The 144,179-nt window shown below is 43.4% G+C and overlaps 3 protein-coding genes across 6 annotated transcripts; 2 read left to right on the top strand and 1 right to left on the bottom strand.

Moving 5' to 3' along the window:
• Window positions 1-14,164: 14,164 nt before the first annotated feature.
• On the bottom strand, window positions 14,165-26,990 carry LOC118361568 (mitogen-activated protein kinase kinase kinase 8-like). Of its 2 annotated transcripts, none has more exons than XM_035741595.2 (8): window positions 26,592-26,990; window positions 25,762-26,191; window positions 23,976-24,149; window positions 23,042-23,303; window positions 19,432-19,538; window positions 17,994-18,146; window positions 16,373-16,616; window positions 14,165-16,152 (listed from the first exon to the last, which is right to left on the bottom strand). In XM_035741595.2, exons 2-8 carry the CDS (start codon window positions 26,113-26,115, stop codon window positions 16,022-16,024), a joined length of 1,425 nt encoding a protein of 474 aa, XP_035597488.1. In that variant the 5' UTR covers window positions 26,116-26,191; window positions 26,592-26,990; the 3' UTR covers window positions 14,165-16,021. The 2 variants fall into 2 exon arrangements, with proteins under 2 accessions (XP_035597488.1, XP_035597487.1); XM_035741594.2 differs by having other exon boundaries at window positions 25,762-26,141.
• A 193-nt stretch (window positions 26,991-27,183) lies between these two features.
• Window positions 27,184-52,762, top strand: mtpap (mitochondrial poly(A) polymerase). Its single transcript, XM_035741592.2, has 9 exons — window positions 27,184-27,364; window positions 33,074-33,240; window positions 33,362-33,595; window positions 34,075-34,299; window positions 37,732-37,943; window positions 39,625-39,851; window positions 42,001-42,093; window positions 42,204-42,277; window positions 52,001-52,762. Exons 1-9 carry the CDS (start codon window positions 27,187-27,189, stop codon window positions 52,337-52,339), a joined length of 1,749 nt encoding a protein of 582 aa, XP_035597485.1. The 5' UTR covers window positions 27,184-27,186; the 3' UTR covers window positions 52,340-52,762.
• Window positions 52,763-98,725: 45,963 nt separating this feature from the next.
• On the top strand, window positions 98,726-136,891 carry jcada (junctional cadherin 5 associated a). 3 transcript variants are annotated; one of them, XM_052483287.1, is made up of 7 exons: window positions 98,726-98,928; window positions 116,467-116,995; window positions 127,222-127,393; window positions 127,608-128,515; window positions 128,692-132,457; window positions 132,509-132,713; window positions 133,545-136,891. In XM_052483287.1, the coding sequence occupies exons 2-7, from the start codon at window positions 116,598-116,600 to the stop codon at window positions 133,577-133,579; spliced, it is 5,484 nt and encodes a 1,827-aa protein (XP_052339247.1). In that variant the 5' UTR covers window positions 98,726-98,928; window positions 116,467-116,597; the 3' UTR covers window positions 133,580-136,891. The 3 variants fall into 3 exon arrangements, with proteins under 3 accessions (XP_052339247.1, XP_035597483.1, XP_035597482.1); XM_035741590.2 differs by adding an exon at window positions 101,954-102,060 and having other exon boundaries at window positions 128,692-132,713; XM_035741589.2 differs by having other exon boundaries at window positions 128,692-132,713.
• The last annotated feature ends 7,288 nt before the right edge of the window (window positions 136,892-144,179 follow it).

Here is a 144,179-nt window from a genome sequence, read left to right as displayed (position 1 = left end):
TCGGCCCAGCAGAGGGCAAAACAAACAGGCAAACAACGTCAGGGTGACACCACAGCCAAATAAAACAAAGATAATATGCAGGGGCACGGAGGGATGCACACACACATACACCCACACATACCAGCAAACACACAAATAAATACACACAGCCCACAGACCAAACCAATTTTAGGAGGAAAAATAAACAGAATATGAGTGACTCCCGAGTCATGCATATACATAAACAGTGATAATGTATGTATGGCAAACACCGGGGGAATGACTCACACTCCCCTACAGCTGACTCAGGTTGTGTCACTAATGGCACCCTATGCCTGGTGCACTGCTTTTGACCCGGGGCCATAGGGCTCTAGTCAAAAGTAGTGCACTAAATAGGGAACGGGTGCAGTTTTGGACGTAGCCTCATACGTAGCCTCATTTACAATACACGACACAGAAGTGGTCTGAAGCCACTACCCTAAAAACCTACCAATGTCAATGTGCCAGGTGCCACAGGTCGCATCCCATAAGAGAAGCACTGAGAGGAAAGAGGCTTCTTCATTGTAGTCTGTCGTGTAAACGGCTCGTCAAATGTCATCCATTGGCAAATACAGAATACACTCCAGTCATAAAGTTCTGGAGTCTGCCCCAGCTGGTGCTTCTGACTCGTGTTACGTCCCAAATGGCACCCTATTTTCTATGTAGTGACCTCAAACGTAGTGCACTATGTAGGAAATAGGGTGATACTTTGGACTCAAGAGAGAACTACGGCCATACAGACAAAGCTTTGTCAGGGGGGGCTGAGGAGAGGGCTCCTGTTCTGATGCATATTTGCATGTGATGATGGAGCACTCCTGACTTGAATAGAGACTGCCACTCTATGGGTTGTGTCCCAAATGGCACCCTATTCCCTATTTAATGCCCTACTTTTTACTAGGGCACAAAGGGCTCTGGTGAAAACCAAAGTAGTGCACTATATAGGGAATACTGTAGGGTGCCATGTGGGACACAGCCATAGACTCTCAATGGGCCTGTCAGTTTGAAAAGCCTCGGCCAGAAATTACCGATTTCTGTTTTTGCAAACATCGAAATTACTCTTTCTTTTTTCTTTTTTTCCCCTACGGCCAAACTGTTGTGTGAAGAAAGCAACCATATTGCCATTGCAGGCACCAGCGATTTAGCATCTTGCACATCCTATTTACAACTCTACACACACACACACGCAAAAACAACTCTCACACACACACATACAGGTTCTGAGGTGCAACAGATTACAAAGTAGAGTGTAGTAAGGGGAGTTCTCCATGGCCTGCCCTGGTCTCTCTGGAGTAATCACCTGCTCGGTTGACTGCAGTGTTTCTACAGGAAACAATGGCTCCATTGTGACCAGTGGATTCCTTTGTGCCCTGTGTGAGCTTAGAGCCCCAGCACAGCAGCACTGGGTCCTGACTCGCAAACACATATGCACACACATGCAAGCATGCACACGCGCAATCCCTTTTGTGAGCACTGACACACACACACACACACACACACACACACACACACACACACACACACACACACACACACACACACACACACACACACACACACACACACACACACACACACACACACACACACACACGCACACACACACACACACACACACACACCCCAACGTCTGGAGCAACTCACTCAACCTTCTCCTATGGGACCCTACTAATCTTCCTGTGTGTGTGAGGGGCTTCACACCTGCCAGCACAGCTCTCACACACGCTCACGGAGACTTGGCTAGATGTGCTTTTACTCAGCCACATTTCCTCACTCACAACACATCATGTGACGTCCATGAGAATCGCTTTAGTCACTCTCCTATTCATGGACTAATATTGGCATTTTTCACACCCCAAAAATGAATTGTTTCAATAGAATCTAGTGAAGTTAAGAGGGAGGTAAGGGCATTCTACTTGTTGTCCCATTTCAAAACACAGGCCAATTGCATCCTCTGCTGGAGATGTTAATATTTTCTGATTTCATGTGTAATACCACTTGAAGCCCAAGTGAGGGGGATAAAGCACAACATGTTGAATTCAAGTTTCTGATTTAGCTAGCCTGAGGAAGTCCCTCCTTTATTCCAGGGTTTCCTAACTATGGCCAAAACAAAACGTGCATCCTGTTTGAGAAACCCTGCTTTATGCCATACTGTAATAATTTTGCCACTGTGGCTTATTCGTTGCCTCACCCCCCTTATCCTACCTCATTTGTACACACTGTATATATACTTTTTCTATTAAATAAAGGTGAAATACGTTCAATTAAATTCAAATGCAGTGGTCGGAAAAGGTATTCCATTCTCATACTTGAGTATAAATAAAAGATGCCTTAATAGAAAATGAATCAAGTAAAAGGGAATACTAGAGTAAAAAGTCGAAGAGTACACTACATGACCAAAAGTATGTGGACACCTGCTCGTCAAACATCTCATTCCGAAATCATGGGCATTAATATGGAGTTGGTCACCCCTTTGCTGCTATAATAGCCTCCACTCTTCTGTGAAGGCTTTCCGCTAGATGTTGGAACATTGCCGTGGGGACTTGCTTCCATTCAGCCACAAGAGCATTAGTGAGGTCAGGCACTGATGTCGTGTGATTAGGCCTGGCTTCCAGTCGGCGTTCAAATTCATCCCAAAGGTGTTCGATGGGGTTGAGGTCAGGCCAGTCAAGTTCTTCCACACCGATCTCGACAAACCATTTCTGTATGAACCTAGTTTTGCCCTGCTGAAACAGGAAAGGGCCCCAAACTGTTACCACAAAGTTGGAAGCACAGAATCATCTACAATGGCATTGTAGATGTAGTGTTGAGATTTCCCTTCACTGGAACTAAGGAGCCTAGCCCGAACCATGAAAAACAGCCCACCAAAATTTATTGTTGGCACTATGCATTGGGGCAGGTAGCTTTCTCCTGGCATCCGCCAAACCCAGATTCGTCCGTCGGACTACCAGATGGTGAAGTGTGATTTATCCAGAGAATGGATTTCCACACTGCTCCAGAGTCCAATGGCAGTGAGCTTTACACCACTCCAGCCGAAGCTTGGCAATGTGCATGGTGAACTTAGGCTTGTTTGCGCCTGCTCGGCCATGGAAACCCATTTCATGAAGCTTACTTAGCAGGAATGTTTTTGTCCCAGCCCTAAAAAAACTACCTTTTTTTCAGCATACTACCAGGTCCTCTGATAATACTTATCTCTGTGAATCGCCCTCCCTGTGTTTTGAGTGATATTAGAGTTCAACAGGTGCTGCAACCCAGTTTGGGTAAGCACATGGGAACACATTTAAGCTTATTCATGTAGCCTACAGATGAATGATCTGTTTTGTCATATATCAACTTTCATAGTGCCATTACGTCTCTTTAAAAAGATAAAGTGGACGATATTGTACCAATGATTCCATAAATTGCCAAATACATCAGTTAAGTTATTGTCTGCATAGTTTACAGTTCATGGTTCTTATTGATATGCATTATTATTTTGACTTTCTCCGAACTGAAGGATGTGAGGCCAATATTAGGCTATTCCTAGACACTTAAAATATCTTCACTCCTAGAAGAGCCTCCAGGCTTCCGTCATATTGGCCAATTGTGAACGAGGGAAAAAATGAATTACAGGGGCAGGAAGTTAGGTAAAACTAATCCCGCCCGAATCGTCCACTGGAAAAGCAGGCAGACATTCTGGGGTAGTAACTACATAACCGACGTTCTATAATGTATATCTTATTTTCTCACAATGATGAGACTGCGTATAAATGGAGGGGTTTTATTCTAGAATCGAATGAAATCTCAAATCTCTTATGAAGTGTTCTTTCGTCCAAATAATGGTCCGAAATGAACACACACACCTTTGTCTTTAGCTACCATCTACTGACGCCAAAGACGGTAGGTCAAAGTTGAAACAGAGAAATTGGATTGGCTGAAATATGGGAAATGTCCTCAAATCGAAGGATAAGTGGGAGCTAGCCAGCCAACTGGCCTCGCTCCCCGACAGGCGTTGATTGCGGCGAGTACTGAGGATACGGCTACGGAGGATATGGAGAGAAGTTTGGAGAAGCAACAGCTGCGCTCAATACGGTTGACAGTTCGGATGATATTGGTTGGGAGGATGAGGATCAGCAATAGGAACAAGAGAGACCATCCTACCGAAAACAGTGGCATTTCTAGTGGAGAGAGCGTGATGATGGTTAAGTTAGGGAACAAGAGTAATGATGTATCAGAGTGGAAGGTAGTGATTGGTGTTTGATGTGACCACAGGGCCGCATCTACACCCTGTCCCACTAACCAATGACGTAAAGAAAGAGATAGGAGAAGTAAAACTAGCTAACTAACTTCATTAGAAATGTTAGACTGCTAATATTATGTGCTAGCCATGCTCAGCACAGATGCTAAGTTCAGGGGATCCCACTACTTATGCTAAGTTCAGGGGAACCCATTATCTCTGTGCATAGATGATATTAAATCAAATTTGAAGGGAGGCATAGTGATTTTTTTAGTTTAGCATTGCTACTGAGGTTTGAGAAGATTTTCCCTGAAAAAGTATGGACAGGATTCCTTAGTTTCAATGTCAGAGAATTTGTCCCATCCCCTTTGCGGTGTTTAGTAGCTGTTCAGTGGAAAGTAAAGAAAATATGTGGAGGGGAACATAACTACAGTCACTGTGGGAACAATGTGAAGGCTAAGTGTTGTAATTTTAGGGGGGAACATAGTGCAGCATTTGCTGATGCCAGGTGCAGAGAGAGGCCCAGAGATATAGAATCAATCATGATGTCTCATGCAGAGGCTGTAGGCAGATTGGTGGAACTACTAGGTGGACTGATGGTGCTACCATGGCTGCTCCCGTAGTAAGTGGACCTACTGTCAGAACTGGGGCTTCTACTAATCCTGGCATGCTTTCGAGGCCCGTTCAGAGAAAGGACACTTTGATAGTAAATAAATTTGACTGATAGCTTTCATTGGAAAGGTTATCATCGTGACTCAGATTGTAGAAAGCAGAAATGGCAGGTTGAATATTATTGTGGATACGGCAACAGAGTTATTGGGGTCAACAAATGTCACCCACTAGGCACACACTGTTGAATCAACATTGTTCCCACGTCATTTTAATGAAATGACGTGACTTTTCGCGCTGCATGAGGCAAATGGTGGATTCTGACTGGTTTTCTGATCCTGTGACCAACAGATGCATATCTGTATTCCCAGTCATGTGAAATCCATAGATGAATTGTATTTCAATATCCTTATATGAACTGTAACTGTAATTGTTGCATGTTGCGTTTATATTTTTGTTCAGTGTATATGGGCTGCATGACACAACTTTGATTTTGTTAGTCAATCCTGGTTAAATGCAGAAGACACATTTAGGTTAAATGCATTCAGTTGTACAACTGACATGGTATCCCCTTTCCCCATGACGTATGTACGCCGACCCGCGAGCAACTGCAGCCCCTCATGATGAGTTCAGACACAGAGTTTCTAAACCCAGAGGCAGAACACCGCTAGACTTCCGGGAACACTTGCGAAGCTGACCAAGCAGACCCGTTAAGTTAGAGAAGTCAATGAAAGAAGTGAAACATTCTTCCTTAGTTATTCATTTTCACGAAATATGAAGGCAGAACCTAGAATGTCTTAAGCAGTTGAACATGTTATTACTCAAACCTCGTGAAAGTGACCAACTGACACGTTTGAATTTTGGTCAAAAACAACTTTATATCGAAGGAGTGCTTTTGAGTTGACGGCCTGCACATGCACAGTCCGGCGTAAGACGACTGGTAGACCCGACAGCATGTTTCCTCGCATGAAATCTTTATACAGTACCGTCTGTCTTTAGTTTTTGTGGCCCCCACCCCCATCAAAGTTGCCCATCCCTGGCCTAAATGGAAGACGGGCGCCAGAAACATTTTGTCACTGAAAAATACTGTCGGCTGCAACTGTTACAATCGGTTTCAACATTGTACAGTAAGTGTATATTTTGAATTTGCTAAATTCTTTTTGATGTTATGTTGCCAGGCTGGAGGAGCATGCAGCCTCTCGCTGCACTACAGGTGATATTCTGCCCAAACTCTGTATGCCATGTGCTCTCCAACCCTGTTCCTGCAGCTAGCCAGTGCTTCATTTGGGAAGCCAAGTGAAATCTGTTCGGGAACATCGATAGTAACATGTTTCACAAGGAAACATATTTAATTAAACTGTTGACAGCCCCTGTCTGTGTGTGCTTGAGGAAGGAATGAAGGAGACAGGGGAGGACATGGAAATGCACAGTGGTAAGATCTGAGTCTGTAGTTAAAGGTAATATGTCAGCCTATTCATTGTAAAAAAAAAAGCCCTATTACTTGACTATTCAAAATCAAATACAAATTCACTATAATTGAAGGCTAACTCGGTAAGCCGGCCTGCACAATCAATGAACCAACAGCATCGCCTACACCTATAGTCCCGCACAGTGGACGCATTATAATACCTATAAAACCTAGCGGTCAAACACGGAGACAGTTCCAATTGTCTTTCCACCATTCATTTTTCACATAGTGAATTTTAAAAACACTTCAAATTAAGTATTGTTTGGTGTAGGCTTACCTTGGTGTTACGTTTTGATAACCGTATAATTATTTCTCGGACAAGTTGAGTTTTATCAACATACTCGCCGAATTTACTCTAAAAACAATTATTAGCAACAGAGAAGAATTTGCAACAGAGAAGACCTGAGCAAGAGTTACAAATTACTGCAGGAAGCTCCTGCACGTCTTCTCTAGCTGACACTGTCAGCTATCATTCACCAGCAAGAACAGAGACCTGTGCCCAATCCATGATAAATCCATGAGCTGTCTCTGTTTTAGCTAGCCACTGACTACACTTTAGCTAGCTAGTTAGCAGAGCAGTAGATCAAAAATACATTTTTGCCTAGATAATTGTTTGTACAGTATGTCGACTTTGGTGTCTATTTCATACCTTAAGGCATTTTTCAAGGATGAGCATAAGAGCATTAAAAGGGGAGAAGACCACTAAGTCTGGCCATGTGGAGAAGTGCAGCAATAGTGAGGGGCAACTTACTGGTTTGGTCAGGGCCTGCATGAGGGATAAAGTGTATCCTGTGTCGGTGAGTGTAGCTATTAAGTTACGTTTGAGCATCTTAGCAATACAATGCCTTCTATATACACTACCGTTCCAAAGTGGTGTAAAGCTCGCCGCTATCAGACTCTGGAGCCGTGGAAAAGCTTGATCTGGTGTGATGAATCTCTGGCAGTCCGACAGACAAATCTGGGTTTGGTGGATGCCAGGAGTCACCTGTTACAATGCTTAGTGCAAACTGTAAGGTTTGATGGAGGAGAAATAATGGTCTAGGGCAGTTAAAAAAATTATATATACAATACCGTTCAATAGTTTAGGGTCACTTAAAAATGTCCTTCTTTTTGAAAGAAAGGCATTTTTTTGTCCATTAAAATAATATCAAATTGATCAGAAATACAGTGTAGACATTGTTAATGTTGGAAATGACTATTGTAGCTGGAAACGGCTAAAATGTTTAATGTACTATCTACATAGCCGTACAGAAGCCCATTGTCAGCAACCATCACTCCTGTGTTTCAATGGCACGTTGTGTTAGCTAATCCAAGTTTATCATTTAAAAAGGATAATTGATCAATAGAAAACCATTTTGCCATGTTTACAAGAGAGAACTTGTAAATCGGTCCATGTTAGCACAGCTGAAAACTGTTGTCCTGATTAAAGAAGCAATAAAACTGTCCTTCTTTAGACTAGTTGAGTATCTGGAGCATCAGCATTGGTGGGTTCGATTACAGGCTCAAAATGGCCAGAAACAAAGACCTTTCTTCCGAAACTCGTCAGTGTATTCTTGTTCTGAGAAATGAAGGCTATTCCATGAGAGACATTGCCAAGAAACTGATGATCTCATACAACACTGTGTACTACTCCCTTCACAGAACAGAGCAAACTGTCTCTAACCAGAATAGAAAGGAGGAGTGGGAGGCCCCGGTGCACAACTGAGCAAGAGGACAAGTACATTAGAGTGTCTAGTTTGAGAAGTCCTCATGTTAATTAATTCTGTGTTCCCGGTCCAAAATTACCGCCCCATTATAGCTGATTATAAATCCATAATAATACATATATTATCACCTCATGTTGTGTTAGATCTTTTTGTCAACTTAAGTTCTTGTGAACTTTCCACGTTTTGAATTTGCTAGTTGTAGCCTGTAGTCATCATTGACCTGAGCTCATACAACTTGTTTTTGTTTTAAAAAGGCATGTATGGATTATTTTGACTATAACAAATTCTCAGATTAAACGTACTGTGCTATGTATCACAGACTACGTTGTGTCAAAGTTTAACAAGGACTACAGTGTCATGATCAAAGATATGATCAAGAGCCTCACATACAGTATATCGTTTGGTCATTGTGCTGCCACAGAATGAATTGTGAGCGAGGCCTTTATATACCAAAGCTGCGAGAAAAGTTCTATATATTATTGAAACGATGTTGCGATTGTTTGTGAGAATGCCAACAGGTGTGGTTCCCATGGGGGAAAGATTCTATTGGGGAAATGGGGAAAGGTTCCCGTCGGGGTTGCCATGGAAGCCAAGAAGAGGAGTGAAGTGTGTCTGTGTGTGTGCGCGTGTGTGTGTGCTCAAACACACATGCATGTGGGGGTCTGGGAGAGGAAGTGTGTCTATCTGATGAATGGGCATGTGCCTGAACTAAATTTTATACACTAATTGTAGTCTCACCCATTGATTTCTAATGACCGGTCAAGACCGGGAACACCACAGGTGTACAAAAGTTAAATAAAACACCCCAAATTTGATGAAAATCATCAAAATGTATTTTTTTATTCAGATGCCTGGTGTGGACAAAGTCATGGAACCTTATGACAATCAGATTAAATGAACTACATTTTTCAAAGAGAACTTGTAAATCGGTTCAATTCGACCGGAGCACAGCAGGAGGGTTAAACAAATGCATTTCAAGGTGTTCAAAGTCATGCATTGAAAGGTATGTGGCACTTAACATCCTTCCTGTTGGCAGATATCTATAGGTGACCAGGGGATTCTCTCTACCACATGGGAATGCCTCCGTGGAGTTCATCAGTGTAGCCATGGAGCCTATTCTAACAGTTCACAATATCATCTGTATGGTTGTGGAATGCGAGTGGATGAAGATAGCCATGCCTAACCAGGTGCAGTCAGTGGAGGACCTGTACCCGGCCAAAGACTATAACCCTTTGTCCCGAGAGCCCACAGAGAAGGATCTTTAGTGGATAAGGAACCGGACCGAGCAGGTTCAGTGGAATGGCTTGTCAGACCACTGAACAACTATTGATTTAGAACCACAGAGAGTTATCACAAGTTGCAAAGAAAACAGGAGCTGCCTCCACTATTCCAGCACCATTTCAACTTCAACATTTCAACATCATCAAATCACCTCTGCTTAGTTTAATAACTAAAAGATACCAAAACTATTTTGTCCAATCAACATAAGCTAAATATAATGTGGCTCTCCATGGTTCTGATTTCTGTTTGTGCGTGTGTGTGTATGCACACGCGTTTGTGCAAGTAGAAAAACAAGTAGACTCCCCGTACTTGTAGAGAAACACCTAACGTCCTCCTCTCTTTCATGTTGATGAAACGTTCTATCACTGTCACAGTACACACTTGTATTTGTTGTCCTAGGCTACATGTCTAAAACGCTTTCTCGCAAGCCTAACTTACATTCATGGGCAACGTTATGTAGCAGTGTAGCTTCCGTCCCTCTCCTTGCCCCTACCTGGGCTCGAACCAGGGACCCTCTGCACACATCGACAACAGCCACCCTCAAAGCATCGTTACCCATCACTCTACAAAAGCCAGGGGAACAACTACTTCAAGGTCTGCTCAGTTTAGCTCCATGCTGATTTCCATACTTTTTTTGTCAAGAGAGGCCAAATGCTCGCTGGCTTCCCTTGCATTCAATGCTATGGGCGGCAAAAGTGTCAATGGCATGTTTGAACCAGACAGTATCAGTGGGGCGCTGTTTCTCTCGCATGGTGCTTTCTCCTGTGAGGTACATTCAGCCTCTTACGAAATTAAGGAAAGTTATGAAACACAGAGATTAAAGATACATTATTTGATGTTTTATTTTATACATTTTTTAAACGTTTTTTGGGGGAAGCCTGGCTTCCCTTGGATCCATGAATACACGTCACTGTCTAGGGTACAATTTGCCCGAAGAGGTGAAGTATTGCGATGAGATATACGACTGTACTTCTGATTCATATTCTAAAAAGGAACGTTTAAACCCTCAGCCTTGAGGTCGCTGAGAAGTACCAACAGTGATAGATGTGTAGTTCTGTATGATATCCACATTAGCGGTTAATTACAGGCGAATATACTGATTAAATGTACCTTGTCCGAGAGAGATTTGCACGATTATCAAAACATCTCCCCAGGGTAAGCCTACACAAAACACAGACCTATACGAAGTAGTTCTAAAATCCCCTACGGAAAAATGAATGTTGTAGAAACGATTGGATTCATCAATTCGTCCCGTGCGTAATATGTGGTAGGCTAAGTATTGTAAACTCAGCCAAAAAAAGAAGGGTCCTTTCACTGTCAACTGTGTTTATTTTCAGCAAACATTAACATATGTAAATATTTGTATGAACATAACAAGATTCAACAACTGAGACATAAACTGAACAAGTTCAACATTGAATAATGTGTCCCTGAACAAAGGGGGGTCAAATCAAAAGTAACAGTCAGTATCTGGTGTGGCCACCAGCTGCATTAAGTACTGCAGTGCATCTCCTCCTCATGGACTGCACCAGATTTGCCAGTTCCTCCTGTGAGATGTTACCCTACTCTTCCACCAAGGCACCTGCAAGTTCCCAGACATTTTTTGGGGGGAATGGCCCTAGCCCTCACCCTCTGATCCAGCAGGTCCCAGACATGCTCAATGGGATTGAGATCCGGCCTATTCGCTGGCCATGGCAGAACACTGACTTTCCTGTCTTGCAGGAAATCACGCACAGAATGAGCAGTATAGCTGGTGGCATTGTCATGCTGGAGGGTCATGTCAGGATGAGCTTGCAGGAAGGGTACCACATGAGGGAGGAGGATATCTTCCCTTTAACCCACAGCGTTGAGATTGCCTGCAATGACAACAAGCTCAGTCCGATGATGCTGTGACACACCGCCCCAGACCATGACGGACCCTCCACATCCAAATCGATCCAGCTCCAGAGTACAGGCCTCGGTGTAACGCTCATTCCTTCGGCGATGAACGCAAATCTGACCATCACCCCTGGTTAGACAAAACCATGACTCGTCAGTGAAGAGCAATTTTTGCCAGTCCTGTCTGGTCCAGCGACGGTGGGTTTGTGTTCATAGACGACGGTGTTGCCAGTGATGTGTGGTGAGGACCTGCCTTACAACAGGCCTACAAGCCCTCAGTCCTGCCTCTCTCAGCCTGTTGCGGACAGTCTGAGCACTGATGGAGGGATTGTGTGTTCCTGGTGTAACTCGGGCAGTTGTTGTTCCCATCCTGTACCTGTCCCGCAGGTGTGATGTTCGGATGTACCGATCCTGTGCAGGTGTTGCTACACGTGATCTGCCACTGCAAGGACGATCAGCTGTCCGTCCTGTCTCCCCGTAGTGCTGTCTTAGGCGTCTCACAGAACGGACATTGCAATTTAATGCCCTGGCCACATCTGCAGTCCTCATGCCTCCTTGCAGCATGCCTAAGGCACGTTCGCGCAGATGAGCAGGGACCCTGGGCATCTTGTTTTTTTGGTGTTTTTCAGAGTCCCTAGAAAGGCCTCTTTAGTGTCCTACGTTTACATAACTGTGACCTTAAAGATCTGTGAAGTTATTTGGATTTTTACTAATTATCTTTCAAAGACAGGGTCCTGAATTGTTTTTCAGTACTATTTTAATTCAGTACTTTATAGGCCTATGCATATGGGTGTTTTGAATGAATCATTACCTTAGAAAGCGCTATCCATTTCATTGTGTTAGGTTTTAAAGAACATCCATGTTGTCCACTTAGTTTCAACCTGTCAAATCGATCAATCACAATGAGGTGAGTTTTAAAAGCACATACTGTTTTCAGGATAAGTGTTTGGTGTGATTTTCAATTGCATTGATGTCAGAATGTTAGAGGGACAATAGAGCCCTAGGCCAGTAGTGCCAGGCCAGTAGAGACCTGATTGATATTTAAGGAGTTGGGTACTACCAACTCATGTCCAGAGTGCATAAGAGGAGATTACCGTGACTCAATGGTCACTCGGCAGAATTTTACTGCTGTCATGACGCATGACTGTCGGTTTGGCGTTGATATGGTCAACGCAGCAGTCTGTCATGAAGAGGGCAGGTGTCCTTAATGTTTTGTTTACTCAGTGTACATCACCGGATTTACCACATACTCTCCCTTGGGGGCTCATTGATAAACAGCGACATAAAATGGCTTCAGTGGATTCCCCTGCAACGATCATCGCTGATAAGATCAAAGACTGACTCAGTGTCAATGATGAGTTGACCATAGCTTCATAATGAGAAACCAGCTATGGTCTCTATCTCTCAATTTCAATTTAACGGCTTTATTGGCATGGGAAACATATAAAGCAAGTGAGTGAACAAGATTATAAACAATAAAAATGTACAGTAAACATTACACACAAAAAATGTCATGTTATGTTGGGCTGCAGGGTAGCCTAGGGATTAGCGCATTGGACTAGTAACCGGAAAGGTTGCAAGTTCAAACCCCCGAGCTGACAAGGGGGTTTGAATGACAAATCTGTTGTTCTGCCCCTGAACAGGCAGTTAACCCAGTGTTCCTAGGCTGTCATTGAAAATAAGAATTTGTTCTTAACTGACTTGCCTGGTTAAATAAAGTTAAAATAAAAAAAATTTGCAAATAGTGAAAGTACAAAAGGTTGCCTTTGTTTTTGAGTTCTTTGTGTATCTGTGTAATCTGAGGGAAATGTGTGTCTCTAATATGGTCATACATTTGGTTAGGAAGTGCAGCTCAGTTTCTACCTCATTTTGTGGGCAGCGTGCACCACATAGCCTGTCTTCTCTTGAGAGCCAGGCCTGCCTACGGTCGTCCTTTCTCAATAGCAAGGCTATGCTCACTGAGTCTGTACATAGTCAAAGCTTTCCTTAAGTTTGGGTCAGTCAATGTGGTCAGATATTCTGCTACTGTGTACTCTCTATTTAAGGCCAAATAGCATTCTAGTTTACTCTTTTTTTTGTTAATTCTTTCAAATGTGTCAAGTAATTATGTTTTTGTTTTCTCCTGATTTGGTTGGGTCAAATTGTGTTCTGTACTGGGGCTATTATGATGTGTCTGTTTGTTCTCTCTCTTTCATTCTCTCTCTCAGAGATTCCACCTCAGGGCGAACGTTGGTGTGAGCTATTTATCATATTATCTCTGCGTGCATTTCCCTTTCACACTGACTACATCCCAAATAGCACCCTATCCCCTATATAGTGCACTGCTTTTCACCAGAGCCCATTGGGCTCACTATGTAGGGAATATGGTGCCATTTGGGATACTCGCTGTGTGGGGGATGGTGATCATCAGAGGGGTTTGCCTCAGATCTATTAGTGAATAACACAGAATTTACAGTAGCAGGTTTCTCTGCATCTCAGCCACTCATACAGCCATATATGGTCATCACGTCAGTGTTAGTCATAGTTAGCTGAGGTCAGGGAATACCTAGTTGATACCCGCCCTCGCCCTGTCACCGGTCCTGCCCACACACTGTTACCATGACATCAGCGAGATTGGAGCGACATGCTTCCTGATAAGGAAATTGATCTCCGATGCTATCGAGGAACTGTAGTTGTGTAACGGAAAACATTTGAGCATGTTGGATGGAGCCCACTCACATAGTAGTTGAAGGAAGAGTTGTAATGTATATAGTATGCAAACTTTATAATAACAATTTGCAATTCTTCAAAAACATTTCAGAGCAGGAACTAGTAACTACAGGTGTTTGTGTGTATGAGCTGCCTGCGCTGTGACATGTTCACACAGTGGAATCTGACCAAAAATGAAAACCTCCCACTCATTCACCAGATACCTTCAATATACCTTCAATATGATGTCCCCCTTCCATTTTATCTAGTTATTCGACCTTTAACATGACAAAAACACAGGTGTTGACTTTTTCATTTTATTCAGATGAATTATATGACATGTTATTCAGTAATTCAACTTCATATTGAGATAAAGTACCGTGTAAGAGACTGAAGTCAATTTACAAAATGCTACAGACATTTATCTCATTAGAAAACCACAAATCCAATAGGTAAAATACATGTAAAAGATCATTGATTACACATGTACTACATAGTGTAACTTGCATAGCAAGTACTCAAAATATAATATTCAGATTCCACAGGAACAAACAAAAAGTTCATTCAGACAATATGGTTTGTACAAACCGCAAATACATTGTCAGAAATCATATTGACACACAGAATGTCTCAATCATAAGACACATGCAAACATTTCTTTACGCTGAAAAATAAATAAAAGGTTTTTAAATGGGTCTTCCTAAACTCTGAAGGTTCCTTGGGGAACTCTTTCTCGATAAAGAACCTTTGAGTTAAATGTGGGGTTCTTAACGTGATGATTCTTCGGAATTCTAAAAGGTTTTTGAATTGTATTGACGCCTGCAGATGTGTGTCCCTTTCATAGCACACAGTAAATTGGCCAGTGTTAACTAGTGTTAATTTTTCAGTGTAACATTTCTAGTGTTGATTCAAGTTAAATTAACACTGTAGAGGTAAATGAACACTCAGTAGTGTAAAAGAACCCCATTGTTGGTGTTAATAACCAGAGTTGAACCAAAACCACACCCATCATTATCATATTTCCCAGCAGGCCCTAGTGCAGGTCGATTTTTTTTACATTGTTTTTTAAAATGTTTTTGCATGCACATTGATTGATTCAGAAATCCTATGCTACTCAAATATAAATAACATACATTTTTATAAAGAAATCCAATCTGTTACTTGGACTTATTGCACCCGTTGCTGAAATGGTTGTTCCAGTTTAGATGTTTATCTTAGTCTCCCCAACCCTGGCAGTCATTTTGAAGGCAGGTAGTGGGTGAATAAAAATGTCAAACATTGAATATGTCTGGCTGGATTCCAATAGGAATTACACATCACTTATAAAGCCAGCATATTGTGGCTTGTAAACTATGAGTTTCAGGCCACAACTAGGCACTCGAAAAAGGCCTTATGAAATATGTTTTGTTTTAAATAATTTGATTTAGGATTTCTCTTGGTGAAGCCACAGAACTGAAAATGAGTGAATGCAACAAGCATGTCTTTATCACTAGCAAACAGTCATGGGTAGTACTTTTAACTCTAATATTCACTCGAAAGGCACCCTGGGAAATATGCAAATAAGGCTTAAAACCCTACACCGGTTTTGGATTTTGGTATGGTTGTTCAAAGAACCATCCCATTTATGCTTCTTCAAAGACCCTAACATGGTTCCCCTATGGCATCGCTCTCGAGAATGTCATTTGGTTCCAACTTACACCTTTATTTTTAAGAGAGCAAGAAACAAACTTGTAAAACATGCTAATATATCATGTATCTACAGAGCACATCACAAGATGTCGCTTATTCCACTGTTGACCAATGAAACCCAGAGTTACTGAGTAACACATCTCTTTCAACCAATGAGGCTCAGCACTGTTGAGAGATGGCAAACTAAGATAGCTACAGCGTCCATTTCACCTGCTCTACACAACCCTCTGTCCTTCTAGTGACTCTTTCAAAACATATCAGACACACATTCACCATTGAGTCTTCATGAGTTCCAAACTCAACTTCCTGAGAGTCTCTGACCTATCAGTTCACCCATACCAAAATGTCCCCATGGGGATAATAAAGTAATTATCTTAGTACCAGGCTAAGGTTAAAGGTTACAGTTATAGCTTTACCAGACCAATTTCTGTCAGAGGTCTTACTAAATGTGTCTTTGGGTTACGCTCAGGGTTAGCCATACTCTGTAGCAGGGGGGCCTCTTACTAGATTATAGTACCCAGTCATTGCCCCTAGGTCAATGTACAGTGATCCCTTCCTCCTCAGGTGGGCAGAGTCCTCAGGCTCAGAGTACAGAGACGATTCTGCAAAAAAAGGGAATTGTATTGTTATTGGTAACATATGCTCTCATGAAGTTTCATACAGATATTAGTGTGTACGTGTCGCTTGAGGAAGTGCGTAGGCATTTTACCACAGCACAGTTAACATTTGAAGTCCCTGCCTACCTCTGTAGGGAATATGAGGAACAAAGTATATTTTAGGGAAGTACGATGATAGAGAACAGGAAGATATATAAGTCCCTACCCTGTGTGGTGTCAGGCTGCTGGCTGTGCTGCCTCAGAGGGTGTGAAGTCTCCACCAGGGCTGAGTCCAGGCTCCAGCAGCGTGGCTGCTCCTCCCTGGGAGGGTTGATGGCCTCGTCCCTCAGGAGCTCGGCTGCAGAGCTGCGCTGGGCAGGGTTCCTCTCCAGGGCTCGCTCCAGGAAGGACCTCATGGCACCACTGCAGTCCTCTGCTATGTCCTCCAGGGGAGGGGCCTGCTTGTGGATCTGAGGGGAGTCATGGAATTAGAATTGTAGTAAAGCCATCCTACCTCTGTGGTAGAACCATATAGATAATTAGGGTTTCACAGCTATTCTTATAGTTCTACACTCTAAAAAAAATCCTGGGTTAAAAACAACAAAACTGCGCATCCAGTCTTCCGGTCTGACCCGCTGGGTCATTTCTCAATAACACAGCATGGACAACCCAACACTGCTCTTTTTAAAGAAAATAACCCAACTAGGTCTGATTCAACAGTTTCACATATGAGTCTTCTATGGAACGTGAGAATGCGATGTCAGGTTAGGTCGAGACCTAGCCACCATCACTATAAGCATTCCTTGTCTTTTTAGTCACGGTGATGGCTCGGTAAGAATAAAAGCTATCCTGCAACTCATGCTATCTCTGGGCACAACTCCCCGAGTGTAAAACAAGTTTGATGTACAAGTAGGGTTGCAAAATTCCTTGAACTTTCAATAAATTCTCTGGTTTTCCCGAAATCTTGAATCCTGGAATAAGATCAAATTGCTAAACAACCTGCTTGTGTCATGCTTATGTTTGCAATAGCCTAATATATTACAACAGACAAATAACTACATTTGTTCCAACTGTTTTGTGTACAGGCGGCAGCGTGGAGTGACTGCACACTGAGCAGCAGCTGAAAGGACACAGGCCATTGGATGCCACATAAGCAGAAATCTCAGTATTTTTAGCGACAGAAAGTCAGGTTCGGGAACTGCAGCCAATCCAAAAAAAGAAACGGGACCTCTTCAAATCAGGAATGTGATCATGAACAACACTGTTAAAAGCAAAACAGAACTATTGTACTGAGCCTGAAGGAGTATGCTGATAATGTGCCAGAGACAGATGCAGCATCCCAAATGGCAACTTATTCCCAACATAGTGCACTACTTTTGACCAGGGCCCCTAAGGCTCTGGTCGGAAGTAGTGCTCCATACAGGGAATTAGGGTGCCATTTGGGATGCAGGCAGTCACGTTAAGGGATCACATGATGTTTGAGAAATGATCTTGCAAGAATCTAGGCCTATGCCGTGGAAATCTAAACTGGGTGATGAAAACATCTGTCTGCTTCAAAGACTGGCTACAAGTGGGGGTTTCCCCTCCTTCAGCCTTGTCAGTGTAGCAAGAGGAAGGCCTGTATGTTCACCATTCACTTATCTATACACTTCATCCATCCACTTTCCATTGTCCCATTACTTAGTGGAATGACTATGCAGAAACAACTTCTGCCACACTACTTTATATATTTGTGCATTTATTGGAAGTGCATAAATCATAGTGATATTTTTTTTTTTACTTTCAGGAGATGCTTACTATGTAGAGGTAGGATGGGTAGAGAGGGAGATAGGGAGAGTAGCACTTACTATGTAGAGGTAGGATGGGTAGGACCTGCGTGGGTATCTCCTGACCCAGGGCGGGCTGCCAGTTTGCATGTGGATAATGGTGGTTCCCAGACTGTAGATATCCGTCTTGGTGTTGTGTCCTCGACACAGAACCACCTCCGGGCTCATATACATCTGAGGAAGAAAACACAAGACCACAGTTACTCAAAGGGTCAATGGTTACTCACAGGGTCAATGGCATAATGTCAATTGTTGAAGAAGAAAACGAGTGTTTGGACAGTACCCCATATTTTTCTTCATCAAATGTAAAAAAAATAATTAAAAATGTAGTCATGTTGCCAGTGATAATCATAATCATAACAGTTATAAAATGAATAATAAAGTGTCTCTATGACTATGTATTAATACAGGAACCCTAAGAGCAGCTGGGCTGGTGTTCTGTGAAATGTGAAACAGTAAACATCAGACCAGAGTCCATCTCTCAACTGGAATTTCCAGCCTTCCCCCATGTTAGCTAATGTCAGCCTAGTCTCAGCAGCTCCACTCTGCTGGCTAGCTATCTCCCTCCCTGTTACTAATGCTGGGTGTCAGTCTCTCTGCCCTGGGACTTTCCCACTCAGCCATCAGGGGTATAGGTCACCACAGAGGGGAGGAGAGGGTTGAGGAGAGGATTAGGAAGAGGACGATGAGCAGAGGGAGGGTCGTGAGAAAGAACAGAGTGAATGCCTCCTCCAAGATTTTCCCAACTGAATAATGATGTAAATTGGAATCTGAAAATGCTAGTGTTCAAAGGCTTTCAACCTACTGTATTATTACTGATAAACAATGTCAATTTGAGACAACTCTGTAGCCTAAGCATTGCTCACAAAACCTATAGTCCACCTATAAACCTATACAATATCTCTTCGTGTTTGATGTGATTCCCCTGCACCAATTCCTTTGCTATAGGACACTGTGAGACAAACACTGACACGTCTACTAACTAAATAATTTTCAGAATGCCCTGAGGCATCGCTTGATCTCAATCTTGAATGGAAAAACTGCCGCTTTCCCTTCTAGTAAACACACCTATTGAACTTCTCACGAAGTAAGAATTTGCTCTTGTTGTCATGTCATAGGTCACCAGGAAGTCAACTGAACCCCCCCCAAAAAAAACATTGACTGAATTGAAAATTAATTGACCCTAACCCTGTATGTCATGTCATAGGCCTGAGAGTGTCTTTTGTTGTTATGTCATAGGCCTGAGAGTGTCTTTTGTTGTTATGTCATAAGCCTATGAGTATCTTTTGTTGTTATGTCATAGGCTTGAGAGTCTTTTCTTGTTATGTCATAGGCTTGAGTGTCTTTTGTTGTTATGTCATAGGCTTGAGTGTCTTTTGTTGTTATGTCATAAGCCTATGCATGTCTTTTGTTGTTATGTCATAGACCGGAGGGTGTTGAAGAGAGCAGAGTCACTTACCTCTGTGCCGCGCAGGTCCCTAGGGGTGTACAACTCCTCTGTCATCTGCACCGTCAGGCCAAAGTCCACCAGCACCGCTTTGTCTGACATCAGAACAATGTTGCTGGCTGAATAGAGAAAGGGGGGAAAGAGGGTGAGTGAGATTCACCAGAAAAGCTGTGCAGTTCAGCCATGTCAAAGCTAAAGAACATGTGCTGCAAGATACAGTATAATCTCAGAGCCTAATATAGTGTGTGCTAACATGCGACTCTGTTAAATGTTTGTCACAAGGTCCACATTTCTTCTATCATTTGCTGAAATTGCTCTTGACATACAGTATGTGTGATAGGAACTGTATGTACATTTAAGGAAGCGAGAAGTATCAACATTTGCACTGATGTAAAGTTAAAGTTCACACAGAGCATGCTATGAGGCATGTTGAGTCTCTGAATGGCTTTTGACTGAGCTTAAAGAAAAAGGGAACTAAAGCGTTTAAAAGTCATTACTGAAGTCAAACAAACATCTTTCAGGGTTTTGGCACAGAATTTGACAGTTATAATGAATAAGCAGGCTTTTCCCAAACCTCCTCTCCTTCCTTGCCCCCCTGATCCCTTACCTCACTGAGGTAACATTACATACTTGTGTGTCCCAAATAGCACCCTATTCCCGATATAGAGCACTACTGTTGACCAAAGTCCTATGGTCACTACATAGGGTACTTCATAGGGAATAGGGTGCCATTTGGGATTCATCATTTGACTGGAGGACAGGAAGAGCACAAGACCACAGTGAAACGTCAGAAAGTAATAACTCACTGGTTTCTTCTAAGAAGCCCTACAGTCAATCCTGCTGCAGGGAAGGAGGGAGGGTCTGACTGGAATTTCCAGATGCTACATATAGTGCTTTTAGTCTTTAGCCAAGCCCTGATTGACTGACTGAACAATAATAGACTGGTCCACAGGTCTTTGTTTAAAGTTCATTGCAATACATTAACCCCTATAGATAGTATAACTTTTACTAGGGAACACCCAACATTATAAAGTTAACGTTAATACAATACATTTACTGGAGGAGAGGGTATCGCTCGCTGAGTTTAAAGCTCTGCTGCTGACCATTGTAATTGTTTTTAATTTACAGTATTGTGCTCGTGTCGCATGTACACGCTGACTACTTCCTGCTGACCTCTCGCCAGTTCCCCCTCAAAAAAAGGGGGTTTCTAACCTCAAAGGTCTTTTCATGGTTAAATTCAAATGCATTTATCAACACCGTTTTGACTGATGTTAGCTGTAGCGCCACAGAGCTTTGAATGCTGTGTTGTGATTGACTTTAGCTCACTACAATCTTGGAAGCAAATCTCACGTGCGACGGACAGCGCTGCGCTACTCCACTGTGAGCTCACTGCCACCTGCCTGCAGCCCTAGCCTTGCTATCTAATCTATCTCGCTCTAAAATCCTGTGTTTCAGCAACTTCAGTAGCTAGCTAATCAGATACTGGGTGTTGCCCCAAATGGCTCCCTATTACCTATATAGTGCACTACTTTTGACCAGGTTAAAGGTAGTGCACTAAATAGGGGTTAGGGTGCCATTTGGGACAACCCCTATAAAAAACCCTGTTAGCTACCTGTGTGACCTGAACACTGTCAGCAACACCACAGCTTCATCCTGCCTTCTTACAAGGCTCACGTGGTTTCTTTAGTTGTCTGTGGTTGAGTTTCCTATGAAGCCGTTGGTTCAAGGTGCAGTTTACTCGAAAGTCCTATCTTGGTTACATTTGACATAAAGTGGATAATGACAGTAACAGCCCACTGGGCACACCATGTCATTTCAATGTGGAGCATTGGGCAGTATTGGTTACATATGTTGATCAATGAGATTTCAACCTATTTTCCCAATATGTTATCACCATGCCTTCAACCATGTAAAAGCACAACCATATTCCAATAGAAAAATCACTGTCTGGTTTTTGGTTTGGTTGTCACCTAAACTGCACTTTCAACCATTTAAAAGCACACCAAAGTTCAAATGGGACTACAATGTCAGATGTTTTGTTTTTACAACAACTTAATGTGTCATCACTGCTTCATCTAATAGCACAACCAAATTAACTGGAATGCAGTTAGTTGAAATTTACATTAAAGTACATGGTGCAAGTGATCAATGCCATTTGAGAATCTGTGAAGATTATTATAGCAATTGTTTCGATTCCCAAAGACCTTCAACCCTGAACATGCACGCTTTCCACGATTATATACAAATACATTTGTTACAGTTAACTTCAAAATGTGGTCATGGATGCGTTATTCATTGTAAAGTTGAATGTTACATTAGTTTGTAAGATAGTAAATAGCCTAAAGTTAAGTCTATCTTACAAAAGTAATATTGAATTGTGTTTGGTTGACAATGCAATCAAGCACAATTCTACTGCTTGGATAGTTCCCTCTGATCCACTGGCTTAATCCTATTCTTTAACTTTTATTTTTGGTTGAGCTGGAGATGTGAATCCAACATGTAATTTGTTAATTTCTCGACAGTTAATAGGCTATTTACTGTATTGCAAAAGTGATATTGAATTGTGTTTGGTTGTTAACGCAACCAAATATAAACTTTTGAAGGAGATCGCTCCATGTTTGCCAGTGAGTCTTGCTTTAATTCCAGTTTGTCTACAAATTAATAATTGACAATGTCAGATTCACGTCTCCATTTTGACCAAAAATCTAGGTGAAAGAATAGGACGAAATCAAATCAAACTGTAAATTCTTTATAACTTCCATTTTTGGTTGAGATGGAGACGGGAATCCAACATATGTTATTATCTGTATGTTTCATTTGAAATCCTAGGCCTACAAGGGCTGAATTTAAACAATATCTGTTGATGACTGCTCAAATGCTATATAGGCCTAAATAGCATCATTGAGGATATATGATTCATAAAGTATGGCTACATTTCATTTACTCTGTTGAACCTAATGTTTGGGATTCATTTGATAGTTCCAGTGAATCTATTAAGTGTAGATTTCTCCACAACAATTCTCACGATAGCACATTGGTAATAGTCCGTGACAAATATCAAAGCTAAGCTGGGCTTTGTTAAAACCCTGGGTGGGAGACAGAAATAAAAAAAAACTGCTGTAGATAGATCGACTCTCCAGTAGGAGGTGCAGCCCAGCCTACAGTTTTTTTTCTTCTAGTGGATATTGCGCTGAAGATCTGACGTTGTTTCAAAGGTACAAATTCAACATATCTTATACAAGGTTTGTCTCTGTTGAAAATTGGTTACCGTGATGGCATAATCCTGTGCATGAAATGTTACCCTCAAAACAACTTTTTTTTAAAAATCCAATGTATTTTCCACGTAGATTCCATGTCATAATATACTGACAAATTATGTTGAAACAACGTTGATTTAACCAGCTTGGGCCCAGTGGAGGCCACACATATACTACTAGTGTGCATGTGTGTGTTTCGGACACATACCTGGGTTCCATTTTTGATGTGTTTGAGAAAAACTGAGTTTCGAAACTGTGGTAAAAGCAGAGGCTATAGGCCTATAACTTGCTCTAACTCTAATGCTTACTAATTGAGTGTACTAATGTGCATTTTTTAACGTTTGTTTTGGGCACTTTCCACTCACGTTTGATGTCGTGGTGGATGACATTGTGAGAGTGCAGATACTCCAGGCCCCTGAGGACCTGCTGGGTGACCCAGATGATCTCAAACTCCCTCATGGGTCCACAGCTGTCCAGTTTCTCCAGAACCGAGCCTCCCTCGCCGGCCTCCATGAACAGATGGATGTTCTGGTCCCAGAGGAGAGCACCGTAGAGCTCTGCAATGTTCTCGTGGCGGAACCGGGCCTGGATCTCCACATCGGCTGGTTTGAAATGCTCCATGGGGATCTAGTAGCATGAATAGAACCATTAAGGCATTAAAGAACATTCTATAGACATTATATTTAAAAAGAGATTTAGACATGTACAGTAAAATATGTCTATTATGCAAAGTATCTACAAAGTCTTTAGTATGTAAACATTCCACTGACTATGGAATTGCCAGACCAGGAAGCCACTCCCATCGTGTGTAACTATTTGTGGGCAGAAATAATATAAAAGCCATATCCTCTTCTACCCCAGGTGAAGTACCATTGTGATTAGAGTGCGTCTCTGCTTGACACTCAGCACTAAGGAGATAGATTGGGGGTTAGGCCCTGCGATAAACTAGCGTGGGGGGTTTCCTGTGGGGTAACCAGACAAATACTTTCAGTTTCTATCTGTCTGCAATACTGGCTTTTGAGATGTCGCAGATACATATTTGTCTCTTTCTACAGTACATAGTCTTCCTCTTTCTAGATGTTCTGTTGCAGCTTTCAAAGTTTTTGGGTGCAAATACCTGACTGACTTCGCATGTGACATTCTGCTTTTATATTGGCCTAACAAAATAGTTTCTATTGCTTTGAAAACAAAACTTCCTGCCAGAAATCAATCTTGGCACATAGATCGGCCAGCAGCAGTTTCGAGAAATCCACTCTGCAAACATGCCAGACATTCCTGCACGTGGACTCATTGACTCACCCGTTTACATGCCATCCGCTTCCTGGTAACGGTATCCTGGGCCAAGTGGACTTTCCCAAATGATCCCTTTGGAACATGGCCGCCGGAGCCTGGAGTCTTATAGGTCCACACCCATGGAAACAGAAGTACATCCAAATCGATGCGATAGCGTCCCTTCTTCAGCACCATGTGTTTCTGCACAGAAGTAGTGAAATACGGAGTGAAAGGTGTTGCTGAACCAGTAAAGGCTTTAAATAACCCTACAGACAGATTGTCTATACTTGACCACATACATACACGCAGACAAACAGACGGACTGATTGACTAACAGACGAAGGGACAGACAGTTTCAACCACACTTATACACACAATGCCACTTCTAAGATTTCATTGTCCTTTGCATATGACAAATAAACTTTGATACACTCTATATACAAAAGTATGTGGACACCCCTTCACATTAGTGGATTTGGCTATTTTAGCTACACCCATTGCTGACAGGTGTATAAAATCTAGCACACAGCCACACAATCTCAAAAGACAAACATTGGCAGTAGAAGGGCCTTACTGAAGAGCTCAGAGACTTTCAACGTTGCACCATCATAGGATGCCCCCTTTCCAATAAGCCAGTTCATCAAATTTCTCCCCTGCTAGAGCTGCCCCGCTCAACTGTGAGTGCTGTTGTTGTGAAGTGGAAACATCTAGGAGCAACAACTGCTCAGCCACACAAGCTCACAGAACGGGACTAGGCCACACAAGCTCACAGAACGGGACTAGGCCACACAAGCTCACAGAACGGGACTAGGCCACACAAGCTCACAGAACGGGACTAGGCCACACAAGCTCACAGAACGGGACTAGGCCACACAAGCTCACAGAACGGGACTAGGCCACACAAGCTCACAGAACGGGACTAGGCCACACAAGCTCACAGAACGGGACTAGGCCACACAAGCTCACAGAACGGGCCTGCCGAGTGCTGAAAAATAGTCTGTCCTTGGTTGCGACACTCACTACCGAGTTCCAAACTGCCTCTGGAAGCAACATCAGCACAAGAACTGCTCGCCAGTAGCTTCATGCAATGGGCTTCCATGCCATAGCAACCACCATGTGCAATGCCAAGTGTTGTCTGAAGTGGTGTAAAGTTTGCCGCCATTGGACTCTGGAGCGGTGGAAATGCGTTCTCTGGAGTGATGAATCCCGCTTCACCAGCTGGCAGTTCGACAGGGAAGAATATGGGTTTGGCGGATGCCAGGAGAACGATATCTGCTCGAATGTATAATTCCAACTGTAAAGTTTGGTGGAAGAGGAATAATGGTCGGGGGTTGTTTTTCATTGTTCGGGCTAGGCCCCTTAGTTCCAGTGAAGGATAATCTTAATGCTACAGAGTACAATTACGTTCTCTAGACGATTCTGTGCTTCCAACTTTGTGGCAACAGTTTGGGGATGGCCTTTTCCTGTTTCAACATGACAATGCCCCCGTGCACAAAGAGAATGTCAATACAGAAATGGTTTGCCGAGATCGGTGTGGAAGAACTTGACTGGCCTGCACAGAGCCCTGACCTCAACCCCATTGAACACCTTTGGGATGAATTGGAACGCCAGCTGCAAGCCAGACCTAATCGCCCAACACCAGCGCCCAACCTCATTAATGCTCTTGCGGCTGAAAGGAAGCCTGTCCCCACAGCAATGTTCCAACATTTTGGATTGAGATGTCCACATACTGTACACCACATGACCAAAAGTATCAAATGAGACCTTTGTGGGGACAGATACAAAAAAAAACACTAGTGTCCTGAAGTCTCACCTTGTTCAGTAACACACCCATCTCCTCGGTCTGGTGCTGCAGTGATTCTGGTGGCATGTTAGAGATCAGGTTGACGAAGGCGAGCAAGTCCGACACCGTCCCGTACCGGACCATACCACCACCGTTCCCCTGCTGTGTGCCCTGGGTCCCTCCCGTCACCCCTGTCACTTCGTCCCCCGAATCATCCACAGTCTCCTCGTTCTCATCCATCTCCTCCTGAGAGAGACCTTCACACAATGCCCCAGCCTCTTCCTCCTCAGTGTGATAGAGATTCTCAACAGCGCCAATGATATCCTCTATGTTCATGTGAGCCAGCAGGAGTTCTATTCCAGCATTGGCATATTTGTAATCCATTTTGATATTCTAGCTTCTGCTGATTTCTGAAATGGAACGGCGATGATTCATTAGGCAACTGAAATTCCAATATGGGCTGGAAAAGAATTACATATAATTTATAGATTGCAAATTGACCGCAAGAAGCCCAACCAGATATAATATCTGACTAAAACATTTCAAACCTTGTACACAATCACATACCTCTCTATTATGCATTGGAATACTTTTGAACAGATTTCTTAAATTAAAACCACTTGTAGATTATTTGCTCGTGTTTTTTAGAGAACTTGGGTGGCTAATAAAATCACTCGCGGACCTACCCTGCTGTAGGTTATCGCTAAGTGAAGAAGAATGTACTCGAGTGTAGACTACGTCAACCAATTGCCCTCCCAACACTGCAACACTGAAGACTCAACATAACTAAAGTCACTAACAAATAGCAAATATAAACGGACCATTATTTGTTTGAAATAGCGTAATAACGATGTGCTTACCTGATTCTTTGTAATAAATAACGTAGGGTAGGATCCCCTCCGAACGCGCTACTTCATTCTTGCGTCCGACTGCTGTCAACTCTAACGCGCACTAAAGAGCCCACGGACTGTAATTCCCACTCACGAGCTAGGAAGTATAAGAGGAAGTCCTTATCAGTCTCTGTGTTTAGGTGGTATTGTGTAAATAAAAACACAAGCCGAAAGTGGTGTCTTGTAACCTTAGTGTATTCCTCTGTAGTTTCTTTTTTCTTTTCATAGTCTTGGATTTCCCCCTAATATTTGATTTCTGTAAGCAAACGAATTCATCAGATTCCATGGGATAGTTCAGTATTTTCACTACTCCAACAATTCTGCCGGTGCTTCGATACAAATATTTCGCAATGTGCCCTGTTGTATATGAGAGAACTGACTATATAGTGACAGCATGATTAAAAAAAATGTCATCATGAGACTATTTGCAGGTTACCTAACTGAGGGCCCATACCATACACTCGTTGGTCTTGCAAATATAGGAAAAACGCAAAACTCATGTTTGACGCTGATTGAGCTTTGATTTTTGGCACGTTTCGGATGCCATAGAACATACAGCACACGCATGCGCTTTCACGGCAGTCTCAGTGCAGCGATGGCGTCTTCCATTGCGGTGTGCAGGTTGCATTTGAGGGGCAGCCTCTCTAAATGCTTTAAAAAAGTAGATTCATGTTTTCAAAGAAAGTTCGGAACTAGTACTGCTGCTACGAAGACCGATGCACCCAGTAAGAAATATAAAATCGGTAGGTTTCTCATCCACCGACCACACACACACACAACAGGGCTGTAACCATATGACTTTTATAACGTTAGATTGGTGACGTTGCTACCTAGCCAAATGTGACCGACCGACCGGATCAAATAGGTCTTATGTAGCAACATTTGCATTTTATTTATTTGTTTACATTTGATAAAGTAGAGACTCAGAGTTACAGAATGGTATATCATCATTTTTGAGGAACAATGGTTAAGTAATTCTGCTTTGAAAGTTGATAAACTTCTCACTTTTGAGAACGGCCATTGAATGTTTTGGTAGCTACTGGAGAGCTCTTTGTCTACACCCATTCAGCATCGTTCACACCCTCTTAAGCTTTAGCCCCACCCATCTCGTTTCGATCTCGGATCGTTCAGAGCCACGCTCAGGCCGATGATTTGTTTACCACTGATTTCAAAACTAGATCCTCCAGAAAGTGGAGATCAACACTTATGCAGCTCCACTACACAATACATTAAAAAAAGACACGTTCACCAGGATTACCAACGCATGCTTTTCAACCGATCGCTGCCTGCACCCGCATGCCCCACTAGCATCACCACACTGGATGGTTCCGACCTTGAATATGTGGACACCTATAAGTACCTAGGTGTCTGGCTAGACTGCAAACTCTCCTTCCAGACCCATATCAAACATCTCCAATCGAAAATCAAATCAAGAGTCGACTTTCTATTCCGCAACAAAGCCTCCTTCACTCACGCTGCCAAGCTTACCCTAGTAAAACTGACTATCCTACCGATCCTCGACTTCGGCGATGTCATCTACAAAATCGCTTCCAACACTCTACTCAGAAAACTGGATGCAGTTTATCACAGTGCCATCCGTTTTGTCACTAAAGCACCTTATACTACCCACCACTGCGACTTGTATGCTCTAGTCGGCTGGCCCTCGCTACATATTCGTCGCCAGACCCACTGGCTCCAGGTCATCTACAAGGCCATGCTAGGTAAAGCTCCGCCTTATCTCAGTTCACTGGTCACGATGGCTACACCCATCCGTAGCACGCGCTCCAGCAGGTGTATCTCACTGATCATCCCTAAAGCCAACACCTCATTCGGCCGCCTTTCGTTCCAGTACTCTGCTGCCTGTGACTGGAACGAATTGCAAAAATCGCTGAAGTTGGAGACTTTTATCTCCCTCACCAACTTCAAACATCAGCTATCTGAGCAGCTAACCAATCGCTGCAGCTGTACATAACCTATTGGTAAATAGCCCACCCATTTTCACCTACCTCATCCCCACAGTTTTTATTTATTTACTTTTCTGCTCTTTTGCACACCAATATCTCTCTACCTGTACATGATCATTTATCACTCCAGTGTTAATCTGCAATATTGTAATTATTTGCCTACCTCCTCATGCCTTTTGCACACATTGTATATAGACTCCCCTTTTTTTCTAGTGTGTTATTGACTTGTTAATTGTTTACTCCATGTGTAACTCTGTGTTGTCTGTTCACACTGCTATGCTTTATCTTGGCCAGGTCGCAGTTGCGAATGAGAACTTGTTCTCAACTCGACTACCTGGTTAAATAAAGGTGAAATATATCTTTTTTTTAAACAGACTGGCCAGCTCAAATAGACAGAAGCAATCTATATGGCAGACCAATCTGAACTCCTCTCTTCACATGTCCAGCCCACTCATTATCTCAGCTAATCATGGCTAGTGGGAAGGTTGCTGGCTTTTTCTGTGGCTTAACCAACAAGGCTCGTAATTTAACAATTGTATTCGTATTTACAGATGGCATACACGTTTGTTATTAAGGCACATGAAAGTTCACATTTTCCCATTTCTGGCAAAAAAAATAATAATTTAATTATCAAAATGCATGTTTCCATTCAAATGGCTTTCCTGTGAAGTAGTGACAAGCGACATACGCCTGGTTTCCTGAAACGAGTCACATGTCTATTAATTATAGTGAGCTGCCAGTTCTCCAAAGAGTATCAATGGATAACTGCTTATCTCCAGCACAAACTCCCTTCCACTTGTCAGGTCATGTAGCTAGAGCCATTGTCTCTTGCATGAAATCGACTAGCCCAATAAGCCTAACGTTAAACCAAGGACCTTCGCTACATGTTCTGTTTGGAGGCTAATTGGTTCTGGCAGCCAAATAAGCTATCTGAACGTGAATGGACTCTCAATTGCGGTACAGTTCTAGAAAAATAAAGCCCTCTACTTTCATATCACAATATACACTTACTGTACAACACAGGAGGTTGGTGGCACCTTAATTGGGGAGGACGTGCTCCTGGTAATGGCTGGAGCGGAATGACATCAAATGCAGTGCATTCGGAGAGTATTCGGACCCCTAGACTTTTATTACATTTTGTTACGTTACAGCCTTATTCTGAAATGGATTAAATCGTGTTTTCCATCATAAATATACACACAATACCCCATAACGATAAAGCAAAAACTGTTTTTGGGGGGCAAATTTATAAAAAAATAAACATCACATTTACATAATTATTCAGACCCTTTACTCAGTATTTTGTTGAAGCACCTTTGGCAGCGATTACAGCCTCATCTTCTTGGGTATGATGCTACAAGCTTGGCACACCTGTATTTGGGGAGTTTCTACCATTCTTCTCTGCATTATTGCACAGCTATTTTCAGGTCTCCAGATATGTTCCATTGGGTTCAAGTCCGGGCTCTGGCTGGGCCCCTCATGGACATTCAGAGACTTGTCCAAACCACTCCTGCATTGTTTTGGTTGTGTGCTTAGGGTTGTTGTCCTGTTGGAAGGTGAATCTTGCCCCAGTCTGACGTCCTGAGCAGATTTTAATAAATGATCTCTGTACTTTGCTCTTTTCATCTTTCCCTCAATGCTGACGAGTCTCCCTGCCGCTGAAAAATATCCCCACCATGCTTCACCACCACGCCACCACCATGCTTCACCTTAGGGATAGCGCCAGGTTTCCTCCAGAAATGATGCTTGGCATTCAGTCCAAAGAGTTGAATCTTGGTTTCATCAAACCAGATAATCTTCTTCCTGATGGTCTGAGAGTCCTTTTGGTGGCTTTTGGCAAACTCCAAGTAGGCTGTCATGTGCCTTTTACTGAGGAGTGGCTTCTGTCTGGCCACTACTATAAAGGCCTGATTGGTGGAGTGCTGCAGAGATGATTGTTCTTCTGGAAGGTGCTCCCATCTCCACAGAGGAACTCTGGATATCTGTCCGAGTGACCACTCCCTGACCAAGGCCATTCCCCGCCAGGCAGCCAGCTCTAGGAAGAGTTTTGGTTGTTCCAAACATCTTCCATTTAAGAATGACGGAGTTCTTGGGGACCTTCAATGCTGCAGAAATGTTTTGGTACCCTTCCTCAGATCTGTGCCTCGACACAATCCTGTCTCTGAGCTCTACGGCTTGGTTTTTGCTCTGACATGCACTGTCAACAGTGGGACCTTATATAGACCGGTGTGTGCCTTTCCAAATAATGTTCTATCAATTGAATTTACCACAGGTGGACTCCAATCAAGTTGTAGAAACATCTCAAGGATGATCAATGGAAACAGGATGCACCTGAGCTCAATTTTGAGGATGTGAATACTGACAGTACCAGCCAAAAATGTGGACACACCTACTCATTCAAGTGTTTTTGTTTATTTGTACTATTTTCTACTTTTTAGAATAATAGTGAAGACAATAAAATAACACACATGGAATCATGTTGTAACCAAAAATCAAAATATATTTTATATTTGAGATTCTTCAAAGTAGCCACCCTTTGCCTTGACAGCTTTGCACACTGTTGGCATTCTTCTCAACCAGCTTCAACAGCACTTTTGTGCGTTTTGCCAGCAGCTCTTCGTTGTGCGTCAAGGATTGCGCTGTTTATGACTTCAAGCCTATCAACTCCCGAGATGAGGCTGGTGTAACTGAAGTGAAATGGCTAGCTAGATAGCGCTCGCTCTGAGCCTTCTAGTAGTTGTTTCCCTTGCTCTGCATGGGGAACGCTGCTTCGATGGTGGCTGTTGTCGTTGTGTTCCTGGTTTGAGCCCAGGGAGGAGCGAGGAGAGGGACGGAAGCTATACTGTTACACTGGCAATACTAAAGTGCCTATAAGAACATCCAATAGTCAAAGGTTAATGAAATACAAATGGTATAGAGGGAAATACTCCTATAATTCCTATAATAACTACAACCTAAAACTTCTTACCTGGGAATATTGAAGACTCATGTTAAAAGGAACCACCAGCTTTCATATGTTCTCATGTTCTGAGCAAGGAACTGAAACGTTAGCTTTCTTACATGGCACATATTGCACTTTTACTTTCTTCTCCAACACTTTGTTTTTGCATTATTTAAACCAAATTGAACATGTTTCATTATTTACTTGAGGCTAAATTGATTTTATTGATGTATTATATTAAGTTAAAATAAGTGTTCGTTCAGTATTGTTGTAATTGTCATTATTACAAGTAAATATATAAAAAATAATCGGCAGAATAATCGGTATCAGCTTTATTGGTCCTCCAATAATCGGTATCGGCGTTGAAAAATCTTTATCAGTCGACCTCTACTCTGTTCACAAGGTTATCATCAGCAAACCGCTCGCCCACATGTTGTCATACACACTATCTGCCTGATACAATTGAAACCGGGATTCATCTGTGAAGAGCACACTTCTCCAGCATGCCAGTGGCCAGTTCAATACCCTGGTGAGGACGACTAGCATGCAGATGAGCTTCCCTGAGAACGTTTCTGACCATTTGTGCAGAAATTCTTTGGTTGTGCAAACCTACAGTTTCATCAACTGTCCAGGTGGCTGTTCTCAGACGGTGCCGGATGTGAAGAAGTTCGATATGGAGGTCCTGGGCTGGCATGGTTACACGTGGTCTGTGGTTTTGAGGCCGGTTGGACGTATATTCAATTCTCTGGCAACAGTTCTGGTGGACATTCCTGCAGTCAGCATGCCAATTGCCTGCTCCCTCAACTTGAGACATCTGTGTCATTGTGTTGTGTGATAACTGCACATTTTAGAGTGGCCTTTTATTGTCCCCATCACAATGTGCACATGTGTAATGATGCTGTTTAATCACCTTATTGATATACCACACCTGTCAGGTGGATGGATTATCTTGGCAAAGGAGAAATGCTCACTAACAGGGATGTAAACAAATTTGTGCACAAAATTTGAGAGAAATACGCTTTTTGTGCACGTGAAACATTTCTGGAATCTTTTATTTCGGCTCAAGAAACATGAGGACCAACAATTTGCATGTTGCGTTTTGTATTTTTGTTCAGTGTAATTAGCGCAGCTACTCCTCTTTCGAATGGCTGTTTTCCGTTTAACAAGCGCTGTAACATGGACATATGGCAGTGTGGGAACCTTAACCCTATAAAGGTAGTGTAGTAATCTAACCTTTTTTTTTATTTATTTGAAAATGATTTATTGCTGATATGAAACATGCATTCCTTATATTTCCCAAACCGTGCATTTTAACATTCAGAACGAGCGTCAGCGTTCTTCAATAAAACTCCCCCGGCCAGAACATACTGAAGGTAGTTGGCGTCCTATGAATGTTATAAATATACTTGCCATGATGTGACTCTTTTTGTTTTTGCCTTGTCTTTAGAATTTAATGATGGCTAGATTTCGACATGGGTTACGATTTTCAGACCAAAATAAATGATATCATCTTGCTAAAGTATGTCTGTCTGTTTTCTTGGTTTTAGACTCAAAGGATGGAAACAAATCTTTTTACACAGTCCAAGAGGAGAAGATGGAGCAGGCAGAGAGATCTGTCCTTATCAGCTGCCCGGCCAAAACCAACGAGAAAAAGTTCCTCAGCTATTTATCCAGACATGGAGATATCAACAAATGTTTCTTTTATGAAAGCTACGTAAGTATTTCAGTTGTGCTAAGATGTGAGTCTACAAATAAACACTCAGAAATAAGTAAATAAAATAAAAACATGCTGAAAAGGTTGTGACTGTGCTGTCACTGTGCTCATGTTTGGCCAGGGTACATATGCTGTGGTGGAGTTTTCCAACAAGGAGAGCCTCACATCACTCCACGAAGGGACGGCCATCCCCAGTATCAACCATGAAGCTACAGTGCCTTTCAAGTCCAGACTGCTTTCGCTCAGAAACGCTGGTCCTGTGGACATGTCCAATGGCCAGTCCGCCCCTCCGTGCCAACCACAGACCACCATACACATTAACGACCTCATACAGAGACTTTCCAAAGAAGCCAGTGTAGGTCGACATGACCTGGTTTCAAATACTAGCTAAACGACTGAAGTTGTCTGTCTGAATAAAGATTAGCATAGATACATAGAGTACCAGTCAAAAGTTTCTACATTGTAGAATAAAAGTGAAGACATCAAAAACTATGAAATAACACATATGGAATCATATAGTAACCAAAACAGTGGTACTACAAACAAATCAATGTATATTTCAAAGTAGCTAGTGTTTTGCCTTGATGACAATGTAGAAAATAGTCCCAAAAAATTAAGAAAAACTCCTGAATGAGTAGGTGTCCACATTTTTGACTGGTACTGTATGTCTCAGGGACAGCGTATAGGTATTGTTAGCTTTTGTGCTAATTGTTTCCAAGATATTCAACTATATTATTGTTGGTTAACAAGGATCTCCAGATAACCCTTGCTTTAGGCTTAATATTGAACGCACAAATAATAACACTGTTTTGGTGTTCTCTTTCTTTATCTCAGATAGACCAACAAATCTCCTCCCTTACAGAGACATACCAGCTGACGGAAGAGAACGTCAGCCTGCGCTTCCTGGTCTGCTCTCTTCTAAAGGACATAGCTGCTGCATATTTCCCAGAATGCACCATTCGGCCCTTTGGCTCCTCCGTCAACGGCTTCGGGAAGCTGGGTTGTGACCTAGACATGTTTCTGGACCTGGACGGCATCAGTGGAAGGAATCTGAAAGGGGTGAGGATGAGGACTATGTAGAAACCACATCAGTCACGTTCAGTAGGGCACACCGTAGCAAAACGTCCATCAACGGGGGGGGGGAAACTTTCTTTTTATTTTTATTGGGCAAGTTTAGGTATGAATCTACGAGAAAAACACATCGGGTCTGTTTCACAAAAGCTTCGTAGCTCTGAAATTAGATCATATAAGCAATGGAGGAAAGATTATGCTAGTGCTACACACCTGGGAATCTCTCCAAGTGGTTATCCCTTACCTTTTTTTGTCATGGTTCTTGGATGCCAATTTTGACCTCTTTGTTTTCATCTCGTAAAACAGCTGTAGAGAGATTTGTCTCATGTTTTCTGCCTCATACCTTCTCCTTTTGAATTAGATTGCCTTTGTTTACAGCTATTGTTACAATAGCTCGTGTAAGATAGGACATCAAGAACCCTGTTAACGAGACCCTTACTGTTGTTGAGCTGTAGAACATTTTTTCAAAGAGACGGGGGGACTTCCTGTAGCTATTTTTTTTTTCATTGACATTATAGTGTGGGGGAAAAGCCCCATAAGAGGACAACTAAGGCCTTTATCAGTGCTTCTCTCTCGTGCGCTCCCACACACACAAACACACACACACACACACACTGGGTAAACATTCCGCTAAGAAGGATCTTAGGGAAGTGAGAGATTTGCACAATGCTACAAATCACCATTTCCTCACCTGTAGTCAAAGCTGTTCAGTAGAAACAGAAGACCCTTGTGCGTAAAGAGAGTTTGCAGAGCTTGTCAAAGCTCTGTCTTCTATGTGAATGTTGAGAGTCAATCTGACTTGCAAATATTGACTTGGTTTTATTAGATTGAAATGATGCACTTTTCTCTATGTTATGGTAGGGTTTAAAAGTGGGAACCAGGTTACCGAGATTTTCCGCCCAAACCCATTCTCATTTCTCGAGATAAATAATGTTGAGAAACCGGTAATTGTTTGTCTAAGTCTGGCTTATCTAAGGCCTTCTCTGCTCTACTATCTGCATGATCAATCACCAACGCTCAGTGTGATTTACTTAAGTCTATTTACTTAATTCGCTATAAATGGAAAGGGCCGGGTGCGACAGCTTCTCCTAACTTGCCACCATCCCGTTGCATCAGATCAGCACGGAAAAAAATAATCCATTGAATATGTCACAACTGGTGAGATGATATGCAGAGAGAGAAGGTCAATTTAGCCGAGATGCAAAAATGCTAAATATGCACGTGCGACGTAGCCTATCAACTCTGGCTTCATTCAAACATTAGACCAGTCATCACAACGCTAGCAGCCTACCATATTTACTCAACATAAAGTCCCCGGTAGCAGATGACATCCTGCAACTAGTGACGTCTGGCCGCCTGACAACCTGCCCGCTCGACCCCATCCCCTCCTTTCTTCTCCAGACCATCTCTGGAGACCTTCTCCCATTCCTCCCTTCTTTCATCAACTCATCCCTGACCACTGGCTGTGTCCCCTCTGACTTCAAAATGGCCCGAGTTGCTCATCTCTTCAATAAACCAACACTAGACCTGTATCCCTTTTCTTTCCAAAACCCTTGAGCGTGCTGTCTATGATCAACTTTCTCAACCATCAGATCCTCCTCTCTACTCTCTCAGGGCTGGGTGTCTCAGGCTCTGCAAACTTGGATTGCAGGCCGCTCCTACCAGGTGATGTGGAGAGAATCTGTGTCTGCACCACGTACTCTCACTACTGGTGTCCCCCAGGGCTCAGTTCTAGGCCCTCACCTCTTCTCTCTATACACCAAGTCACTCGGGTCATATCCTCACATGGTCTCTCCTATCAATGCTATGCGGATGACACTCAACTACTTTTCTCCTTCCCCCCCTTCTGACACCCAGGTGGCGACACGCATCTCTCCTTGCCCGGCAAATAGCTCAACTTGGATGTCGGCCCACCACCTCAAGCTCAACCTCGACAAGATGGAACTGCTCTTACTCCCGGGGAAGGCCTGCCCGCGCCAAGACCTCTCCATCACGGTTGAAAACTCCACAGTATCACCCTCCCAGAGTGCATAGAACCTTGGCGTGACCCTGGACAACACCCTGTTGTTTTCTGTAAACATCAAAGCAGTGACTCGCTCCTGCAGGTTCATCTCATGAGTACAACCCTACTCACACAGGAAGCAACCTAATCCAGGCACTTGTCCTCTCCCGTCTGGACTACTGCAACTCGCTGTTGGCTGGGCTCCCTGCTTTTGCCATCCAACCCCTACAACTTATCCAGATTGCAGCAGCACACCTGGTTTTCAACCTTCCCAAGTTCTCTCGTGTCACTCTGCTTCTCCGCACACTCCACCGGCAAGACCATGGTGCTTACTTACGGAACCCTACCTTCAGGCTCAGCTCAGTCCAAGCTGTTCCTTGTCCTGGCACTCACTCCATTGGTGGAACCAGCTTCCTCCTGAAGCGAGGACAGCAGAGTCCCTGCCCATCTATCGAAAACGTCTGAAACCCTACTTCTTCAGACAGTATCTTAAATAATCCTCCTCCTCACCTCAACCCCCCTCCAAAAATAAATAAAATAAAATGCATCCCTGACTTTACCCCCCCCCCCCAACTCTGACTACTGACAGCTACATTATCGAGGGAAAAATGTGCTTTCTATGCAGGTGTCCCACCTAGCTATCTTAAGATGAATGCAATAACTGTAAGTCGCTCTGGATAAGAGCTTCTGCTTAATGACTAAATTGTAAAACGTCCCTTCGGCTTCTTGCATGGCTTCTATAAATGTAATTGCTTACTATACGTGCAGGCTACACATGACCTCTGGACGCAGTTAAGGTAGACAATTCCCTGTGACAGTCACCACAACAAGCGGGATATCATGAAGGCAAAACAGCCTTCCCAAACTCCCCCGATAGCCAGGTGCAAGGGGAGAGAGACGGGTCAACAAGCGGTCTGACATTTTTCCGTCAAAGTTAGGCTAAAGCGAATGTAATGTTTACTAGACCTATGGTAATTTTTTTACCTGCTCGGCCAACTTTTTTTTTTTTCAAGGTTATATCAACGAAATAGCGTGGTGACTTCGAGAGAACTTTGATTAAATGGCAACAAATACAACAAGAAAATGTTAGATTCATGTATATATATTTCTCCATTAACAGTGGTATAATCCTGTCAGATTTTTCTCCCGCTGGCATTATATGCGTTTCAATAGAACGGGAATACCGGGATGCCTTGTACGTTTTTTCAATTTTCTCGGGAAGGAAAATTGATAGATTCTCTGGGAAAATATTAAACCCTTGTGTGGGCAGGCACACACAATTGTTAGTGTCTATGTCGTCCATACATATTATTTTTTCAGCCTCGGGCCTGCCATCTTCACTCACAATACTCACTGTAACCCTATGCATTTTAACACTATGTTTCAGTAATGAAAAATGTTATGTTCCATCTGCCCAGCCAAAATCAGGGCTCTCCTTGGAGTACCAGACAAAGAGGTCTGCGTCTGAGCGGGCGGGTACCCAGAGTATCCTGTCTGTGATCGGGGAGTGTGTAGACCAGTTTGGGCCTGGCTGTGTCGGGGTGCAGAAGATCCTCCAGGCTCGCTGTCCCCTAGTCCGATTCGCCCACCAACCGTCAGGGTTCCAGTGTGACCTCACGGCTAACAATAGGTAACACACACACAAACACACACACATACACGGTCACAGATCAAACACATTTTTTTTGTTTTAATCAGTCTCAAACAGAAGTTTGTTTACATCCATCGTGGTGAATCATCAGTGTGATTAAATTAGAACAGCTTTTATGATGCTTAACCAGTGGCTTTTAAACTATTGTGAATCATGAAAGCACATTTCTGCCTGCCTAGGTGTGATTTTGAAATGTTAATCTTTAAAGTTCCCTTTCACAGAACTATTAGTCACCCCTTTAAATGGCATTTAGCTCTCATTCTTCATCGAAACTCTCTACCGTGTTAGTTCCTCGTTGCCCTTAATCTACTGGCTTTGCACAAACGAGACAGAAACTTAAGTTATGTAGAAACTGCTCTGAATGCTGGTTCCAAGCTGGCTAGTCCAAAACTGGTTGGGCACCAGAGAGGGGGGAGGAAAAGAGGGAACATAAAAAAGAGGTGGCTTGTGTTTGTGCCCTGAAACTAGTCAGGCACCAATGAGGGAGGGGGCACCAATGAGAGGGAGAGGGCACCAATGAGAGGGAGAGAGAGGGCACCAATGAGGGAGGGGGAGAGAGAGAGGGCACCAATGAGGGGGGCACCAATGAGGGAGGGGAGAGAGCGAGAGAGGGCACCAATGAGGGAGGGGAGAGAGAGAGGGCACCAATGAGGGAGGGGAGAGAGACAGGGCACCAATGAGGGAGGGGAGAGAGACAGGGCACCAATGAGGGAGGGGAGAGAGACAGGGCACCAATGAGGGAGGGGAGAGAGACAGGGCACCAATGAGGGAGGGGAGAGAGACAGGGCACCAATGAGGGAGGGGAGAGAGACAGGGCACCAATGAGGGAGGGGAGAGAGACAGGGCACCAATGGGGGAGGGGAGAGAGACAGGGCACCAATGGGGGAGGGGAGAGAGACAGGGCACCAATGAGGGAGGGGGAGAGAGACAGGGCACCAATGAGGGAGGGGGAGAGAGAGCGAGAGATTGCACCAGTGAGGAAGAGGGAGAGGGAGAGAGAGAGAGAGAGAGAGAGGGCACCAATGAGGGAGGGAGCGAGAGAGAGAGAGGGCACCAATGAGGGAGGGGGGGAGAGAGAGAGGGCTCCAGGGAGATGGGAGAAGTGAGACTGCTTGTTGTTTCACTTCTTCTCTTGGTCTGACGGATACTGTGGTTAGCCTGAGAGGTAAGCTACCACATACACACCTTCTAATGTTCATAAACAAACCCACCCACGCCTCAGTTTATTAGGAAATAGAGTAGAGTAGAGCGCGTTTCTCAATGATTATGTTAAATCATAGAAGGGTATGGTTATGGACGGTTTGTCATACGGAACCTTTCAAAATAGAGGGATGTTTTGGTACTAAGTGAGAATTGTAAAGTTCAGCTAAATGCTGCCCTCTGGAGGATATTGTGCCACTGTCTTTCATATTCTCTTCTCGCCAACTTCCGTAACCTTCATGGTTTCTCACATCAGATTGAGAAGTTTTGTAGAGACTATATCATATCAAACAAATATATATCAGATCGAAAATAGCATGTTATACCTGTTATAAATTGTAATATTAGGAATGGTGATAGACAGTAATTTAAGAAAGATCCATTTAAAGGCACAGACAGGGTTAAGCGTATAATTGAATGAGACTACTGTAGTCTTAACTGTCATTCTGTGTGTCCACAGGGTAGCGATGAAGAGCTCGGAGCTTCTGTACCTGTATGGGGGGCTGGACCGGCGGGTGCGTTGCCTGGTGTTCAGTGTCCGGTGCTGGGCTCGGGCCCACAGTATCACCAGCAGCATACCTGGAGCCTGGATCTCAAACTTCTCTCTCACTGTCATGGTCCTATTCTTCCTCCAGAGGAGAACTATTCCTATCCTACCCACCCTGGACCACCTCAAGGAACTAGCAGGTATCTTACATACAATGGAGCACTGTGGACAATTTAACAATCAATACTATCGGTATCTCACCTCCAAAAGAGCTAGCAAATAGTAGTCTGTAGTTCTGCATTGTTACACTTCCTAGTTGTATACAGAAAGGTGGAAATTGACATTCAGCGGGTAGCAATGGACCACTGAGCGAGTGGCAATTGGGTTATTAAATTATGATTTATTTAATTTCAAGCAATTGATTGTTGAGCCTCGCTGTCAACAAATATCTGTGTTGGTGTTGTGCAGTGATGCTCATACTCCTGCTTCCCTTGTCACCTTGGCTGTCAGATAATTGCATTCCTCCCTCCCTCCACCCACCTTAGCCTAGACAGAGACACTATCCCAGGCAGCATCACATAGTGCTTAAAGGGCCCATCACTCTGGCAGGGGCCAAGACCCTCCCAGCATTGGGCATCTATTTAATCACGCACAGCCAATTCATACACACCACCAGCCTCTCCTCTGACCCTCAGCTGACATGGTCAAGAAGATTGGTACCAAGGCTCTGATGGAGAGCCAAGCTTGATCAGAATTTCTTTTTCTGTTTTCCCTCTTCTTTCTCTCGTTTGTAATTGCTCTCTTTGACATCTCTTCCTCCTTTTTTTCTCTCTATCCATCCCACTCTTTGCCTGTCAGTTTTCTGAGTGACAACATTAATCTTTTAAGGCTCTGTAAAAATCTGCGTTGTGGAGGGAATAACGTAATCCAGACGTTAATCCAAGATGTCGTAGCAGTCGGACGTGTGTTTGTCTTGTCCCGTGTAAAAGAGTCTGTTTCGTGTTTTTTATTCGTACATATTTTTCATCTCACTTTCCACTGACGATCTAAATATACTTTCCTGCAACTCGCCTCACCCAATGTGGTACTGATCTGCTATTTTTATACGTTATAACCAGAACCTCCATCAGAAGCTAGCCAGCTAACTAGCTAGTAGTCACTGTTGTCCACGGCTAGCGGTCTCCGCCTTTTTAGATCGGACACCAGCCAGCTTTAGCACAGCGCGATATCAATCCAGAGCATATCGGACTGCTTTTCTCCACCACATCACCGGATTCCTGCCACAAGCTCTGGGCCATTACACCGGATCATCCTCTCTTTTGAGTCAACTACTCATCACATTTTATGCACTGCGGTGCTAGCTAGCTGTAGCTTATGCTTTCAGTACTAGATCAATTCTCTGATCCTTTGATTTGGTGGACAACATGCCAGTACATACATATAGGTCGGAGGACATCCTCCGGAAGTTGTCATAATTACAGTGCAAGTCTATGGAAGAGGGTGAGAACCAGGAGCCTTCTAGGTTTTGTATTGAAGTCAATGTACCCAGATGTGCTCAGAAGGTAGCTGTCCTCCGGCTACACTATGTTGCTACCGTACAGAGTGCTGCTAAGGCTACTGTAGACCTTCATCGCAAAACGGTGTGTTTTAGTATAGTTTTATCTAAAAATTATAACTTTTTTAAAATGTTTCATTATTTTTATGAAATTCACTGAGGATGGTCCTCCCCTTCCTCCTATGTGGAGCCTCCACTGATAGCATGTTACTTTACAGCCGTTTCGTTCCAATGCTTATTGGTTCCCAAATCAGCCATTTTCAACCTGTATACAGGTATGAATGTATAGGGTTAAGCATTGTTCTGGACTTAGAACATCCACTTTTGTTGTTTTCTATTAAAGTTTGATTTTGAGACCTAAAACCTGGAAAAACTAAAGGGAGAGAACTGAATTTGGGGGAAAAACAGAATCAGGCAAATAATAAAACAGATTTTATGGGGACCTAATCTTTGTCTTGTTCAGGCTGCCCAATTCTGGTACTGACACTTCTGTTTTTCATCCAGGGACTAATTCAGATCTAATTCAGATCTGGGACACCAGGTGAGTTCAATTAACTACCAAGTAGAAACCAGAAGTGTTTTGGCCCTCCGGGACCGGAATTGGGCAGCCTGAACAAGACAAAGATTAGGTACTAGACATCTAGTATATTATATGTAATTTAAGCTTTCCCCTTTCTCTTATACAAGGCCCTGCATGTGTAATGTGTCATTTACCCTGTGTGTAGTGTGTCTTACCTTGTGGTATATACCTTACCATTTACCTTATGCTCCCCCACCTCACCCTTTTCTACAAGGCCCTCTAGATAAGAGTGTCATCGAGGGAAACGACTGCACATTTGTCAGCGACTTCACAAAAATACGACTGCAAGACAACACAGAGACATTAGGTGGGCCCATAAATGTGATTATTTTTGTATTTTATTTCCACGTGGAAACAGGTTTCTCCATCCGTATGAATGTGGTATTTCTTAACATGCCCTTTTGTATTTCCTTTCAGAGCAACTGCTGCAGGAGTTCTTTGAGTTCTATGGAACCTTCGCGTTCAACCGCATGTCGATCAATATCAGAAAGGTAACACACGGACAAACAATGAATGCTCACTAATTGTCGGGAGTCAGTGTGCATTAGTGGAGAGAAACATGCCTAGCGCGTCTTCGCCATATACTCTTAAAAAAAAAAAAAAAACATTTTTAAATCTCTGGTTAAAGATTTGAGTTTTGACGGCTACTCAAACGTTTTACCAGCGCACCGGTTTAAACTTGTTATGACCTGCGTATGGTCTAAATCGGGTATGAGCAATGCCGTCGGGGGTACGCCAAATAAAAATGTGATTCACATTTTAAAACGAAAAATTATATAGAAATATTTTTTCAAACAGTACATTTATATTATCCAACTGGGCTATACATTTGGGTGAGTTTTTTTTTTTTTGTAGAATAAATGTATAAAATCAACAGATACCATTAATAAGAAGGGGCTAGAAGTGTCTCATATGGTGAGCTACCGAGTGGCTAGGACATGCAAGCCCCATACTATTGTGGAGGACTTCCTGCTGCCACAGATATGGCTGGGACAAAATCTCCATCAAACAACAGTTTCACGACGCATCAGTGACATGGCAGGAGATGTTTTGAAACAGTTACTGCTTCACATACAAGCCAGTGAATTCTATGCATTACAGCTGGATGAGTCAACAGACGTGGCGGGCTTGGCTCAGCTCCTGGTGTATGTCCGTTACGTTTATGGGGGAAACCAGGACAACGTGAGAGGATATTTTAAAGTACTGGACAGCTTTGTGAAATGAAATGGACTCTGATGGTCAAGATGTGTTGGTACCAAAGCCATGCCAGGGAGACATATTGGAGTGGTAACGTGCGTGCAAGCAGTTGCTCCCGACTTCACTTGGGCACTTCACAGCATCCACCGAGAGGCTCTTGCTGCCAACAGCTTGAAAGACGTTTTGGACACTACAGTGAAAATGGTTAACTTTGTTAAAGCAAAGCCCCTGAACGCTCGTGTATTTTCTATGTTATGCTATGATTTGGGCAGCGACCATGTAGCGCTTTTACGACATACATAAAAGTACGCGCTGGTTATCAAGGGGCAAAATATTGTCACGTTTTTTTTTTTACCAGAATTTTCACTTGTCTGACCGCTTGCATGATGAGTTTGTCACACGACTGGCCTATCTGGGGGATTTTTCTCGCCTGAATGACTCTCCGGAACTACACTACCGGTCAAAAGTTTTAGAACACCTACTCATTCAAGGTTTTTTTTATTATTATTTTCTACATTGTAGAATGATAGTGAAGACATCAAAACTATGAATAACACATTGAATCATGTCGTAACCATAAGTGTTAAACTAAACAAATCAAAATATATATTATATTTGGGTCTTCAAATAGCCACGCTTTGCACACTCTTGGCATTCTCTCAACCAGCTTCATGAGGTAGTCACCTGGAATTAATTTCAATTACCAGGCGTGCCTTGTTAAGTTCATTTGTGGAATTTCTTTCCTTCTTAATGCGTTTGAGCCAATCAGTTGTGTTGTGACACGGTAGGGGGGTATACAGAAGATAACTCTATTTGGTAAAAGACCAAGTCCATTATATGGCAAGGACAGCTCAGATAAGCAAAGAGAAATGACAGTCCATTACTTTAAGACATGAAGGTCAGTCAATACAGAAAATGTCAAGAACTTTGAAAGTTTCTTAGGGTGCAGTCGCAAAAACCATCAATCGCTATGATGAAACTGGCTCTCATGAGGACCGCCACAGGAATGGAAGACCCAGAGTTACCTCCGCTGCAGAGGAGAAGTTCATTAGAGTTACCAGCCTCAGAAATTTCAGCCTAAATAAATTCTTCCAGAGTTCAAGTTACAGACACATCTCAACATCAACTATTCAGAAGAGACTGAGTGAATCAGGCCTTCATGGTCAAATTGCTGCAAAGAAACCACTACTAAAGGACACCAATAAGAAGAAGAGACACGAGCAATGAACATTAAACCAGTGGATATTTGTCCTTTTGGTCTGGAGTTTAAAAAAAAAATGACATTTTAAGTTCCAACCACCGTGTCTTTGTGAGATCTCCACATGTGTATTTCCCACCATAAAGCATGGAGAATATGGTGTTATGGTGTGGGGGTGCTTTGCTGGTGACACTGCTTGTGATTTATTTAGAATTCAAGGCACACTTAACCATCATGCCAACACCGCATTCTGCAGCGATACACCATCCCATCTGGTTTGCCCTTAGTCCCACTATCATTTGTTTTTCAACAAGACAATGACCCAACACACCTTCAGGCTGTGTACGGGTTATTTGACCAAGGAGAGTGATGGAGTGCTGCATCAGATGACCTGGCCTCCACAATCACCCAACCTCAACCAAATTGAGATGGTTTGGGATGAGTCGGGCTGCAGAGTGAAGGACAAGCAGCCAACAAGTGCTCAGCATATGTGGGAACTCCTTCAAGACTGTTGGAAAAACATTCCAGGTGAAGCTGGTTGAGAGAATGCCAAGAGTGTGCAAAGCTGTCATCAAGGCAAAGGGTGGCTATTTGAAAATTCTCAAATATAAAATGCACTGCTCAAAAAATAAAGGGAACACTAAAATAACACATCCTAGATCTGAATGAATGAAATATTCTTATTAAATACTTTTTTCTTTACATAGCTGAATGTTCTGACAACAAAATCACACAAATGATCAATGGAAATCAAATTTATCAACCCATGGAGGTCTGGATTTGGAGTGACACTCAAAATTAAAGTGGAAAACCACACTACAGGCTGATCCAACTTTGATGTAATGTCCTTAAAACAAGTCAAAATGAGGTGTGTGGCCTCCATGTGCCTGTATGACCTCCCTACAACGCCTGGGCATGCTCCTGATGAGGTGGCAGATGGTCTCCTGAGGGATCTCCTCCCAGACCTGGACTAAAGCATTCGCCAACTCCTGTACAGTCTGTTGGTGGATGGAGCGAGACATGATGTCCCAGATGTGCTCAATTGGATTCAGGTCTGGGGAATGGGCGGGCCAGTCCACAGCATCAATGCCTTCCTCTTGCAGGAACTGCTGACACACTCCAGCCACATGAGGTCTAGCATTGTCTTGCATTAGGAGGAACCCAGGGCCAACCGCACCAGCATATGGTCTCACAAGGGGTCTGAGGATCTCATCTCGGTACCTAATGGTAGTTAGGCAACCTCTGGCGAGCACATGAAGGGCTGTACGGCCCCCCCCCAAAGAAATGCCACCCCACACCATGACTGACCCACCGCCAAACGGTCATGCTGGAGAACGTTGTAGGCAGCAGAACGTTCTCCACGGCGTCTCCAGACTCTGTCACGTGTTCAGTGTGAACCTGCTTTCATCTGTGAAGAGCACAGGGCACCAGTGGCGAATTTGCCAATCTTGGTGTTCTCTGGCAAATGCCAAATGTCCTGCACGGTGTTGGACTGTAAGCACAACTCCCACCTGTGGACGTCGGGCCCGCATACCACCCTCATGGAGTCTGTTTCTGACAGTTTGAGCAGACACATGCACATTTATGGCCTGCTGGAGGTCATTTTGCAGGGCTCTGGCAGTGCTCCTTCTGCTCCTCCTTGCACAAAGGCGGAGGTAGCGGTCCTGCTGCTGGGTTGTTGCCCTCCTACGTCCTCCTCCACGTCTCCTGATGTACTGGCCTGTCTCCTGGTAGCGCCTCCATGCTCTGGACACTACGCTGACAGATACAGCAAATCTTCTTGCCACAGCTCGCATTGATGTCCCATCCTGGATGAGCTGCACTACCTGAGCCACTTGTGTGGGTTGTAGACTCCGTCTCATGCTACCACTAGAGTGAAAGCACCGCCAGCATTCAAAAGTGACCAAAACATCAGCCAGGAAGCATAGGAACTGAGAAGTGGTCCGTGGTTACCACCTGCAGAACCACTCCTTTATTGGGGGTGTCTTGCTAATTGCCTATAATTTCCACCTGTTGTCTATTCCATTTGCACAACAGCATGTGAAATGTATTGTCAATCAGTGTTGCTTCCTAAGTGGACAGTTTGATTTCACAGAAGTGTGATTGACTTGGAGTTACATTGTGTTGTTTAAGTGTTCCCTTTATTTTTTTGAGCAGTGTATATTTAAATATGTTTAACACTTTTTTGGTTACTACATGATTCCATATGTGTTATTTCATAGTTTTAATGTCTTCACTATTATTCTAAAATGTTGAAAATAGTACAAATAAAGAAAAACCCTTGAATGGGTAGGTGTTCAAAAACGTTTTACCGGTAGTGATTATGATTAGACTATGATTATGAAGTTGGAGCTCTCTTCTGTCTGCATTAAGGATAACACACAGGTCTTTCCATCATTGTATTATTTTTTGTGTGGAAATGAACTCAAGCGTACGGACATTGTCAAGTCTGATATTGCGAAGCACCTGAGACACCTGAAACCCCACCTCTTTAAGGAATACCTAGGATAGGATAAAGTAGGATAGGATAAAGTAGGATAAAGTAATCCTTCTCACCCCCCCACAGTTAAAAGATTTAGATGCACTATTGCACATATGTCAGAGTCAAGGCCCGCGGGCCACATCCGGCCCGCGAGAAGGTTTTTTACGGCCCCTGGGATGATCTTGATTTATTATTAGAACCGGCCCGCAGACCGCAGCAAGCCGGCAGCCCGCAGATCTTTTACACGCACCAATACTACATTTCCCACAATGCAACGGTGACGCACCGAGCAGTAGGCTGCTTCATTTCAATATTTATTGGCACAGCAGTTGTCAGCATCACAGTAAAATGAACTTTCAGATACCCATCAAAAATGGCAAAACGGAAGGTGGACACTGAGAACCGGGGGTTTCAAACAAGGTGGGAGTCGGAGTATTTGTTCACGGAGGTAGCTGGAAAACCTGTGTGTCTTCTGTGTGGAGAAAGTGTGGCGGTACTGAAAGAGTATAATCTGAGACGACATTATGAAACGAAACACGCGGACAAAAACAAGAATATGGACATGGAACAAAGGCTACAAAAGGCAGAGGAATTAAAACGAGGCCTCAAATCTCGACAGGCTCTGTTCAAAAAAGCCAAATCACAAGGCCAGGCTGCTGTCAAGGCCAGTTTTATTTTGGCAGAAGAGATCGCTAAATCAGCCCGGCCATTTACGGAGGGGATTTCATCAAAAACTGCATGATTAAAGTTTGTGACGAAGTTTGCCCAGAAAAAAGGCAACTCTTTTTAAATGTGAGTCTGAGCAGAAACACCATTGCCGAGAGAGTAGACCAGTTGTCCATCAATCTAAAAGAGCAGCTTGTGAAAAAGGGAAAAGATTTCATTGCATATTCCTTGGCTGTGGATGAGAGCACCGACATTTCTGACATTGCCCAGTTGTCAATTTTCATCCGACGTCCTATGCATGGCACAACTACGGGCATGATTTGTATGAAGAGGTGTCAAGATGTGTAAATGAGATGGAGCTGCCTTGGGAAAAACTCGTGGGTTTGACAACCGACGGAGCACCTGCGATGTGACACAGGAGCGGACTGGTGGCGAAGATACGGGAAAAGATGCAAGAGGAAAACGCGACAGGTGAGCTGACAGCTTATCATTGTATCATACACCAGGAAGCGTTGTGCGGTAAAGCCTTGAAAATGGAGCATGTAATGAGCATCATCACGCGCACAGTTAACTTTATCAGAGCCAAAGGTTTGAATCACCGCCAGTTCAAGGCATTTCTGACGGAGTTAGAAACGGAGCATGGTGATTTGCCTTATCACACAGAGGTGCGATGGCTAAGCCAGGGAAAGGTGCTTCAAAGATGTTTCGAGCTTCGTGAGGAGATTTGTCTGTTCTTGGACAGCAAAGGGAAAGACACAACACAACTCCGAGACGAAATGTTTCTGTGTGAAATGGCTTTTCTGTGTGACATTACGAGTCATCTGAATGCAATGAACTTGCAGCTGCAGGGTCGGGATCGTGTCATCTCTGATATGTACAGTACAGTGAAGGCATTTAAAACCAAACTGACTCTGTGGGAGACGCAGATGCGGAAAGAAAATTTGAGCCACTTTCCCAGCTGCCAGACCATGAAAGAAGCTCTCTACCAGTGCACAGTTGGCTGATAAAATAGGTATGCTTGCCGCTGACTTTCGACGCCGATTTGCTGACTTTGAAGCACAAAAAAGCAGGTTGGAACTGCTCGGTAACCCATTTGCTGTTGACGTGGAAAGCTCACCACCAAACCTCCAAATGGAGTTGATTGACCTCAATGCAATGATGCACTGAGGGCAAAATATGCGGCAGTGGGTGCTGCGGAGTTCGCCCGTTTCCTCCCGACACAATGCCCCAGCTGCGCATCCAGGCTGCTCAAACGTTGTCTATGTTTGGCAGCACATACCTGTGTGAACAACTGTTTTCTTTGATGAACTTGAACAAAACATCACACAGAAGTCGACTTACTGCTGAACACCTCCACTCAATTCTGAGGATTTCCTCAGCTCAGAGCCTTACCCCGAACATTGATGAACTTGTGGAAAAGATGGGACACCACCAAGTATCACCCTCAACCTCAAACAAGTGAACATTACTGTGCAATCACATATTTAGAGTTTTTACTCAGTTCAAGTTTAAAAGTTAAAGTTTAATATTTGTTTTCACTGCATGTTACTTCTCCTTAAACAAAGTGTTGTTTTTGATTAATAGATTTTTGCACTTTATTTTATTGTATTTCAATCCAATTATATTTTAAAAATATTTCAGTTGAGTGGATGATAGAAAATTGCTATTATGTTTTTTTCTTTGAAGTAAATTTAGCCCACTTTTGCTAAAATAGAAAATATAGGCTACTGATGGTGCCTTGAATACCGGTTTCTTTCATTTAATGTTCATGTTATGGGGATTTTTATATAAAGGAAATTTGTCTTTTGTGTCTGTTGAAAATTAAAGATTACTGACAGAGCCATAAGAAAATATTGCTTTATTTATCTGATCATATTGGAATATATTTGTTAGGTTTTCAGTAGGTTCAATTAGGTTCACTAGACTATATGCGTCATTTAAAAATTTTTCAATGAACATTCGAACAGTCCGGCCCTCGGCTTGTAGCTAAATTTTTTATTTGGCCCTCCGTCCATTTGACTTTGACACCCCTGCACTATTGTAAAGTGGCTGTTCCACTGGATGTCATAAGGTGAATGCACCAATTTGTAAGTCGCTCTGGATAAGAGCGTCTGCTAAATGACTTAAATGTAAATGAGTTGGGTGCACAATTACCCAGGTACATTCCCAAAACGAATGACACAAACAACTGGATTCGTTATCCCTTTCATGCCCTGCCTCCAGTCCACTTACCGATATCTGAACAAGAGAGCCTCATCGAAATTGCAACAAGTGGTTCTGTGAATATTGAATTTAATCAGAAGCAACTGCCAGATTTCTGGATTGGGCTGCGCTCAGAGTTTCCTGCCTTGGCAAATCACGCTGTTACGACACTGATGCCCTTTACAACCATGAACCTATGTGAGAGTGGATTCTTAGCCCTCGCTAGCATGAACACTAAATACAGGTACAGACTGTGTGTGTAAAAAAAAAAAATCAGACAGACTCACTCCAATACAAACCACCATTGCAGAGTTATAACCTGTGGTTATTCACAATTTTCAATGAACAAGTAGTATTATATGTAAGATGGCTAAATAAAGAGCAAAATTATTGATTATTATTATTTGTCCCCTGGTCCTAGAAGAGCTCTTTGTCACTTTCCACGAGCCGGGTTGTGACGACTCTCACTCATTCTTATGTTTAATAAATGTATTGTGTGTGTGTGTGCGGCAGGTTTACAATGATCCCTGGTTCGAATCCAGGCTGCATCACATCCGTCCGTGATTGGGACTCCCGTTGGGCGGCGCACAAACTGGCCTAAGCATCGTCTGGTTTTGGCCGGTGTAGGCCGTCAGTGTAAATAATAATTTATTCTTAACTGACTTGCCTAATTAAATAAAAATAGTAATAATTGAACCTTTAAGTATAAAGCATGTGCGTGCACACACGCACAACATTTTAGTTTTAATCTGCGTCAACTAGCAAGTCATTCTGTTTCTCCATTCATCCTTAGACATAAAGGGACAGTGCTTCACTGAAAGCTTTAAACAGAAATAACCTCTTTCTTTTAGCTCTACACAGACTCTTTCACCCCTGTGCCTAATTGCCATAGTTTATAAATGGCCAGCTCTGAGGGAAGCTGGTGGTCGTAAAGTGTTGTTTGTCGATCACACGCCAACATCACACTGACGTCCCTCGGTGCCTGCTAAGACTACAGCTGTCCGAGGACTGTGTGATTGATGGCTGCTCCTCCTCCACCCATCTCTATATGAACCCAACCTCTAGTTATTCACGCTCAGTAAGCAAAAACACACAACGTGTTTATTCAGTCTTAGACGCCTGTTCATTTGGATACCATTTACCCAGTTCGTTTTTTTTTTTGCTTGGTTGCTCATTTTCATTGTCGCTCCTCCTTAGTCTAAAGATGTAGTGTAGTAAAGACGTTAACCTGGGGTCAAGTCGTGTGCATGTCCCAGGGTCAGGATTGACGTATTGAAGGAAGGCCTGTAGGAAGCGCGATGGCCATTGCCTTTCAGTAGTCGAGAAACCACCATCAATCATCTTTACTGTGTGCTGTCTCTCTCCTGTCTCCCTCTACCTACCTTCTCTTCCCCCTCTTCTCTACCTGCTCCACTTCTCTCTCTGACTGATGGCTTTATGCTCCATGGTCATCAATCCCTCCATCCAATGGAGCTGGAGGCTCCACCTCTCTCTTTCTCTCGCCGTCTATCCAGTCAGCCTTTTTTATTTATTTGTTACAACCCCCAGGCTTAGATAGGAGTTAGATGTTTTGCAGGCCATGTTTGACCTGAATTCAAATAGTGCTTGTTTAGTGTCGAATTCCTTGTGTGGTTCGATTGAGCCAGGCTGGAGTGTTGCACCTTTGGGACTATTCCATTGGTTCCATTTCGTCAGGCAAGCTCGATCGGGCAGCAGCTAAAGCTTTTGAAAGAACACCAACGCTATTTGAACCCAGGTGGGTAGGTTGCGTGCATAGAACCTTGGAGGGCTCTGCTTACGTCCTGAATGCTACCCTATCCCCGTGTCACAGACACATTATCCAAAGCAGCAATGGTGTAGCCTTGCTGTCATGCGTGACAAGGACTTAGCAAGATGGCAGAAACAGATCTAGGACCAGCCTAGTGATGGTGTCAGAGAGGGTCAGTGGTATGATAGATGAGGCGTGGTGAATCTGTGTCTACCCTGCTGGTGCTGCCCCCAGGCTCGTTCCTCATAGCTAAGCTGACACTGGCTGTGTCCCAGATGGCATCGTATTCTCTACATAGTGCACCACTTTTGACCAGAGCGCTATGGGCCTTGGTCAAAAGTAGGGCACTATATAGGGAATAGGGAGCCATTTAGAACGCAGACACAGCCACGTGTTAGCCTGGCCTGGGAAGAGGAGAGTCTGTGCCAGACTCAGACCAGCCCAATCCATTCTATCTGAGCCCATGTGGCATAGATAACAACAGCCACAAAACACCTGACCTCACCAGCGTGACCAATAAGATAGATGGACCATGTATAAAGACCAGTTGGTGTTTTGACAGCTCTTTCTCACTTTCACCATCTCGTTCCCTCTTACTTTTTCTCTCTTTTTCTCTCTCTCTCTCCATCTCACGCTTTCTCCTTCTCTCGCTTGCTCTCGTTCAATCTCTTACTTTCTCTTTCTTTCTCTCGGTCTCACAGGGCAGGGAGCAAAACAAACCCGAGATGTCCCCATTGCACATCCAGAACCCCTTTGAGCCCGCGCTGAACGTCAGTAAGAATGTTAACGGAACGCAGCTGGAGCGCTTTGTGGCGCTGTGTCGGGAGAGCGCCTGGATGCTGCAGCAGCGGGAGTTCAACGTACCGCACGGCGGCAGCGCTACCAGAAACAACGCCCCCTGGGGCCTGGCAGCGCTCCTCATGCCCTCGGTCTCCCAGGTGGCCGGGGTTAAAGGTCGTAAGAAGAGGAAGAGGGAGCCGGCCAGCGAGAGGATAAAGGGCCTGCTGGAGTCTCTAAAGAACAGTGAGGTGAAGAGCTAGAGAGCGGCCATGCAGTACAGCCCCACTAGAGGTCACTGGTGAGTTCTGGGTCTATGGGTAACAGTGGCTACATGGCCGTAAAGAATGGACATGTGAGGACTTGTCCAATTTCTTTTCACACAACTGCAAATAACCGATCAGAGCCAAACCAAGCTGTACTGATATGGCTTGCGCCATGGTTGCTGCAACCTACCTGAAAAAGGACAATGTGACAACAGTTTGGTTTTGTTCAGCATGGTAGTGTGAAAAGGGTGCCTGTGACCAGATGCTCGTTATAAGAAAGTCCGACTACTCTACATGGCGACGTTTGCACATCGATGTACATAAAGACATGAAGTTATAGCGTCCGCTGACATCGTTTTGTTTGTATACATTTAGAGCCGATGTATTCAGATGTTTTTTATTAAAGATCCTGAACAGTAATTCTGAAAAGTCATTCTCTCATGGCTAACTACCAGGAAGTTTGAAAAGGCAGGCTGAGTGAGCCGGGGAGCTTATATTTATGAGCTCGCCTTGACTGACAGCTCTTTGAAACGCTTATGTCAAGCAACTTGGATGCAGTTAGCAGTGAAATCATCTCAAGCAAATTTGGTGAGACACAAAGCAACTCAAACAACATTGAAATTGCATCAATTAGGCCTCCCGAGTGGCGCAGTGGTCTAAGGCACGACATAATAGTGCTTGCTGTGCCATTAGAGATTCTGGGTTCGAGTCCAGGCTCTGTCACAGCTGGCCACGACCGGGAGACCCATGGGGCGGCGCACAATTGGTCCAGCGACGTCCGGGTTAGGGGAGGGTTTGGCCAGCAGGGATCTCCTTGTCCCATCGCTCACTAGCGACTCCTGTTGCAGACCGGGCGCAGTGCACGCTGACACGGTTGCCAGGTGTACGGTGTTTCCTCCGACACATTGGTGCGGCTGGCTTCCAGGTTAAGTGGGCATTGTGTCAAGAAGCAGTGCGGCTTGGCCGGGTTGTGTTTCGAAGGACGCACGGCTCTCGACCTTCGCCTCTACCGCGTCCGTACGGGAGTTGCACCGATGAGACAAGACTGTAAATTCCAGTTGGATACCACGAAATTGGGGAGAAAAAGGGTTTTTTTATTAAATTGCATTGTTTACATAATAAAAAATATATCTCCCCATTTTGGCATGTCTCTTGTGATGTGGTTCACAGCAGCACTGATGGCTGTGTTCACTTGACAAGCCCTAGCTAGCCAGTAACTAGCTAACACCAGACACAGATGAAAGGGGAAATGTGTAAGTATCTTTGCCATAGATGAACAAGGTAAACTTTTAATAAGATTTTCTGACACCCTACAGTCAAATGTTGGCACCAGTAGAGTAGCTATTTAGCCTCTCTGCAAACATGCCTTCTTTGTTGGTGCTACTTGTTTAAATTAGGTAAGAGAATATCATGTTACCATTGTTGTATTAAAATGTGTTAAATTGATGTCCCCTTAATGGATCCAAGTGTTTGACATCAGGGAGGGGACCAGTAACTTTATGATCAAACTTTATCAGTGTAGAAGAAACAGTTATTTTTCATACTTTGATCTGGTTTCCTTCAAATATCATCACATTCCATGAAAAACATCATTTTGACTGTTCAGGACCTTGAAATCAGTGTCACACAATGGACTAAGACTTTTTAATGACATAATAAAAACAGTTGTGGTCAAGTTTATTGAAATATGTTTGGAGGATAATGAACGGTATGACAGTCACTCATTCAATGTGCTAAAGGGATCTGTTATTTCTGGAAAAGCAATATCTTCGCCCCAAATGGTACTCTATTCCCTATATAGTGCACTACTTTTGACCAGAGCCCTATGAAAAGTAGTGCACTACATAGGGCTTAGGATGCCATTTGGGACACCTCCAATGACACACTCATGCGTCATTGGACACTTAGTCCATACCGTTGGTTGTCCAGTCAGTCTGGAGCAGAGAGGAACCAGCGGTGTGGTTATTTTGTCAAATGGATTGACCTTCCTGGCTACTGGTTAAGCTAACATGTAAAATATGTAGCTAGAGAGTAGGCACATTGCACTTTAAACACAGGTCCTTCGTTTTCTCGGTGGAGACGGAGAGAGACAGGGCCTTAATGTTGTTTTTACAGAATCTGCTCACAATGCCTGATTGCCAGTCATGTTAATTAGAAATGTGGCATTTCCAAGCCAAGCCCTGATAAGCTTGGTGAACTGTGTACACAAGATCAGGCCACTTAGACCGTTATTTCATCAAAACTTCTTGCCACCTAAGCACTCTCTGTGAATGACCCCCTACTCACTGAATAGTTTGCCGTTAGGGAAAGGGAATGTGTGTTTTTTTCCAGCTACTGTACGTTTCTGCCTCATTTGCGGTTCTTCAAACCATAGAGGTACTACTCTAGGACTCATGCTAAAAAGTGGGTGTGTTTTGAGAGAGTGAGTGAGAGTGTGGGTGTGTTTTGAGACGGTGAGAGTGGGTATGTGCATGAAGGTCCCAGGAGATTGGTTCAGGAGCAGGAGTGTGCGGTGGCCCCACAGCTGTTTTTCCGCTCTGTGCAGCGGGAGGTTAGGGGGTGAAAAGGGATCCAGTTTTAACGGTTCCTCCTCTGAGACGGGAAGGAGAGGAGCACCAACTGCCTCCTCTCTCACTCACACACACACACACTTTATACACTGATTGACTACATACACAAATACATTTTAAACACTCACGCCAGGATAGCTTTGAACTTAACTTCTCTCCTCCTCTCACTGATTCTCCCTCGTCTGAGTAGCTGTAGGTTTAGAGAGCTTGTGTTTGAGGTTTGTTCAGGAGGGTGCAGCTTAACAGAACGTTGAGATAGAAATTCATTTAGCAAAACATACTATAATCAGATTTTCTGTCCAGTACTTAATTATGACCGGCGTACTATTAGGAATGTATTCTTACACAAGAACAATGATTTAACATGACAAACTCTTCTCTTGGATGAATCACTATGTAGGTACCGTAGGTATTCACGTTGTAATACAATCGTAGTTTCTGACCATTTGCGGACATGAGCCAATACTTCCTCAACCTTGAGGTGGAAAGGTTCCGGGTCACAATAATACTGTGTTATACCTTCTCTTAATGTTTACCTATGGTATGTAACTGACTGGTTCTTCCAGTATGTAGCCCACCCGCATGTCTGTCCTCTGCAGAAGTCGTACCACTCCACAGAGAAGGGGGGTGTTTCTAAATTATAGCCCATTCCCTACATAGTGCAGTACTTTCCCATATGGGCCCTGGTCAAAAGTAGTGCACTTAATGGGGAATAGGGTGCCATTTGAGAGAGACCCCTCACTCTCTGTGCAGGGGTACTCCTTCTGAAGAGGGTGCAGTGTGTCTAGCTGCTCTTGGGATTCTCAAGGGGTGTGTTTGGCTAACCTGCCAGCGCTGGCCCCCATCCCCAGTGTCTGCGGGCAGCACACCGTCGGCTCTGATTTATGAGCCAACGTGGTGATAGGTCGGCGCTGGATTGGAACACTCAGAGGAACTCGGGAGGTTCTAGCGGCGAACACGTCGTGGACGTGGTCAGTCAGGCCTGGGTTCAAATAGTATTTGAAATCTTGCAAATATTATTAGTGCTTGTTTTAGCCTGCCTACAGTGATAGCTGGAAGGGGGTCTCTGTTGTACAACTGTTTTATTGCCACAGTACAAGCAAGCTCAATCAAGCCCAGCTAGAATAGTTGAAATGATTTAATATAGTTGAAGCCAGGTCTGGTCAGTTTGTTACTTGGGGATTTTCTTGGCTCCAAGCTGCTCGCCCTTCAGAGCCTTAAAGGAATTTAAAAGGGTGGATTGAGGGTTTGAAAAATGGAGGGATTGGGGGCAAAAATCAGATGGGAAAACAGGATTAAAAAATGGTCTTGGCTTGCAGTTGGATTTGGAATTCCACTTTTAAAAGCTTTTATTTTGCAAGCTTTTAACAATTTCTTTCGTTTTTTAATTTATTTTTTTTACACGAAGATTAAATGTATCCTTTTAAAACCTGGTGTGAAATAGTTGACCACTGAGAGCGCAGTTTTTATTGTAATTTCAGAAATTACCTATTTTTTTTTGTAATTGGTTTGAAAACACATTCCGTGCTATAGTGTGTCTCTCAAATGCCACCCTATGTCTCAAATAGTGCCCCGGCACTACGCTTGACCAGGGACTCGTGGGGCCCATAGGGCTCTGGGGCCCATAGGGCTCTGGGGCCCATAGGGCTCTGGTCAGACGTAGTGCACCATATAGGGAATAGGCTGCCATTTTTTAGTCCTTATTCGGCCTCTTTAGAAGCAATTGGATCAAACCATCTGATCCATGCTACTCCCCAGGCTCCACACACATCCTGTGTCCCAAAATGGCACCCTATTCCCTCTATAGTGTTCTACTTTTGACCGGCTCTGGTCAGAAGTAGTGCACTCTACAGAGTAGGGCTTTGACGATACCAATATAGCTTTTTCTCCACTCCAAAAATGAAAACACGAAGCAGACCAAACTATTTGGTCCTTTTTAAAAACCTGCTTATGTAGAATGGTGTGCTACAACTTGGAAAATAAATACATGCGACTCTGGATGACAACGATGTTTAAAGTTGTTAAATATGGTTCATGTTTACTTTCCGTGCCACGGTACTAACGAGTGTCATGATACTGGTATCGTCACAACCCTAAATTAGAGAATACGGTGCCATTTGGGTCGTACTCTCAGTTTACAGAGACCTGTGGGTAGTAGAGAAAGTTTATCTCCAATCACTTTCCCTCCCAGTTCCATGAATTGTTCTAACAGTGTTGTCCGGGGCTATTACATGGGTTCCGTGTGTTGAGGGACAAACGGACAACTGTCCCAAGTCTCCCAGGCAGTGTATCAGTGTATAGCTCCACCAATCCTCTTTTTAATCCACACCACCCGCTCCCCCGTCACCCAACCAAGCAGAATTGTCCCTTTCCCAACTCCTCTCTCTCCCTCTTCCTCTACCCTCCTGTCTGTCTCTCTCTCATTTGTGTTGTATATGCCATTTAGCCTGTCTCTCTCTCATGGGAGGGGTGGGGTGTAGGTAGAGCAGACTCTGGTCCCATGAGATTATCAGTGTGTGTATCTCCTCTCAAGTTCTCCTAGTTGCGGTGGCACGTCAGTCTAGCTTTCATTTTCAGTCACTGAAAGCTCCCAGGTCTGGAAAAAAAAAAACTAGCTATCGCAGTTAAACTATGGGAAACCGTTTTCACCTCTAAGAAAGCAGAGTAAAGGTAGCCATTGGCGACTCGGCCAACTATGTAAGCAATGTGTACAGTGGAAGGGAATGCCTCTGTCTCACTGTACCAAAAGGGCAATTGCTTCAAGTCAGGGTTCAGGGCGCTCTGCTGCCTTGCCCTAGTTGGTGCCTGGCACAGGCCGAGAAGGCCTCCCATTCAGTAGCTAGGGGGGATGACCGAGAAGGCCACCCATTCAGTAGCTAGGGGGGGATGACCGAGAAGGCCACCCATTCAGTAGCTAGGGGGGATGACCGAGAAGGCCACCCATTCAGTAGCTAGGGGGGATGACCGAGAAGGCCACCCATTCAGTAGCTAGGGGGATGACCGACCCATTCAGTAGCTAGGGGCCACCCATTCAGTAGCTAGGGGGATGACCGAGAAGGCCACCCATTCAGTAGCTAGGGGGGATGACCGAGAAGGCCACCCATTCAGTAGCTAGGGGGGATGACCGAGAAGGCCACCCATTCAGTAGCTAGGGGGATGACCGAGAAGGCCACCCATTCAGTAGCTAGGGGGGATGACCACCCATTCAGTAGCTAGGGGGGATGACCGAGAAGGCCACCCATTCAGTAGCTAGGGGGGATGACCGAGAAGGCCACCCATTCAGTAGCTAGGGGGGATGACCGAGAAGGCCACCCATTCAGTAGCTAGGGTGGGTGACCGAGAAGGCCACCCATTCAGTAGCTAGGGGGATGACCGAGAAGGCCACCCATTCAGTAGCTAGGGGGGATGACCGAGAAGGCCACCCATTCAGTAGCTAGGGTGGATGACCGAGAAGGCCACCCATTCAGTAGCTAGGGGGGATGACCGAGAAGGCCACCCATTCAGTAGCTAGGGGGGATGACCGAGAAGGCCACCCATTCAGTAGCTAGGGGGGATGACCGAGAAGGCCACCCATTCAGTAGCTAGGGTGGGTGACCGAGAAGGCCACCCATTCAGTAGCTAGGGTGGGTGACCGGAAGGCCACCCATTCAGTAGTGATGACTGAGAAGGCCACCCATTCAGTAGCTAGGGGGATGACCGAGAAGGCCACCCATTCAGTAGCTAGGGGGATGACCGAGAAGGTAGCTAGGGGGATGACCACCCATTCAGTAGCTAGGGGGATGACCGAGAAGGCAACCCATTCAGTAGCTAGGGGGATGACCGAAGGCCACCCATTCAGTAGCTAGGGGGGATGACCGAGCCACCCATTCAGTAGCTAGGGGGGATGACCGAGAAGGCCACCCATTCAGTAGCTAGGGGGGATGACCGAGAAGGCCACTCATTCAGTAGCTAGGGGGGATGACCGAGAAGGCCACCCATTCAGTAGCTAGGGGGATGACCGAGAAGGCTACCCATTCAGTAGCTCGGGGGGATGACCGAGAAGGCTACCCATTCAGTAGCTAGGGGGGGATGACCGAGAAGGCCACCCATTCAGTAGCTAGGGTGGGTGACCGAGAAGGCCACCCATTCAGTAGCCTTCTATTGATTCAACATCTGTATGGCTTTAATTAATCAAATGAACTGGGGTATGGGCCCACGCCATATACAGACACCGTTGTACTAGATACCTACCCCTACCGGAATGAAGGACAAGGGGTGAGTCTGTCTCCATGGTAACACCCTCTCCGGACCACTTTCACAGCCTCCCAAATGGCACCCTATTCGCTATATAGTGCACTTATTTTTTACCAGGGCCCCGGCTCCTGACCAAAAGAAGTGCAGTATATAGGGGAGAGGGTGCCGTTTGGGACGAATCCTGGAGGCTGGCCGAGGATGGCTTCTTAGGGGTCAGCTGCTCATTGGAAAAGGATGTGATGGCAAAATGTTTACAACATTGTTACTGTACATCCTGGCTGTGGTTAAATCCAGCATTGTTTGCGATGAAGATTGGGACTGGTAGGCTACCTGTACTGCCTATTTGAATGCCCTGTGAAGGGCAGCTGTTTGCCCCCCTGGTTGGTTGGTCTCAATGCAAAGTTCTGTGTGCCCAGTGCGGGCCTTTCTGTGGTTGCCCTGGACACTGGTAGGATCCAGGATACATCCAGGTGGGTGGAACAGTCTGTCCATGGGCTGAGGGAGGGTAGCTGGCGAATGGCTCTATGCCAACGAGATGATCAGAATCCGCCAGGGCCAGATCTCCTCCCTCTCTTTTTCATAATCAGCCAGAACTGAGAGAGAGCCTAGCTCCTGGCTCCCTTACACACACACACACACCTCATCTCCACCTCCCATTGCCCTAATAAACCACCATACTTTAAGACTGTCTGACCAACCACTATCAGGGGACACAATTACTACCACACCGAATATAGCCTCCATTCATCCTTTTAATCTGACTTCTGTTGTACCATACCACTTCAATTAGCCAAACACAACCGTTTCCCCCTCCTGTTTGGACCAGCAGAATGAGGGCAGTGAGTAAGTTTGAATAACAAGGGGCTGTTAGCTAGCTACAATACCATATGGTAGTCCGATTCATTTAGTTCACTTTCCCTATGACCGCTGATTCTGATCAGGATTCATTGTTACTGGAAGACTGACTGACTAGACTAAAAAGAGGAAGCTGTTTAAGGAATTCAGCGGCCACATACATCTGAAATTAATCGTCCAAGGAGGAGGAGGGGGTCTAATGTATTTAGTGGAATTGGACTGGTGGGGGAAGGGAGGTGGCCTATGCTCCGTATCGAGCATGAACAATACCACTGAAGGGAAACATTTAGCAGGGAGGGAATAGGAATGAAATGTGGTGTGAAGAAAGGGAGTAAAAGGAGGGACTTACTAGTCTGATTGTAGTGACAGAGCCTCAGAATATGTGGGTCCATGGTTTCCCAGAATGAATTCCATTACCCACTGTTACTGCATGAACAAACCACAGCCAATGTAACCTAAGACGGTACATAGGAAGGGTTTCTGCTGCTGGGGTCTGTCTGTTGGGTGTTCAGAGACGTCGACCAATGTCACCCGCCTTCTGGCTGTGCGCGTTGAGAGGTTGTGTGTGTGTGTGTGTGTGTGTGTGTGTGTGTGTGTGTGTGTGTGTGTGTGTGTGTGTGTGTGTGTGTGTGTGTGTGTGTGTGTGTGTGTGTGTGTGTGTGTGTGTGTGTGTGTGTGGTGGACAAGCACCTTTTATCTGGTCAGCTTAGTTGGGACAGAACAGGACAGGAAGTGTGTGAGAGGTACAAAAGAGGCCCTGTCTGAAGCTATTTTTCACACCCACCGTCAGAAGTAGGGTAGCTTTGCTGGCTGGGAGACATTACTCCCTATTGTCAGCTGTCTATTGTCTCGGTGGACAACCAGTGGCGTATATACAGCAATCTTTCACTGGTCATTGGTCACACCCCCCGCAGTGTGAGTTGCGTGTCCACTCTGCAAGATCTGATTGGCTGAGGGACTTGAGAGTACGGTGGAGGAGAAATGGCATACAGAAGAGATAGAGAATGCACGTCGAGTCTTCTCCTTATTCCCCAGATATGTCCTCCCTCTTTTCCTCAACCTCTTTTCTTCTTTTTTCCCCCTTGCAGAATCAGGGAAAATATGGAAAATGCTGATATGAAATAATACGCTGCCCACCCCCCCTCTACTCCCACATTCCTGATTGGCTCCAATTAAATCCGTCCTAGTTTAGCTTGTGTAATTAAAGTTCTATCGGCTTCGTGGTGCAGGTTCAGTCTCTGGTTAACGAAGGCTCCATCAACTCATTACACACATACTCCCTCACAGAGCGGTGACTACTTCTTGTTAAAGCTTCTGGGATGTGAGGACTTTACAGGTTCATTACTGTCTGATCTAGGATCAGGTCCCCCCTGTCCTTTATGATCTTATGTTCTGAAAGGTGAAACTGATCCTAGATCCTAGATATATAAAAAAAAATGTTATTGGCGCATCCCCTATTCTGAAGACAAAAGTTGTTTTGGCTCTACTCCAGCACTTTGGTTTTGAAATGAGGGTATTTTCATCCATATTGGGTGAACCTTTAAGTCATTTTTGTACATAGTCCCCCATTTTTAGGGGACCAAAGGTATTGGGACAAATTGAGTTTAGTATTTTGTCCCATATTCCTAGTACGCAATGATTATATCAAGCTTCTGACTTTACAAACTTGTTGGATGCATTTGCTGTTTGCTTTGGCTGTGTTTCAGATATCTATTTTGTGCCCAATATATATGAATGGTAAACGATGTTTTGTCATTTTGGAGTCACTTTTATTGTCAATTAGAATAGAATATGTTTCTAAACACATCGACGTTAATGTGGATGCTACCGTGATTACGGATAGTCCTGAATTAATTGTGAATAATGAGTGAGAAAGTTGGATGCACAAATATGATACCCCAAGACATGCTAACCTCTAACATGCTATCATACATAATTTAAAAGCACTTTTCATAGAGCGTGTTACAAACTAGACTGTAGGTAGTAACGCACTTTTAAGAGATCGTGATTGGGTATAAATAGGCGTTTTGGCGATTGGTAGGCTAAATTCATTGTACTTCTCCTTCATTTCCATTTCCTGAAAGTCAGACTCTTCCCACATGCCAACTCAGTTCGCTCAGCTTCAGAAGACTGCATTCACCAAGTTTTAGATGCATTCTCCAGACTTTTTTATTTTATACAATTGTGATATGATTAAGTGTAAAAAAAAAAAAAATTTAAAAAAAGCCCTTATTAGGGTGTGACACCTTGTCTTAAATGCATGAGGGTAATGGATTGTAGTGTGATTTCCTTCAGATCAGCACACCTGCTTAAGGACGTTAGTGCCTCATTGGAAGGACATCTGTAGCAGCAGCCCAGTCCCAGTGACAAGGAAGACTGACTGGGCTTCAAGGATGACGGGCTGTAAATGCAGAAACAGGTGATCCTGTGATGTCCCAGGTGGAGTTAGCTACTGTGGTCACCCACAGCTACTGCCTTGAAACATTCATGTCACCGTTAATACCTACCGACCTTGTTCATTGGAGGCCTAAGCTAGATGATGGCATTGTACAACAGCTTCCAGGGAACACTGGGCCCACATCTCCAGCCACGGCCCAGCACAGCAAAACCCAGACCCATACAAACTAGTCCATCCCATCCTGTCCCAACCATTCACTGTACTGTAGGGCTTCAGCTGCCCACAGCGCATCTCTTATTAGCAAATATTTGGATTCTGGAATTTGCAAAGTAAGCCTGTCCGAGCCAGGAAAACAACAACAACATCGTGCTGGTTCTTTGCATGGCCTCTTCTCTTCCTCAACTATTATACCCAGACAGAGCTATCGTGTTACTTTAATGAACCCCATTAGGAAGAGTAGTCCCTGTTGGGCCTCCAGTGGGTTTGCTCTGTGCTCTCCATCCCTCCCGCATCCCCTCCCTCCACTGGCTGGTTGGGTTGCTGGGCCACATTACTGTCTGTCTGACAGCTTAATGACAACCCCCCAGAGAAGTGGAAGCGCAGAAGCTCCACCGTCGTCGTCCTCCAGACAATGATGGCCTGTTTAAGGGACCCTCTAGAAGGCCAGGGACGTGGGAAGGTATGCACCGGGCTGGGGGGCAGAAGACAGGCTAACTCATATTGCATTAGTGATGGGCTCCATAATGAACAACAGGCTGTGTGTGTAACCGGGGGTTCCTGCATGCCACACGACCTTCAGGATGCGAACTCCATGACCTGGCTGACCTTGTGGCTCCGCCAGGGGAAGATTGGCCATTACCCATGCTAACTCATTTAACCTCATCAGGAGACATCCTTATTCCAACAATCTGATCACATTTTATTTGTCACATGCTTCGTAGACAACAGGTGTAGACTAGAACAGTGAAATGCTTACTTACAGGTCCCTTTCCAACAATGCAGAGTTAAAGATAAGATTTTTTTTTCATGTAAAAAAAATTGAAATCGTGATCTGAGGAATAAATACACAGTGAATAACGAATAGAAATAACGAGTAAAAATAACATGGCTACATAGAGGCAGTAGAAAATTACATGGCTATATAGAGGCAGTAGAAAATAACATGGCTATATAGAGGCAGTAGAAAACATGGCTATATAGAGGCAGTAGAAAATAACATGGCTATATAGAGGCAGTAGAAAATAACATGGCTATATAGAGGCAGTAGAAAATAACATGGCTATATAGAGGCAGTAGAAAATAACATGGCTATATAGAAGTAGTAGAAAATAACATGGCTATATAGAAGCAGTAGAAAATAACATGGCTATATAGAAGTAGTAGAAAATAACATGGCTATATAGAAGTAGTAGAAAATAACATGGCTATATAGAAGTAGTAGAAAATAACATGGCTATATAGAGGCAGTAGAAAATAACATGGCTATATAGAAGTAGTAGAAAATAACATGGCTATATAGAAGTAGTAGAAAATAACATGGCTATATAGAGGCAGTAGAAAATAACATGGCTATATAGAGGCAGTAGAAAATAACATGGCTATATATAGGCAGTAGAAAATAACATGGCTATATAGAGGCAGTAGAAAATAACATGGCTATATAGAGGCAGTAGAAAATAACATGGCTATATAGAGGCAGTAGAAAATAACATGGCTATATAGAGGCAGTAGAAAATAACATGGCTATATAGAAGCAGTAGAAAATAACATGGCTATATAGAGGCAGTAGAAAATAACATGGCTATATAGAGGCAGTAGAAAATAACAAGGCTATATAGAGGCAGTAGAAAATAACAATGCTATATAGAGGCAGTAGACAATAACATGGCTATATAGAAGTAGTAGAAAATAACATGGCTATATAGAAGTAGTAGAAAATTACATGGCTATATAGAGGCAGTAGAAAATAACATGGCTATATAGAGGCAGTAGAAAATAACATGGCTATATAGAAGTAGTAGAAAATAACATGGCTATATAGAAGTAGTAGAAAATAACATGGCTATATAGAAGTAGTAGAAAATAACATGGCTATATAGAGGCAGTAGAAAATAACATGGCTATATAGAAGTAGTAGAAAATTACATGGCTATATAGAGGCAGTAGAAAATAACATGGCTATATAGAGGCAGTAGAAAATAACATGGCTATATAGAAGTAGTAGAAAATAACATGGCTATATAGAAGTAGTAGAAAAGAACATGGCTATATAGAGGCAGTAGAAAAGAACATGGCTACGTACAGGCAGTAGAAAAGAACATGGCTACGTACAGGCAGTAGAAAAGAACATGGCTACGTACAGGCAGTAGAAAAGAACATGGCTACGTACAGGCAGTAGAAAAGAACATGGCTACGTACAGGCAGTAGAAAAGAACATGGCTACGTACAGGCAGTAGAAAAGAACATGGCTACGTACAGGCAGTAGAAAAGAACATGGCTACGTACAGGCAGTAGAAAAGAACATGGCTACGTACAGGCAGTAGAAAAGAACATGGCTACGTACAGGCAGTAGAAAAGAACATGGCTACGTACAGGCAGTAGAAAAGAACATGGCTACGTACAGGCAGTAGAAAAGAACATGGCTACGTACAGGCAGTAGAAAAGAACATGGCTACGTACAGGCAGTAGAAAAGAACATGGCTACGTACAGGCAGTAGAAAAGAACATGGCTACGTACAGGCAGTAGAAAAGAACACGGCTACGTACAGGCAGTAGAAAAGAACATGGCTACGTACAGGCAGTAGAAAAGAACACGGCTACGTACAGGCAGTAGAAAAGAACACGGCTACGTACAGGCAGTAGAAAAGAACACGGCTACGTACAGGCAGTAGAAAAGAACACGGCTACGTACAGGCAGTAGAAAAGAACACGGCTACGTACAGGCAGTAGAAAAGAACACGGCTACGTACAGGCAGTAGAAAAGAACACGGCTACGTACAGGCAGTAGAAAAGAACACGGCTACGTACAGGCAGTACCAGTACTGAGTTGATGTGCAGGGGTACGAGGTAATTGATTGAGGAAGCTATGTACTGTTCATATAGGTAGGGGTTCCTGTACCTAACAACATGTTCTACAAGTTCTTACTCTGCTGACTTCTGCTGCAACTTATCATTATCGGTCATTTCAAACATGTAAATGAATAAAGCAGTCCAACCTTGTTTTCCTTCTATGTATTTCCTTCCAGGTGATTATGGTATGGCCTAGGCATACATCCTGAGTGCTGTCTGGGTGTGTCTCTGCCTTCCTCAGTGTGTTTAGGTAGTAGGCGTGGGGGCCTGAAGACACAGGCCAGGCCAGATGTCTGATTCCATTTTTTTGTGTCCCAAATGGCACCCTATTCCCTATGTAGTGCACTACTTTTGACCAGGACCCGCGTAAAAGTAGTGCAGTGTATAGTCAATAGGGTTCCATTTCAAACTTTGAGTCTCCATGCCTAAACCTCAGACAGAAGGTTCCAATTCTGGGGCTCGGCCAATAGGGACAGGTTGACCTACTCAGACGGACAATATTTGAATGTGGCCAGGTTTATTTTCTTTTGATTAAATAGGCATTTGGTGCAGTTGGACAAGACTCTGTAACACTAATGCTTTTATTCTGCTCCTGGCCCTCACAAGGGATCAGGGGGGGTGAGGAGGTGGTGGTTCAGGATAGCTTTTGGTCTTAATTTAAGGTTAGGGATAATGTTTCCAGTGTGGTTAAGGTTAGGGTTGGGGTTAGGTTTAGGTTTAGGTTTAAAATAACATTTTAAGAAGATAAATTGTAGAAATAGGTGGGTTTTAGTCATTGTGACTTAGTGGCTGTGTTAGCTAGTGACAACTGAGCAGGTGGGGTGAGGAGGAGGAAAGGTTGGGAGGAGGTGGGGCAGGGGTGATGAGGAGCAGTTGGAGTAGCCAGCAGATGGCGAAATTGTCGTTTCATCTTACCGTCCAAATGCATTTTACGCTGCCGGCAGTACATTCGTATCCCTCGTTGACCGGTTCGTACCCGAGGCATTCTCCATTCAGGCTGCATAGGCTTCGGTTTTCTAAACTTTATTTAATGACTAGAAGGCAGAAAAAAAGGGAAAATAAACGTACATTCTTTAAGGAACACCATTTTCCACCACCATGCTAGAGTGGCGAAATGCTAATCCCGGATGTTGTGTATCGTGTTCAGCCAATCAGACTGCAGCAGTCATTTTATTTTCTATTCATCCCTAATGTAACACAGCAGGAATGAAAAGAACAGAACCCCTGGTCTGATAGTTTCAACCTGATTGGCTTAACCAGAGATATTTTTGAGGAGTTTGGAAACCCCATTGGAATCGTATTAACACCAATTGTGTGCGTTGCCAATGCGTTGTCAATTGGCCAGGAGGTATATTCTGGGCGATTCTGGGACAAGGACGAGACCACTCCTCCAAGTAGTGAATGGGAGTCAACATTCGCAGGAATTACGTGAACAAGAAGTAGAACATTACAAATCTTTTCCGAGATGTGAGATAAGCTAATTGCCACCCAAGATGTGAGTTAATTAACAACCGCATGACGCAGCATGACAACGTGATTGGTCGACAGTCTGCCAGGAGGAGCATTGTACGTTTCTCCATTAATTTCCTGCTGTGATTCTTATCTCCTACTTTTTTATTGTCTCTGGCTGAACGCGATACAGAACATCCGGAATTAGCCTTAGGCGACTAGCATTGTGACGGTAAATGGTGTTTGATAAAGAAAGTATGCATATTTTCCCCAATACATTGTTTTCCGACCTTCTCGCCATTAAATAAAGTTGAGGAAATTGAAGCCTTTGCAGCCTGAATGGAGAATTATTTTAGGTACGAACCGGGCCACGAGGGATGTGAATGTATTGCCGGCTGCATGCAATGCGTTTGGCCGGTAAAATGAAATGACTCAATATCGCCATCCACCACTTTTGGGCTAACTACCTCTTCTGCATTGCTCTGCCTCTTGTCTTGCGTTTCTAATGAGTTGTATACCGTTTATATACCGAGCGGGGAGGATCTGGAATTCTGCTTACAGTAACCAGCTGTACATTTTATCCAGTCATCACCTCTCCGCCCCAATGGTATCCCCCCCATCCTCTCATTCTCATTTACACCCTTACATTTAGACAGCCGTGAACAAGTAGAGGGAGTGACAGCCAAACGAATGGGACATATTTTGAGACAGACTCCATTTATTTTGCACACATTCGTTAGTTAGGCACCCCTCTTCCAATAACCCCACCCTGTCTACACCCCCCTTCGCTCTAATTACATCTGGGTTAACCGTTGAGGAAGGTGAGGGGTGGAAAATTCCAGAGCGGTAAGATAACTTCACTCTTGGGCTCCCTTCTTTCCAAATTAAAGGCATATGTGGAATTTTGTGCCAGAGCTCTGACAGGGAAGGAGCGAGTGGAGGAAAACGAGGGGGGAGAGAAGTGTGGTGCTGCTGCGATTACGGGACGGAGCACATGTGCTTCTCCACCTTCTCAATCCACCTCATCCCATCTTCCCAAAAGCTCATCTTAGCATGGGCAGTACCATTGAGGACTTTCACCATTTTGAAGTACCCGAAAACTTCAATTAAATTCTACGTCTTGTATAGCCGCCTGTCCCTTTTTAATAGCAAATAAACACCTGTAAATGTTGGGTATAAATTCATTGTTTTCACAGCTCGTTTTTTAAATTTTTATTACAATTCTGTCATCATTGCTCTCCATGGCGCCACCAACAAGAAAACACAACACCATATTCAAGCTAGCATTGATCAAATTCGCTGAGCAAGATTTGGGCGAGGCAGCAGCCAGGCATTTTGGAATTGATCCAAAACGAGTTAGAGAATGGCTAAATCAAAAAGTTGAAATTCAACATTTGAGGTGGATCAGAATAGGGCAAGACTGAGAGGTGGGTGGAAGCTGTCTACATTAATGAAACAGGCACCTGGCTCAAATAGATGCCTGTATCTAATAAGCGCTGGTTGTGTTCAGTGATTGAAGCCCCAAGAAAATGCCCAGGCTATTAATTTAAGTTTAATGGTATTTAACTGGGTGGGACTTCACCCAGTTAAATAATTGGGTGAAGGAAAGATCACATAATTCCATCCAGGTCTTAGGGAAGTTTCAGCCAATGAATTATACTTGTGAGCAAACATTCCATAAATGCAGGTGGCAGTAAATCGGCAACCTTGTCTTTATATCTGTTCAAACGACACACTCCAGGTGGCAGTATGCACCCTTTCAGTTTGTTTACCAACTCATAGAGAAGAAGAAAATGGACTACTTCAAAATGGATATGGCCTCATCGGCACTGCCCGTGCACTCGGATACCAAAATAGGACAGATGCAAAGAAGAGTCCTCTATCATTCTCTATGGTCTGACATTTCCTCCTATATTCTATTCAATCCCACAATGCCAATTCTACCCATCAGTGATCTTTCTCTTCTTCTGTCTGTCCTCCTGTCTGTGAACCTGCTTACTGTATTATATATCACAGGATCATATTGTCTGAGGCCTAAATGACACCCTATTCCCTACATAATGCACTACTATTGACCTGAACCCTATGCGGGTCCTGGTCAAAAGTAGTGCACTGTATAATGAATAGGATGCCATTCAGATGCAACCCTTGTGATGCTTCTGCCAGATACAGTATGTTAGACCAGTTAGCTCAGTGTTCCACCACATGGCCTGCTGCTCTTGTACTCTGGCTTCGTTAATGTCACCCTATTCACTCCATAGTGCACTACTTTTGACCATTGCCCAGTAGTACATTATACAGGGAATAGGGTGCCATTTCGGATGCATACTCTGTCTTCTTGTCCATGGTTTGATTTCTTTCTGCTCTCCTTTTGTTTAAGAGAGAAGAAAGGCAGGGTTAAAAAAAGAATACTGCTGCCTTTGAAGTTGTAGAGGAGAACTTGTGTGGAGGAGAGGAGTGTGGAAAGAGTCCATGCAACTTGAAATAGTAACTACAAAAAAACGCTTTGATATTTTGGATACTGGAGGAACACGGCCGGTACGGTAAACCCTACTATTTACACTGGGGTAATAGAGGCTTTTGTCCCAAATGGCACCTTTATTTCCAATAGGTGCACTACTTTTGACCAGGGCACATGGGTTGAAAAAAGTGCACTATATAGGGTAAAGGGTGCCATTTGGGATGCAAGCAGAGAATTTCCATTTTCTCTCAGATAAATAACCACACTGATCTTTGAGACAGATTTCCATCTTTCCATTTCAAATGAGTTCAGAGACGAGACGGTGGATAGAACAGAGGCTTTTCTCTCTTCGGTTTCTCTGTGTTCAGAACCTGAACCCTCTGGGATGAGATTTGAAAGCACAAATTAATATCTTTAATGGCAAGACTTTTTTTTCTTCTTTTCGTTAATGACATCATTCTTAATGAATGTAAAAGTCAAGTAAGTAGCGAGATGTGTAAGCTATATTAACCAACGATTGACACATATTGGATGCGATAGATGGGAAGCAATGGCCAGTACATTTGATCTACTTTTCAAATAGTTTTGATTGTGAACTGCAAATACACTAGCTATTGGCAAGCAGACACCCGTTATTACATTACTGTATTGGCGGCTGTCTGAATGTCAATGTATGAGTAGACTCTGTATTTGGCGGCAGAATGTGAACGGGAATACACACCCATTTTGATTACATGAAAATCACCTCTCTCCAATGTCTGGCCCGTTCACACTCTCTCTCTCTGTCTCTCTCTCGCTCTCTCTCTCCCATTCCTCTGGCCAGCAAATCAAAACATGGGTGTGTGCTGAAGGGGGGAGAGCGAGAGAGAGACCTGAAGCGGAAGAAGTGTCTAGCACTTCAGAGACGCCTACACCTCTAAAAGTAAGATAAAAAAAAATAAAACAAATGTTTAAAAGCTCAAAGTAGAAGGAAGATTGGAGAAGTGAGTGAGAACTATACCACAGTGGAGGAGGAAGCAGCTGGTTTGTTGTCCATGTCCTCTCACAGCATTTTGACTACGGCGGTATCCCGAATGGTACCCTATTCTCTATGCACTGCTTTCTGCACTGCTGGTAGACGGTCAAGTAACGTTTTACACGCTATGACATGGTTATAACCTGTCGTATGGTCATAACACTGTCACGACACATATTTAGACCAGCTGTGACTTGTATCGCTATGTAATGGCTGGTTATGACACCTACATAAGTGTCCAAACCCGCATTTTATTCAAATGAGTTTGTTTCTTCAATCTTTTGTTGTAATGAGTTATTTACAGTCGTGGTGTAACTATGTGGGTCATGAGTGTTATGACACGCTATGTCAGCTGTTATGACATTATCGTGTCATAAAGTGTTAGGACACTGGGTGTCAAGTGAAGTGTTCCCTGACACTCAACTATCACTTCTCCATACTACAATGAAAAGAATCATCAGATATTACTGGGGGAGCAGAAGAGAGAGAACATGTATGTGTGGGATGCTATGGGCCCGGGTTAACAGTAGGACACTATAAAGGAAAGCACTTTGGTTATCTGGTTCTCTTGTCTCGTCTCCAACCCGCCCTGCCCTTTGCCTGCCTGCTGGGGTTTCCTGTGCTGGGGAGAGAGACGGGTGGCAGAGGGCCAGGACTGGAAGCATGTGTGAGCAATCTGTAGAGTCCGAGTGGGGGGTGTGTGTGTGCGTGGCTATGTGCACACGTATGCATATCTAGGTTCACATACCTACGTAATCACACAATTTAATGGTACACTTTAATGCCGGGGTACTCTGCTTATAGCAGCATACATATAATCACGTGCGCATAATCATGGTATTTTCAATCTATGATGAGTGGTTTGGGTTTGAGGTCCAGTTTGCTGCCAATGAGCTTGATTTGAGATCTGAGCTGCAGCGCTCAGTTTATTTTCCTAATCGTCTGCAGACTAAATAAGACCTAAAAATCTTTTCATTTCCATGTCAAACTCGTCTTATGCAAAGACATCCACCATGTTTTCTAATTTTAAAACGATCTGTTTCCTTATTTTGTTGGTTCGTAAAGCTCAGATTAATGAAATGTGTGTCATTGCTCAAGCACACAAACGAGTGACCATGTTCGACCCCCCACGGGGCCTGGAGAGTCTCCGAGCGATGCGAGTGACCGCCGTGTGAGAGAGAGAGAAAAATATGTTTTATTGTCATACCTAATAGGTGTATTGAAATGTGTTGTTTCACAGGGTCAGCTGCGCCCCTGGAGAAAATTAGGGTTTTAGTGCCTTGCTCAAGGGCACATCGACAGATTTTTCACCTTGTCAGCTCAGGTATACGAACCAGGGACCTTTCGGTTACTGGCCTTAACCGCCAGAGAGCGAGATGGAAAGATAAAGAGAGAGTGCATGGTGTGTGTGACACTACAGACTATTTTAGGCAGACAGGCCGTGTGATAAACCACTTTCTTACTTTAACTGCATGCTGGCCCTGAAATGTTGCTGAAATATTTTGCAGACTAACAGTGTATACATCCCAAATGGCACCCTTTCCCCTATACAGTGCATTACTACCTCCCATAGGGCTCTGGTCAAAAGTAGTGCATCATAGGGAATATGGGGCCATGACACACAAACTGTTAGTTTGCAAACTATTTCAGCAGTGAGTGAACAGATGAAGTGTGTCAGACATCAGGGCTGTTTGTCCCTCCAGAAATGCATTATTGTAATTCCTGCAGTACAACAGACTCATTTCCAATTTATCAGAGCCCCAAATCACAACCTGATCTGATTTTCCACCCAAATAAGGAGCACAACATTGTTTGTTTGTTTGTTATGGAAGGCTGGATGGCTTGTTTCGGTAGAGGGGGGAGATGGGGAGTCTGGTGGAGAGTGGAACAGAAACCTACACAGTAAATGAAATCAACACATAAATAGTAAATAGTTCATTTTAACACTATCTCAGATAACATATGGTTCCCCTCTGATTAAAATGTTATATTTTGAGTGTTAATGTAATGCTTTGTAGTGTGAATTACACTTGCCATTGTTGCTCAAATTGAACACTGAGGTAATTAACACTCAGTGTTATTTCTATTCAACACTAGTGTTAATCTAGAGGTAACTGCTATTAGTGTACGCTGTTATATTAAGTGATTTTGGATGTTGTTTTAACATTGTGTAAAGCCTCATTTTAGTTTTGATATTTCCAATGGCGGCTGTTCTTTTTGAGTGAATTGTAGAGTTACCACCCATGACAGTATTTGTTAGTGACAGAGAGACGGTTGTTGAATTCTTTCTTTTTATAGGTCTGTCTTCACCAAATTAGTATCTAGGTGAAAGTTAACAATTAGTGTGTAATGCTGTTTTTATGTTTAGAAATGTTGTACAAATATAAATGAGCTGGTTTGTAAGGAAATGTAACAAAACTTTTCCAAAATAAAAATGTAATACAAATGTAACTTTGCCAGTACATTACATATAGCATTCAGTCTTGCTTTGTTGGCCTAGTTTGGCCCTAATACAGTGGTGTTAGGAAAATCCTGGTTTACAAATTACAGGTCACATCAGGCCTGCAAATCGCATTATGCTGGCTGGCAAAGTGATGTGTAATTCCAGTTTAGGAATCCAGCCAGAGTTAAAATACAGTTTAACTTTTTATCCACCCATAACCTGCATTCAGATGACTTCCAGGATTAGGAACCCTGGTTTTGGAGACCACCAAAATCATTTAAACCGGAACAACCGTTTCAGTAACAGGTGTACTAAATCTAACTAATTGATTGGATTAATTTAGAAAAATGTATGTTATTTATCTTTGTGTAGCATAAGATTAATGAATCAATGTACATGCAAAAAGCACAGATTATTAAAAACAATCGCCCACAACCTGCATAGAATGCTGGGAAATATGATAATGAAGGGTCTGGTTTTGATGGGACCGTTTTATTAACACTAACACTGGAGTTATTTTACAGCACTGAGTATTAATTTCACTGTAACAGAGTTTTACTCCTGAATCAGCGCTAGAAATGTAACACTGAAAAATCAACACTGGCCAATTTGCTGTGTATCCTTTTGTCGTCATCACAATCATGTTCCCCAAATGTCACACTATTCCCTATATATAGTGCTCTATCTAGGGCCTTCAAACTCAACTCTAGACCTTGAAGCCAGTTCCACAACAGGTGGACCTCGTATGGTAAAGAGTTGAATACCCTTGCCCTAGTGGATAGGGTGCCATTTGGGACACAGACAGGGTTACAGGTTCAACCGCAGGCTGGGGGCTCAGAAGCACTTTGCATGATCTCTCTCTCGTCATATTTACATGAGTAATGTTGTGGAGGAGGTGTGTTCTTCCAGGAATAGCAATTACTGTATCAGACAGTCCTATACAACCCAACATTACTCCTAGAGTACCAGAGACCTACAAAGAAGTGAGTTGAACCGAAAAACAATGACATTTTTCCATATTTGACCTTACTTTCCAAACACTGTGCTGGTTTAAGTTTCAAAGTTTTCAAAGGCCTTTTACACTGTTTTCCGCAGACGTAAGTGAACCACCAGATCTAAAAACCTGTAGTCCTTAGTAAGTGGGGGGCCTATAAAGGAAGGCTAGGCACTACGTTGGGGGTTTTGCTTTGCTCAGGTTTTATGATACAGTAATCAGTTTTCAAAAAGCAGACTGAAGTGGCATCTGGGTGGGAAACCCCCTACAGTGTGGTTGTGTGTTGTCTTGCTCCTGGTTAATGTGGATAGCTGGGCGCTGAACCTAACTAAGCAAAGTATTGTATTACACTGCTACAGCAAATGCACCAGACAGTCCAGTGAGATTTAACGGTGTGTTTGTGATCTTTCATTGCGTTATGTAGTCTGCTTTCTTTCATTTGCTGATGGAGAGATACATGGTGGAACGTGGTGATGATGCCATCTGTTTATGATGATGAAAGGGACATTTAGCCATGCTTTCTCCCTGGCTGGTCAGTGTGCATGGTGTGGATGTCCTGTCTCTCTCTCTCTCCATTCTCTCTCTCCATTCAATTCAAAGGGCTTTACTGGCATGGGAAACACACTACCGGTCAAATGTATTAGAACACCTTTTCATTCAAGGTTTTTTGTTTTTTTTTAAACAATTTTCTACATTGTAGAATAACAGTGAAGACATCAAAACTATGAAATAACACACATGGAATCATGTTGTAACCAAAAAAGTGTTAAACAAATCAAAATATATGTTATATTTGAGATTCCTCAAATAGCCATGCTTTGCCTTGATGACAGCTTTGCACACGCTTGGTATTCTCTCAACCAGCTTCACCTGGAATGTTTTTCCAACAGTCTTGAAGGAGTTCCCACACATGCTGAGCACTTGTTGGCTGCTTTTCTTTCACCCTGCAGTCCAACTCATCTCCAGACCTAAACCAAATTGAGATGGTTTGGGATTGTGGAGGCCAGGTCATCTGATGCAGCACACCATCACTCTCCTTCTTGGTAAAATAGCCTTTACACAGCCCGGAGGTGCGTTAGGTCATTGTTCTGTTGAAATACAAATGATCGTCCCACTAAGCCCAAACCAGATGGGATGGCATATCGCTGCAGAATGCTGTTGTCACGCCCTGATCTGTTCCACCCGTCCTTGTATTTGTCTCCACCACCATCCCATCCAGGTGTCGATTATTTCCCCCGGTGTATTTATCCCTGTGTTTCCTGTCTCTATGCCAGTTTGTCTTGTCTGTTCAAGTCAACCAGTGTGTTTTTCCCGTCCTCCTGTTTTTTCTATTCTCTTTTTCTAGTCCTCCCGGTTTTGACCCTTGCCTGTTTCTGGACTCTGTATGCGCCTGCCTGACCAGTCTGCCTGCCCTGACCTCGAGCTTGCCTGCCACACTGTACCTCCTGAACTCTGAACTGGTTTTGACCTTTTGCCTGTCCACGACTATTCTCTTGCCTACCCTTTTGGAATATAATAAATATCAAAGACTCAAACCATCTGCCTCCCGTGTCTGCATCTGGGGCTGGCCTCGTGCCGTTATAGCTGTGATAGCCATGCTGGGTAAGTGTGCCTTGATTTTGAAATAAATCACAGACTGTGTCAAAGTTCTTAATTTTCCAGATTGACTGACTTTCTTGCCTTAAAGTAATGATTGACTGACCACCTTGTCTTAAAGTAATGATGGACTGTTGTTTCTCTTTGCTTATTTGAGATGTTCTTGTCATAATGTGGACTTGGTCTTTTACCAAATTGGGCTATCTTCTGTGTATACCACCCCTACCTTGTCACAACACAACTGATTGGCCCAAATGCATTAAGAAGGAAAGAAATTCCACAAATGAACTTTCAACAAGGCACAGCTGTTAATTGAAATGAATTCCAGGTGACTACCTCATGAAGCTGGTTGAGAGAATGCCAAAAGTGTGCTAAGCTCTCATCAGGGCAAAGGGTGGCTTATTGAAGAATCTCAAATATAAATATATTTTGACACTTTGATTTGGTTACTACATGATTCCATATGTGTTATTTCATAGTTTAAATGTCTTCACAATTATTCTACAATGTAGAAAATAGTAAAAATAAACAAAACTTTTGACTGGTAGTGTATGTTTACATTACCAAAGTGAGTGAAATAGATAAACAAAAGTGAAATGAACAATAAAAAACAGTAAACATTACACTCAAAAAAGTTCTCTCTCTCTCTCTCGTCACTTTCCTCTCCTGTATTCCCTTGGCTCAGCTGGACAGCAGATTGGCTTTGTTTACAAAGGAAGAGGGAGGTGGCAGGGCCGAGGAACGCTGGCTTTTGATCACAGGTTATTTCAAACCAAAACTCGCTCAGGAGCCAGAGGTGTGTGTGTGTGTGTGTGTGTGTGTGTGTGTGTGTGTGTGTGTGTGTGTGTGTGTGTGTGTGTGTGTGTGTGTGTGTGTGTGTGTGTGTGTGTGTGTGTGTGTGTGTGTGTGTGCGCGTGTGTGCGTGCGTGCGTGCGTTCATAGCCTCATAAAGCCATGCAGCGCTTTAAATGTTTCCTACACAGGACGGAAGCCATGTGCCACTTCAATCACTCAACATCTGAGGAAAGCTCGTTTGACATAACAGTTCAGCTATTAACTACGGTAGCTATTAGTGTTACTAAATGATTATGTATGTGGTTGAATAAGCATGAAGGCACTTAGGTATCCACATGGGTCTAACATTTACAAATAAATAGAAAGTAAGAGATTGGAGGAAGATGAAGATGGGGCAACAGAAGAGCAGTAAGAGGGAAAAAGAGGGAGTGTTGTGTAATATGGTGTTTGTGCTGTGAGTGGAGTGGAGTGAGGTCACCCCTGGCCTGTCCTAGCTGGTACCAGGCACAGCCCCCTCCTTGGCGGAGTGTGTTTGTGTGTGTGGGGAGGGGACAAGGGCGACACAACACAAACCAGTCAATTCTATTGTGATGGTTGGTAACGCTGACACCAAGTCAATGCTCTTGTGATGGTTGGTAACGCTGACACCCAGTCAATACTAATGTGATGGTTGGTAACGCTGACACCCAGTCAATACTAATGTGATGGTTGGTAACGCTGACACCCAGTCAATACTATTGTGATGGTTGGTAACGCTGACACCCAGTCAATACTAATGTGATGGTTGGTAACGCTGACACCCAGTCAATACTATTGTGATGGTTGGTAACGCTGACACCCAGTCAATACTAATGTGATGGTTGGTAACGCTGACACCCAGTCAATACTAATGTGATGGTTGGTAACGCTGACACCCAGTCAATACTATTGTGATGGTTGGTAATGCTGACACCCAGTCAATACTAATGTGATGGTTGGTAACGCTGACACCCAGTCAATACTAATGTGATGGTTGGTAATGCTGACACCCAGTCAATACTAATGTGATGGTTGGTAATGCTGACACCCAGTCAATACTAATGTGATGGTTGGTAACGCTGACACCCAGTCAATACTATTGTGATGGTTGGTAATGCTGACACCCAGTCAATACTAATGTGATGGTTGGTAATGCTGACACCCAGTCAATACTATTGTGATGGTTGGTAATGCTGACACCCAGTCAATACTATTGTGATGGTTGGTAATGCTGACACCCAGTCAATACTAATGTGATGGTTGGTAACGCTGACACCCAGTCAATACTATTGTGATGGTTGGTAATGCTGACACCCAGTCAATACTAATGTGATGGTTGGTAACGCTGACACCCAGTCAATACTAATGTGATGGTTGGTAATGCTGACACCCAGTCAATACTAATGTGATGGTTGGTAATGCTGACACCCAGTCAATACTATTGTGATGGTTGGTAATGCTGACACCCAGTCAATACTATTGTGATGGTTGGTAATGCTGACACCCAGTCAATACTATTGTGATGGTTGGTAACGCTGACACCCAGTCAATACTATTGTGATGGTTGGTAATGCTGACACCCAGTCAATACTAATGTGATGGTTGGTAACGCTGACACCCAGTCAATACTATTGTGATGGTTGGTAATGCTGACACCCAGTCAATACTATTGTGATGGTTGGTAATGCTGACACCCAGTCAATACTATTGTGATGGTTGGTAACGCTGACACCCAGTCAATACTATTGTGATGGTTGGTAATGCTGACACCCAGTCAATACTATTGTGATGGTTGGTAATGCTGACACCCAGTCAATACTATTGTGATGGTTGGTAATGCTGACACCCAGTCAATACTATTGTGATGGTTGGTAATGCTGACACCCAGTCAATACTATTGTGATGGTTGGTAACGCTGACACCCAGTCAATACTATTGTGATGGTTGGTAACGCTGACACCCAGTCAATACTATTGTGATGGTTGGTAATGCTGACACCCAGTCAATACCATTGTGATGGTTGGTAACGCTGACACCCAGTCAATACTATTGTGATGGTTGGTAATGCTGACACCCAGTCAATACTAATGTGATGGTTGGTAATGCTGACACCCAGTCAATACTATTGTGATGGTTGGTAACGCTGACACCCAGTCAATACTATTGTGATGGTTGGTAATGCTGACACCAAGTCAATTCTATTGTGATGGTTGGTAACGCTGACACCCAGTCAATACTATTGTGATGGTTGGTAATGCTGACACCCAGTCAATACTAATGTGATGGTTGGTAACGCTGACACCCAGTCAATACTAATGTGATGGTTGGTAACGCTGACACCCAGTCAATACTAATGTGATGGTTGGTAACGCTGACACCCAGTCAATACTAATGTGATGGTTGGTAACGCTGACACCCAGTCAATACTATTGTGATGGTTGGTAATGCTGACACCCAGTCAATACTAATGTGATGGTTGGTAATGCTGACACCCAGTCAATACTAATGTGATGGTTGGTAATGCTGACACCCAGTCAATACTATTGTGATGGTTGGTAATGCTGACACCCAGTCAATACTAATGTGATGGTTGGTAATGCTGACACCCAGTCAATACTAATGTGATGGTTGGTAACGCTGACACCCAGTCAATACTATTGTGATGGTTGGTAATGCTGACACCCAGTCAATACTAATGTGATGGTTGGTAATGCTGACACCCAGTCAATACTATTGTGATGGTTGGTAACGCTGACACCCAGTCAATACTATTGTGATGGTTGGTAATGCTGACACCCAGTCAATACTATTGTGATGGTTGGTAATGCTGACACCCAGTCAATACTATTGTGATGGTTGGTAATGCTGACACCCAGTCAATACTATTGTGATGGTTGGTAATGCTGACACCCAACTGAGGGGACAGAAGAGGACCGTTTATTGATTGTGGCTCACTAACATAATGCTGAATGAAACCAATAATATAATACTCAACAACACCGTTATGTAAGACATCGACTCAATGGACAATATCCTATAAGAGAGAAATAAACATTTAAACCTTTTAGGCAAACCTCTAAACTGAGGTGAAATTCTACAAGATCTTGAATTTACGGTTGACGACGCTTTTTGGGTGTTAAAATCTCGGTGTTGAAGTAAAAAGTGTTGTGAGTGTTAGATATAAGTGTTAATTATTGTGGGGTTAACACCAGTGGGATTGAAATTGACACCACCAGCTGTGAATAAATGTGTTAACCAGGTGGTGGTGGTGTTACTCGACAGTGTTGAGTTCATTTTCCGTTAACTCTCTAATTGATTTTAATATAAATTGGAAGGATCACAATAAATAGAATAGAACAAAATTGATGAGATATGCCAAGAACTGTGGTTTGAAACAAATGGTTAATGATACTACTAGATCATCAACTAAGTTGGGTCATCGTTCAGACACATGCATTGATCTGATTTTCTGTAATATACCATTGCAATGCTTAAAAGCCAGATCAATGCCAGTGGGCCGGACAGACCATAATATTGTGACCATAACCATGAACACCAAGGATCCAAAAATTCTTCTCCAAATTTTGTGGTCAAAATACATTTTAAAACATTTAATCATGAGCTATTTCTAAATTATTTAGCTGCTGTACCCTGGGAGCTGATTTATCTAGAGGATTATTTAAATCACACTACAGAATGTTTTATTGATTTGCCCACTGAGCTAATGGACCATCATGCCCCAGTAAGAAAGAGTACAGTTGGTGCCCGTCCATCTCCATGGATTGATGATGAACTGGGTGAAGCTTTTTCTCAAAGAAATATGGCAAAAGTCTTAGCAGCCAAATCAAAATTAGAAATGGATGAACAGAATTATAGAACATTACGTAATTATGCAGTCAAATTGAATCGAAAGAAAAAAGTTATTTTACAACAATGCGTTTATTGATTGTAAAAATGATTCTAAAAAGGTATGGAACACATTTAAGAGCTTACTTGGTACATCTATCTCATCATGCCCATCTAGTGTGGAGGTTGATAGGAGAATAATAACAGAACCAGTTGATATTGACAATCATTTTGTAGATTTTTTTTACAAAGAAAATTACATTTCTGAGCAACAATGTGAACATACATTCTTCCAAACAAGCTATTGTCCAATGGATTGATGATCATATTATGAGCAACAAGATCTGCTCTTAGTCTACAAACGGTGTCAGTGGAGGAGGTGTTAAACCTATTGAAGTCATTACCTGATGGTAAATCTACAGGTTATGGTCTTATGGACAATCTTTTGCTTCGCTGTGCTGCTCCCCAGATTGCAGTTCCACTGAGATACATATTTAATTGGTCACTTGAAAAGGGGATGTTTGCAAATGTATGGAATCATGCGAAACTGTGTCCTATTCCGAAAGACTGCAAAGAACCCATTACTCCTGCCAATAGTCAACTAACTCGTCTACTCCCTACACTCAGTAAAATATTGGAGGGTATTGCGAGTAGGCAAATGTGTGAGTACATGGAAAGGAATGATCTGATTACAGCCAATCGGCATGCTTATCGCAAAAACCATTCCACTACCACTGCATTGGTTGACATGACTGACCAGTGGCTGGCTCAATGCTGTGGATAATGGCAAGTTTGTGGGTGTACTATTTTTAGATATCAGTGCAGCATTTGATTTAGTGGATCATTAAATAATTTTGACAAAATCAATGCATTATGTTTTTAAGGAGGTAGCAAGGAGGTAGCATTGAATTGGGTACAGTCATATCTAACTGACAGGAAACAGACGACCTATATCAATGGTTCATTTTCTTCCCCTCGTGTTAAACTGTGGAATACCGCAGGGCAGCTGCCTTGGGCCATTTAATATATATCAATGATGTTCGCTATGCCTTAGCTGAAACTCAAGCTACTATATTTGCAGATGATACTACAATTTATGCAGCAAGACAATCGGTTCAACAGGCACAGCAAGCTTTACAAGGAGATTTGGAGAATATCAGGGAGTGGGTTTGCCAAAACAAACTTGTTTTAAACACCAAGAAAACTATGAAAAGGCCAAAACAGCATGGAATACAATTAAGTATGGGAGGAGTACAAATTGAAGAAGTGGCAGAAACCAAACTATTGGGAGTGCAGCTAGACAACTGCTTATCATGGTTGTCTCAAATAACTTATCTATGTAAAAAATAAAAAATAAAACGGCATGCTTAATCAGAAGGATATCTAAATATTTACCAGGATAAATTCTTCAGCAAATAACACAAGCATTAATTGAGAGTCAGGTGAACTACTGTTCTGTGGTCTGGGGAAATGCATCATCAAGTGAAGTTAGGAGGCTGCAGAATGCACAGAACAAAGCAGCAAGGATTGTTTTAAGGTGGAGATATGGTTCTTCTGTTGCAGTCATGCGCAATGTTCTTGGTTGGTCAATCGACAAGATAATTGAAAAACACATGCTTATTTTATTTCATAATATACATACTTTAAAACGGCCATGTTCTATTCACAACGGTATTCAGCTGGTAAGAGACAGACATTCCGTAAATACTAGGAATAGATTGTCCACCATCTATCTATACGTTATCCAGACAGAAAAGAGAAATAGGCTAAAGAACATTTTGATTTAGAGCAATAAAGAAATGGAATAAATTAACTGAGCAAACTAGAAACCTTTCAATATATACATTTAAACATTATTTTAAAACGATTTAAATATAATACACAGATATGTTGTGGGACTATAGTAGATTTTAGATTGAGTATATATTGGTTCATTATGTTAGTATATTATGTATGTTTGTAATAGTGTGTTATATGTGAAAATGTGTTTATATTATAAATTGTATTTTAATGTTTAAGGACTCTGAAGAAGATTGGTCCAAATGGGGACTAAAAATAAATAATATTAAAATCAAATCTAAGTGAAAAAACATGGGATGGGCCTCGATCATATTCCCCAGCATGCTTTGTTTTAATATCCATGTTTCTGCATGCACATTGATTGATTAATTGATCTTATACTACACCAAGATGAATAACATATATTTTTCTAAACTAATCTAATCAGTGAGTGGTTGGATTTACAGTATTTCACCCGTTATTGAGATGGTTATGCCAGTTTAGATGGTCTAGGTTGTCTTAGTTCAGCAACACTTTGTATGGTGTTAGTTTAACACTATTTTGGTGGTTCGCATATAATTACTAAGAAAATGTAAACACTGTGGATGCTAAAATTACAATTGCAAATTTGCTGTGCAAGCCAGCCAGGCATTATTTTACAGCTGACCACTAATAATACTAATGATGCCTTTTAAAGTGTTGCTAGACGAAGCCCTGTGGGTCCCCCATAGACCCTCCATCACTCACAGAGTGCATCCCACATGGCACACTATTTCCTTTACAGTGCACTACTTTTGACCAGGGCCCATAGCTCTGGTTAAAAGAAGTGCACTTTATAGGGATTGGGGTGGCATTTGGGGACACAGGCCCCAGTCTCTGAGAAGACATTAGGGGCATTGTTCATTCTGTAGTGGCTGACAGACAGCCCCTGAAATGAATGACCCACATGGGTTTAGAGCCTAGGTATAGTAGACATGGGATTCCTAACTCTGTGAGTTGAATGTCCTCCCCATCTTTGACCATGTTTCTTAGGGTAGAAGGAGGGAGTCGCTCTCTGCGCTCCAGCCTCTTAGGATCCACAGCGGGCCCCCGTTTGCTCTTCCCAGAATCCTTCGAGGTGACTAATTATAGCGTCAGCCTATCTGCACCCTATCCCGTCTCTACACCCTGTGTGTTCAGATGTCGGCCCCATGCCCCTCCGCTTCTAGCTAGTCCAGGCCAGTGAGTCCTCGTCCTCCCTCCTCTCGCCAGATGTGGAGGGTTTTTTTTTAACTGGGAGTGTAAGTCTGGTTCTCTCTCTACTCTCGGCAGCAGCAACCCTGGGTTCAAATACTATTTGTTTTTCTTACAAATAACTTTGCGCATTTGATTGAGCCTGTCTGGCGTGCCAGATCAGGTAGGGGTTGCACGTCTGGGACTGTTCTATTGGTTCAGTTACACCAGGCAAGCTGAATCAAGTGCAGCTGAAGTATTTGAAAGAAAATACATACTATTTAACCCCAGGTATGATCGGAGTCTGAAATCATAGAAGCATGTCATTTAACTCCGGGTCAATCATTTAGCATGAAAAATATCTTTAACGTCTCCCTCCCACCACCCACACTATCCTGCAGGTCAAGTATACCACAAAGCCTCAATTTATTTCACAACACCATGACCTACAGGAATCAGATAGAGGGAGAGGTATGAGTTAGGGAGAGAGGGAGCGAGTGGGAGAGGTACTGTGTGAGAGTAGAAAAACAAAAGCCCACCAGGCTTTTGAGGCTCAATTGAACATTAAATCACTTTTCGGGGGAAGAAAATGTGTTATTTATTTTTCAGCTACAATAAATGCATGTGCTTTGGTAAAGACAGAAGACATAGAAGCCAAGCCAAAACATCTTAAAAGGTTTTTATTTTTTCTCTATCCGGATCCTGATGGAATCTAACCTCTCCAAACATGGATGTTGTTTTGCTCTGCGGAAAGAGCACCGTTCCAGAGTTGGGGTGTAGGTCTGTTGGAGGTCTGTGGTGAAGAGAAGAACGCCTCAACAGTGAACTTATGGGGGTTGTCTATGGGCTAACAATGGGAGGGAGACCAAAAAGCTGTGGTCAAAATGTGGAGGATGCTCTAGAGAATCTATTGTATTCTCTCCCCCACCTGATCAAGTCTGCTCCAATACCAGAGATGTATAGTCCCTACTCTGCAAACTGTTTTATAGAGCCCATAGGAAACATTCATTAGATTCACCATTAAAGGGATACTTCGGGATTTTGGCAACGAAGTCCTTTATCTACTTCCCCAGAGTCAGATGAACTCATGGATACCATTTTTATGTCTCTGCATCCTGTATGAAGGAAGTTCGAGGTTGTTTCGTGAGCCAATGCTAACTAGCATTAGCACAATGACAAAGTCTACGTTAGCTACTAGCATGCTTGCAGTTACCATAGACTTCCAGTCATTGCGCTAACGCTAGTTACATGGTTCACCGGTTCAACTTAAATTATCGTCGCCTCGTTATTCTAGTTAGTTAGTTAGCTAGCTAAGGAGTGGACCCGCTAACATCACAGTATCATAAACCTTACTCATGTGACTTAAATGTTTTTGGTTGCACTTTGCCCTAAAGCTACAGTGCCGTGCGAAAGTATTCGGCCCCCTTGAACTTTGCGACCTTTTGCCACATTTCAGGCTTCAAACATAAAGATATAAAACTGTATTATTTTGTGAAGAATCAACAACAAGAAGGACACAATCATGAAGTGGAACGACATTTATTGGATATTTCAAACTTTTTTAACAAATCAAAAACTGAAGAATTGGGAGTGCAAAATTATTCAGCCCCCTTAAGTTAATACTTTGTAGCACCACCGTTTGCTGCGATTACAGCTATAAGTCGCTTGGGGTATGTCTCTATCAGTTTTGCACATCGAGAGACTGAAATTTTTTCCCATTCCTCCTTGCAAAACAGATCGAGCTCAGTGAGGTTGGATGGAGAGCATTTGTGAACAGCAGTTTTCAGTTCTTTCCACAGATTCTCGATTGGATTCAGGTCTGGACTTTGACTTGGCCATTCTAACACCTGGATATTTTTATTTTTGAACCATTCCATTGTAGATTTTGCTTTATGTTTTGGATCATTGTCTTGTTGGAAGACAAATCTCCGTCCCAGTCTCAGGTCTTTTGCAGACTCCATCAGGTTTTCTTCCAGAATGGTCCTGTATTTGGCTCCATCCATCTTCCCATCAATGTTAACCATCTTCCCTGTACCTGCTGAAGAAAAGTAGGCCCAAACCATGATGCTGCCACCACCATGTTTGACAGTGGGGATGATGTGTTCAGGGTGATGAGCTGTGTTGCTTTTACGCCAAACATAACGTTTTGCATTGTTGCCAAAAGGTTCAATTTTGGTTTCTTCTGACCAGAGCACCTTCTTCCACATGTTTGGTGTGTCTCCCAGGTGGCTTGTGGCAAACTTTAAACGACAATTTTTATGGATATCTTTAAGAAATGGCTTTCTTCTTGCCACTCTTCCATAAAGGCCAGATTTGTGCAATATACGACTGATTGTTGTCCTATGGACAGAGTCTCCCACCTCAGCTGTAGATCTCTGCAGTTCATCCAGAGTGATCATGGGCCTCTTGGCTGCATCTCTGATCAGTCTTCTCCTTGTATGAGCTGAAAGTTTAGAGGGACGGCCAGGTCTTGGTAGATTTGCAGTGGTCTGATACTCCTTCCATTTCAATATTATCGCTTGCACAGTGCTCCTTGGGATGTTTAAAGCTTGGGAAATCTTTTTGTATCCAAATCCGGCTTTAAACTTCTTCACAACAGTATCTTGGACCTGCCTGGTGTGTTCCTTGTTCTTCATGATGCTCTCTGCGCTTTTAACGGACCTCTGAGACTATCACAGTGCAGGTGCATTTATACGGAGACTTGATTACACACAGGTGGATTGTATTTATCATCATTAGTCATTTAGGTCAGCATTGGATCATTCAGAGATCCTCACTGAACTTCTGGAGAGAGTTTGCTGCACTGAAAGTAAAGGGGCTGAATAATTTTGCACGCCCAATTTTTCCGTTTTTGATTCGTTAAAAAAGTTTGAAATATCCAATAAATGTCGTTCCACTTCATGATTGTGTCCCACTTGTTGTTGATTCTTCACAAAAAATACAGTTTTATATCTTTATGTTTGAAGCCTGAAATGTGGCAAAAGGTCGCAAAGTTCAAGGGGGCCGAATACTTTCGCAAGGCACTGTATTACTTACATGATAGTTAGTTACAGCATATTGCTGTACATTGCAGTACATCGCAGGCAGTGTGTGTTTATGGGACTCCCTGTTTGTCAGATCATTGTGGGAATGGGCCCATGTTCCTTTCTTAGTATGGCCCCTGTATATTTACGGGACAGGTTGTGTGTTATTTCATGTACTGTAACCATAGAGTGATACTTGGAGCATGACGGTGTGCAAACAGGAAAGTCAGACATTAAAACACACTAAGTGATTCATGGAGTTTTCTTCTAATCTTTAAGGAAGATGTTTGTGTTTTTAAAAAGACAACTGCACTTTACTCACTGGGGATGGTAGAAAACAAGCGTCGTTTCGTGCATGCTTGTGCTATAGTTGAATCCACTTTAATTGATTGATCCGGATTAAAAATATTACATTACGTCAAAGGCTGTGTGGGTATGGCAAAATATATCAACAAGTTCACCCTCTCGGAGACAGAGGAAGAGTGTCTGTCCCCTGTTTCATTGGCATCTATACCTTCTATTAGTCCACCTAAAGCTTTGCCAGGTCTCATAAACAACCCTTTCATTAAAAACACTTTAAATACATTGATTGAAGTCTGTAAAAAAAACAGAAGGGCTTAGATCTATATATGAACAAACACCTTTCTATAATAACCCCATCTCACCCAAACCCCTGTGAGATGCTATTACATTTTCTTGGTTCAACAAAGGAATTAAAACATTTGGTCATAACTGACACAGAGAGGCTGCTGCCTACATACAGACTCAAATCATTGGCCACTTTAATAAATGGATCACTTGTCACTTTAAATAATGCCACTTTTTAATAAGGTTTACATATCTTACATTACTCATCTTATATGTATATACTGTACTCTTATACCATTTATTGCATCTTCCCTATGCCGCTCGGTCATTGCTCATCCATATATTTATATGTACATATTCTTATTCCATCCCTTTAGATTTGTGTGTATTAGGTAGTTGTGGAATTGTTAGATTACTTGTTAGATATTACTGCACTGTCGGAACTAGAAGTACAAGCATTTCGCTACACTAGCATTAACATCTGCTAACCATGTGTATGTGACCAATAAGATTTGATTTGATTTATAGAGAAGGTGAACTACTATCCTTTCAACAACTGCCATCTCATTTTCAGTTACACCAAACTCATTTATTCAAGTACCTACAGGTTAGACATTATGTTGCCACTCAGCAGGGAGGTAGGATTCAGCCCATGAGGAAACCTATAACTGATGAACTGTGGCTGGAAAGGAAAGGAAAGGGGCAAAAGGTTTTATATCTTACATGTTCTCTAGTCTTCAAGCTCTGCTGGGGAACGATGCAGCTCTGAAGGCTTGCATGTAGTGGCATGATGACCTTGGTCTCATTGTTGAGGATGAGAATTGGGGAGAGCTCTTTTCAGATGCTCAGCGTCTTTCATGTAACACAAGGAACAAGTTGATGCAATTCAATATTTTACATAGGGCCTACTTTACACCAGAGAGACTGTATAAGATCAATTCAAAATATTTTAAATGTTGCCCAAGGTGTAAAACGGAGGTGAGCACACTTATTGGGAAGACATTAGGACTTATCACAGGTCACTAATATGACTGTTCCACTAGACCCTTTCCTTATTGTTCTTGGAGATGTCTCTGTTCTACCAGATAATATTGGTAGCAAAACCAGATTCATTCAATTGGCAGGCATTGCAGCCAATAAGTGCACAGCTTTTATATGGACGACTGACACTCCGCCAAGCAAGTAAATGTGGCTAGAAGACTTCCTATGCTTCCTATATTCCATCTGAAAAAATAACATACAATTTATGTAACAAACCCTTTGAATTTACTGATGTCTGGGGGGACTTTCAGTAGTTTCTAGACTCGTCACCTTATCTGCCACATTATTTTCTTCATTAATATATTATTATTATTATTTGTTTTTACGTTGAATAATTTATTTTCTAGCATTGGATGTGAAGGTCATTCTGTTTCGTTGTTTTGTTAACAATTGAAGCTAACTCCGGTGGATGGTAGGGAGGGGGTGTTCATGTGTTGGGGGGTTTGCACGATGTGCTCCCATGTAGCAAGCTGTGTAGGTGGAAGGAATAACGGGGCATTATCTGTGTCATATTTTCCTGATGATTGTTAAAATGTTTTTTTTTTTTTAAAGCCAATAAATATATTGTAAAAAAATAAATAATAATATTAATGGAGAAATGTCAGTTGGGTGGGGCAGATCCTCATAGTTCTCATGATACCCGCGGTAGTGCTCTGGTCTGTCTGTAACTGAACAGTCACACAGTTTATGGCACCCAAATGGCACCATATTCATATTCATTTTTGGGGCACAGAACAGTGATTCTCCTGCCTGTATTCTCTCTCTCTGTGCTCTGATGTTCTCTGTCTGATGTCATCTCTGTCTGATGTGCTCTGTCTGATGTCATCTCTGTCTGATGTCATCTCTGGCATGGGAAGCCCTGAGCAGGACATATTGAACTGGCTAAGCTTCACACAGACACACACATGCACATAATCATGCTGTCTAGGCGAAGAACACTTTCAGTCAGACTTAAATATCACATGCCTGAGGTCAAATCTGATGTGAAGCCATGGACGTTCAGCCTTCAGCAGTCAAAGAGAGCACCACAGGAAGACCAGTCCACTGTCTCATGTCTTTCCTTTAACAACTCATCGACTTCAGAGAAGAAGTTATTGAAACTTTTACACAAAGGCTGTGTCCCAAATGGCACCCTATTCCCTATATGTTTGGCCAGGGCCCATAATATATAGGGAATGGGAACCATTTCAGATGCTGTAGACACTATAGATGGTTACCTTTCCCAAGAATCTCAGTAGCTCATTTGAATCTGCAGCTCTGCGGCTTGTTTCACATGGAGGTGGATCAAAGTGACTCTGCATCATCAGGCAGCACTCAGTTCAGAGGTGAGGAGATTTACTTGAGCCTCACTGTGTTGAGAGTTACCCCTGTTCCCCCTCTCTCCACAGATCCCTTACCTTACAACAATAACTAGATCCCACAGCTGCAGGGCCAAAACAAAAAGCGTCCGCGCATCACCAGCCCTCTGATCTCTGGAGCAGATGCCTCTAGGTGACTTTGCACCACCATGCAGGGTTCAGGCAGACCTGGGTTCAAATAGTATTTCAAATATTTCAAATACTTTAAGTGTATGTTTAGCCTGGCTGCAGTGCCAAATGGGTGGGATTTGCAGTTTTGCAACTAATGGTTTCATTTCATCAGGCACGCTTAATCAAGCACAGATTAAGTATTTTAAATGATTTCAAATAGCATTTGAACACAGGCAGGGCCCAGGGCAGGCTTCAGGATCAGACCAAAGATGGACCACATACTGCTGGACCTTCTCTCTCTCTCTCTGTCTCTCTCCCTCACGTTCTCTCCATTATTTCTTTCTCTCTCTCTTTCTGTCTCTCTCCACATCTTTGATCTGTTACAGGAGGCGCTTACCTCTGTCAAACCCAGTCATTTAAGGATTTGCTTTGTTGGTGTACAGTTAGTTTGATTATGGGTATTATGTGCAAGGAGGTCTGAGAGCTGTTGAGTGGGGGTACACTACCAGACATCAACTGTGGCCCTTTTGCAATGTGACAGACAGTGTTGTTGCATCCCAAATGGCACCATAATTGCTATATAGTGCACTGGGCCCTGGTCAAAGCTAGTGCACTGTATAGGGGAAGGGTGCCATGTGGGAAACAAACTGTGTGTTTGTACCACATTGATTTATAAGCAGTATGTGTGTTCCAGTACTGATACAAACAGTACAGTACTACTATTTAGGCTAGGTACGGATTGTGTTGCTCTATTTAGGAATTGCTTTATATCCAGTGCCTTCAGAAAGTATTCATACCCCTGTACTTTTTCCCCCATTTTGTTGTGTTAGTCTGAATTTAAAATGGATTACATTTAGATTTTGTGTCACTGATCTACGTCCAATACCACATGTAAAAGTGGAATTATGTTTTTAGAAATGTTTGCAAATGAATTTAAAAAAGGAAAAGCTGAAAAATGTCTTGAGTAATAAGTATTCAACACAAGCCTAAATAAGTTCAGGAGTACAAATATGCTTTAAAAAGTCACATAATAAGTTGCATGGACTCTGTGTGCCATAATAGTGTTTTACCACTAGGCTACACTAGGCAGGTAGCATAGTGGTTAGAGCGTTGGTGCCAGTAACCGCAAGGTTGCTGGATCGAATCCCTGAGCTGATGAGGTAAAAATATGTCATTCTGCCCCTAAACAAGACAGACTTGCCTAGTAAAATAAAAACAATTAAATCAAATCAAATTTTATTTGTCACATACACATGGTTAGCAGATGTTAATGCGAATGTAGCGAAATGCTTGTGCTTCTAGTTCCGACAATGCAGTGATAACCAACAAGTAATCTAACTAACAATTCCAAAACTACTGTCTTATACACAGTGTAAGGGGATAAGGAATATGTACATAAGGATATATGAATGAGTGATGGTACAGAGCAGCATACAGTAGATGGTATCGAGTACAGTATATACATATGAGATGAGTGTGTAGACAAAGTAAACAAAGTGGCATAGTTAAAGTGGCTAGTGATACATGTATTACATAAGGATGCAGTCGATGATGTAGAGTACAGTATATACATATGCATATGAGATGAATAATGTAGGGTAAGTAACATTATATAAGGTAGCATTGTTTAAAGTGGCTAGTTATTATAGTCATTATTAAAATGGCTGGAGTTGGGTCAGTGTCAATGACAGTGTGTTGGCAGCAGCCACTCAATGTTAGTGGTGGCTGTTTAACAGTCTGATGGCCTTGAGATAGAAGCTGTTTTTCAGCTGTTAATTACATGATTATTAAGTGACAACTCCATCTCTGTACCCCATTTCAGCTATCCTGACAAGCTATAGTGAAAAGAAGAAACTAAATAGATTCGATATAGAGGAGTGAGGGACTACAGCAATGACATCATTCAATGTTCTTCTCATTCATGTATCATCCACTAAATGGATCATTCCTATCGTATGAGATGTTAGACGAAATCAGATCTTCAAGAAGTTTTGTTGTTTGTTTACTTTAACCCCATGTATGAGAGAATAACTCAGTAGTACATTGTTGTATGTTATGTGTTCAGAGTTTGACTAAATTGCTGCGTGGTTTCAAAGGGTGCTGGCTGGTTCACTGGACATTGGTTTCAAAGGCAATCAAACATGATGAACATTGGAATGTACCAAGAACACAGTCTTTGTACAAAATTACATCCTATTCCTTATATAGTGCACTACTTTTGACCAGGGTTCATAGGGAATAGGGTGCCATTTGGGATGCAGGCACAGTTTGTATCTGGACTAGTACTATGGGCCGATTGTTTGGGTTTGTTTGGGACGTCTTGTGGTTCTGTGTGATAGATTGTGGGCATCGAGTAGCCACAGAATAGTCTCGGGTTCCTGAAATAGTCAGTCCAAATTATAAGTATAGTAAGGCCTCTGAAGTGAAATGGACGGTTTTGGTGCATGGAGGAGGCCTTGCATGCAGTTAGTTATTATAGCTGGGCCAAGTTTAGTGCATTCCTTTCATAAAGAAGAGAAATCTGTACCCTTGCAATAAATTCATGGTCAAAATGAGTACGATCCAAAACATGTCTAAATTCTCTTACCAACTAGGCAAGATTGGCATTGACAGTTATTAGTGAGAACTTGGCCTAGCCCTAGCCTATATACAGTGCATTTGGAAAATGTTCAGACCCCTTGACTTTTTCCACATTTTGTTACGTTACGACTACACACAATACTCCATAATGACAGGGCAAAAATACGTTTAAACTCATTGGCCTGAATGCGAAGCGTCACGTCTGGAGGAAACCTGGCACCATCTCCACGGTGAAACATGGTGGTGGCAGCATCATGCAGTTGGGATGTTTTTCAGCAGCAGGGACTGGGAGACTAATCAGGGTCAAGCCAAAGATGAACAGAGAAAAGTACAGAGAGATCCTTGATGAAATCGCTACCTAAGGTGCTTCAACAAAGTACTGAGTCTGAATACTTATGTACAGTTGAAGTCGGAACTTAACATACACTTAGGTTGGAGTCATTAAAACTCGTTTTTCAACCACTCCACAAATGTCTTGTTAACAAACTATAGTTTTGGCAAGTCGGTCAGGACATCTACTTTGTTCATGACACAAGTCATTTTTCCAACAATTGATAAACAAACAGATTATTTCACTTATTATTCACTGTATCACAATTCCAGTGGGTCAGAAGTTTACATACACTAAGTTGACTGTGCCTTTAAACAGCTTGGAAAATTCCAGAAAATGATGTCATGGCTTGAGAAACTTCTGATAGGCTAATTGACATCATTTGAGTCAATTGGAGGTGTATCTGTGGATGTATTTCAAGGCCTACCATCAAACTCAGTGCCTCTTTGCTTGACATCATGGGAAAATCTAAAGAAATCAGCCTAGACCTCAGAAATAAAATTGTAGAACTCCACAAGTCTGGTTCATCCTTGGGAGCAATTTCCAAACGCCTGAAGGTACCACGTTCATCTGTACAAAAAATTGAATGCAAGTATAAACACAATGGGACCAGGCAGCCGTCATACCGCTCAGGAAGGAGACGCATTCTGTCTCCTAGATATGAACGTACTTTGGTGCGAAAAGTGCAAATCAATTGCAGAACAACAGCAAAGGACCTTGTGAAGATACTGAAGGAAACAGGTACAAAAGTATCTATATCCACAGTAAAACAAGTTCTATATCGACATAACCTGACAGGCCGCTCAGCAAAGAAGAAGCCACTGCTCCAAAACCGCCATAAACAAGCCAGACTACGGTTTGCAACTGCACATGGGGACAAAGATCATACTTTTTAGAGAAATGTCCTCTGGTCTGATGAAACAGAAATAGAACTGTTTGGCCATAATGACCATCGTCATGTTTGGAGGATAAAGGGGAGGCTTGCAAGCCAAAGAACACCATCCCAACCGTGAAGCACGGGTGTGGCAGCATCATGTTGTGGGGGTGCTTTGCTACAGGAGGGACTGGTGCACTTCACACAATAGATGGCTTCATGAGAAAGGAAAATGATGTGGATATATTGAAGCAACATCTCAAGACATCAGTCAGGAAGTTAAAGCTTGGTCTTCCAAATGGGTCTTCCAAATGGACAATGACCCCAAGCAGACTTCCAAAGTTATGGCAAAATGGCTTAAGGACAACAAAGTCAAGGTATTGGAGTGGCCATCACAAAGCCATGACCTCAATCCTATAGAAAATGTGTGGGTAGAACTGAAAAAGTGTTTGCGAGCAAGGAGGCCTTACAACCCTGACTCAGTTACACCAGCTCTGTCAGGAGGAATGGGCCAAAATTCACCCAACTTATTGTGGGAAGCTTGTGGAAGGTTACCCGAAATGTTTGACCCAAGTTAAACAATTGAAAAGTAATGCTACCAAATACTAATTGAGCGTATGTAAACTTCTGCCCCACTGGGAATGTGATGAAATAAATAAAAGCTGAAATAAATCATTCTCTCTACTATTATTCTGACATTTCACATTCTTAAAATAAAGTGGTGGTCCTAACTGACCTAAGACGGAATTTTTACTAGGATTAAATGTCAGGAATTGTGAAAAACAGAGTTTAAATGTATTTGGCTAAGGTGTATGTAAACTTCCAACTACTGTAAATGTGATCTTTCAGTTTTTATTTTAACACATTTACAAAAATGTCAACCTGTTTTGCCTTGTCATTATGGAGTATTGTGTGTAGATAGATGAGGATAATGTTTTATTTAATCCATTTGAAAATAAGGCTGCAACGTAACAAAATGTGGGGGCAAAAATCAAGGGGTCTGAATACTTTCCGAATGCACTGTATGTCAACCGAATACTAGAATGTTGACGTTGGGTTGCATGTTTTTTTCTTCATGTTTTTGAGTATCAAAACAGAAGGCACAGGCTAATTAAGATTTTTTACGATTTCTGATGACCAATAGCCAGGGGTGGTGTTCTTAGAATGCTGATCTAGGATCAGTTTTGTCTTCGAGACCATAATTAATAAGATTATGGACAGGGGGGGACCTGATTCTAGATCAACATGGGCCCAGAACTGATCGAGGCAGATCAAAGGGAGAGAATAAACATGCATGCGAGGTGGCACTGAGCTACGCCAGGTCAAATATAATATCCACTTTATCCTATACCAAGCTTTGTGTTGTACAGTGGCCACACTAGCTAACAGTACTATACCCTGTTGGCCTCCAATAGCCCATTACCTGATAGTATTTTTTAACTCATACAGCAGCAAGCCTCTTTTCCTGTTCTGGTGTGTTTGGCACAGGCCCAGCCTTAAATGAAGACAAACCCTAAATATGACTCAAATGGCACCTTATTCCCTATTTCGTGCACTACTTTTGACCATAGGGTCCTGGTGAAAATGTGTGCACTATATAGGGAATAGAATGCCATTTGGGACACATTTCTATAGTCATTAGTTGTAAACTTTGATAAAACTTTGGTCGAAAAACCCAGTTCAAATGTAGCTGTTTTATGTCAGAGGACAAAGGAACCAAAGAGAATGATCTCCAAAGAGATGATCATTCATACCAGCAATTTTCTATTTACTTCACAAATATAATTCAGGCAGATTGGATGTGAGCTGAATGCCTACTACCAGGATGTGTATCAGAAACCTGCAGTCACACCGCCTACCTACCTTTCTCCAGGTCAGGTCAGGTCAGCAGTCAGCCCACTAAGATAAGAAATATCAGAGTTGTGTCTCAAATGGCACCCTATTCACTAAACACTCTTAGAAGAAAGAGTTCCAAAAGGGTTCTTCGGCTGTCCCCATAGAGCACCCTTTTTGGTTCCATATAGAACTATTTTGGGTTCCATGTAGAACCCTCTGTGTAAAGGGTTCTACACGGAACTCAAATGGGTTCTACCTGGTTAGAATCACCTTTGGCAGTGATTATAGCTGAGAGTCTTTCTCTGTCAAGTTGGTTGTTAATCATTGCTAGACAGCCATTTTCAAGTCTTGCCGTAGATTTTCAAACCAATTTAAGTCAAAACTGTAACTAGGCCACTCAGGAACATTCAATGTTGTCTTGGTAAGCAACTCCAGTGTATATGTAGCCTTGTGTTTTAGATTATTGTCCTGCTGAAAGGTGAATTTGTCGCCCAGTGTCACTTGGAAAGCAGACTAAACCAGATTTTCCGCTATAATTATGCTTGTGGTTAGCTCTATTCCATTTCTTTTTATCCTGAAAACGGACCTTACAGATAATTGTATGTGTGAGGTACAGAGATGAGGTAGTCACAAAAAAAATCACGTTAAACACTATTATTGCAACTTATTATATGATTAAGCATGTTTTTACCCCTCCTCACGCCTACTCCCGCTCCCCCGCTCTGGTACTCACCCATCTACTAACCACCGGTCCTGACATCATCATTACACCCACCTGCTCCCCATCGTTACGCACACCTGGATCTCATCATCAACTTGATTACTCTCCCTTTACTTAGCTCTCAGTAGCCTTAGTCATCAGGCTGTATTGGTTTTGTTCATGTTCAGTACACTTCTCCTGTTTTTGTTTATCGGCCTTTCTTCTTATTAAACTCACCTTCTGCATCTGCTTCTTGACTCCAAGCGTATATGTGACACTCCTGGAGGTATTTAGGCTTCCCACAACAAATACTTATTGACTCAAGACATTTCTGGTTTTAATTCCTGAAAACACCATTCCACTTTGATATTGTATTGGGTATTGTGTCTAGGCCAAGTGACACACAATCTCTACATGACAAGATGTGGTAAAAGTCAAGGGGTGTGAATACTTCCTGAAGGCACTGTATGTCACTGGTTGTTGGAGATATCTGTTGTATGGTGAACTTGGGCTTCATCACGGTTTATTTGTGAGTAAATCTGGATTTGATAATAGCCAGTGCTTACCCAGTCACCAACCTCGCCACACGTCACTGGAGGAACAGGTTATAACAACATGAAACAGAGTGCAGATAGAAAGTTGAGTGCAGATGGAAAGAGACAAAAAACATAGCATGCTGAACACTAAACAAAGAGTAACAGATTGGTTCAAAGCAAACCAATGACGTTCACTGATAGTGTGGTGACATGGTTTTATCAATCTTATAGTTGATACACTGTACATTGTTTTGTACTATATAAGCAACAGCATGTACTGGAACTGATAATAAAGAAGACATTATGACTTGATAATCCTATATCCTATCACCTCGTCCCCAAGCTCAATTGCTAGAGCCAGCTGGTGGACGAGATTACATATCCTACATCTCTTCTCCTCTGTTCAGGAGACCATCTCCAACTTCTCTCCTCCAATTTAGAGCGAGGTCTCTACGAAGTCCATCGTCTCTACATGTTACTCAAAAGGTTTGATCATCTGTACAGCAGTGGCTTTATCTATACAGCTGTGGTATAGTCCTACAGTAATTATTTATAAGGGCTTTATTGAACACACATACAGTACCAGTCAAAAGTTGGAACACACCTACTCATTCAAGTTTTTTTTACTTATTTTTTTTACTCTTTTCTACATTGTAGAATAAAAGTGAAGACATCAAAACTATGAAATAACACATTTGGAATCATGTTGTCCCACTAAGCGCAAACCAGATGGGATGGTGTGTCGCTGCAGAATGCTGTGGTAGCCATGCTGGTTAAGTGTGCCTTGAATCCTAAATAAATAACCGACAGTGTCACCAGAAAATCACCCCCACACCATCACACCTCCTCCTCCATGTTTCACAGTAGGAACCACACTTTCAGAGATAATCATTTCAGAGATAATACAAATTTGGACTCATCAGACCAAAGGACAGATTTCCACCGGTCTAATGTCCATTGCTCGTGTTTCTTGGCCCAAACAAGTCTCTTCTTATTATTGGTGTCCTTTAGTGGTGGTTTCTTTGCAGCAATTTGACCATGAAGGCCTGATTCACTCAGTCTCCTCTGAACAGTTGATGTTGATATGTGTCTGTTATTTGAACTCTGTGAAGCATTTATTTGGGCTGCAATTTCTGAGGCTGGTAACTCTAATGAACTTATCCTCCGCAGCCGAGGTAACTCTGGGTCTTTCTTTCCTGTGACGGTCCTCATGAGAGCCAGTTTCATCATAGCGCTTGATGGTTTTTGTGACTGCACTTGAAGAAACGTTCCGGACTGACCTTCATGTCTAAAAGCAATGATTGTTTTTCTTTGCTTATTTGAGCATAATATGGACTTGGTCTTTTACCAAATAGGGCTATCTTCTGTATACCACCCCTACCTTGTTAGAACACAACTGATTGGCTCAAACGCATTTAGAAGGAAAGAAATTCCACAAATTAACTTTTAACAAGGCACACCTGTTTATTGAAATGCATTCCAGGTGACTACCTCATGAAGCTGGTTAAGAGAATGCCAAGAGTGTGCCATGCTGTCATCAAGGCAACGGGTGGCTACTTTAAAGAATCTCAAATATAAAATATATTTTGTTTTGGTTACTACATGATTCCACATGTGTTATTTCATAGTTTTGATGTCTTCACTATTATTCTACAATGCAGAATAATAGTACAAATAAAGTAAAACCCTGGAATGAATAGGTGTGTCCAAACTTTTGAATGGTACTACAGTCGAGACCATTGAGACTGGATGGTCCCTCATCACACACACACACAGACACACGCACACACACACAGACACACGCACACACACTATGACTTTCCGTTAACGCTGTTCTTACATATCATGGCCTGCAGGAGATGACTATGGGCCATTGGGCACACACTGCAACAATGACTAGCTTTAAAGGGAGCAGATAAGCATCAAGTAGGTCATTTGAAGTTAATTTGGACTCTCTGGTTCTTTCCCAAATGGCACCCTACTACCTATAGTGAACTACTTTTGACCAGGACCCATAAAGTACCATTTTGTATACAACCTCTGTAAACATGAGCATATTGTTGGGTCAGCAGGTAGAGTGGCCATTACAAATCAATTATGAAATAGACCTATATTGAAACGTTAGAACGGGTGAATCACGGACGTTATATTACTGGAATGATTTCCGTTGTGGGAATACACAGGTTGAGGCAGCCAGAAAATACCAGCCCCCCCCCAGTTTTCAGGGATTCAGTTATATGCAACATCTGTGTCAATATTATGGAGGTCATTTGGTTTCTCTGTTCTTTTAAGTGGTGCAAAAAAAGAGAACAACTCTCTCCACCTGTGAACATTCAGCAAGGAAAACATTCTCGTGTGTGTGTTTAGTGTGCATCGATGCGGGGTTGCGGGTGTAGTTCCTACTGTATTTGGTCAGAAATGTGCGTGCGTGCGTGCGTTAATTGAAAGGTTTCATTAGCCTACTTTTTGTTACCTAACTCCATGGCAGATGGATTTAGATATTGACTTACCTGGTTAAATAAGGGCTAAACTAAAAATGTACTGTTTAGGCTACTATCATAATCTCACTTTGTAGCAAACTAATTGGAAAAATAAAATATGAGGGGCACAGTAGGTCTATAAATTCAGGGCCATCCATTCAGTACAAAATCATCCAGCAGCGCCACTGCTGAAAAAAAGCATACTGTATTCATTATGTCGCTAACCAGGGCGCGTTGAGGAGAGCTGCTGCTCCTGCGTCCCTCCAGTTGCCGCCCCGAATAGGCATGCTAAGCAAATGCCCAGCACAGTACAGCACAGAGCTCATTCGGCCGCAGATACTGAACGCAGGGAACTATAGCCTACCAGACGATAACGCGACCAAGGCATCTCCCAGGTAAAGTGTCTATACAGTGCGTAATTTCAAGGTGATGATAGCGGTAGCCTATGTGTGAAATGTAGACTAATGCAAGAAAACGACGGATTAAATAGGATATCGAGTGAAGGCTGTGTCCGCTGGAGGCATATTCGGCAGAGGTTGAAGAATGCTGCTGGTATGAAGTAAACAGAGCAGAGGCAGAGAGAGAGAGAGAGAGAGAGGCGCATCTGCAAACGGTGCCTCAACTTAAAGCCTGGCTGGGTGATCTTCATATCTGCTGCAATTGCTTGCATTTTTCACCATAGATAGCTCACCGTATGTGGTTAAACATGGGATGTCAAGAACATAAGTTAGGGGAATGGACGAACGGAATGACCGTTGTTTACATATTTATTTACTTCAATATAGAGTGCTAGCTGGACTCGCTGAAGGTTACCTGCAACTGCACTTCAGACCTAGCTAGCTAGCAACCTAGTTGTTATTCAACATTTCGCGTGTTTACAATGTAGCCAGCCCAGCTATCAATAGCTTGCTGAAGGTTAGACAAACGTAGTGGCAATTAGTATCCAAATTGCAAATTGCATTGGCATATCACAGTTCTCAAGCAAATGTTCAATTTGGTAACGGTACAGACTAGAACTACAGTTTTGAACGCCTTCAATCTTGCTACATAGCGCAGTTATATTTAAAATATGTGTAATCATCAACAACACATCGCAGTGGGAATGTCAATGACCCAGCAATGACAATGGCAAAGTTTATGCGGCTGCCTGCGATGTGTCCCAATGTCGCACCTGCAGCATCTTCTCAATCACATGTCTGAGGTCAAATCATCAATCTTCTTACGTTTGCCCCATTTGTTCGAACTTGGATAACTTTTCAAGTACTTCTATTATAATGTAATTCTGATGGATTAATACAGCCATCTAGATTTTTTAAAAAACATTATTATTAGACTAGTTAGAGACATTACTACTCAGAAGTGTAGGTTACCAGTTGTGTGTGTGTGTGTGTGTGTGTGTGTGTGTGTGTGTGTGTGTGTGCGTGTGCGTGTGTGTGTATGAGAAATGTGACTCATTGTGTTGACACAGGAGACAGACAGTCTGAGCGTACTGAAGTGTGAAATCGGCGGGACGTTGTTTCAACTCATTATTATTAAGTAACTGGTTTCACATTCTTTTTTTTTGTTTACTCAGCTTTTCGGTTGATGTTTTACCTGAACAAAGATAAACGGCCCAAATTTAGCTCAAACTTGAGAAAATTCGACTCATATGGTCTCATGTTCATTCAACTAGAAATTATTATTTGGGCATTATTTTCAACATACATATTTGGCACACATTGACATACATAATTACATTGTGCATGTTCATTTATACAGTAGTTAATATACTGTACATGTCTTCACCTGGGATTTAAACTCACAACCGCTAAGGGCCCTAAGCGGCCCCCCAACCAAGCAGGCCCCCAAAAATGGTGGCCCCCCTCTTGACGGCAGAGAAAAATGTTTTAAATTATACACATTTTGCCATGGGGCATAGAACATTTAGCAATTTTAAGGCACATTTCATTCGATTCTACACATTTTGCCATGGGACCAAGATAAATTCTTGTAGGTTTAAAGCTAATTTCCTGCAATTCTACTCATTTTGCCATGAGGTTGAGCCTTTTTTGTCCGTTTTAAATCAAATTTCCTGCAGTTATACACATTTCGCCATGATGCAATGGCCCTGAATGCCCAGTCGGTATTCGGCCATGATTACTACAAGTTCAGTGGCTGACAAAACAAGAGAACCTGCTGATGTACAACCACATTTCTAACTTGCACCTTGTCTATTCTACTATTCTAATTCTCAAAGGTAAGTTGAGACCCCGATTGAGTTCCTTATGTCGCTTTTACCTGGAGCCGACCCTGGTTCGTGGCATTCCAATCTTCCTGCTATGCCACCAGGTCTGTGTCCGTGACGGATTTCACCTGTATTGCTACACTTTGCACTCAGCTCTGTTAATTAAAAGCACACTCAATTTATTGTATTTATCATAGTGATTAGGGAGTTACATTAAAACATGCCCCACCAACATTAGACAACTATAGATAAAAATCAAAAAATTGCTGAAATAAGTCAATTAAACCAATGATTAGAGAATAGTCAGATTAACTAATAATTGGCACAGACATGGTGGTATAGCAGGAAGCTCGGAATGCCATGGACCAAGAGGTTGTTAGTTCAAATCCCAGGTGAGGACATGTTGAAATATAATTTCTGTATAAATGAACATGCACAATGTCAATGTGTGTCAAATATTTAAGTTGAAAACGTTGTATGTTTTAAGAACTATGTGTGTGTAAATAGTTCCACATACTTTTTTATTTGGGGGGGGGGGGTAATTATAATTTATAATGTGAATGAACATATGAGACATATCAGACAAGTTGAGCAAACACATCATTTTAAGTTGAAATCATTTTTGCCAACCTTTTTTCAAGTTGGAGCTAAGTTTGGGACAACTTTTTTTTTGAAGGTTCAGGTAACACATGGACCAGGAAGTTGAGTAAACGAAAACAACAACAAAAAACGCAGTGGAACCATATACTTAATAATAATTAGTTGAAACAGTTTTTAAAATATTTTTTCTAACAGTGTATGACTATGGTGATAAGGCACGAGGAAGAGGTCAACAACTGGTGTGATGAATGGTCAAGGTCAACTAACTAGGCTAGTATAGGCTTCTCCATTTATTACATTCATTGTAGTCGGACACTGCTTGTCAGTTAATCTGCATGTAGGAACACCAAAAGGTCAGTTTGTATTTGTCATCCTCTCGTTAATAAACAAAAACATAGCAATACGGTGATAGGCAATGCGTCTTGAGAGGGTCGTGATGAGTATTGCACAAAGAATTCAACATGCTTGGTCTAGTTTCACTTTATTCTGACATTTCAGTTAGCCTAGCCCATGGCTCATTCTGTTAATTGGTGCTGTATGAAAACTTAACCCCCCCCACGTATTCCCACTTACTGGGTCTGTTTTGTGTCACCTAGGAGGAGAACTCAACATAACCTTTAGGGAGAGGAGTGGTGTCGAAAGGAAGGAAAAGAGGAAGAGAGTTTTGCCAGGCGTCACTTATCTTGGATTACGTGGAGAGAAGGTATCCTTCCTCGAAAACACTAATAATGACGGCTAACAGTAACACATGCCTCTGTAAATAGTTTAGCAATCTGATAGTGTATTAATAATCAGAATCTCTCACTGAGTGCTAGCTCGGCCTTTCAATATGGTTTTAGACTGGAGTTACCAGACAGAAAATCTAAGTTAAAACAGTGTAGGCCTATATGTCTACACTGTCTCATGAATAATACTAAACACAGACATAGACCTACACTCTATGAAATGAAAGACATTCAGCTGGATGGTATTAACATATTAGACTGGTTTGCTTCTGAAGTCAGAGGGGTGTTGAAAGCCAGCTGTCTTTTTCTTGACCTTTCACTCAGGGTCCTCTAGAGGGCAGATGTCTAGACTAGAGACCAGAGACCAGAGACCTGTGGTTCAGTTGGCCAGTTCAACTGGAAGTTCAGGAATCCAAACAAAGGTCATTATGATGCAGACATTACTGTGTTTTGTAGTGCTCTCACGCAACATTGCATTTTTACGAGTTTCATCCCAAGTGGTGCCCTATTCCCTATATAGTGCACTACTTTTGACCAGAGTCCTATGGGAATAGGTTGCCGTTTAGGATGCAAGCCTATATCTTGTTATAAGATGACCATAGTCAGTCTTTCTAGGCCTATGTTTTAGGTTGATTCGTGTAGTTATCAGAACTCAGCCAGCAGCGTAATTCCTCTGTCTGAACTCACTCTTATTGGATTCATTTAAGCCTAGGTGTGAGTCCTAAATGACCTACATAGTGCATTACTTTTGACCAGAGGCCTATGTGCCCTGATCAAAAGTAGTGCACTATATAGGGAATAGGGTGCCATTTGGGACGCATTGTAAGTGTGGCCTTGCAGGGCTAAGAAGCTGCATGAGAACAGTATTGTAGTCTAGTCCTGTGGATTTCTATTAGACAGTATTAGTTTGTTTAGTATTTAGCTGTTTATTCATTTAGAAGAACCAGTAGGCCGCAACGCTTTAGAGCCCCTGGTTTTACAGCATTTTAAGATGAAGCAGTAGACTACAAAGGACTTTGCATTGTCTAGGCAGAGGACAGATCCTCAACCGACGGGCACTGTGTGAGAGGTTATGTTAGCTGCGACAGCCTCTGTAGCATTTGTTGTAATGTTATTTCAAGGTTATGACTCTGGCATTCTTAGATTGACACATTGTTTTGGTCCACTACTGTAGTTTCCAAAGGATAACCGACACTGGACATGTAAACAGAGAGGTTGAAACTCCTTGACAAGTTTCAGCTCTGGGGTTTGATTTTATGGTGTGTGTGTGTGGGCGGGGAGGGGGGGGGGCGGTGGTGAGTGTGTGTGTGTCAGTCATAGAGAGAGAAAGAGTGTGTGTGCACCCGTGCGTGAGAGAGCGTGCTTGTGTGCGTGTTTTGACACATACCCTCCTTTGGCAGGGTCGGTGTAAGAACGTAAAGCCAGTTGGATGCCCCTGGCGGGTGGGTGTAAAGAGGGAAGTGGTTCGTTAATTCCGGCTGTACTACAGGAGAGGAAAGGAAAGGGCTGGTCAACACAGCCACAGCACTCTAGAGGCGTTGCATGGATGTATCCTGGCTATGTGACTCATACTGTACCAATTCAGCTTCTATCACTTAGCTCAAACAGCCGTAAGTCAGTTAGCCAGAGAGACTTCCTGGTACTAGACGATAAAACAGACCCATTCTTTACAGACATTGAATAATGTTAGCCATGCATGCACCATATCGTATTCCAAACTTTTTATGCACTGTACAATTCTTATCAACGTTTAGGTCTGTTGAACTGTACTGATTTTTTTAAAGGACGTTATCGACTAGTTCATAAAATAGCAGCTGATACTCTCTGATAAGGAAAAATCTGTAAAAAAATCTGTCATCTAATTTGGAGTTCTGGACTTTTTGTCCCATAGCTTTTGATTCTTTCACATTTCTTCCCCCTCCATCGAGGTGTTCAGCTGCCTGCCAAGTCTGTCCATACCTGATTAGCATCGTGCTAGTGTACTGCGGTGTGTTAATCCTTTGATCACAGTGGTTCGGTCTGATAAACCATGCCTCGGTCATCTCAAGGTAGCCCCAAGAACCTTGATGAGAACTAATGACCATGAGAAGACAAGCTGAATAGTGGACGGGGTAAAAAAAAAAACACATAGAAATATAATTTCTAGAAGGAACACTGGAACATCTCCATTCAAGTAAACATTCTATAATTCTATTTCTATGGTCAAAACCCAAAACAACGATGATATTCCTTTTATGAACTGCAGAGAACTGTACTGTATATCACGGGCATTAACTTGCTAATGTTTCAGACAGGCTTACCAAGACGTTCCAAGGCGTCTTTTATAATGTAAATTTAAAACTGGAGCAGGGTGTGGACTGGATTCCATTGAAAAACGTGTTATAAATAAGCCTATTGCGTGTGCGACACTAATATCCAACAAAACTTTTCATTTAGACCTAGATTTTTTTACACACTGCAATACTCTTTTAATAATGTTCCTCATCATCTGAAGTCATAACTTTGAATTGACGAATCCGCACAGTATTACAAACACTTGACACTGTTTGATTAGATCACTCTAGTGTGTCTAAAGTGACTCAAGTCTGTGGTCTGTAATATGTTACTGACTCCAGTGTAGGGGAATGTAACATCCCATCCCAACCCAACCCAACGGAGGTCCTTTCATACTGAAGCCAGATGACTCCCTCAGTAACTCCCACACTGTCAAGTTTTGGAGGGAAACAATGGGTATGTATCCCAAATGGCACTATGAGCCCTAGTCAATAGAGTGCCATTTGGGACATAGAATATGTGGAGCGAACAGCCTACATACATTTGTCCATAAGCAATCTGCTATTTCACAAAAGGAAAACGACCGTTGCTATGGGAGCAGTTGAGCAAAATATGTTTGTGGGTGTTTTTAAGTAATTCCTCATGAGCTAATTCACTCAATGTGAATGAGATTGTTGTTGAGGTCTAGTGCTGTACCCTACCCTACTGATGAGAGGGTGTGGATAGATAGATAACATGATGTTGACCGAGTGTGGCAGCATGGGTTTGTTAGCAATGTGGTGCAGTGGTTAGGGGAGAAGGACAAGGAAGGGAACGGATAGTTGTGAATGTTGCTCAATTCTTAGATCAGTCATTGTCATGTCTTTGATAAATACGTTCAACTTCTGTCACTTAAACTACTGTAAACGAGGTGTTTAGAAGTGTTCTGTCCAGATGGACCTGAGTCTGAAAAACTACTGAAACACAATCAGTTGACATTTTGCAGCTCGGGCCCCTCACTCTTAGTGGGGTTGGACAGAACAGGAGAGCGAGAGTCAAAAGTTTGGACCCACCTACTCATTCAAGGGTTTTTCTTGATAAAAAAAAACAACTGTTTTCTACGTTGTAGAATAATTGTGAAGACATCAAAACTATGAAATAACACACGGAATCATGTAGTAACCAAAAAGTGTTGAACAAATCAAAATATATTTGAGATTCTTCAAAGTAGCCACCCTTTGCCTTAACGGTTGCCAAGAGTGTGTATAGCTATCTCTCAACCAGCTTCACCTGGAATGCTTTTCCAACAGTCTTGAAGGAGTTCCCAGATATGCTGAGCACTTGTTGGCTGCTTTTCCTTTACTCAATAGGTTTGAGGTTGTTGATTGTGGAGGCCAGGTCATCTGATACAGCTCTCCATCACTCTCCTTGATCAAATAGCCCTTACACAGCATGAAGGTCTGTTGGGTCATTGTTCTTTTTACAAATGGGATGGCATATTGCTGCAAAATGCTGTGATAGCCATTCTGGTTAAGTGTGTGTTTAAGTGTGCCTTGAATTCGAAATAAATCACAGATTGACTGGCCTTCATGTCTTAATGTAATGATGGACTGTCGTTTTGATTTGCTTATTTGAGCTGTTCTTGCCATAATATGGACATGGTCTTTTACCAAATAGGGCTATCTTCTGTATACCGCCCCTACCTTGTCACAACACAACTCTTTGGCTGAAACGCATTAAGAAGGAAAGAAATTCCACAAATTAACTTTCAACAAGGCACACCTGTTAATTGAAATGCATTCCAGGTGACTACCTCATGAAGCAGGTTAAGAGAATGCCAAGAGTGTGCAAAGCTATCATCAAGGCAACGGGTGGCTACTTTAAAGAATCTCAAATATAAAATATAACACTTTGTTGGCTACTACATGATTCCATATGTGTTATTTCATAGTTTTGATGTCTTTACTATTTTACAATGTAGAAAATAGTAAAAATAAAGAAAAACCCTTGAATGAGTTTGTGTCCAAACTTTTGACTAGTACTGTACATACAAAGAGACTGTCAGAAAGAGTGAGACAAAGAGAGGGGTGGGCTGGGGCTGTGAGTTGTAGCGGATCTGGGCTGGCAGTGTGGCGTTGAAATATGACCATGTGTGACTTGGCCATGTGTGACCAATGGGCCCTTGTCAAAAGTTGTGCACTTTAGGGAAAAGGGTGCCATTTGGGACATATCCCATTTTCAGCCTTCGCAAGAGCGTCTCAGAGATACTCAAGTGTCGTGTTGAGAGAGCTGATTGGAAACACCGACACACATCCTCAGGAAGCGCCAATTCCAAGCAGGGTACGCTGGACGATGATGTCACAGAGCCAAACAATAAAAAAGGTTTTGGCAGAATGTAGTTGGCCCCTCCCCTCTTCTGGTCTCTCTGGCCAATGAGGTTTGCAACAATACAGAGGTGTGGCTCCTCTGAAGGAATATTTGAGGCAGGGATTGGATGGGATGTTATGCTTTGGGTCTCTGGCAGACCTGGGTTCAAATACTATTACATTTCACTTTACACTGCATGCAGTGCCAGATGGATGGTGTTTGCACTTTTGTAACTATTATATTGGTTCCATTGCAACAGGCAAGTTCAATCAAAAATTGATTTCAAATAGTGTCTCCAGACACAAGTTTGTGGGTTATTCCTAGATTCCTTTTTGTTTTCTAGCCATGTGCTGCAGTTTTCTAGGATTGTTTTACGGATGGATCATGCAGTGGAGGCTGTTGGGAGGAGCTATAGGAGGACAGGCTCATTGTAATGGCTGGAAAAGAATCAATGGAATGGAGTCAAACGTGTTTTTCATATGTTTGATCTGTTTGATACTGTTCCATGAATTCCATTCCAGCCAGTACAATGAGCCTGTCCTCCTATAGCTCCTCCCACCAGCCTCCACTGGGATCATGTCACGCTCACTGTCTCCTGAATACCTTTTTGACATTGATTCCTACTTTGACCACCGCTAAGGAAAAGTGTTCATAAGCTGTGTAAATAGGCTTAGGTTTATAGGTAGACAGACAGATAAAACTGTAAGAAACATTCATAGTTTATCACTATATAATGTAGGAATAAGTAACCGACACCAATTTGTCCTTCATTCCTTGTCAGGGTTCAGTTCCAGAAACTATTGCAGCGCCCAGAGCTATGATGATGAATGTCAGATGTTGTCATCGCCACAAAATTGTTTGAATGTGAGCGTATGTCTGTCTGCTAGCCGGCCTGTAGATATTTTCACTGCGAAACACTTTGGCAACGCCCATTACATATTCTTTATAAGAATTGCACTAACCTTTCTGCATAGAATTGTCCAAGCTCGTTAGGCAAACTGTTGGATAACATGGATCTAGACTTGACTGTTGTTGCCTGTTAGCTTTTTCTTTCTTAAAGTAGCTACAGACAACTTCAATTTCCTGACAAGGGCTCTTCATCTGCGTCGTCAAAGCCCTAGTCTTGTCTCTGTCCCATGCTTCTCTCTCTCGAATTCAAAGGGCTTTATTGGCATGGGAAACATATGTTTACATTGCCAAAGCAAGTGAAATAGATAATAAGTTAAATAAAAAAATGAACAGTAAACATTATACTCACAAATGTTCCAAAGGATAAGAGACATTTCAAATGTCATAGTATGGCTTTGTACAGTGTTGTAACAATGTGCAAATAGTTCAAGTACAAAAGGGAAAATAAATAAACAAATATGGGTTGTATTTACAACGGTGTTTGTTCTTCACTGGTTGCCTTTTTCTTGTGGCATTAGTTCACAAATCTTTCTGCTGTGATGGCACACTGTGGTATTTCACACAATAGATGGGAGTTTAAATTTGATTTGTTTTTTAAATTCTTTGTGGGTGTGTAATCTGAAGGAAATATGTGTCTCTAATATAGTCATACATTTGGCAGGAGGTTAGGAAGTCCAACTCAGTTTCCACCTCATTTTGTGGGAAGTGTGTACATAGCCTGTCTTCTCTTGAAATCCAGGTCTGCCTACGGCGGCCTCTCTCAATAGCAAGCAATGCTCAATGAGTCTGTACATAGTCAAAGCTTTCCTTAATTTTAGGTCAGTCACAGTGGTCAGGTATTCCGCCACTGTATACACTCTACCGGGGCCATGAAGAGGATTGACACCAAACTGGTAACTGGGAAACTGTCTTCCTCCTCCAGCCTTTTGGTATGCATCCAAAATGGCACCCTATTCCCTATATAGTGGACTACTTTTCTCATCAAAAGTAGTGCACTATGTAGGGAATATGGTGCCATTTGGAAGGCAACCTTGGTGTTGTAACCACTAGCTGACAGTCAGGACATTTATTGGATATGTCAAACTTTTTTAACAAATCAAAAACTGAAAAATTGGGCGTGCAAAATTATTCAGCCCCTTTAAGTTAATACTTTGTAGGGCCACCTTTTGCTGCGATTACAGCTGTAAGTCGCTTGGGGTATGTCTCTATCAGTCCTTGCAAAACAGCTCGAGCTCAGTGAGTTTGGATGGAGAGCATTTGTGAACAGCAGTTTTCAGTTCTTTCCACAGATTCTCGATTGGATTCAGGTCTGGACTTTGACTTGGCCATTCTAACACCTGGATATGTTTCTTTTTTAACCATTCCATTGTAGATTTTGCTTTATGTTTTGGATCATTGTCTTGTTGGAAGACAAATCTCCGTCCCAGTCTCAGGTCTTTTGCAGACTCCATCAGGTTTTCTTCCAGAATGGTCCTGTATTTGGCTCCATCCATCTTCCCATCAATTTTAACCATCTTCCCTGTCCCTGCTGAAGAAAAGCAGGCCCAAACCATGATGCTGCCACCACCATGTTTGACAGTGGGGATGGTGTGTTCAGGGTGATGAGCTGTTTTGCTTTTTACGCCAAACATAACGTTTTGCATTGTTGCCAAAAGGTTCAATTTTGTTTCATCTGACCAGAGCACCTTCTTCCACTTGTTTGGTGTGTCTCCCAGGTGGCTTGTGGCAAACTTTAAACGACACTTTTTATGGATATCTTTAAGAAATGGCTTTCTTCTTGCCACTCTTCCATAAAGGCCAGATTTGTGCAATATACGACTGATTGTTGTCCTATGGACAGAGTCTCCCACCTCAGCTGTAGATCTCTGCAGTTCATCCAGAGTGATCATGGGCCTCTTGGCTGCATCTCTGATCAGTCTTCTCCTTGTATGATCTGAAAGTTTAGAGGGACGGCCAGGTCTTGGTAGATTTGCAGTGGTCTGATACTCCTTCCATTTCAATATTATCGCTTGCACAGTGCTCCTTGGGATGTTTAAAGCTTGGGAAATCTTTTTGTATCCAAATCCGGCTTTAAACTTCTTCACAACAGTATCTCGGACCTGCCTGGTGTGTTCCGTGTTCTCCATGATGCTCTCTGCGCTTTCAACGGACCTCTGAGACTATCACAGTGCAGGTGCATTTATACGGAAGACTTGATTACACACAGGTGGATTGTATTTATCATCATTAGTCATTTAGATCAACATTGGATCATTCAGAGATCCTCACTGAACTTCTGGAGAGAGTTTGCTGCACTGAAAGTAAAGGGGCTGAATAATTTTGCACGCCCAATTTTTCAGTTTTTGATTTGTTAAAAAAGTTTGAAATATCCAATAAATGTCATTCCACTTCATGATTGTGTCCCACTTGTTGTTGATTCTTCACAAAAAATACAGTTTTATATCTTTATGTTTGAAGCCTGAAATGTGGCAAAAGGTCGCAAAGTTCAAGGGGACCGAATACTTTCGCAAGGCACTGTATCAAGAAATATGTAAAGTAGGATTTGGGACTAATACAGTGGGGCAAAAAACCCTATTTAGTCAGCCACCAATTGTGCAAGTTCTCCCACTTAAAAAGATAAGAGAGGCCTGTAATCTTCATCATAGGTACACTTCAAGTATGACAGACAAATTGTGATAATTGTGATACTTTCGCAAGGAACTGTATACAATTATTATTTTATTTCATCAATCTACACAAAATACCCTATAATAACAAAGCAAAAACAGTTTTTTATACGTTTTTGCAAATGTATTACTAATATAAATCAGAAACACCTAATTTACGTAAGTATTCCGACCCTTTACTATGAGACACGAAATTGATCTTTTTTATTAAAACCTTTATTTAACCAGTAAGGGCTCATTGAGATTAAAATCTCTTTTTCAAGAGCGCTCTGGCTAAAATAGGCAGCACCAAGTCATTACAAAAAAATGACCGACAGACAAATTTAAAACATTGACAGGTCAGTGAATCAGCCTCAAAATCCTTCATCAGTGATTTAAAAACACCAATTGGGACAAGTTCTTCCAGTTTAAAAGTATTTTGTAAGGTGTTCCAAGACGATGGCGCAGAGTACATTTTACCAAATTCAGTTCGGACATTTGGAACAGTTAGCAGGATAAAGTCCAGTGAACGAAGAGAGTACCCACCACATTTCTGAATAATAAAAATGCACAAATAAAAAGGTAGTAAACCCAAAATGGCTTTGTAGAATCCTGCTTAGCAGCTTAGCTGCATCCTGTTTCCATTGATCATCCTTGATATTTCTACAACTGTCACACCCTGATCTGTTTCACCTGTCTTTGTGTATCCACCCCCCTTCAGGTGTTGCCCATCTTTCTCATTATCCCCGGTGTATTTATACCTGTGTTCTCTGTTTGTCTGTTGCCAGTTCGTTTTGTTTCGTCAAGCCTACCAGCGGTTTTCCCGTGCTCCTGTCTTTCTCTAGTTCCTTTTTTCCGGTTTTGACCGGTTTTTGCCTACACTGAGCCTGCCTGCCGTTCTGTACCATCCGGACTCTGCTTTGGATTACTGACCTCTGCCTGCCCTTGACCTGTCGTTTGCCTGCCTCCTGTTTTTGTATTAAACTTTTGTTACTTCGAAACTGTCTGCATCTGGGTCTTCTACTGAGCCTTGAGAACAACTTGATTGGAGTCCACCTGTCGTAAATTCAATTGATTGGGGAGGATTTGGAAAGGCACACACCTGTCTATATAAGGTCCCACAGTTGACAGTGCATGTCAGAGCAAAAACCATGCCATGAGGTCAAAGGAATTGTCCATAGAGCTCCAAGACAGGATTATGTCAAGGCACAGATTTGGGCTAGGGTCCCAAAAAAATTCTGCATCCTTGAAGGTCCCCAAGAACACAGTGGCCTCCATCAGTCAGGGAGGTGACCAACGAGCCCGATGGTCACTCTGACAGAGCTCCAGAATTCCTCTGTGGAGATGGGAGAACCTTCCAGAAGGACAACCGTCTCTGCAGCACACCACCAATAAGGCCTTTAGGGTGAAGTGGCCAGACGGAAGCCACTCCTCAGTAAAAGGCACATGACAGCCTGCCTGGAGTTTGCCAAAAGGAACCTAAAGACTCTCAGACCATGAGAAACAAGATTCTCTGGTCTGATGAAACCAAGATTGAACTCTTTGGCCTGAATGACAAGCATCACATCTGGAGGAAACCTCGCACCATCTCTACGGTGAAGCATGGTGGCAGCAGCAGTAAACATTATACTCACAAATGTTCCAAAGGAAAATAGACATTTCAAATGTCATATTGTGGCTATATACAGTGTTGCAACGTTGTGCAAATAGTTCAAGTACAAAATGGAAAATAAAAAAACATAAATATGGGTTGTATTTACAATGGTGTCAATTCTTCACTGGTTGCCATTTTCTTGTGGCAACAGTTCACAAATCATTCTGCTGTGATGACACACTGGTATTTCACCTAATAGATGAGTGTTTGCCAAAAGGCACCTAAAGAATCTCAGACCATGAGTAACAAGATTCTCTGGTCTGATGAAACCAAGATTGAACTATTTGGCCGGAATGCCAAGCATCACGTCTGGAGGAAACCTGGCTCCATCCCTAAAGCATGGTGGGGGTGGCAGGGTAGCCTAGTGGTTAGAGCATTGGACTAGTAACCGGAAGGTTGCAAGTTCAAACCCCCGAGCTGACAAGGTACAAATCTGTCGTTCTGCCCCTGAACAGGCAGTTAACCCACTGTTCCTAGGCTGTCATTGAAAATAAGATTTTTTTCTTAACTGACTTGCCTAGTTAAATAAAGGTTAAAAAAAATTGGTGGTGGCAGCATCATGCTTAGGGGATGTTTTTCAGCGGCAGGGAGACTAGTCAGGATCGAGGGAAAGATGAACGGAGCAATGTACAGAGAGATCCTTGAGGATCCTTTAGGACCTCAGACTGGAACGAAGGTTCAACTTCCAACAGGACAACGACCCTTAGTACACAGCCAAGACAACGTAGGAGTGGCATCGGGACAAGACACTGAATGTCCTTGAGTGGCCCAGCCAGAGCCCGGACTTGAACCTGATCGAACATCTTTGGAGAGACCTGAAAATAGCTGTGCAGCGACGCTCCCCATCCAACCTGATGGAGCTTAAGAGGATCTGCAAACATTTCTAAAAACCCGTTTTCGCTTTGTCATTATGGGGTATTGTGTGTTGATTGATGAGGGGGAAAAATGATTTAATCCATTTTAGAATCAGCCTGCAATGTAACAAAATGTTGAAAAAGTCAAGAGGTCTGAATACTTTCCAAATGCACTGTATTTCATTACAAACCAGTGAAACCATAAAACACGCTGATTTATTATCTGGACTCTATCTAGTATTTGTTATCGAATTTAGCCTACCAAGTGGTTGTGATTGAAGAAATGTCAATGAGTGTTAGGCGACATTCATTTTCTTTAGGCTACATAGTGTGAGAGAGAGTACAGTGCTGTGAAATGCCAGATCTGGTCTGCATATGGTTTAGCTTATTTTTAGCTTAGCTAGGGCCTCCATGATATCCATAAAGAAGATCATTAATTTCATTTTGACAGAGTCAAATCATTAAAAAGTACCAGATCTGCACTTTTCAAGAATCCGCAGCAGCAGCAACAACAGTAGAAGTGTTTCCTTGCCAGGATCATTAAAGATCTAAGTCAGTAGCTAACACAACGCACGTATTGTTAACAAAACTCAAATGTTGTTGTTGTGGTGTTAGGAAAAGAGGGAATGAAAGTGGGCCGTTGTTGCTGTCCGGCGCTGCTGCTCTTGCCTGAATCAGGAGTTTTATTTGATATCAAATGGTAATTCCATTGCGTAAGAGAATTAGTGATATTTAAACTGAGCTCGCCGTTGGACGCTAGGGCAGGGGGGGGGGCTAAGGGGGATTGGGAGCCAGGAGGGTCACGAACAGAGGGGAAAAGGGAAATACTTATCCTGATGTTGACTGGTGATGGTGAAGATAAGGCCCATTTAGAGATGATTACTGACTGACATGAATTAGGATTGTGGGTTTAAATATGTCTTACATCGGGCAGCATATGTTATGGATCATAATCAGTTTTGATTATATTATGACATTGCCGAATTACTCGTGTGAGTGTCTGTCTGTGGGTTGGTTCTTCTATCCTTGTGGGGACCTAAAGTTAAAACAAGGAAAATTCTCCCTCATGGGGACATTTCCCACGACCCCATGAGGACAAAGGCTACTTTAAGTTTAGGGGTTATGGTTCGGGTAAGGGGTTAGTGGTTAAGTTTATGGTTAGGAGTAAGTTTTAAGGATTGGGTTATGGTTATGGTAAGGCTTATGGTTAGTTGAAATAGGATTTTGAATGGAAATTAATTTTAGGTCCCCACGACTATAGAAGAACATAATGTATGTGTGTCAAAAGTAGTGCCCTATTGCGTATTTCCAATGATGATTTACTCCAGTGTTTCACCCAAAAGGCTCTGTTTCCATCTACACAGGCCAGCACCCGTGTCATACTGGGCAATGGCTCCCGCAGACCTACTCTGACTTGGAGCCAAGGCAAGGTCCTGGGTACTTTTCAGCTGGCATTTACATAACAAAGGCTAACTGTGAACTTTAACACCGACTAACAAAGCAACAGTCTCAAATGATGCAGGTTGTTGATTCTGCAGGCCACAAGTCTTTAGCGTCGTGATATAATAACACTAGAGCGAACATTAACATGAAACACTGGCGGCCCGCTGTCTCATTGGAAAAGCACAACGTAGGGAATAGCAGCCTCTGTGTAGACCAGGGTCCAGGATGGTGTAACGTTTCACTTGTTGCTGCTAGAAATGGGAGAAATGTCACAGGACAACGCTATCCTAGGTTGCCTGAACTGTTGAACTCTTTGTTTTACCAGTTGCATTAGCAGAGATGGAATGGGGTTTGCAGTTAAAATGCGGTTTGCACATAGTGTCACATCTGGCATGGCTTGGATACATTTGGCATATAGGCCTATCTAATTGAGACTTTGCATCATTTTGGGTTCAAGATTGTGAAAACAAGTTTGCAGTTGAATTTGAGTTTGACAGTGCGCTAATTCATCAGTAATCAAATCCAGTATTTATTTTGTGCAATGTTCACAAATATCTACTCTAACAGAAATGTGCCTGAAAGAAAATGCTCCACCAAAATGCAGTTGGCAACAGTTCAACAGGAGAAAGTAACACTGCGCCACAGCCAACAGTCAATCCCCGAATACTAACAGGTTTAAAGTTTTACATGGGAAAGATCATCGTATTCGTGGGCTGGTCATACAAAGAGAGCGGGCAGTGTTTCACGCTCCTAGAGAGACCGTTAGTCACCTAGGTAGTACCACGACTAAGGTGGTGGACGGCAGGCAAGGCAATAGAGCAACGCAACACCGCTACAAGACGTCTCCAGTCTGGAACTGCATTCCAAACGCATCTCAGAGTGGCAGTGCTGATTTAGGATCAGTTGTTTAGATCACAATGAATAAGATTAGCCTGCGGGAGGGGGGGTGTAAATCCTAGATTAGCACCTGAGATGCAGCCTCTGGTCTATGTACAATACTTTGTAGAATATTATTTATTGAAACACTGTGATTTACTCTAGACTACCACAGGCTCGTCCTCCTATCTCTGCTTTAAGTATAATCCCAGAAGGTGTTGGTATAAACTAGGCCAGTGATTCCTAATCTTTTTTGGTTACTGTACCCCGACTCACATTTAGCTCTGTTTGGACATACAAAGTATCCTCTCATGTGCATTTTACCAGTAAGCCTAAGGTTTTATAAGTCTTCCCAAGTACCCCCTGTGGATAGCCCAAGTACACCCAAGGGTACACATACCCTAAATCGGGAACCATTGAACTAGGCTAACTCTTGTTTGGTATACAGTGACACGGAGACTAGAGTTAGCATCTGTCCAGTGGTACGCTGCTGTAAACATCACTAACAGGTCACTACAATACAGACGGAGTATAATCCACTCATATTACCCAGGGGCTTTCAGGCATATGCCCAGGATTCAGGAATATCCTCAGGGCGTTCTGGAGCTGTATGCCTGGCTGGCTGGGTGGGTGATTATTATAGCTACGCCCCAGATTAGGATTTGGATGTGGAAAGAGGCTGGAACACACACACACACACACACACACACACACACACACACACAGTCCTGGTGGTGCAGGCAAGCTGAGTAACACAAGATGATGGGAGCACCGCTTAGCCTGTTACATCAAGATCCACTGCAACACTGACTACCCTCCCAATCCCCACCGCTGATTTACCAAACATGGGCTAGCCAACCAGCCGCTGCCTCAGGGCTACAGTTCTACAGTTCAGGTATTATTACATAGTTATTACATGATATGTGTCACTAGTACCGTTATTACTATTGATAATAAGGATATTTTGGGTTGCTCTAACTAGCGCTGGTGATTTTCCTCTCCCGCTGTCTGCATGTGGTGGGCTTAGTATCAGACCTCTGTCTCGGACTGAGATGGAGAGACTCCTGTTGTGGGGCAGAGAGGAGAGCAGAGAAGGGGAGGAGAGGAGAGGACGGGGAAAGAATGGGGAGAGGAGAGGGGCGTCCTGTTGTCGGGCAGAGGAGAGGGAAGGGAAGGAGAGGAGAGGGAGGCAGACAGAGCGGTTGGTTTGTTGGTGGAGGGAGCGGAGGCTTTGAAATGGGGGGTTTTGTTCTCGCCTCTCCCCTCTTCTCCGTCCAGTTGGGCTGTACTCTAAAGAGAATGATATGGAGACAGAGGGATAATTGTTTTAACACCCCCCCTCCCCGCTCTTTATCTATCTCTCTTTCTCTCCTGTTTTCCCAGTGATGGCCAGTCAGCTGTGCAGCTGTGCTCGGGCTCCTTTCGCTGCGTCTAGCAACCAGGTCTGAGTGACGCTACCCCCCCCACTCACCCGCCCCTCTTTCAAAAACAACACCAGCAAAACAAATGCGACCATGTACAGCGTGGAGGACCTGCTTATCTCTCATGGATACAAGCTGCCCCAAAACACCTCTACCGCCCCCACTGCCGTCTCCCCCACCCCCCCGTCCTCCTACGATAACAAGCGTTACGGCGACCCTTCCTCCTGTCGCCAGGAGATCTTAGAGAGCCGGTCTGGTGGTGGTCACGGCACGGTGAACGGGTATGAGATAGACTCTGCGCCGGGGGTGTATGTGTTCGGCAACAATAACTGCAGGAAGCCCCAGCCACCAGCCCCAACCAAAAGCTACTCCTCGAGTCACACTGACAATGCATGGAGGGACAGGAACAGCCAACCACAGAGGAGGGAAGCCGACAGCGGTAACCAAGGTGACACCCACTCCTTGGGCGATTCTCTCACGACAGATAGCGGGTGAGTCGGTCTACTTAATCTTTTGGAATGCTAGTGTTGTTTTCCATTTTTGTTTTATCATTGCATGCAATCTTGACATCTCTCGCTTGCATGTTGTTAATCATACAGTTGGTCTGTTGCAGGAATCTTGTTTGGCACATAGTCATGCAAATGTGGAGTCAGTCAGTATAGGAGTTCTGCATTGGGATGCTGCACCACAGATTCTCTCAGTCTCTCTCACCTCTCTATTTCTCCCTTTCTTTTTATCTTTCCCTCCCTCCCTTTCCGATAAAGCCAGTAGACAGGGAGTTGGGGTAATGTGTTCTGGAGTCTTAATCTGCCACATGGGACAGTTGTGTTGTAAACAGACTAGAACTGCTGCTACTACTGCTGATGATAGACCCCAGCGCCAACATCCGTCTGAGCATGCCCAGTTCTGCAGACAGATTTTACATCCCAAATGGCACTCTATTCCTTTATAGTGCACTAAGGAAGTGCACTATTTTTTATTTTACCTTTATTTAACTAGGCAATTTAAGTTAAGAACAAATTCTTATTTACAATGACGGCCTAGGAATAGTGGGTTAACTGCCTTGTTCAGGGGCAGGAAGACAGATTTTGACCTTGGCAGCGCGGGGATTTGATCCACCAACCTTTCGGTTACTGGCCCAACTCTCTAACCACTAGGCCTTCAGTTCTTCTATTATTACATTTAAAAATATTTATATATTTTGTAAAAAATCTCTCAAAAAAATGCTGTCCTACCGTAACACGCACATTAAAAGACTGTAGCATTAATGTACCTTAAGCCACACCCCTACACATATCACCAGGTGATGGGATTGCACCCCTCTTCAGAATAGCCACATGGTGAGTAGCCTGCAGATATTTTGGAAAAAATGAGTAAGCAAGTTGGTAAATCTTCATGTATCTTTAAGAAGTGTCACTACCGAACATCTAATATACAGTGCCTTGCGAAAGTATTCGGCCCCCTTGAACTTTGCGACCTTTTGCCACATTTCAGGCTTCAAACATAAAGATATAAAACTGTATTTTTTTGTGAAGAATCAACAACAAGTGGGACACAATCATGAAGTGGAACGACATTTATTGGATATTTCAAACTTTTTTAACAAATCAAAAACTGAAAAATTGGGCATGCAAAATTATTCAGCCCCCTTAAGTTAATACTTTGTAGCGCCAACTTTTGCTGCGATTACAGCTGTAAGTCGCTTGGGGTATGTCTCTATCAGTTTTGCACATAGAGAGACTGACATTTATTTTGCCATTTAGCAGACGCTTTTATCCAGCGACTTACAGTCATGTGTGCATACATTCTACGTATGGGTGGTCCCGGGATCGAACCCACTACCCTGGCGTTACAAGCGCCATGCTCTACCAACTGAGCTTTGCAGCTGGAACATTTGTTCCCATTCCTCCTTGCAAAACAGCTTGAGCTCAGTGAGGTTGGATGGAGAGCATTTGTCAACAGCAGTTTTCAGTTCTTTCCACATATTCTCGATTGGATTCAGGTCTGGACTTTGACTTGGCCATTCTAACACCTGGATATGTTTATTTTTGAACCATTCCATTGTAGATTTTGCTTTATGTTTTGGATCATTGTCTTGTTGGAAGACAATTCTCCGTCCCAGTCTCAGGTCTTTTGCAGACTCCATCAGGTTCTTCCAGAATGGTCCTGTATTTGGCTCCATCCATCTTCCCATCAATGTTAACCATCTTCCCTGTACCTGCTGAAGAAAAGCAGGCCCAAACCATGAAGCTGCCACCACCATGTTTGACAGTGGGGATGGTGTGTTCAGGGTGATGAGCTGTTTTGCTTTTACGCCAAACATAACGTTTTGCATTGTTGCCAAAAGGTTCAATTTTGGTTTAATCTGACCAGAGCACCTTCTTCCACATGTTTGGTGTGTCTCCCAGGTGGCTTGTGGCAAACTTTAAACGACACTTTTTATGGATATCTTTAAGAAATGGCTTTCTTCTTGCCACTCTTCCATAAAGGCCAGATTTGTGCAATATACGACTGATTGTTGTCCTATGGACAGAGTCTCCCACCTCAGCTGTAGATCTCTGCAGTTCATCCAGAGTGATCATGGGCCTCTTGGCTGCATCACTGATCAGTCTTCTCCTTGTATGAGCTGAAAGTTTAGAGGGACGGCCAGGTCTTGGTAGATTTGCAGTGGTCTGATACTCCTTCCATTTCAATATTATCGCTTGCACAGTGCTCCTTGGGATGTTTAAAGCTTGGGAAATCTTTTTGTATCCAAATCCGGCTTTAAACTTCTTCACAACAGTATCTCGGACCTGCCTGGTGTGTTCCTTGTTTTTCATGATGCTCTCTGCGCTTTTAACGGACCTCTGAGACTATCACAGTGCAGGTGCATTTATACGGAGACTTGATTACACACAGGTGGATTGTATTTATCATCATTAGTCATTTAGGTCAACATTGGATCATTCAGAGATCCTCACTGAACTTCTGGAGAGAGTTTGCTGCACTGAAAGTAAAGGGGCTGAATAAATTTGCACGCCCAATTTTTCAGTTTTTGATTTGTTAAAAAAGTTTGAAATATCCAATAAATGTCGTTCCACTTCATGATTGTGTCCCACTTGTTGTTGATTCTTCACAAAAAATACAGTTTTATATCTTTATGTTTGAAGCCTGAAATGTGGCAAAAGGTCGCAAAGTTCAAGGGGGCCGAATACTTTCGCAAGGCACTGTATCAAGAAATATGTAAAGTAGGATTTGGGACTAATACAGTGGGGCAAAAAAGTATTTAGTCAGCCACCAATTGTGCAAGTTCTCCCACTTAAAAAGATAAGAGAGGCCTGTAATCTTCATCATAGGTACACTTCAACTATGACAGACAAATTGCGATAAAAAAAATCCAGAAAATCACATTATAGGATTTTTAATGAATTTATTTGCAAATTATGGTGGAAAATAAGTATTTGGTCAATAACAAAAGTTGATCTCAATACTTTGTTATATACCCTTTGTTGGCAATGACAGAGGTCAAACGTTTTCTGTAAGTCTTCACAAGGTTTTCACACACTGTTGCTGGTATTTTGGCCCATTCCTCCATGCAGATCTCCTCCAGAGCAGTGATGTTTTGGGGCTGTTGCTGGGCAAAACGGACTTTGATCTCCCTCCAAAGATTTTCTATGGGGTTGAGATCTGGAGACTGGCTAGGCCACTCCAAGATTTTTAAATGCTTCTTATGAAACCACTTTGTTGACCGAGCGGTGTGTTTGGGATCATTGTCATGCTGAAAGACCCAGCCACGTTTCATCTTCAATGCCCTTGCTGATGGAAGGTTTTCACTCAAAATCTCACGATACATGGCCCCAATCATTCTTTCCTTTACACGGATCAGTCATCCTGGTCCCTTTGCAGAAAAACAGCCCCAAAGCATGATGTTTCCACCCCCATTCTTTGTCCTCCAAACACGACGAGTTTAGTTTTTACCAAAAAGTTATATTTTGGTTTCATCTGACCATATGACATTCTCCCAATCTTCTTCTGGATAATCCAAATGCTCTCTAGCAAACTTCCGCCTGGACATGTACTGGCTTAAGCAGGGGGACACGTCTGGCACTGCAGGATTTGAGTCCCTGGCGGCGTAGTGTGTTACTGATGGTAGGCTTTGTTACTTTGGTCCCAGCTCTCTGCAGGTCATTCACTAGGTCCCCCCGTGTGGTTCTGGGATTTTTGCTCACCGTTCTTGTGATCATTTTGACCCCACGGGGTGAGATCTTGCGTGGAGCCCCAGATCGAGGGAGATTATCAGTGGTCTTATATGTCTTCCATTTCCTAATAATTGCTCCCACAGTTGATTTCTTCAAACCAAGCTGCTTACCTATTGCAGATTCAGTCTTCCCAGCCTGGTGCAGGTCTACAATTTTGTTTCTGGTGTCCTTTGACAGCTCTTTGGTCTTGGCCATAGTGGAGTTTGGAGTGTGACTGTTTGAGGTTGTGGACAGGTGTCTTTTAAACTGATAACAAGTTCAAACAGGTGCCATTAATACAGGTAATGAGTGGAGGACAGAGGAGCCTCTTAATTAAAGAAGTTATAGGTCTGTGAGAGACAGAAATCCTGCTTGTTTGTAGGTGACCAAATACTTATTTTCCACCATAATTTGCAAATAAATTCATAAAAAATTCTACAATGTGATTTGTCTGTCATAGTTGAAGTGTACCTATGATCAAAATTACAGGCCTCTCTCATCTTTTTAAGTGGGAGAACTTGCACAATTGGTGGCTGACTAAATACTTTTTTGCCCCACTGTATATTTGCTGGGATGTACATCTGTCCAAATGAAAGATAGCCAGCCATATGTTACTTGTGTCCAGACCAAAATTGTCCCAGCCGTAACAATTGACACCATAGAGATATATAGAGGTCTCATCTTTGTATCTGTGCCATTATGGTGTCTGTGACAGCACAGACCGCGCCATTGAGGCTAGCTCCATTGTAAAGTTGCATGCGCCATGCTCTACCAACTGAGCTACAGAGGACCACCAATGTGGGTACACTTCAGGAAAAAGTGTAGTGTATTAAGTTGCATAGCCAGCAGGGGGGCTCCAACCCTCCAAGAGCCCAAACATTTACATCTATTTGGTCAAAACATAGACGTCTGGGGCCTCCCGAGTGCCGCAGTGCTAGAAGTGTTACTACAGACCCGGGTTCATTTCTTGGCTGTGCCACAACCGGCCGTGGCCTGGAGTCCCATAGGACGGCACACAATTGGCCCAGCGTCGTCCGGATTAACGGAGGGTTTGGCTGGTGGGGCTTTACTTGGCTCATCGCGCTCTAGCCACTCTTTGTGGCGGGCCGGGAGTCTGCGGGGTGACCCTGGTCGCCAGTTGAACAGTGTTTCCTCCTACACATTGGTGCGGCTGGCTTCCGGGTGAAGCTGGCGGTTGTTAAGGAGCATGGTTAGGCGGGTCATGTTTCGGAGGACGCATGACTCCACCTTCGCTTCTACCAATCCCTTTGGGGAGTTGCAGCGATGAGACAAGATTGAAAATTGGGGAGAAAAATGGGGTAAAACACCCCCCACAATGTGCCACATTGTACTGCACCTTACTGTTCTGTAATCTATTGTACTGTACTTTACTCAAGTTTACTTGAGTTTCTTACAATTGAAGAAAGGGCCCATGGACTCTTGGTCTTGGCTCTAGGATATTACCTTAGTCTTTGGTTTACAAACCATAGGCAACCCAATTTGAAGAAGACAATGCTTTCTGATCATTGGCTGATCTGATCACTCCCAACCCATAGGAATCCCTACCCAGCTTACTTTTAAATGGTGGAAGCCCTGAATGGCAATATCTATACTAAAATGAGTCCTCCATTTATCTGTATGATTTACACCGAAACGGATGTTATTTTTCCAAAATAAAGATAGGTAAATTGACAATTTAAGCATCCAACAACATATTTAATTAGATGCATAAGTCAATCAATCAATCAACAAGTTTCAAATATATACAATCAACATTGAACATTTTACAGAGAACAATAGAGATGATATTTCTCTAAATTTCAATTTGAAGGTTTAGAAAATCAGGTTAAATCATGTTTTTACCATTTTGTTAATTTGGTATGCAAATGAAATTTCTAAAATGTATCTGTAATAGAAGGTTAATCAAAAGGATCAATACTGTGCATGATTCTCCCTTTACTGAAACATTATCAGTATGTTTTGAACCTGGCCAATTTAATGGGATGGTAAGGAATTCAGCTAAGTATTTCAAATATGCAATGCAAACAAATGTGTGTGAATAATATGTACAGTCGGAGGTTTACATACACTTAGGTTGGAGTCATTAAAACTCAACAACAACCCCACAAATGTCTTGTTAACAAACTATAGTTTTTGCAAGTCGGTTAGGACATCGACTTTGTGCATGACACAAGTCATTTTATAATTATAATTCACTGTATCACAATCCCAGTGGGTCAGAAGTTTACATACACTAAGTTGACTGCCTTTAAACAGCTTGGAAAATTCCAGAAAATTATGTCATGGCTTTAGAAGCTTCTGATAGGCTAATTGACATCATTTGAATCAATTGGAGGTGTACCTGTGGACGTGTTTCAAGGCCTACCTTCAAACTCAGTGCCAAGACATCAGGAAAAAAACACAAGTTTGGTTCATCCTTGGGAGCAAGTTCCAAACACCTGAAGGTACCATGTTCATCTGTACAAACAATAGTACGCAAGTATAAACACCATGGGACCACGCAGCCGTCATTCCGCTCAGGAAGGAGACGCCTTCTGTCTCCTAGAGATGAACGTACTTTGGTGCAAAAAGTGCAAATAAATCCCAGAACAACAGCCAAGGACCTTGTGAAGATGCTGGAGGAAACGGGTACAAAAGTATCTATATCCACAGTAAAACGAGTCCTATATCGACATAACCTGCAAGGCCACTCAGCAAGGAAGAAGGCAGTGCTCCAAAACCGCCATACAAAAGCCAGACTACGGTTTGCAACTGCAAATGGGGACAAAGATCGTACTCTGGTCTGATGAAACAAAAATAGAACTGTTTGGCCATAATTACCTATTTGGAGCAAATAGGGGGAGGCTTGCAAGCTGAAGAACACTATCCCAACCGTAATGCACGGGGGTGGCAGCATCATGTTGTGGGGATGCTTTACTGCAGGAGGGACTGGTGCACTTCACAAAATAGATGGCATCATGAGAAAGGAAAATGATGTGGATATATTGAAGCAACATCTCAAGACATCAGTCAGGAAGTTAAAGCTTAGTCGCGAACGGGTCTTCCAAATGGACAATGAACCCAAGCATACTTCCAAAGTTATGGTAAAAGGGCTTAAAGACAACAAAGTCAAGGTATTGGAGTGGCCATCACAAAGTCCTGACCTCAATCCTATAGCAAATTTGTGGGCAGAACTGAAAAGCGTGTTCAAGCAAGAAGGCCTACAAACCTGACTCAGTTACACCAGCTCTGTCAGGAGGAATGGGCCAAAATTCACCCAACTTATTGTGGGAAGCTTGTGGAAGGCTACCCAAACCGTTTGACCCAAGTTAAACAATTTAGAGGCAATGCTACCAAATACTAATTGAGTGTATGTAAACTTCTGACCCACTGGGAATGTGATGAAAGAAATAAAAGCTGAAATAAATCATTCTCTCTACTATTATTCTGACATTTCACATTCTTAAAATAAGGTGTTGATCCTAACTGACCTAAAACAGGGATTTTTTTTACCAGAATTAAATGTCAGGAATTGTGAAAAACTTTAATGTATTTGGCTGAGGTGTATGTAAACTCCCGACTTCAACTGTATGTCCACCTGACATATGTTGGAAGACGTGTGCTGAAAGTTTGGGAAAAACAGGATACAAATGTTCATTTTTTTCCCAACCCCCAATTTGCACCACTTCTGTAGAATGACCCATATAGGGAATAGGATGCCATTTGGGATGCGTGAAGACAGATAGGGACGTCTGCCTGTTTTAAAACCCCGATCAGTAGCAGGCTATCGATAGCCCCTCTCTCCATCGCTTCACATAGAACCTTCCTTATATAACGCATTCAACATTAATAATGCACGCAGCATTTAAATATGGAGAAGAGATGCTGCCTGCTATTCTTAGTTCAGTTAAGGTGTTATGCAATGGCAACCTTTCCGGGGGAATGTCCCTTGGTGTTAAAATGTAGGATTTTTACAGAGACACTCATCCTTTCGTCTGTCCTTTCAGCTTGAGTAGCCTAGTTGCAGTAGCAGCGCTGGAGGTTTGTGTATTGTATAGCTCTGTAGCTGAATTCATTCTCTATGTAATTCTATGATATCAGTACCCAAAGACACTCAATTATATACTATTTCAGTAAATGTAGATTTTAATTTTTTATATGTATATATTTTTATATTTGTTGTTTTTGATAATTGCTCATAGAACAGGGATTTGACCTTGAATATTACACAATGGTAACATTGATTATATGAGGCATATCTAATTCAACCTGCATAGCCTCAAGTGCAAACAGCGCATTTGATTAGAAAATGTAAGCATTAAAATCATATACGTGACACTTTTTACAATGGTTGTTGCTGGGGTGTTTTTAGCTTAGTTGTTGAAGGTAAATATGGAATATACCTCATCTTTCCACTAGGAGGTGCAGATGCTATCCACTTAATATTGACTAAGTAGGCTGTAATATAAGATATGGGATGCAGTGGAACTTAATTCTCACGGCTGACTACCCTGACAGAACATGAAAAAAGCATGGAGAATCAGCTTCTCTCAGACAGTAGGGTACACACATGTCATGTTTGTTTGCATGTACAGTAGGAATATCCAGAAATAGCTGTAACTAGGTCTATATCCTATCCAGAGACTGGGAGTTGGCTTGCATTATGCGTGTGTATCTCTAATGGTCACACAGCAGCAACCCTTCCATTCTACATTAGCCTTTAGAGATGGGGAGAGACAGACCACTGATGTCTCTATTCCTCTACCAGTAGTGTTCTGACTCCCTCCAGTGGAAGAGGGCCCCAATGACATCTTGCTGTAGAGTTATTCCTGATCTGTGTCCTGTGTGTGTTCTAGGTTTCTAGGTTCTATTTCTGTGTGTTCTATTACTGTGTGTTCTAGGTTCAACTACTGTGTGGTCCAATAGTGTGTTCTGGGTTCTTATACTCTGTATTCTAGGTTCTAATACTGTGTTCTTTGTGTTCTACATTCTAATACTGGGTTACAGTGCCTTCGGAAAGTATTCAGACCCCTTGACATTTTCCATATTTTGTTATGTTACAGCCTTATTCAAATATGTATTATATATATATTCAGCAATATACACATGACAAAGCAAAAACAAGTTTTCAGAAATCTTTGCACATTTAAATTAAGCTCCAGTGCATCCTGTTTCCATTGATCATCCTTGAGATGTTTCTACAACTTGATTGGAGTCCATCTGTGGTAAATTCAATTGATTGGACATGATTTTGAAAGGCACACACCTGTCTAATATAAGATCCCTCAGCTGACAGTGCAAGTCTGTGCAAAAATCAAGCCATGTGCTCGAAGGAATTGTCCGTAGAGCTCCGACACAGGATTGTGTCGAGGCACAGATCTGGGGAAGGGTACCAAAACATTTCTGCAGCATTGACGGTCCCAAAGAACACAGTGGCCTCCATCGTTCTTAAATGGAAGACTCTTCCTTGAGCTGGCCGCCCGGCCAAACTGAGCAATCGGGGGAGAAGGGCCAAGAACCTGATGGTCACTCTGACAGAGCTCTAGAGTTCCTCTGTAGAGATGGGATAACCTTCCAGAAGGACAACCATCTCTGCAGCTCTCCACCAATCAATCAGACTTTGATGGTAGAGTGGCCAGACAGACAGTGCTCCTCAGTAAAAGCCACATGATAGCCCACTTGGAGTTTGCCAAATGGCACCTAAAGGACTCTCAGACCATGAGAAACAAGATTCTCTGGTCTGATAAAACCAAGATTGAACTCTTTGGTCTGAATGCCAAGCGTCACATCTGGAGGAAACCTGGCACCATCCCTACGGTGAAGCATGGTGGTGGCAGCATCATGCTGTCGGGATGTTTTTCAGCAGCATGGACTGGGAGACTAGTCAGGGTCAAGGCAAAGATGAATGGAGCAAAGTACAGAGAGCTCCTTGATGAAAACCTGCTCAGGACCTCAGACTGGGGCGAAGGTTCACTTTCAAACAGGACAATGACCTTAAGCACACAGGCAAGACAATGCAGGAGTGGCTTGCGGACAAGCTTCTGGCTTCTCTGAATGTCCTTAACATCTCTGGAGAGACCTGAAAATAGCTGTGCAGCAACGCACCCCATCCAACCTGACAGAGCTTGAGAGGATCTGCAGAGAAGAATGGTATAAACTCCCCAAATACAGGTGTGCCAAGCTTGTAGCGTCATACCCAAGAAGACTCGATGCTGTAAATGCCATATTTCAGTTATTTATTTTTAATAATTTAGCAAACATTTCTAAAAACCTGTTTTTGCTCTGTCATTATGGGGTATAGTCTGTAGATTGATGAGGGGGGGGGGGGAAACAATTTAATACATTTTAAAATAAGGCTGTAAAGTAACAATGTGGAAAAGGTCAAGAGGTCTGAACACTTTCTGACGGCACTGTATGAGTGCTCTAGTCTCTAATAGTCTGCGTTCTTTGTGTTTTAGGTTCTTATACAGTGTTCTAATACTGTCTTCTCTGTGTTCTAGGTTCTGTGAGGGGCCCAGAGGGGTGTATTCAGAGTCCAGGGGCCACCGAGACGTGTCCTACTGGAGGAGGAGAGGCCAGGACTTCAGTGTTCTCCTGGATTACGCTGACTTCAGAGAACCTCGAGGAGGAGGCTATAGGTCAGAGGGGGTGCAGCAGCCGCAGAGACAGGAGGTGATTTAAATCTGTGATTAGTTTATTTGACCTTTTTAAAAGAAATAGTGTAATGATAAGTAAAACCACTGAGGATGACACAATAATGCGTGTTCCAAATGGCACCCTATTCCCCATAGGCCCTGGATCAAAGGTATGGCACTACATAGGGACTAGGTTGCCGTTTGAGACCTATACAAAGACTGCTTTCCATTGTTGTCCTCTGTCTGTCTAGGTGCCCCCAGAGGATCAGCGGCAGCAGCGTGAGAGGCAGCGTTGGGCAGTCCAGTCCCAGTCCCAGTCCCAGTCCCAGTCCCAGTCCCAGGCCCAGTCCCAGGCCCAGTCCCGCTCCAAGCAGAGAGAGGCAGCGCTGCAGCAGTGGACGACGGCTGCCGTGGAGAGGAAGTGTCAGAGCCTGGGCACGGACGAGTGGCGACCCGCCGTGGTCAGCTTCGCCCGCCAGCTGTCGGACAGTGAGGGCGACAGTTGGGCTCGGGCTCAGGACCAACAGCAACTGCAGCAGCGCCACCTCCGGACACCCGATGGCGCTGTGGTTGTAATGGGGCCCAGGAACAAAGGGAAGTCCCAGTCTCTTCCCCGAATGCTGCCGCCGGACAGCCTGCAATACGTGGCCATGTCTGGGTCTGTTGGGTCTGGGCAGGACGTGTACAGGAAGGTCAACGGCCATCCAGGGTCCCATCACGACCCTTACAACAGATATAACCACAACCAGGCTGGGACAGGGGACAGGGACAGGTGGTCTGAGAATGACAGCAGACCATCCAGTCAGGCAAGTATGGCCAGCCAGCTTAGCCAGGCCTCTCTGGTACCAAAGACCCGGTTCAGCCGTCCCCTGCGGCCTCCGTCCTACGAGGTGCACCAGCAGACCCGGGGGAGTTCTGAGACGCTGTCAGGAGACCCAGCAGCAGCATCAACTCCACAGCCCCAGGCCAGGGACAGAACCCCCCTCCCCCACCCCAGGATGGGTGACCCCAGGCTGGACTATTATTCACAAGATGGAGGGTCCGGCACGGATCCTCCGGGTTATATCCCTCCCCCATCGTATCCCCCCAAGAGAGCTCCGCTTATGAGAGGGGGCCATGGAGGTCACAGGGGCTATGGAGAGGTCCCAGTGAACTACAGGTAATGGTTGTTGTAGCAACTTGTTGTAGCCTTACTTGTGATTTTTTGTATTACTTGTTTTCTTTGCTTTTGAAAGCACTTGGATCATTTTCTGTTGTTGAGAACCATCTGCTAAATGACCAAATGAACATTAATGTAATATACAATGTAGATGTTAAATACTTTGTTATTATCAGGTACCACCAGGTGTTCCAGCAGCAACAGATGCGTGGGACCCCGGACCCCTGGTTCAGTAGCAGACACACCGGTGGAGGAGGGTCCTGGCCGGAGCCTCAGAGAGAGCCCCTCCGAGAGAGGAGCGTGCCCCACCGGAAGCAGCTCTACCCTGGCTACAGCGAGCAGCAGCACCAGCCGGGTCTTGGTCCTGGCATCCAGTACATCCACGACCCACGTGTCCGACAAAATTCCGGGGGAGGAAGCTCGTCTCTAGGCGGCGGAGGTAACTCCATGACGGACCCCGACAACATTCGCCACATCCGTAACTCCACATCCTCTGAGCTTCCCAGTGTCACCGTGTCAGACCATTCGTCTGATGACAGTGCCTTCCTGTCCCTCGCCTCCACGGGGGCCCCGCCGACACTTGCCAGCACGTCAGATCCAGCCAGTCCCACAACGCCGAAGTCTACTAGCGACTATGACAATAAGAATAACCGGTGGAAGCAGCAGCACAGCGATTTGCACAAAGAGACTGACTCACTAGATAACTTCCCAGCAGCAACTGACCAAAACTGTAACAGGTATAATCCCAAAAACAACCTAGGTGGTTTCTCTGCCTTCCATTCCCCAGCCCCGGCCTCATCGGTGCTTCTTAGCTCCAGCTCAGACCAAGGATTCTCGGAAACAACCATCACGCAGGTGAAGAAGATAGTTCCAGCAGACTCGGGGGTAGACCACAACAACAGAAACTCTAAGAGGAAGTCTCACAGTGAGACCATATTCTGCCTGGTGTCTGTCCCCATCCACATGCAGCAACAACAAACCAATAAAGACTCAGTCTCCACAGCAGACCAGAACAATAACGAGAAGATGCCTGACAGTCTGCCAAGTAGTCTGCCAATCGTGAGCGTCTTCGCCACAGAAGACAACCAAAACACTGTGGTCCAATCAGACAACAGCCAAAGCCTCCGTAGCAAGTCGTTATCAGACATGGGTCTCAAACCCCCCTCCCACACCAGCAGCTTCAGTTCTATGAGAAGCACCAGGAAGGGTCCTCTGAGGAAGGAGATAGTAGACGCCTGGTCACTCCAGGCCAGTGCTGACAAGGAGCTGTGCTATGCCGGCTCCTGGCCTGGGGACCAATACAGGAACCAGGAAACCCAGACCAGCTCCCCCGTGAAGGGTCCTGGGTGTACAGGGGGGACAGGTCCACCTGGAGGACAGGGGGGTCAGGAGCCAGGCCACCCGGCCTCAGACACAACCACAGACAGCGGCGTGGGCCCCGACTGCAGCTCTGTGTCCGCCTCCTACGGCGTGGGCTACCCCATGAAAGGCCAGAAGAACCTCCACCCGTCCAGCAACAGCGCCTTCTCCCGCCTCAGTATCAGCCCGGCCCAGCCCCTGTCACTTCCATCACTCCCACCCCAGCCTCCACCCTCTGGATCTGGGGAGGAGAGAGACCAACATACCTCCACATCCAGAAAGACTGGTGCTACTACCACCACCTCCAACACCACTACCAAACCCCCAGACGATGTCAACGCTAACAGCCAGGGCCAGGTGGCGTTTGGTCAGTTCCTGCTGAAGCCGGTGAGCCGGCGGCCGTGGGACGCCATCGAGGAGCTGGAGTGTTTCAACAAGGCTGCAGGCGTAGAACTAGACCAGATCCAGAAGAACCAGAAGGTCCAGCCCAGGAGACCCAGTGTGGACCAGTGTATAGATGTCCTGGATGAGGTGTACAGGAACATCATGGAGCTGAGCGGAGAAGACACACAACATCAACATCAACATCAGCCCATAGCCCCTCCCCCTCTAGATTCTGAGCGGGAGACAGTTAGCCTTCCAGACCAGCGCCTGAATAACAAACCCAACAACAACGTCCCTACCATCAGGCCCAGACTAGACAGCTGGGGCCCTGGTTCCTCTATAGACCCAGAATATAGGGAGGTGAGGAGTGCCTTCTCCAGGCCCCAGCCCCAGAACAGGACCAGCATCCCCAGACCACTGAGAGAGGACCTGGTGCCAACTGGTTTCAGAGACTACAAACTCCACAATGAACAGAGTGACCACAGGGAAACCTATGACCCCAGGCTTACCTATAGGCAGGAGCAGGACGTCGCCAAGGAGTCTCTACTGAGGGACGTGGGGCTCACCGTCTACACTGAGGCCCCTGGGAGTCTCGGAGAGCAGGACCAGCACTGTGGCCCCACATTCACACCGCTCACATCGTTAGACCACGAGGAACTATGTCACAACGTACAGCTATTATGGGAGAGTGGAGAGAAACCATCTCTAGCCAAAAGCAGCCGGGTTGAGGTTGCGCACATCCGTGAGGGAAGTAATAAGGACGAGCTGGGCCCCACTAAAGCAGTGGAAGAGGAGAGGAAGGTAAAGCCGGATAATGTGCCCGTCGTGCCACCCAGATTCAGAGGCCATGAGCCCAATCTGAACATCCGCAGGGCACGGAGTGAGAACAGCAGGTCGCCAAGAGGTGAAGGGTTGCAGGGGTCACCACGCCCCGGCAGGCTGACCCGGGAGGCAGCGATCGCCTTCAAGGATGGCGACTACAGATACAGCGTCAGCTCCGATCCTCTGAGTTGGCGTAACGAGGCGACGTTGGCAGATCGACACCTGGAGACCCTGCTGATCAAGGAGAAGGCGAACACCAGGCCAACGGAGGACCTGAGTAATCTATATGAGGTGAAGTGTGCCAAGGGGATCCCTGAGAACGAGACGATGGAGCAGAGAGCAGCCAGGATACTGGGGATAGACGTAGCCCCGGATTCACTGCAGAGCCGGGTCCAGGAGAGAGAGGAGGAGTCACTGCAGGGGGTGGTGGAGGAGAGCGAGGAGGAAGGAGAGACTGGCATAAGTGAAACGCAGGCACACGGCCCTTACAGAGAGCAGCAGAACCAATATGACACAAAGACTGGGGAAGAGACACCAGAACTCCATCCAGAAGGAGCACAGGCTGTGGAATCACTGGGCCTGGTTGAACAGAAAGAGGAGGAGCAGGAGCATAGAGACAACACAGAGAATAAGAGACAACACAAAGAAGAAACCCAGGAGCACAGTCCGGACAGAGACACGGAGACAAAGAGAAGACAGTACGAAGAAGTGATGGAGGTAGAGGTATCCGTGGTTACCTTGGGAGAGGAGAAAGGAGGAGGACCCAGTAAGGATGACAGCCTATCAGTATATGAAGACAGACATGCTGGAGGAGGTGGAGAGAGCCAGAGCCACCCCTCCATGGTGCTGGAGCTACCGGAGTTCCCTCCCAGTAGTCTGCCCCTGTCTCTGCCCATGACCCGAGACGAGGAGCTGGCCCTCAGCGTGCTGAGTGTGGGAGGGGGTGGGGAGAGGCAAGGAAAGAAGGGACATGGTAGTGGTGGTGCCTCCCCCAGGCTCTCCTCGTCCCCCTCCTCCATATTACCTGGCTGCACGGAGAGCATGGCCCACATGGATGAGCCATTCTCCGTCTCCCGCATCCGTGTCAGGAGTTCAGGAGAGGCAGAACCAGAACAAGAGACCGGGGTAGTGGTAGAGGCAGAGCGAGAGAACGATGCAAACCCAGGGGAAGGGATGAGGCAGGCAGAGGAGAAGAGAGAGGGGGGGGAGATGGAGGAGTTGAGGATGGAGTCCAAGGCGGAGGGGAAAGAGATAGAAGATGAGCCAGATATCGTGCAGGAGGAGGAGGAGAAAGAGGAAGTCAAAATCAAGAGGAAGAAGGATGAGGAGAAAGAGCCAAAGACGAAAAGAGAGGAGAAGACAAGAGAGGGGCAGGAGGTGGAGAAGGATGAGGTGGTAGAGCCTGATGAGAAAAGAGAGGGGCAGGAGGCAGAGAGGAGTGAGAAACCAGATGTCCAACAGGAGGTTAGGCCAGAGCCGGTCTCCAGACCTATGAAACCTCCTCTCCTCCCCAAGCCCATCCCTAAACCTCGTAGCGGCACGGTGACCAAGAGAGAGATCACCCTCCCCCTGAGCTTCAGTGTGTCTTCCTGTGGCTCTTCTCCCACCCTAGAGGACGGCGAGATGCTCTCGGGTACGGTAGGAACATGGACACATGCATGCCTTAAATAAGAACCATTTTAAAACACTTTTCATACTACAATTCAAAGTGCATTAAATACGTCACAGGTAAATATATTTTGTTTGATCTTGAAAGATGTGCATTTCCTTCAGCCTCGTTCATTAGTGGAAGGGAGATTTGTTTTGGCATGTGTGCCACAAGAGGGAGCTGTTATCCTAGCATATGAGTGATAGAAGTTTAATTTAGACTTGGTTTTAATACATTCTAAAGACTAATACTGCTGGAAAACACACTAAGAACATTCTCAGATGAACTAGTAGGGATGCAACCTTTGCTCTGGCTGGTTAAATGGCAGTTTGACCTAAGTGAACAATAAGGTGTTTTTATAGCAGAACTGTGGGAGAACCCAGCCATAAAACCACTCCAGAAATGATTATTCCAGCTGTATGATAGAACTGTTTATTGGGTTGGTTTAGCGGGTGTCGATGGAAGGGTGTGTGTGTGTGTGTGTGTGTGTGTGTGTGTGTGTGTGTGTGTGTGTGTGTGTGTGTGTGTGTGTGTGTGTGAGCTGGGAATCCTCCGAGACCACTGTGACTCACTGAAACAAGTTGTTTTAAGTAAGATGGATTTCCCTAGCCTGGTCCCAGATCTGTTTGTGTTCTTGCCAGATTGGCATTGCAATGAGTGACCAAGAGTTGGCATGATTGCACAAACAGACTGGCACCCAGACTTGGATTTCCCTGTGTTCTCATTACTGTGTATGAATGAACCTTTTAGGTAATGGAATCATCATCGTGAATCTCTGACTGGATTGTGATTGGTGTCCGTTCTTTTACTCCTCAGACTCCTATGATCCTAGTCGAGTGGAGAGAGTGTAACCTCGACCTCTATCAATACCTTGGACATCTGGGGGGAGGAATTGGCTTTGGTCACCGCTCCGTCCGCCCATCCGTCCGTAAACTTTTCAGTCAATGCCTTTGTGTGTCTCCCAAATAGCACCCTATTCCCTATATAGTGCACTTCTTTTGACCAGAACTCTATCGGCCCTGGCCAAAAGTAGTGCACTAGATAGGGAATTAGGACACAAACTTCATCTCAACCCATGACCCCCCCCCAACCACTGTGCGCCCTTTTCACCAGTACAAGCATTGTTTACGCAACAGCAACAGTCTATAATGTCTGTCTGACTCTTGGTGCTCCAATGGCCTCTCGACTGCCAAACAAGAGAACCACCTGGACATACTTCTACTTACCCTCCTCTTCCTCCTCTTCACCATCCTCCTCTCCTTCTAGACGCTTCCAGTCATTAGTGTCCTACTTTTGACTAGGGCCCTTAGGGCTCTGGTAAAAAGTAGTACACTGTATAGTAAATAGGGTGCCATTTGGGACGTTAGCTGGGTTTTCTTGGAATTGCATGTCTGTCATCAACTGTCTCACAAATCCCAATACAACAGCACTGTGGTTCCTTCCTAGAGGCCTGATGTTGGAATATGAATGTAAAGAAGTGCTTCTGCTTTTCAAACACAAACCGTTACTATGAGATGAATCCACAAAAAGACAAACGTCTCGCATTACAATCAGTGTTACTTATGCACACACCAAATGTAAATAATAATTATAGAGGTTTAAGGTTTTATTCCAACATACTTTTGTGAGGTTTGTTGCTGAACTGTATATTTTCTTACCTGCGTTGAGAACTTAAATGTCGAAGAAGAATCCGATTTTGAAAGCTATACTCTTGAGATGTTATTACCAATGGATACATCTTTCCTGTTTTCTGTTCTTGTGTGTGTGGCTTGGCCGTGAGCCTGAGAATGTAATTCAATACGAGGCTGGACCAGATTGAGAATAGCCTGGTCCCCGGATTTGTTTTTGCTGTCCTGCCACCTCCTATGGTCATTGGTTTGACAGTTGGCATGACGGTACAGACAGATCTGGGATCAGGCTAGATATAAAACACTGTGGTGTTTGACAAAATTGTCACTCAGAGCAATACTGTTGTTACACAGGGCTTCTCTTGGGGCTGCTTTGAGAGAGCAGCCGAGAGAGCCTGTGTCCTGTAAGGCCCAATCCCAAACTGCCCCCTAGACACCTACATTTGAGATGGGGCCCAAGACATTGATCTCATTACAAATCGTTGCGTTAAATCTCTACCATTTGGTACTGAGAGCACCAGAGGTGGCACTGTTAGCTAACGTCACTGGTCCTGTGTCAACTGTCTGTGAGTCGCTGGTGGTTCACCGTTGGAGGGGTTCCTCGGGTGAATGCGAGGACCGTTTCCTTTCATTTCTAGTGCCATGGTGTGTCAGGACTGTGTCAGCACTGTGTCAGCACTGTGTCAGCACTGTGTCAGCACTGTGTCAGGACTGTGTCAGGACTGTGTCAGGGGTCAGATTTTGTTCATTCAGCATCAGCAATCACAGCGGCATTTCATTTCGCAAAATGTATTTATTTTTGTTAATCAATCCTCATACTGTACAAAAAAAGAAGTATATTTTAAGTATATTTTCAAATGTAAAAGAGGTTTATATTTAACCGTGCAGTTTAATTTGCTCACATAAATCCATTTTTGAGATATCACGTGAATATATCACATTTTTTCCAAAAGTGCTTTTTTTTTGCAAGGAACAATAGATAGACATGTAAGGATCTCAGTGTGCCTTGTACACACTTCTGTTTCTGTGGTAGGCTGAGTCCCAAATAGCACCCTATGCCATAGTGCACTGCTTTTTGACCAGAGCCCTATTGACCCTAGTCAAAATGAGTGGACTATGTAGGGCAGGGGTACTCAACTCTTACCCTATGAGGTCAGCAGCCGGCTGTTCTTCTGTTCTACCTAATTATTAATTGCACCCACCTGGTGTCCCAGGTGTAAATCAGTCCCTGATTAGAAGGGAACAATGAAACAATGCAGCGGAACTGGCTTCAAGGTCCAGAGTTGAGTTGGAGGGATATAGGGGATATGCTGCCATTTTGAGGCGTACCAAATGTTTCTTTATGTTTAACACATACAGTATGTGTACTTTAATGGCTAAGCTCATTTTCTTATTTCAACTGGACATGTTGTAATTCATCCTTAATTGTATATGGATAAGACCATTTTGTGTTATTTTGGCAATAATAATGAAATGTATGTTATGGAAATCAAAACTATATCTTTGATATATAAAATGTTAATTCATTAACCTGATAAATGTAAACGTTCAACATATCAAACGCCTTGTAAGCTGGCAAAGCATAGCAATTCATATGTTTACATGCTCTTCACTAAGGATTTAATTGTAATTGTTATACACCTTTATGTTGTTGCTCAAATAACTGGCTTGCATATCACATTAGACTATATGTAAGGCCGTGTGTGTCATCAACCAGTACTTGTTGAAAGATCTAAGTCTAATTCTGAACCAAAACAGGTTTCCATGTATAAAGACTTCAATATGTTATTTTTCCCCGCTTGCTACAAACATACTGCTATTATCTTTACCCCGGGATTGAATTTATGCGGTACGGATGGATGTTGCGTAAGCAGGAAGTCAGTTTGAGCTTTGAGTTTGTGATACAGTAGCCCTGCCTGATATCAAGCACAGGATAATGTTGACACCATGGAATTAGAATGATTGAAATTCTAAGTATGATTCTACTTCTAATCATTGTAATTCTATGGTTGACACTACCAACCCTTTGCCCTGTAACTCTAGGCTAGGTTCCAGGTGGACTATCGTTAAATGGTCATTCTCATAGACCTTTTGTACTGCAAGCTATTTGTAACATAGATACTATCGTTGCATATCTTGCTGTGATGTTTTCTATTTTCATACAAAGTCTGTACAGCTTTTTTTGTACGTGCATACAGGCATCCATTTTCTTTTTGTTATTGCATGTAATTCGTAAGAAGGTGTTATGGAGAGAGAGGTCATTTGCATATAATCGCATTTGGTACTATAGTCTACCCAATAAGCAGCTGTTCTATTTCATATAATGCATATTTTATTTCCAAAAATGTACGCCACGTATTTAAAATGAAATGCAAGGTATTTTTTTGAGTATTGTAAAAAGGGAACTCTGTTTTTGGAGCCACATGTTTGTCTGTATTCATGTTATGATCATTAAAAATGAGCATACATACAGTCAGAGTGTGCTAGTGTTGTATAACATTGCAGATTATTCATAAATAAACTCTTCGCATGTGAGATATGCCTCAGTTTTTTTTTATATTATCACTTTGGAGAAATATTTAGATGTGTATTTGGTTTCAGTGCAAAGAGGCAGTCTGTGAATCATACCGATGTATTTATGATGAATTGATAGTACTAAAATGGCCTCTGTTCTATTCAAAACTACACTGTTCTGGCTGTGATCACTACATCTTCCATGGTTCCATGCATGTATCATGTTATTGAATCTGTCCATAGTGCTGGACAAGGTACATGACCAAAAGTATGTGGAAACCTGCTCGTCGAACATCTCATTCCAAAATCATGGGCATTAATATGGAGTTTGTCCCCCCTTTGCTGCTATAACAGCCTCCACTCTTCTGGGAAAGCTTTCCGCTAGATCAAATCAAATAGAATTTTATTTGTCACATACACATGATTAGCAGATGTTAGTGCGAGTGTAGCGAAATGCTTGTGCTTCTAGTTCCGACAATGCAGTAATAACCAACAAGTAATCTAGCTAACAATTCCAAAACTACTACCTTATAGACACAAGTGTAAGGGGATAAAGAATATGTACATAAAGATATATGAATGAGTGATGATACAGAGCGGCATAGGCAAGATACAGTAGATGGTATTGAGTGCAGTATATACATATGAGATGAGTATGTAAACAAAGTGGCATAGTTGAAGTGGCTAGTGATACATGTATTACATAAGGATGCAGTAGATGATATAGAGTACAGTATATAAGTATACATATGAGATGAATAATGTAGGGTATGTAAACATTATATTAGGTAGCATTGTTTAAAGTGGCTAGTGATATATTTTACATAATTTCCCATCAATTCCCATTATTAAAGTGGCTGGAGTTGAGAGTGTGTTGGCAGCAGCCACTCAATGTTAGTGGTGGCTGTTTAACAGTCTGATGGCCTTGAGATAGAAGCTGTTTTTCAGTCTCTCGGTCCCAGCTTTGATGCACCTGTACTGACCTCGCCTTCTGGATGATAGCGGGGTGAACAGGCAGTGGCTCAGGTGGTTGTTGTCCTTGATGATCTTTATGGCCTTCCTGTGACATCGGGTGGTGTAGGTGTCCTGGAGGGCAGGTAGTTTGCCCCCGGTGATGCGTTGTGCAAACCTCACTACCCTCTGGAGAGCCTTACGGTTGTGGGCGGAACAGTTGCCGTACCAGGCGGTGATACAGCCCGACAGGATGCTCTCGATTGTGCATCTGTAGAAGTTTGTGAGTGCTTTTGGTGACAAGCCGAATTTCTTCAGCCTCCTGAGGTTGAAGAGGCACTGCTGCGCCTTCTTCGCGATGCTGTCTGTGTGGGTGGACCAATTCAGTTTGTCTGTGATGTGTACGCCGAGGAACTTACAACTTACTACCCTCTCCACTACTGTTCCATCGATGTGGATAGGGGGGTGTTCCCTCTGCTGTTTCCTGAAGTCCACAATCATCTCCTTAGTTTTGTTGACGTTGAGTGTGAGGTTATTTTCCTGACACCACACTCCGAGGGCCCTCACCTCCTCCCTGTAGGCCATCTCGTCGTTGTTGGTAATCAAGCCTACCACTGTTGTGTCGTCCGCAAACTTGATGATTGAGTTGGAGGCGTGCGTGGCCACGCAGTCATGGGTGAACAGGGAGTACAGGAGAGGGCTCAGAACGCAACCTTGTGGGGCCCCAGTGTTGAGGATCAGCGGGGTGGAGATGTTGTTGCCTACCCACACCACCTGGGGGCGGCCCGTCAGGAAGTCCAGTACCCAGTTGCACAGGGCGGGGTCGAGACCCAGAGTCTGGAGCTTGATGACGAGCTTGGAGGGCACTATGGTGTTAAATGCCGAGCTGTAGTCGATGAACAGCATTCTCACATAGGTTGTCTTGTCTAGATGGGTTAGGGCAGTGTGCAGTGTGGTTGAGATTGCATCTTCTGTTGACCTATTTGGGCGGTAAGCAAATTGGAGTGGGTCTAGGGTGTCAGGTAAGGTGGAGGTGATATGGTCCTTGACTAGTCTCTCAAAGCACTTCATGATGACGGAAGTGAGTGCTACGGGGCGGTAGTCATTTAGCTCAGTTACCTTAGCTTTCTTGGGAACAGGAACAATGGTGACCCTCTTGAAGCATGTGGGAACAACAGATTGGGATAGGGATTGATTGAATATGTCCGTAAACAGACCAGCCAGCTGGTCTGCGCATGCTCTGAGGGCGCGGCTGGAAATGCCGTCTGGGCGTGCAGCCTTGCGAGGGTTGACACGTTTAAATGTTTTCCTCAAGTCGGCTGCAGTGAAGGAGAGTCCGCATGTTTTAGTTGCGGGCAGTGTCAGTGGCACTGTATTGTCCTCAAAGTGGACAAAAAAGTTATTTAGTCTGCCTGGGAGCAAGACATTCTGGTCCGTGACGGTGCTGGTTTTCTTTTTGTAATCCGTGATTGACTGTAGACCCTGCCACATACCTCTTGTGTCTGAGCGGTTGAATTGAGATTCTACTTTGTCTCTATACTGACACTTAGCTTGTTTGATTGCCTTGCGGAGGGAATAGTTACACTGTTTGTATTCGGTCATGTTTCCAGTCACCTTGCCCTGATTAAAAGCAGTGGTTCGCGCTTTCAGTTTCACGCCAATGCTGCCATCAATCCACGGTTTCTGGTTTGGGAATGTTTTAATCGTTTCTATGGGAACGACATCTTCAACGCACGTTCTAATGAACTCGCACACCGAATCAGCATATTTGTCAATGTTGTTGTCTGACGCAATACGGAACATATCCCAGTCCACGTGATGGAGGCAGTCTTGGAGTGTGGAATCAGAATGGTCTGACCAGCGTTGAACAGACCTCAGCGCGGGAGCTTCTTGTTTTAGTTTCTGTCTGTAGGCAGGGATCAACAAAATGGATTCGTGGTCAGCTTTTCCGAAAGGAGGGCGGGGCAGGGCCTTATATGCGTCGCGGAAGTTGGAATAGCAATGATCCAAGGTTTTTCCAGCCCTGGTTGCGCAATCGATATGCTGATACAATTTAGGGAGTCTTGTTTTCAGATTAGCCTTGTTAAAATCCCCAGCTACAATGAATGCAGCCTCCGGATATATGGATTCCAGTTTGCAAAGAGTCAAATAAAGTTCGTTCAGAGCCATCAATGTGTCTGCTTGGGGGAATATATACGGCTGTGATTATAATCGAAGAGAATTCCCTTGGTAGATAATGCGGTCTACATTTGATTGTGAGGAATTCTAAATCAGGTGAAAAGAAGGACTTGAGTTCCTGTATGTTGTTGTGGCCACACCACGTCACGTTAACCATAAAGCATACGCCCCCGCCCCTCTTCTTACCAGAAAGATGTTTGTTTCTGTCGGCGCGATGCGTGGAGAAACCAGCTGGCTGCACCGTCCCCGATAGAGTCTCTCCAGTGAGCCATGAAGCAAAGAACGTTACAGTCTCTGATGTCCCTCTGGAATGCTACCCTTGCTCGGATTTCATCAACCTTGTTGTCAAGAGACTGGACATTGGCGAGGAGAATTCTAGGGAGTGGTGCACGATGTGCCCGTCTCCGGAGTCTGACCAGAAAACCGCTTCGTTTCCCCCTTTTTCGAAGTCGTTTTTTGGGGTCGCCGGCTGGGATCCATTCCGTTGTCCTGGGTGAAAGGCAGAACACAGGATCCGCCCTCCGAAAGTCATAATCTTGGTCGTACTGATGGTGAGTTGACGCTGCTCTTATGTTCAGTAGTTCTTCTCGACTGTATGTAATGAAACCTAAGATGACCTGGGGTACTAATGTAAGAAATAACACGTAAGGCGGCCATCTCTGTCGGCGCCGGATGTTGGAACATTGCTGCGGGGACTTGCTTCCATTCAGCCATGAGCATTAGTGAGGTCGGGCACTGATGTTGGTCGATTAGGCCTGGCTCGCAGTAGGTGTTCCAATTCATCCTACAGGTGTTCAATGGGTTTGAGGTCAGGGCTCTCTGCAGGCCAGTCAAGTTCTTCCACACCTATCTCGTCAAACCATTTCTCCATGGACCTTGCTTTCTGCACAGGGACATTGTCATGCTGGAACAGGCAAGGGTCTTCCCCAAACTGTTGCCACAATGTTGCCAGTACAGAATCCTCTATCATTGTATGCTGTAGCGTTAAAATTTCCCTTCACTGGAACTAAGGCGCCTAGCCCGAACCATGAAAAACAGCCCCAGACCACTATTCCTCCTCCAAACGTTACAGTTGGCACTATGCATTCGGGCAGGTACAGTTCTCCTGGCATCCGCCAAACCCATATTCTTCCGTCGAACTGCCAGATGGTGAAGCATGATTATTCACTCCAGAGACCACGTTTCCACCGCTCTAGAGTCCAATGGTGGTGAGCTTTACACCACTACAGCCGACGCTTGGCATTGCGATTTTAGGGTTGTGTTCGGCTGCTTGGCCATGGAAACCCACTTCATGAAGCTCCTGACCAACTGTTATTGTGCTGACGGGGGTTCCAGAGGCAGTTTGGAACTTGGCAGTGAGTAATGCAACCGAGGACAGACCATTTTTACGCACTAGCTGCTTTAGCACATGGCGGTTCCGTCCTGTGAGCTTGTGTGGTCTACCACTTTGCGGCTGAGCCATTGTTGCTCCTAGACATTTCCACTTCACAGTAACAGCCCTTACAGTTGACCGGGGCAGCTCTAAGAGGGCAGAAATTTGGCAAACTGACTTGTTGGTAAGGTGGCATCCTATGATGGTGCCACATTGAAAGTCACTGAGCTCTTTTATTTTTTTAATTAAACCTTTATTTAACTAGGCAAGTCAGTTAGGAACACTTTATTTACAATGACGGCCTCTGGGCCGCCCTATTGGACTCCCAATCACGGCCAGTTGTGATACAGCCTGGAATTGAACCACGGTCTATAGTGACGCCTCTAGCACTAAGATGCAGTGCCTTCGATCACTGCACCACTCGGGAGCCTCTTCAGTAACGCCATCTACTGCCAATTTTTGTCTACGGAGATTGCATGGCTGTGTGCTCAATTTTATACACCTGTCAGTAATGGGTGTGGCTGAAATAGCTGAATCCACTCATTTCAAGAGGTGGCCACATAATTTTGTATATATAGTGTATATATACAACATCTTATGAAAGATCAGTGATACTATCAGGAGCGGTGTGCAGGTTTCTACTTTTTTCTCATTTTATTCAACTGTCACCATGCACCTGCAAAAAAGATGTGCCCAGATGTGCGAGTGCCTTTTGAATTGTGTGTGTATATAGTGTATATAACTGGTCTGATAGCTCTGGTAGAATAACAAGTCCATTCAAATAGGATCAGTGATGTAGGAGTGTACTGTACCACAGTAGAAACCATAAGTAGGTCACAGCATAATACTGACTGAAAGAGTCTCTGCGTGAATGTTCCTGTGTATATAAAACACATGTACCGCCTCCTAAATGGCGCCCTATATAGTGAAGTACTTTTGACCAGGGCCAATAGTAGCAGTGCATTATATACTGCGTAGGGTGCTATTGGGGACGCAGCCCATGATCAAAGCCATCCTCATTAGCGTATGAACAGGATCTGAACGTCCCAGATAACAATGATGTTTTGTTGTTTCCTCTTCTCATTCAGTATCCCTCCCTGGGATTGGTTCATCTAACCATGAACTGATTGTCCTGTCTTCAAAAGGTCATTAAGTAATGAACTGTTGTGTGGTGTACATTCATGTGGACATACCACTTCCTAGCATATCCTATCTGTATCAGTTATGTTTTACAGCGTGCCTTTCCAGGGGACAGTGAAATTGTGATGTGCAGTAGTGTGCATTCAGAAATCAATGAAGAGGCTTAATGGAATACCAATAGTACTGCAAGTACTTCCTACTGAGTGGTCCCATATACCAGGAACACACACACACACATTTAGTTGCTGACAAACAATGCAATAGATTATCTCAGTATCTTGTTTAGCTTAGTATCTAGTTCAACTGTAAGCTATAAAAAGAGAGTCGCACGCTCCATATATATAACCTCCTAGTCATTTATTGGGTAAAAAAAAACACCAACTTTTCGGGCATCACTGTGCCTTCTTCAGGGCCATACTACCCTAACATGGGCCTCTCTGTCTGGGTATTGTTCTGTACTGTACTGTACCTGACACTTTCCGTAGTAAATCCTCATTGTTTTGGATTTGATGGGCTATGGACCAACTGGCCTAAGGTCCTATGTAATACCAGATCAGACATGCTAAACAGTAACAGTATGACCCCTAACACTGTAACAGGGGATCAAGAGGTGAAGCTACCTACAGAGGGTGATGCTGTATGTACCAGAGGAGGCTGGTGGGAGGAGCTATAGGAGGAGTCAAATCTGTAGTTTCAATATGTTTGATGTGTTTGATACCATACCATTTCAGCCTTTACAATGAGCCCGTCCTCCTATAGCTCCTTCCACCAGCCCCCTCTGGTACGTACCTCCAGTCCCCTGCTGTGACTGGCCCAGCCTGAGGTCAGGACCAGGCCTGTGTACCAACTGGCAGTGGTGGAACGGACCACACTGTCTATAGCAGGAGTGTTCCGCCTCCTCTCCCTCCCCAGTTTTAGCTCAATGGGTCTTTTCCGTTGGTCAGATGGAATAAATTGCCATTGTGTGTAGGTGCTGGCTGGTCTGGTGCATTACAGGTAGCCCTCGTTGTAGCCTACCGTGTGTGCCAAGTATAGGCTACAGATCATGGGAGATGCCCACTTCCCACTCATCATGGAACCTGTCTAACTAACAGACCCAGTCGTCACCCACTGATGAGTCTGTCTCCACTGGTGTAGATATATATAAAAATAAAAAAATTGAAAAATATCTCACTGCAACAAAAAAGTGTGATATTCTGCTTGGCCTGGCATATCTGATTAATGTACACACCATCTTTTATTTAGTCTGGGAAAGACAGTAAAAAAGCCCAATCCTTTGTGTTTGAATGACCTCAGCATAAAGCAGGGCCTGGAGGTATTGAGCGACTGAGCTGTGGCTGTTTTCACTTTCTCACGACTGAAAACAAGACATGGAGCCAGAGCCAGTTAATTTGTCGTCCATGTGTTTGGCACAGAGACAGTTAGTTTCCCTGTTCTACAGTGTCAGGGGACTGGCATATTTAAATCCCTTCTTTATGCGCCCCCAAATGGCATACACTCTGGTCAAAAGTAGTGCACTATGTAGGGAATCGGGTGCCATTTGGGATGGAACCCTTTTTTCTTGTGGGGTAATTGGCCCAGCACCATGACTGTTTACTCCAGCTTTATAGCTTGTACAGCAGGTCAATTTGCCAAATGCCACAGGCACCACACCAGCAGCTGTCAGAT

Source organism: Oncorhynchus keta, chromosome 28, assembly GCF_023373465.1.
Source record: "Oncorhynchus keta strain PuntledgeMale-10-30-2019 chromosome 28, Oket_V2, whole genome shotgun sequence".
In the NCBI taxonomy this organism is placed as follows: Eukaryota; Metazoa; Chordata; class Actinopteri; order Salmoniformes; family Salmonidae; genus Oncorhynchus; species Oncorhynchus keta.
The sequence above is the reverse complement of the archived record's forward strand: the minus strand, read 5'-3'. Positions and strand labels throughout refer to the sequence as shown.

Excerpts from the sequence above, each read along its gene's own strand:
- LOC118361568 (XM_035741595.2), bottom strand. The coding sequence starts at position 26,115 with ATGGATTACAAATATGCCAATGCTGGAATAGAACTCCTGCTGGCTCAC. Across the intron at positions 19,539-23,041 it reads CATCCACCACGACATCAAAC|CCAGCAACATTGTTCTGATG; the intron begins GTGAGTGGAAAG and ends TTCTCTATTCAG. Across the intron at positions 16,153-16,372 it reads GCAGCCTGACACCACACAGG|AATCGTCTCTGTACTCTGAG; the intron begins GTAGGGACTTAT and ends CTTTTTTTGCAG.
- jcada (XM_035741589.2), top strand. The coding sequence starts at position 116,598 with ATGTACAGCGTGGAGGACCTGCTTATCTCTCATGGATACAAGCTGCCC. Across the intron at positions 128,516-128,691 it reads GAGGTCCCAGTGAACTACAG|GTACCACCAGGTGTTCCAGC; the intron begins GTAATGGTTGTT and ends TGTTATTATCAG. Across the intron at positions 132,714-133,544 it reads GGACGGCGAGATGCTCTCGG|ACTCCTATGATCCTAGTCGA; the intron begins GTACGGTAGGAA and ends TTTACTCCTCAG.
- mtpap (XM_035741592.2), top strand. The coding sequence starts at position 27,187 with ATGCGCTTTCACGGCAGTCTCAGTGCAGCGATGGCGTCTTCCATTGCG. Across the intron at positions 37,944-39,624 it reads GACCTCACGGCTAACAATAG|GGTAGCGATGAAGAGCTCGG; the intron begins GTAACACACACA and ends GTGTGTCCACAG. Across the intron at positions 42,278-52,000 it reads TGTCGATCAATATCAGAAAG|GGCAGGGAGCAAAACAAACC; the intron begins GTAACACACGGA and ends TCGGTCTCACAG.